Consider the following 138,247-nt stretch of genomic DNA (forward strand, 5'->3'; position numbering starts at 1 on the left):
CTTTCTGTTTTATTCAGTTTCACCTCCTGTCTCAAAAAGCCCTTTTTTGTTTCTGGGCCATACCCAGTGGTCCTTAGTGGCTACTCCCAGGCAATTGCTCGGGGTCGTTCTCACTGGTGCTCAGGGGAACATATGGTGCTGGTGATCAAACCTGGGTCTCCAGCATGTAATGCAGTTGTACCAGCCCTTTGAGTCGTCTCCCCAGCTTGCTGATAATCTCTTTATTGTAGGAGAAAATTGCATTCTGGTCCTTGATCTGTCATGTAAATTATAAAAATCTCTTAGTCTTTTTAATTTTGTCAGAAAGTTTCAGGGTTAATGTGCTTGTCTTGAATGTAGCTGACCCGGTTTTAATCTCCAGCACCACAGATGGTCCTCTGAGTGCCTAGATTGAGCCCTGAACATAGAAGAAGCCTAGGAGTAACCCCCCGAGCACCAGTAGGTATTTATTATAGGATACAATACATTTTAGGGAGTTCATTTTTTAAAATATTGTGTTGAGTATTGATAACAGGGTCTCACATGTACTGTAATGCAGAGCCACCTTCCTGGCCCCTATAAGTTTTAGTGCATAGAATTTTATAATCATCACCTGAATTAGATTGAAGATCAGTTCCATTACCCTCAAACTTGCTTCATGTTGTACCTTTTGTAGTCTTGATTTTGATTTTATTTCTCTGTTTTTCTTTGAGGCTGGGCACTCCCAGCTGTGCTCAGGGTTTACTCCTGGCTCTGTACTCTATGATTACTCCTGGTAGGCTCTGGGGACCATATGTGGTTTTTGTTTTCTGGTTTTGCTTTTATTTTATTGGCCATAGCCAGTGGTGCTCTGGAGTTGATATTCCTGGCTCATTAGTCTGAAATCATTTGTGGTAGACTCGGAACCAACTCCCCCCCCCCCCCACCGCCGTTTGATTATTTTATGTGGGAAAGTGTATCATTCTTTTATGTTTCTGGATTTGGAATCAGTTATAAGTGTTTCTACTCACCCTCCGATCTTTTTTTTTTCTCATGTGTATGATTTTATTGCCATGAATTGAAATCCCTGATCGTTTTAGATTTATTTTTATGGATATTTGTAAGATACAGTTTCAATTTGTTTTTCAAATGGCTATTTTTTGTAGTACTGTTTGTTATTTTACCCTCACAAATTGAAACATTAACTGTACAGTATTTGTATACTAATTCATATCTGCTTAACTTTCTTGGTTTTTTTCTTTGATTTTTTTGGTTTGTCTCTTCATGAGCACATACCAACTAGTTAATCATATAAGCTCTTCCAAGTTTTCCTATTTCTTTTTTCTTCCTTTTTGGGTCACACCCAGCAATGCACAGGGGTTACTCCTGGATTTGCACTCAGGAATTACACCTGGCGGTGCTCAAGGGACCATGTGGATTTCTGGGAATTGAACCCAGGTTGGCCACATGCAAGGGTAATGCCCTATCTGCTGTGATAATACTCCAGCTCCATTTCTAGTTATTCTTTTTTTTTTCTTTTTTTTTATTTATTGAATCACTGTGGGAAAAGTTACAAAGCTTTCAGGTTTAAGTCTCAGTCATGCAATGATCAAACACATTCCCCTTCACCAGTACTTATTTTTCACCACCAAGAACCCCAATATATGTCCCACAAGAATGTTGGAAATTGTTCACAAGAATTTAATACATTCATTATTTTAGCACCACTTCCACCACCATTACACCTTCTCACCCCCATTATTTCAGATTGTCCTACCGCAACATAAGCCTGCCCTCAAACCAAGGACTCGATAATACATTTTGTATTACTTGTTATGAATAATGCATTAAAATGATCCAGAAATGTTTTCTTCGAGAAAATTGTGTGAAGATTTTTGTATCTCACCCTAGAACCATTAAGCCCAACAAGGGATATTTTTATATTTATTTAAATCTCTGTTTCTTTGAGGAGATATAAAAAGTATTACTAAAAATACAATTTATACTTTATTTTTCTTTTGGGGTCATATCTGATGGTGCTCATGGCTTATTCCTGGCTCTGTATCGGTGACCCCTTGTGTCATACAGCATGGCCCATATGTCATACCAAGGAATAGGCCAAGTCTGTCCCATTTAAGGCAAGCGATTTGACCCCTGTACTGTCTCTCCAGCCCTGTTCAAGTACATTTTCATTATTTATTTACTCTTTGTTTTATTCTGTTTTGTTTTGGCCATACTCTGCGTGCTCCGTGTTTATTGCTGGATCTGCATTCAGGAATTAAACCTGGCAGTGCTTGGGGGACCTTATACAGGGAGTAGAACCCAGGTGGGATATGTGTAAGGCATGTGTCCTACCCACTGTACTCTTTCTCCAAACCCTCAAGTTTATGTATTTATTTATTTTTGTTTTTGGACCATACACAGCAATGCCCAGGGGTTACTCCTGGCTCTGTACTCAGAAATTCTTCCTGGCAGTGCTTAGGGGACTATTTGGGATATCGTGGATCGAATTCGTGTCTGACACTTGCAAGGCAAGTACCTTCCCTACTGTACTATTGCTCTGGCCCCTGAAGTTTTTTTTTTTCTTACTAATTATAAATGTGGCTCCTCCTCCATTATATATTTCCAATCGATCACTGTTTGAATTCAAGAAAGTGGTTTATTTGTAACTATATCCTAGTATTAAGAAAAATTTTAATTAGGCATTGTAACTTTAAAGAAATTTTGGACTCTTAATTAAGAGTTTTTGGGATTTCAATAGTACAATCACATCTAATCTTCAAACAGATATGGTTTCACCTTTTATTTCTGATTTATATATTTTCTCCTAATTGCATTGGCAGATAACAGTACACTGTAACACTGTCCTCCCATTGTTCATTGATTTGCTCCAGCTGTCAACAGTAACGTCTTCATTGTGGGACTTGTTGTGACTCTTTTTGCCATATCAAATACGCCACGAGGAACTTGTCAGGCTCTGCCATGCAGACGGGATACTCTTGGTGCAAGGCAAGCACCTTACCAGCTATACAGTTATCCCAGTGACACCAAACTCTGGTCAGGAATTACTCCTGGCTCGGTGCTCTGGGATCTCTCCTTGGAGTGATTGGGTATGTTAATTTCGGTGGGAGGCATCAATTTTGAACCGTAATTATTATCACTATGTTTAAACCTTTTACCTTTCGTTTTAATTGAATCACTGTGAGATAGATCCTTACAAAGCTGTTCAAGATTAAGTTTCAGTTAGTGTTCCAACACCAATCTCTCCACCAGTGTACATTTCCCAGCACCAGTGTCCCCAGTTTCCCCTCCCATCACCTTTCATCCCCCACTCCCTAGCCTTCCTCTATGGCAGGCACATATCTTTACTTTTTAAATGGGACATTTCCTATTATATTAACTTTTTTGTCTTATTTAGGGGTGTTACACCAGTGGTGCTCAGGGATCACTCCTGGTGGATTCAAGGAGCAATATGGGGTGCTAGAGATTGAACCCAGTTGACTGCATGCAAGGCAAGAGCTCTACCCACTGTCCTGCTTTAGTTCCCTTGTTATACCTTCTTGTAGTTAATCTTCATTTGTCATCTGGTTCTAGCTTTGTCTTTATTGTCAATATTTAAGTTTTGTTTGTCATCTATTCTGAACATTTTACTTCAAATAGTGTTGTTTTTTTTGTTAAATAGATATGTTGAGATTGTTAATATAAATCTAGTATGGGATAAGAAGACTGGGAAATCCGGAGCACAGTTTTGGCTGTTTTAATGGCATCAAGGTGAGTATATGTGTGAAGCAGGATTTGGCTGAATGTTTCTGATGTAATGGTTTGGTTTGAGTTTTTCCCTGATTCAGACATGCCCAGGGCCATGAGGATGAGACAATAAAAGTTTCAGAAGTGTAGGGAAATGGATCTAGGAAGCAATTACATGGGCCTCTGCCCCAGTCAGCACTTTTTTTCCCTCAGTATTAGCTATACCACCACCCATCCAGAGAGGCCTTTCTTTCTTACCTTTCCCTCGTCACCACTGTATTTCTCCAGCCCAGGAGAGTGACTCTTAGAGAATTTGTCACTGATTGCACCAGTAATAAGTAGTTACGATGACAGCATGGAATGGGATTATAGGTTTTCATTTTATGGATCCTCTATTCAAAGTCAGTCAAAGAAGGGATGGTTTTCAAAACATTTTTTCTATCTTTGGGTCATACACAGCGATGCTCAGGGTTACTCCTGGCTCTGCACTCAGGAAATACTCCTGGCCTTGCTGGGGGAACCATATGGGATGCTGGGGATCAAACCTGTGTCGGCCACATGCAAGGCAAATGCCTTAGCCTCTGTGCTATAACTCTGGCCCCTCAAAAATGTCTTTATTCATTTATTTATTTTGCTTCTTTGTGACACCTGGGGATGCACAGTGACTCCTGGCTCTGCACTCAGGAATTACACATGGTGGTGCTCAGGGGACTATATGGGATGCCGGGAATTGAACCCAGTTTGGCAGTGTGCAAGGCAAATGCCCTACCTGCTGCCTTATTGCACCACCCGATACTATTTTAATTTATCCGACTTCTCTAGAGAAAAGAAAATTTAAGGAATTCACTGATGGGAATACACGCTTTCTAGAAAATCTTCTAAGACTTTTACAAAGCTCATCATTTTTAAATTGGAGGATGACAATTGGTATACTTTGACTCTTCATCTTATAAACTTTGCTCTTTTTGCTGTCTTGCCATGAATACTAATATACTGTTAAAATTCCAATTATTAAACTGCATGATAATAGTACAGCGAGTGCGTTGGGTGTTTGATTTATATAAAGCCAACCCGGTTTTGAACTCTTGCATACTATATGGTCCTCCAGGCACCACCACCCCAACTTCAAGTTATTTTGGGGGGGTGGGAGTCACACCTGATGGTGCTTTGGCTTACTCCTGGTTCTGTATTTGATGTAGTGTATTTAGAAAATAGGAACTTCTGGGGAGAGTTATATATTTTTTCATTTCCTATTTGGTCCTCCAGTCCATTTTTTTTATCTCCAGACAAAAAGGAAAAAAAGAAAATGAAGAAAAGCGGGAGGTACAGCCAGATCCACCAGTCTCCTCTTCATCTCTTCATCACCCAGAAGCAAGATGCTAAAGGAAAACAATTCCCTTGACTGTATAAAAAGTTCAACAGCAAGAACTCTAAAAAGGTTCAGAAGTAAGAGTCCAGGGAGGGGCTGAAGCAGTACCACAGATCCCCTGAGGTCAGGACAGTCTACCACTCCAGAGCAGAGGCCCAAGACAGGGAGCCAAAGAAAAAGCCAGACAGGAATACAGGTCCTTATGTAGGAGAATGGAAAGGGAAGAAAAGAATAGGCATAGGGACAGAGATCAAATGTCAGATACCCACTTTGGCTGGCAGGCACAAGGAGTGTTCTGAATGGCATGGTTGCAGGAGTAGGAGTAGGAGTTTGAGAGCAGTGATAAATCCCAAAGGTATCAAAGATCCTGGCACTCCCAGGATTAGGGATCCCCCACTTCCAGAGACTATAGGCATCACTAAAACTGCAGCCGATTGAGTTGCTTGGTAGAATTGGACATAAAATGGTTTCTTCTTGTGTGTGTGTGTGTGTGTGTGTGTGTGTGTGTGTGTGTGTGTGTGTATGTACAGTCCCACCATGAGGTATTCATGACTTACTTCTAGCTCTGGCTCAGGCGTCAATCATGGCAGGGCTCAGAACTATATGAGATTCTGGGGACAGAACTTAGGACAGCTGTCTGGAAGAGAAACACCCTATACACTGAACAGTATCTCTGGCCCCAGATTTGAACTATTATAAGAAGCAGTTCTTCAAAAGCAAAACCAATTATTTCTCACTCTTGATATGTAAAATCTTCTGAAGCTCAAATATTTTATTCCCGTGTATATCAATCCTTGAGAGAGATGTACTCTCTAAAGTCTGATGTCCTACTTCTTTTCGAGGTGGGGGCAGCAAGTAACACCTGGCGATGCTTATGGATTTCTCCTGGCTCTGCACTCAGTACTATTGGCAGTGATTGGGAAACTACGTTGGATGCCACGGGGATTGAACGCAGGTTAGCTACGTGCAATTCTCACGCCGAACCTGCTCTTTTATCTCTCCGTTGCCTGATGTTCTCAATTTTTAGGCACAGTTTGTTGTCCTTGAGAATATATTTGGTACTAATCAGATTACATGTGGTAAATTGGTTCATATATATATATCCAAGAACCTATAACGCCCCCAAAGAAGTATGAGAAATATTTAAGAAATAGGAAAATAGCGTTTCTTGAATTTTCGTCTGTGTTGGATGACTGTACATTTGGCAGATAAAACCGAGAGATGTGTGACTTAATTCGGTATAAGTAGTGTGATATAGATGCAGTAATGAAGTTGTTAGTCTGTTCTCTTTATATTGAGATGTGTCTTTTCCTGAACCATTTTGTTGGTTGATACATTTCAACATATGTTCCTTGCCATTTATTTTTATTGAGAAATTGACACAACAAAATTCACCTCATACAAAAATGTAGTTTTTCAAAATTGCCTTAATATTGGTTTGAAATATTGTAAAGATTCTGCTGTTAGCTTCAGACCTTTATATGTGTATAAATGTCACAACATCCACCACCAATCTTTGGGTGCTATCCCACCACCAAAAAGTCCGTGCTGTTTCCTTCCACTACCAACTCCTTCTCTCTGAGAGTCACCATTATGTTCCTTCAGTCTAGAAAGTTTGTTATTTTTTCCTTTTTAATGTTTTTAGTGAAGCAAGAGAGTTTTATTATTTTTTAAAACTCAAACTAATTGTTTTTTTTGGGGGGGGTCAGAACCGGTGAAGCTCAGGGGTTGCTGCTAGCTCTACCCTCAGTAATTACTCCTCGCTGTACTCGGGAACCACATGGTTTTGTATTATAGGCCATATCTTGCTCTGCTCAGGGCTTACTTCTGGCTTTGTACTCAGGAATCACTTGTGACAGGTTTGGGAGAAAATATGCTTTCCTGGGGACCAAATCACGGTCGACTGCATGCAAGGCACACACCTTACTTGAATACTCTGTCAATCCTTGAGAATTAACCATTTTGTCATAGACTCACAGACTCTGACTCTGAGGGTTGATATCTGTGCTCTGAATTCAGGATTCCATGTGTCTGAAAGTTCCATCATTCCTTTAAGTTTGTAAGTTTATTTAAACAGTTATTTACAATGTAGCCTGTCCCAACACTGAGAAAGCCTGTAGATTTTAGTTACAAAGCCTGTAGATTTTGGACACATGAACTTTCAGCAGGTTAATTTCTGGGTAAGGTTCTGTTCTGAGAGAGTGGAGTCTCTCCAGATGCAAGACTGCGATTTTGCTGTTGGAGAGTGAGCAGCTGCCGTGGCTCAGTTTGAACAGGCCCTGGGCTGGCCCCTGAGGTCTCAGCCATGCATGGGCGATAGAAGAAGTTTTGGCAGCTGGTTGATCTCTTTCATGATTTTGAGTCTCTGGAGCAAGAACGATAGATGAGCCTACACGGTATGGTGTGTGATTCGTGGGTATGACTGCCAGAGCTTCCAGGGGAGGTAAGGGGAGGGAGCCCATCCCAAGTCAAGATATCAGCCACAAAAACTTGTATACTTGAATTTTCAGCAAGGTAATTTCTCAATAAGGCTCAATCCTGAAACAACAGGGTCCACTCAGAGAGAAGGCAGTGTGGGCTGGCTTTCCCACCGTGTAGAAAGTTTTCTTGCATTCACAGGGTTTCTCTCCTTTGTGAATCTTCTCAAGTTCAGTGAGGTTCCATTTCATGGATAATCTTTGCCTACATTTCATGCTCTAAGGGTCTGTCTCCTTTATAAGATATGTTGTGTATCAGGTGACCTTATTTGTTGTAAAAAGTTGTCATCCACACTTTACATTCATATCGTTTCTCTCCTGCACGAATTATGTTGAGTGAGGTACAATTTTATCGAAAAGGTTTCCTACATTCTTTGCAATAAACAGGGTTTTTCACATGTATGAAGTCTATGTTTAATGAGATACGATTATAATGAGAAAGTTTTCCTGTTTACTTTCCATTCACAGATTTTCTCTCCATGAATTTCATTCCTATTCAGTGAGGTATGATTTTTTTTTAATTTTTGCTACTTGAGTCACACCTGGCGATGCACAGGGGTTACTCCTGGCTCTGCACTCAGGAGTTACCCCTGGCGGTGCTCAGGAGACCATATGGAATGCTGGGAATTGAACCTGGGTTGGCCGCATGCAAGGCAAATGCCCTACCTGCTGTGCTATCGCTCCAACCCAATGTGAGGTATGATTTAAAAGGAAAGTTTTCCTACATGCATAGGGTCTCCTCTCATGGTTAGTGAGGTTTGATTTCAATGAGAATGTTTCCCTACATTTACAGGGTTTCTCTCGTGTGAATCCTGTTATGTTCAGTCAGTAATGACTTAATGGAAAAAGATTTCTTCCTGCATTCACTGCATTGGTAGGGTTTATCGTATGTGAATTCTTATGTTTAATCAGACATGACTTACAAGAGAAAGATCTGCAGCATTCAATACATGAATAAGTTTTCTCTCTTGTTTGAGTTCTCATGTTGAATGAGAGAGGATTTCACCGTGAATGTTTTCCTACATTGTATATGTTCATAGGGTTTCTCTCCTTTGTGAAATCTTTCATGTTGAATTAGATCTGGCTTCCTTGAGAAAGTTTTTCTACATTGTTTTTATTTGTGTTTCTCTCCTGAAAGACTCTGTTTTGAGTTATTTCTCATCCATGGCTCTACTGCTTGTTTTATTTTTATTTTTTCATGGTTCTACTCTTTCTTGAACTTGATGATTGCTTCAGGTGTGATGACAGAGTGTGCCAATGATTCCAGGTCCTGTAGTTTTCCAGTGTCTCCTCACTGAACAGGGTCCTCTGTTCATCAGCCAGGAACTGCCATTCTTTCCACGTGAAGTTCACACGCTCCTCCTCAAACAGCACCGTCCCCAGAGGTGATTTCATTGCATTGGTATCTCTTAGAAATTCGGTGAGCCCTTGAAGTAGAGTTGAGGAAGATTGGGAAAACTGGCATGGCTGGCTCCTGTATCTTAAGAGTCTTATATTTATGGTTTGAACAGAAGACTGCATAATTTTATGATCAGGCCAAGTTAGAATCTTTCTTTCCTGCACCTGCTGTCTGTGCTCTTCTGCTGCCTTACAACCTGTGTTTCGTACCAAGGTCCTCCACAATAAATTTTATTGAAGCAGCCCATCTTGTGGAGCAACGTTTGCCCATGATGACCCTGGCAGCTGCAAGTTCTGGTGGAAAGCATCATTGGAGTTTTGATGGGCTCTGCAAGAAATCTTTTGAAAACCCGAAAACTGTGCCACCCCTTGTACACCAGGGTGTTTTTCCATGGTGACCTCTCACAGGGAAAGTGTATTGCTTGAGCTCTGCCCCTCATTATGCTTATCCCAAATTGATCCTCTCTGGGGAGAAGTAATCTATTCTTGGCTCAATTTAATTTTTCTGGGTGGAGGCTGATGGTGATGGGTATACCACCAGGTCTCAGGTCTTATTCTTGATACTAAGCTCAGGGATCGATCCTGGGTGAGATGTGTGCAGGGCAAGTTTATTAGTCCTAAGGCTCTAATGAACATCATTGGAATTGGTATGAGTATGTCAGACAATTTGTGAAATTCTTTGGCTAGGATGGTCAGGATAATGGGGGTCGTCTGCCACCCCTTGGTGAACACAAACTTTTCTTCCACTTCCTAGTGTCCCCTTTTAAGGAAATGATATTCCTGGTACCCTTCACCTGTTTTGTCCTCCCTCTGCCCACACACACACAATTTATCCAGCCGTACTTGCTGTCCTGGCTTTCTAGCTCCTCTGTTTTAAGTTTTTTAGAACTCAGAAAGATAAAAAAAACAAAACCCTGATGTGCGTATTCCTAAGAGATTGAGTTTTTCAGAATAGCAGCTCCTTCCATCGTTGAATGAGGTGGGGAAACAGGAAGCTAGACACAAGCCAGTTGTGTCATGGAAAGGCTCTGGTCATCAGCTATAGCTCCAGGACTGAACTTGGGTCAGCCGTGTGCAAGGCAAACTTCCTATGCTCTGTATTATGAATGTAGCCCCTTCTGTAATATTTTGGACAACTCGCTCATTGTTTTCTTTATTTAATCATGAGCAACTGCAATCTCACTAAAAGTGGAAAGGGAATATAAAATAATATGCAACTGAAAGACCTGCAGAGAAAGTACTAGCATCAGAGGACGTGAGTATGTATGGGATGATGGACTCCTGAGGTACAGAAGGAATGGTCTTGTGGTTTAGTTGTTTTGCTTTGTTTTGTTTTGTTTTGGGACCACACGTAGCGATGCTCATTGGTTATTCCTGGCTGTAAACTCAGGACTTAATCCTGGCAGAACTTGAGGAACGATATTAGATGCTGTGGAATGAAGGTTGATTCAAGAAGTAAAAGGCAACTGTCCTAGTCACTATTTAGTGCTCTTGCCCAATGTTCTGGTAGTTCTAAGAAAAATCATAAGCCAATTTTTGTCCATAGTCTGAAATCATATTTTGGGTGGTCTTGCCATTCCTGGATGCAAAATGCTCCCTGGCTTCCACAATATTCATTTCCTATTCGAGCATGCCAAAATCTTTGTTCCTGCCATCCAACCAGTCAGTTTGATGTTGCAGGGGCAAAACTGGGAGTCTTTTGTGTTGGGTCCTGCTTTTGCCATGGACAAGATGCCAGGATTGGTGTGCTCCTAGATGAAATTCCCTTTATTCTGCATCTCCTTAATTTTTTTCCTTTAAAAAAAACGTTTAATTGTAGCCTTTGACTATCCAGTGGTTTGTGATGTGCCCTCCTAGGGTCTCACTCCTATCCCTGCATTCATGACAGGAGAATGCAGGAGTTTGGCCACCAAGTGAGAGTTCATCATCAACATGCACAGTTTTTTGGGGGCGGTGGCGGCTTGCTCCCCATGAAGGAGACCCAGTGAACCCAGTCTTTCTGAGGTAGCTTGGGCGCTTTTTCAGTGATGTTGATGGGTTTTTAATTATTTTTACATCTGGATGGCAGTGGTAAAAGGTGCATATAGTTTTGGGCTTGCACTACTGCAAAAAATAAATAATTTAATAAAAATATATATACACCTGATGTCTTTAAGACTTGTTCTGAAAGAGACTAGGCTAGGGTTATTAAAAACAAAGAGAGAGAGAGAGAAAAGATATTTACTGTAGGACGTTTCTAGAACCTGCATATGCATACGCTGCATTGGTCCCATCAGAGATACCTTTTCTGAAGCATCTGAACTTTGGGACGGTGGCGCTGGAGGAACTTAGGAGGGGTCTGTAGTATGTAAGGGGTGCCGGGTACAGGGGCCTCGGGCTCAGGGTCCGGGTTCAGGTCGGTAGCATAGAAGATCAGATTGGTGGTGTAGACGAGCAGGAGTTTCAGTAAGTGGACCTTATCCTGCAGCTGGGGTGTGAGGGGATCTCCCAGGATCTGAACAAGGCGCCAGTCTGCTTCTTCACGTCCTGCACGATGATGTTGCCTTGCTGCGGTCTGGCCTTCACTGTCTTGATGATCAAATCCTTGCAATCGATCAGGGAGCTCCGCAGGTGCTCTGCAAAAGCTGTAGTGGTAGGTCGGTTGAAATGTTCCGCATAACATAGCCTGTTCACTTTCTTTCTTCCTTTTCGGGTCACACTCCATGGTATGGAGGTTTTTCATCTGGCTCAGTCTCAGGAATTACTCCTGATGCTGTTTGGAGGACCCTGTGGGTCAGAATCTCCTATTGATGAATACTAATCTGCTGGTGCTGCTACGGTGAAGGAAGTCTCACCTCGGGATTATTTTGGGAAAGCAGGAACTTCTGTAACCAAAGCCTTTCTTACGGGTACTCGGCAAAAAAATTCTGCTGACTTTGAAAGTCTGCACTTCCCTGCACAACTATTGGATTATTTTCTCCTATCCCATTCCAATCCATCTGTCAGGTTTCCTCCTGAAGGCAGATCTCATTTCTGTTGTTTTTGGGATATTTGTGGTCTCTCTTCCTTTTTCCTTTTTTGAGCTCTCTGAATTTTCAGTTCTTTTGAATTGATCTGAGAGTTTGTTCCTTATTCCAGCCCCACAAGATTGTAATTGCTGCAGATATGTAGTACACCTTGAAGATGGAAATAACAGGTTCATGGGGTGCTCTAAAGTTACTTTTGCACCGTCCTTCATTGCACATCAGATTTCCTTTCTGCCACGTTTGGAGAAGTACATGAGGGATTGGTTGCAGTCCTGCCCTCACATGCAGTTTTAGGAAATAGAGGTGTCACTCTGAAGGTGATTGAGGTCCTTTAATTGACTACACAGTGTGGAATGTGTCAAGGTTCTCTGTGGTCTACCTGCTGCCTAGAGAGCAGGGTCATCTTACGCCATATTATCCCTCTGCTGAATAACAGAAGGAATAATAGTACTTGGTATCATTAATAGTGGTGACCAAGAGAGATGGATGCTTTTAAACCTTAAGGATGTATCTGCACAAATATTACATGGGAAGTCATTCATTACCAAAAAAGGAATGGCTAAAAATGATCACATTGCAGCATAGATTGTGGGTATGTTATGTTAGTTACATAACTGACTGTGGCCACAATAAGTTGACCAATTTTGAGAGATTAGGGTCCCCAAATAGGACTCTAACATAGAGCAGATACTTTCTGTATTCAGAAGAAACTTTATAAAATTTTTTTATCTGCTTTACATTGATAAGGATTTTCGTCAGCATGACTTTCATGTTGTTGAATTAGATATTCAAGTGGGAAGATTTACGACATGCTTTGCACCCCTAGGATTTTATACTGTATGAATTTGATAATGCTGAATTCTGCATGACATTTGTGAGACTGTGGCTGTTTCACATTTGAAATGTTTATCTTCAGAGTGACTTCGATATTGTTGAATTAGATGTGATTTCAGTGGGAAAGATTTCCTACATGCTTGATTGCTTTGCATGCAGCCCATCGGTTTGATCCCTGGCATCCCAGGACTCTGTCTCAGCATTTGATGCTTGCTATTTTGCTGACAGATACCATGTGAAAAGTGTTTGGTATTTTCTTAATACCCTGGTTGGCTGATACCAATTGATAGGCCTCTTGAGGATTTGACTTGCATTACCCTGATCTTTCACTTGCCTGGAATATACTATTTTCCTGATATATATACCTGTCCGATTCTAGCAAGTAAACAACTCTGAAGTGAAGAATGTAGCCACTTCTGGAGAGGCTTGATCTGATTCGTAAGGCCCACTAGAATTTTGAGGTTACTGACTTATACTGAAGTATGCTTCCCTTGTATGTGGTCGACCGGGTTTGATCCCTGGCATCCATATAGTTGCCTGAGTGCAGGGCCAAGAGTAAGCCCTGAGCAGATTGTGCACTGGACCGGGCTGGGATTGATCCCAAATCCAGAAGAGAAAATGCTATAACTTGCATGGGATTGGTTGGACTTCGGGTAAATGTAAGAGAATCGGAAAGAACAAAGGGTTCATCGGGTATTCTCACCTATATGAGGTGTAAGGAAACAAGTTACCACCCAAGGATAGTGGAAAGATGACCAGGAGGATTATTCCTTGGTAGGAAGCCTGCCTGAATAACTGGTGGATTCCCAATGTCTCCCTCTTTGGGTTTTTAATTGAATTAGATATTTTTGTGAGAACATTTTCCTACCTCTTCCGTGAAAATTATTGTGAACTGTTACCTGTAGGAATTTATTGTTGTTGACTTAGATGTTACTTTATTGAGAAAGGTTTCTCACCTGTCCGACTTTGATAGTCTTGAGTTGGGTATGATTTCAGTGGGAACGATTTCCTACGTGCTTTATACCCCTCGGATTTCTTTCTGTATGAATTTGATATTGATGAATTCTACATGACTTTCATGAGAAAGGTTTACTACCTGCTTACATTGATAAGGTTTTTCTTCAGAGTGACTTCCATATTGTTGAATTAGATATTCTAGTGGGAAAGAGTTCTGACATACTTTACTCCCCTAGGATTTCATACTGCATGAATTTGATAATGCTGAATTCTGCATGACATTTGTGAGACTGTGGCTGTTTCACATTTGAAATGTTTATCTTCAGAGTGACTTCGATATTGTTGAATTAGATGTGATTTCAGTGGGAAAGATTTCCTACATGCTTGCTTGCCTGGCATGCAGTCCATGGGTTTGATCCCTGGCATCCCAGTACTTTGTCTCAGCATTTGATGTTTGTTAATTTGCTGACAGATACCATGTGATAAGTGTTTGGTATACTGTTAATACCATGGCTGGCTGATACCAATTGATAAGCCTCTTGAGGATTTGACTTGCATTACCCTGATCTTTTAATTGCCTGGAATATTCTATTTTCATGATACATGTATCTGTCAGATTCTAGCAAGTAAACAACTCTGAAGTCAAAAATGTAGCCTCTTTTGGAGAGGCTTGATCTGATTGGTAAGGCGCACTAGAATTTTGAGGTTACTCACTTATAATTAAGTATTTCTAGAGCTGAGGCAACCCTGCATCAGTTAATATACTTCCCTTGTATGTGGTCGACCGGGTTTGATCTCTGGCAGCTGTACAGTGGCCTGAGTGGAGGGCCAAGAGTAAGCCCTGAGTAGATTGTGCGCTGGCCCGGACTGGGATTGATCCAGATCCAGAAGAGAAAATTCTGTAACTTGCATGGGATTGGATGGACTTCTGGTAAGTGAAGAGAATCAGAAAGAACAAAGGGCTCATCGGGTAGTCTCAGCTATGAGAGGTGTAAGGAAAGAAGGTGCCACCCAAGGACAGTGGAAAGAAGTCCAGGAGGATTATTCCATAGTTGGAATCCTGCCTCTAAGGCTGGGGGATTCCCAAACTCTCCCTCTTTGGGTGTTTTAATTGAATTAGATACATTTTTGTGAGAACATTTTCCTGCCTCCTCCGTGAATATTAATGGGGACTGTTAGCTCTATGAATTTATTACCTGTACGGGACTTTTGTGAGAACGTTTTACTACGTGCTTTACATTGATAAGGTTATTCGTCAGAGTGACTTCCATATTGTTGAATTAGATATGATGCTAGTTGGAAAGATTTCCTACATGCTTTACACCCCTTGGATTTCATACGGTATGAATTTGATATTGCTGAACTCTGCATGACTTTCCTGAGAATGTTTTGCTACCTGCTTTAAATTTGGAAGGTTGCAGCAGCCAATCTGTTTGATATGGCACCCCAGTACGCTGTCTCAGTATTTGATGTTTGGTATTTTCCTGATAGATACCAAGTGATATGTGTTTGGTATTTTGTCAATACCCTTGCAGGCAGATACCAGGTGATAAGCCTCTTGAAGTTTTGACTTGCATTGCCCTGATCTTTCACTTACCTAGAATATACGATTTTCCCGATATGTGTATCTGTCAGATTCTAGCAAGAGAACAACTTGGAAGTTAAGATGTTAGCTTTTTCTGGAGAGGCTTGATCTGATTGGGTAAGACCCACCAGAATTTTGAGGTTACTCACTGATACAAGGGTATTTCTAGGGCTGGAACAATTGTCCATCGGGTATGATGCTTCCCCTGTCTATGGTCAACCGGTTTTGGTCCGTGGCATCCGTATAGTTGACTGAGTGCAGAGTCAAGAGTAAGCCCCGAGCAGATGGTGCACTCGACCCGGCTGGGATTGTTCCCAAATCCAGAAGAGGAAATTCATGGGGTTTCTTACGTGTACCCATTTAGTGCTGATAACTTACATGTGACTTTCGTGAGAAAGATTTCTCACCTGTCCAAATTTGATATTATTGAGTTACATATTATTTCAGTGGGAAAGACAGCATGCTTTAGACCCCTCCTATTTCTTCCTGTATGAATTTGATATTGTTGAATTCTACATGCCTTTCATGAGAAAGTTTTAGTACCTGCTTTACATTGATAAGGTTTTTCGTCAGAGTGACTTCCATATTGTTGAATTAGATATTCTAGTGGGAGGCTTTTCCTACGTGATTTACCCCCCGAGAATATTTTTCTGCATGAATTTGATATTGCTGAATTCTGCATGACTTTCCTGAGAATGTTTTGCTACCTGTTTCACATTTGAAATGTTTGTCTTCAGAGTGTCTTCGATATTGTTGAATTAGATGCGATTTCAGTGGGAAAGATTTCCTACATACTTGCTTGCTTTGCATGCAGCCCATCAGTTTGATCCCTGGCATCCTAGTACTCTGTCTCAGCATTTGATGTTTGATATTTTGCTGAGAGATCCCAGGTGATAAGTGTTTGGTAAAGGTAAAGGTAAAGGTAAAGGCCCTCCCGTTGATCGTCGATTTGCTCGAGCGGGCCCAGTAACGTCTCCATTGGAGACTTTGTTGTTACTGTGTCTGGCATATCGAATACTCTCGGTAGCTTGCCGGGCTCTCCGAGAGGGCCGGAGGAATCAAACTCGGGTCGGCCATCTTGGCCGCTTGTAAGGCGAACGCCCTACCCGATGTGCTATCGCTCCTTGCAGGCAGATACCAAGTGATAAGCCTCTTGCAATTTTGACTTGCATTTTCCTGATCTTTCACTTGTCTGGAATACACTATTTTCCCGATATATGTGTCTGTCAGATTCTAGCAAGAGAACAACTCGGAAGTTAAGATGTTAGCTGCTTCTGAAGAGGTTGATCAGATTGGGTAAGACTCACTAGAATTTTGAGGTTACTCACTTATACATGAGTATTTCTAGGGCTGGAGCAATTGTGCATCCGGTAAGATTCTTCCCCTGTATGTGGTCAACCGGGTTTGGTCCAAGGCATCCGTATAGTTGCCTGAGTGCATAGCCAAGAGTAATCCCTGAGCACTATCTGGGCTGGACTGGGGTGGGATTGTCCAGATCCAGAGAGAAAATGCTGTAACTTACATGGGATTGGATGGAGTTCTGCTAAGTGAAGAGAATCAGAGAAAAAGGGGTTCTTCAGGGACTCTAATGTATTTGAGGTGTAAAAAAACAAGGTACCACCCAAGGGCAGTGGAAAGAGGACCAGCAGGATTGGTCCATGTTTGGAAGCCTGCTAATTGTGCTGGGGGATTCCATAATTTCCCTCTTTTTTATTTTTTAATTGAAATATATAGGATTTTTGGGGTACATTTTCCTACCTACTCCTTTAAAATTCATGGAGTTTCTTACCTGTAACAATTTAATATTGTTGACTTATTGTGACTTTCGTGAGGTTTCTCACCTGTTTGAATTCGATATTGTTGAGTTAGATATAATTTTAGTGGGAAAGATTTCCTACATACTTTACACCCCTCAGATTTCTTACTGTATGAATTTGATATTGTTGAATTCTACATAACTTTAGTAAGAAATTTTTAGTACTTGCTTTACATTGATAAGGTTTTTCATCAGAGTGACTTCCATATTGTTGAATTAGGTAAGATTACAGTGGGAAAGATTTCCTACATGCTTTACACCCCTAGAATTTCATACTGTATGAATTTGATATTGCTGAATTCTGCATGACTTTCGTGGGAAAGTTTTGCTACCTGCTTTGCATTTGAAAGGTTTGCCTTCAGAGTGACTTCCATCTTGTTGAATTAGATGCGATTTCAGTGGGAAAGATTTCCTACATGCTTGCTTGCCTTGCATGCAGCCCATCGGCTTGATCCCTGTCATCCTTGTACTCTGTCTCAGCATTTAAAGTTTGGTATTTTGCTGACAGATACCAAGTGATTAAGTGTTTGGTATTTTCTAGATACCTCCCTGGCAGATACCAAGTGATAGTTCTCTTGTGGGTTTGACTTGCACTTTCCTGACCTTTTCCTTGCCTGGGACATATTATTTTCCCAATATATTTTTCTGCCAGATTCTAGCAATAAAACACCACGGAAGACAAGAAATTAGCTTCATCTGGTGAGCTTGATCTGATTGGGTAAGATCCACCAGACTTTTGTGAGTAGTCACTCATACTTAAAAATTTATATGGCTGGGGCAATAGTACAGCAAATTAGATGTTTTCCTTCCTTGGGGCCCACGTGGTTTGATCCCCTGCACAGCAGATCATTTCCTGAGTACAGAGGAGTTGGGATCAGAATAGGGACCATTTTGACAGTGATGGTTAGAAGGGATTTCTCTGGATGGAGATGTGTTTTGAAATTGGGTAACTGACCAAACATGATGGCCTCTCCGTATCGGTATTGGAAGCCATAAGCCCAAAAGGAGACAGAGAGACAAGATGAAATATGCCTGTCTACAGGCACGCTTGGTGACCCAGAGTGTGTGGAACTGGTAGAAGGGAAACTCAGGACATTGTTGGTGGAAGTGTATTTGGTGAAATGATGGATGTTGGAACATCGTATGTCAAAAACCTGATCACAAAAAGTTTATAACTATCTCAAATATTCAGGTAAATTAAAATGAATTAAATAATATTGGTCACTGTCACTGTCCTCCATTGTTCATCGATTTGCTCGAGCGGTCCCAGTAACGTCTCCATTATGAGACTTTGTTGTTACTGTTTTGGCATATCGAATACCTCACAGGTAGCTTGCCAGGCTTTGCCCTGCAGGGAGATACTCTTTGCAGCTTGCCGGGCGCTCTGAGAAGGGCAGAGGAATCGAACTCGGGTTAGCCATGTTGGCTGCGTGCAAGGCAAATGCCCTACCTGCTCAGCTATCGCTGTAGCCCCATAATATTGGTACTATCATAAAATATACATACATATTTTATACAAAAATTCAGTGGTGGAGGGTCTTTGGTACTTTGGTGCTTTCCAATGTACAATAACTTTGTACTTAAAAACCATAAATGTTAATAGTTTCATAATGTGTTACTTTCAGTGCAATAAAAATGAAAGAAAAATGTAAAACCTCCCTGGTGGAGGTGGGCACTTTTCATTGGGGTGTTTTAATATCGGTCAAGAGAAATGGAGACTATGGTGTGGATTGTGGATTGTGGTGTTTAAAGTTTGTTTTCTGAAATCTTATCATTGACAATATTGTAAAATTGTAAATCCCACTGAAATTTAAGAAAAGCATTTTATAGAAACTGTGCTCTCCCTGATTACTTGATGGCAATAAACAGTCTGCTGTTCTGTGTATACAAAATACAAACCGAAAATCTTGAACACTGTACAGGTCAATACTTTTGTAAGCACATTTCCTACACTATAATAAAAATTAAATTTTGTTTGTTTTGTTGCTTTTGGGGTCACACCCAGCAATGCTCAGGGGTTACTCTGAGAATAGAAAACTGTTTAAGTTTGAACATGGAAAGAACAAGAAAACCAGTAATGTGAGGAATATTGTCTTTAATGGAGGCAGGGGGCACGTGGGAAAGGGGAATATACCAGGCATATTGGTGGTTGGTAATGTGCAGTGGTGAAGGGATGGGTGTTTGATCATTGTGTGATTGTAACCCAAACATGAAAGCTTGGAACTTTCTCATGGTGATTCAATAAAATCAAAGTACAACAACAACAAAAGAAAACCAGTAATGGACCAAACTAATCTATCCTCAAACCCCCATTTTTTTATGTTTTGAAATTTTTTGTTTCAATTATGTAGCGAGATCTAGCTATGCGAAAGGATCACTCCTAGAGGTACTCAGGGGACCATAAATGGCAGGTGGTAAAGTGGTATGCAACTAAGGTTAGCCAAGTTCAAGGCCTTAACCGAATACTGTTTGGCCTTCAGAACCAAAACTTTGTAAGCAAAGAAGTTAGTTTCCAACACGACAAATATATCTTAAAATATATTATCAGCAGTTAGAGAGTGTAGCAGATGTTCACCTTACATGTAGCCACCCCAACCTTGATCCACAGCACCCAATATTATTCCCCCAAGCCCATAGTGATCTCTGAATGTAGAACCAGGAGTAACTCTTGAGCACAGCAGGTGTGGCCCCAAAACCAAAATATATGTGTGTATAGATATGATTGTATATTCATATGTATGTGTGGATACATATGTGTGTACACATACATATGTATGTATGTGTTTATATACAAATAAAGTGGACCAGAGTCATGCTAGAGCAGGTAGAGCGTTTGTATTCTATGCAGATCGCTCAGGTTCAATTCTTTGGACCACAGATGGTCCCCAAGCCGCACCAGAAGGAACACCTGAGCTCAGAACCAGGAGTAAGCCTGAGCACCACTGTGGCCCAAAAATACAAAAAAAAAAATGTTGAAGTCGTCTGTTCCTTATCCCCCATAGCTATCTTTAAAATTAAGTGTTTCCAACGGGGCCTTACAAACAGAACTCAGGGACCATCCCGTGGATATTGGGTCAGACAACTCACTGGAAGGGCCCAAGGATGTGGTGCTGCACTGACTCTGCAGATTGGGGAACCTCCATTGCCACCTGGCAGTCTCTGGGGCCACCTTTTGATGCTGTGAACAGGGCTTTTAGTGCTGCGGGAATCAGACCTAGTTTAATAATCTACGCTCCTAAACCGCTATCCTCTTGCCTCCCAAAATCAGTTGAAATGTGCAAAGATTAACCCTACCTCACAGACTAAGGATTATAAAGAAAACTTTTAGGCATTTAACAAAAGTAAATCCTCGTTCAAACATATCCTACCTCTATAAATGCGTTTATTAGTATGACTCATGAGATTGTTCAAAGCAGCAAGGAATGTGTCCCAGGCAAAACAAGTAGAGGAGGGGGAAAGTGAACAGGGGCAGGGAGGAGAAGAGAGGAGTGAGGGATAGGGGAGGAGAAAGGAAAGAGGGGGAAGAGGTGAAAGAGAGAAGGGCAAAGCAGGGAAGGGAAATCTGGAAGAGGAAGGGAAGGAAAAAGAAAAGAGGGTGGGCATGGGGAAGAGGAAACGGGGAGAGTTGGGAGGGTGGAGGAAGGCAAAAAAAGCGGAAGGGGAGGGATAAAGGGAGAGAGAAGAAGTGGGGGGAAGAGAGGCATGGGAAAGGCAAGGGGGAGAGAGAAAATCGGGAAGGGAGGTGAAGAGGAGGAGGGGAGAGAAGGGGAAGAGGAGAGGGAAAGAGGATGATGGGGCAAAGGGGAAGGGAAGAAGGAACAAGGGAGAGGATTATAAGAGGATGAGAAGGGTAAGGGGAGAACAGGGACTGGAGCATAGCACAGCGGGTAGGGCGTTGGCCTTGCTCATGGCCAACCAGGTTCGATTCCCAGCATCCTATATGGGCTCAGGAGTAATTCCCGAGTGCATAAGCCAGGAATAACCCCTGTGCAAGGCCTGTTGTGACCCAAAAAGTAAAAAAAAATTAAAAATAAAAGAAAATGCACGACATTAAAAAATAGAGGACAGGGGATGGGGAGAGCACGGAGAGGGGGAAGAGGAAGGAGAGTGGGAGAGAAAGGCAGGAGGAGGGCGAGAGCAGAGCAAGGAGAGGCGGAGAGGAGGACCCAGAAAGCCAAGTGGACATAAAGGGGAAGGGAGAAGAGGGGAGAGGGGAATGAGAAAGGAAATGGGGAGGGGGAAACGGAGGGGTGAAAAAGCTAAACTGTCCGCGTGAGACACGTGCCGGTTCTAGTGCGCATGCGTTCCTCGCATTACGTCCCGACATGCCTAATCTCTTCCGGATTAAATGGTCTCTTCCGGGGCAGCTCTAGTCCAATGGGATTACGCGCTGAAGCCGGGCGACCGGCCGTTGAACGGCTTTTTTCAGAGGTCGTTACATCGTCATCTTGGAGCAGAAACCTTTGGAAGATGAAGAAAGGCTCCGGTTTTCCTACGTGGAGTGTGGGAGGTCGGGGCTTGGGGATTGGGATGCGGGGCGGGAGGAGCTGAGGGAAGAGGCGGGGGCCGAAGCGTCCGAGGGGACGGGGGTCGCGAATTCTGGACAGGGCCGTGACTCTTCCAGTGGAGACCTAGTTCGGCGTCTGGGTCGCTGGGACATTTCTTTACTCTGCGGCAACATCCGCAGCCCATTGGCGAAATTGAAGTTAATCAAGGAACTCAAGGAGCGAGGGGTCCAGCTGGGGGTGGCGGAGAAGGTGTCCTGGCACCCCGAGTACAAGGACAGCGCCTGGATCTTCTCGGGTGAGTTTTCCCGTGGTGCGCTTCGGGTTCCCCGCCGCCTGGCTTTCCAGGGAGGGTTTCAGCCTTCCGCCTCTCTTCTCCTGTTATTCCTCTCCTCTCCCTGGCTCTCGCGCCCCCCCTCCTCGTTTAGGTGACACCCAGCGATGGTCAGGCGTCACTCCGGGCTCTGCTTTCAGCAGTTCCTTCTGGCGGTGCTCACAGAACCTATGGGATGGTTCAGGGATGGTGCCAGGGATCGAACCTCATGCAAGACGATTGCCCTACCCGCTACACGAGCGCTCCAGCCCTGCCGGCATGTATTTCTGCTTCTTATTTTGGGGCCCACACCTGGTGGTGCTCCTGCGTTTCTCCTGACTCAGTGCACCGGGATCACGACTGGCGGTGTCTGGAATGATATGGTATGCCAGAGATGGGACCCACGATTTTGGCCACGGGCACGGCAAGCGCCTTACCCATTGTACCATTTTTCCAGCACCCTTATTTCTGTTCTTTTTCCAGGCTTTCATTTTTCCCCTCCGTTTCTCACCCTCCCATCCCATCTTTATTTTTTTTTTCACTAGTGAAACACCATGAAGTACAGTTGAAGACTTACAAGTTGTTGTGCTTGGGTTTCGGTTATAGAATTGATTGAGTACCAATCCCACCACCTGTGCCCATTCTCCACCCCCACCAATACCGGTATCCCACTCCAACCCCCATCCCCCATCTCACCCTGCCTCTGTGGTAGGGCAGTCCCTTTTGTTCTGTCTCTCCTTTTGGGTGCTGTGGTCTGCAGAAGAGACATTGGGTGGCAGTCATGTTCGGTCTATAGACTACTTTCAGCATGCATCTCCCATCCTGGGCAGATCTTCCCAGAACCCTTTATTTGGTGCTCCCTTCTCTATCTGAGCTGCCTTTACCCCTAGATTCTGCCTCTGAGCCATGGAGTGAACAACCTGGTATTTATCACAGCTGTTCTTCGGTGTTAGTCTCTTATTTTGTTACTCTATGTTACCCAGATGAATGCGATCTTTCTATGTCTGTCCCTCTCTTTCAGACTCATTTCACTTAGCATGATATTTTCCATGTAGTACCACTTGTATATATATTTCATGACTTCCTTTTTCTAACTGCTACATAGTACTCCATTGTGTAGATGTACTAAAGTTTCTTTAACCAGTCATCTGTTCTCGGGCACTAAGATTTTTTCCATATTCTAACTACTGTCAACAGTGCTGCAATGAACAAACAAGTGCAGATGTGACTTCGACTATACTTTTTTGCCTCTCTGGGGTATATTCCCAGGAGTGGTATTGCTGGGTCAAATGGGAGCTCAGTTTCTAATTTTTTGAGAATCGTCCATACTGTTTTCAAGAAGGGATGAACCGGTCAGCATTCCCACCAGCAGTGAAGGAGGGTCCCTTTCTCGCCACATCCGTGCCAACACAGGTTGCTTTTGTTCTTTTGAATGTGGGCCAGTCTCTGTGGTGTGAAATGATATCTCATTGTGGTTTTGATCTGCATCTCCCTGATGATTAATCATGTAGAGCATTTCTCGTGTGCCTTTTAGCCATTCGGTTTTCTTCTTCGAGAAAGTCTCTGCTCATTTCATTGCCCCACTTTTTAATGGGGTTGGGTGTTTTTTCTTGTGGAGTTCAACCAGTATTTTGTATATCCTTGATATCAACCCCTTGTCGGATGTGTATTTGGAGAATATCCTTTCCCATTCTGTAGATTGTCTTTGTATTTTGGTCAGTGTTTCTTTGGAGGTGCAGAAGCTTCTTGGTTTAAGATAGTCCCATTTGTCTATCTCTTTTCACTTGGTTGGCCAGTGGCGTGGCATCTTTGAAGATACCATTAGCTTCAATATCATGGAGGGTTTTGCCAACTTTGTTTTCAATGTACCTTATGGATTCCGGTCTGATGTTGAGGTATTTGATCTATTTTGATCTTACATTTTTTTCATGGTTTTAGGCAGAGGTCTAAGCCCAGTTTTGTGCATGTAGTCATCCAGTTTTGCCAGCACCATTTGTTAAAAAGGCTTTTCTTACTCCACTTCGCATTTCTTGTTCCTTTATCAAAGATTAGATGAGCATTTGTTTGAGGGGAGATGCCAGTATATTCAATCCTGTTCCATAGGTCTGCAGCTCTGCCTTTGTTTCAGTACCATGCTGTTTTAATTAATACTGCTTTGTAGTAGAATTTGAGGTTTGGGAGGTTAATTCCTCCCATTTTCTTTTTCCCAAGTGTTGCTTTAGCTATTTGTGGGGGCTTATTGTTCCATATAAATTTCAGGAATGTTTGCTCCATTTCTTTGAAGAATGTCATGGGTATCCTAATAGGGATCGAATTGAATTTGTACAGTGCTTTGGGAAGTATTGCCATTTTGACAATATTAATTCTCTCGATCATGAACAGGGGATATTTTTCCATTTCCTCGCGTCCTCTTTTTATTTCCAGAAGTAGCGTTTTGTAGTTTTCTTTGTACACGTCCTTTACTTCCTTCACTTCACTTAACTTAATCACTTAACTTCCCGTTAGTCGGCGATTTGCTCGAGCGGACGCCAGTAACGTCTCCATTTGTCCCTGTCGCGTGCTAGTGTAGCCCAATGGCATCTGTTCGCTCCGGGAACATGAAGGGCCTCAAACCGATCGTTCACGATCTTGATGAAGAACTCTGACCATCTCGTAGGTGGGCGGCCACGCGGTCTTTTGACATCCCGTGGAATCCAGTCGGTAACAGCTCTAGTCCAGCGGTCGTCTTTAAATCTCATTACGTGACCAGCCTATCTGATTTTCGACACCTTGGCAAATGAGACAGCGTCCCTGATTCTTGATCATCGACGGATGTCAGAACTCCGGATTCTTTCTCTCATTTGAGTGAAACGTGATATTACAAGCATAACTCTTTCTATTCTTCTTTGGGAAACCTGAATAGCGTTCTCCTCTTGTTTGCGTAGGGCCCAGGTCTCTGAGGCATATGTTAATGTAGGAAGAACAGTGGAATCAAAGAGATGTGCCCGGAGCTGGAGGTTCTTCGTCCTCTTAGCTATTTCTTCGGCGTTCTTGAAGGCATTCCAAGCCACTCTCTTCCTCCTGCGCAGCTTGGGTGCCAGGTCATTTGTCATGTTGACCTCTCGACCTAGGTACACAAAGCTGTTGCATTCGGAGATGGTCGTTCCATTGAGAGTGAATGGGGCGTCAGGAACGAGGCTGTTTCTCATAAACATTGTCTTCGTAAGATTCAGCTGTAGTCCTACCTTTCCACACTCAGGTCAAAGTCGGCCAGCATTTGTGCCGTTGGCTGATGTTTGGTGTTTTTAGAACAATGTCATCAGCAAAGAGGAGGTAGTGTAATTGCCGACCATCTATCTTCACTCCCATTCCTTCCCATTCCAGTCGTCGCATGATGTTCTCGAGGGTGGCACTGAAGAGTTTCGGTGAAATGGTATCACCCTGCTGCTCCCCTCTCTTGACATCAACGATCACTTCTTTGTAGAAGTACTTCCTTAGTTAAACTAATTCCTAGGTAGTTGATTTTGTGGCATACAATTGTGAACGGGATTGTTTTCTTCATGTCATTTTCTTCTCTCTCACTATTTGCGTATAGGAAAGCCATGGACTTTTGGGTATTGATTTTGTAGCCTGCCACTTTACGACACAAGTCAATCGTTTTTAGGAGTTTCTTTTTTTTTTGGCTTTTTGTGTCACACCCAGCAATGCACAGGGGTTGCTCCTGGCTCTGCCCTCAGGAATTACCCCTGTCAGTGCTCAGGGGACCATGTCGGATGCGGGGACATTGAACCGGGGTCGGCCGCGTGCAAGGCAAACTCCCGACCCGTTGTGCTATTGCTCCAGCCCTCTAGGAGTTTCTTGGTAGTGGTTTTAGGGTTCTTTAAGTATAGTATCATATCATCTGCGAATACTGAGAGCTTGATTTCTTCCTTTCCTATTTGGATGCCCTTAATCTCTTTTCCTTGCCGAATCGCTAATGCTAGTAATTCCAGTTCTATGTTGAACAGTAGTGGAGACAGTGGACATCCTTGTCTCATCCCTGATCTTAGGGGAAAGGCTCTCAGTTATTCCCCATTGAGGATGATGCTTGCTGTAGGCTTGTGGTTGATGGCTTTAACTATATTGAGGAAAGTCCCCTCTCTCCCCAATTTGGCGTGAGTTTTCATCATAAACGGGTGCTAGATCTTGTCAAATGCTTTCTCTGCAGCTATTGATATGATCATATGCTTTTTATCTTTTCTTTTTTTATATGATGGATTATGTAGATTGATTCCCGAATGTTAAACCATCCTTGCATCCACGGGATGATCCCACTTGCTCATGGTGTATGATCTTTTTGATGAGTTGTTGAAATCTATTTGCTAGTATTTTGTTGAGAATCTTTGCATCCGTGTTCATCAGGGATATTGGCCTGTAGTTTCCTTTTTTTTGTGGTGTCTTTGTTTCCTTTTGGTATTAGAGAGATATGGGCTTCATAGAAACTGTTTGGGAGAGTTTCTGTGTTTTCAATTTCCTGGAAATTGCTTGTTGTTCCCTATGAGATTTCTGTTGCTCATCTTCAAGCTCGCTGATCCTCTCTTCAGCTGCACTTATCCTATTGCTAAGGGTACTTACTTGCTTTTTAATTTCACCTACTTAATCCTTTATTTGTGACGCTTCTTTGTGTAGCGATTTTATTTCTGCTCTCATTTCTTCCTGTATTTTCTCGACTATCTGTTCTATTGTTTCTTTCATTTCTTCTTTTAGTATTCTGGACATCTCTTCCATTGACTCTTTGAGTAGATCCTTGAAGACCCTCTGCATTTTGTTCCGGAACTCTTATTCAAAGAGAGCATGCATAATTGTGGACAACCTCAGTTGAGGATCCGCGATTCTTTTCTTCGTATTCTCCTTGTAGAGGAGATTTAAGTTGTTTCTTCATGTTGCTTTGGTTGCTAGAGGTAGAATGCTGAAATCACAGGCACTGTTCCGTCTTATCGTGGGAAAGGATTTTGGTTAAGATTGGTCGATGGTCGCCAGCCTTCTCCCTTTCTATAGTCCGACTTTCTTCTCAATCAGGCATTATTCTATGTTTTATAACTGACTTTTGCTCGAGCAGGCCCAGTAACATCTCCATTGGAGACTTTGTTGTTACTGTGTCTGGCATATCGAATACGTCACGGGGAGCTTGCTAGGCTCTGCCGTGCGGGCGAGATACTCTCGGTAGCTTGCCGTGCTCTCCGAGAGGGGCGGAGGAATCGAACTTGTGTCGGCCATGTTGGCTGTGTACAAGGCAAACGCCCTACCGCTGTGCTGTCGCTCCAGCCCTGATATTGAGTGAAGCTTTGGAGGAGGTGCTTTTTAGGATTGAGATTGTATAGCTTATTTCATACTGGCCTTTTGTTAGAAGTAGAGTAGGCCAGTGGGATGTTGTTGTATTGTAGTAGAGGTGGTCAGAAATTTTTGGTCGTTATTAGGAGACAAAGTATGGAATGAAAGTCCTGAGTGCTCAGATTGGGAAATATAACTGTGGCCAGGAGAAGGACACACCCACTTCTGGGAGGCCACGCAGCCTATGTAGTGGCCACGCCCCTGGCCTGCCCCCCTCCCGTTGCCCTCTCCTTCACCATCCCCGTGCTCTCCCCCTCTTATTCCCATTCTCCCTGCTCTCCTCATCCCCTGTCCTCCTCTATTATTTAATGCTGTACAGTTTCCTGTATTCTTCATTTTTAATTTTTTACTTTTTGGGTCACACCCGCCCTTGCACAGGGGTTACTCCTAGCTTACTCACTCGGGAATTACTCCTGGGGCCATATAGGATGCTGGGAATCGAAACCGGGTTGGTCACGTGCACGGCAAACGCCCTACCCACTGTGCTATCGCTCCAGTCCCTGTCTTTTCACCATTCTCATCCTCTTATAATCCTCTCCCTTTTTCCTTCTTCCCTTCTCCCCTTCATACTCTTTCCCTCTCCTTTTCCCCTTGTCTCCCCTCCTCCTCTTTCCCTCCCCTTCCTCAGTTTTCTCTCTCTCCCCCTGGACTTTCCCATGCCTCTCTTCCCCCCACTACTTCCCTCTCCCCTTATTCCTCCTCCTTCCTCTTTTTTTTCCTTCCTCTACCCCTCCCACCTCTCCCCCTTTCCACTTCCCCATGCCCTCCCTCTTTTCTTTTTCCTTACCTTCCTCTTCCCATTTCCCTTCCCCCCTTTGCCCTACTCTCTTCTACCTCTTCCCCCTCTTTCCTTTTTCCTCCTCTACCCCACACTCCTGTCTTCTCCTTCCCCCTGCTCCTCTTCACTTTCCCCTTCCTCTCCTTGGTTTCCCTGGGGCACATTCCTGGCTGCTTTGAACAATCTCATGAGTCATACTAATAAACCCATTCGTTGAGGTAGGTTATATTTTAATGAGGCATTACTTTTGTGAAATGCCTAAAAGTTTCCTTCTTAATCTTTAGTCTTTGAGAGGTAGGGTTGATATTTGCATATTTAAACTGATTTTTTTGGGGGGCAAGGAGATAATGGGTTAGGGGCACAGTTTTTGTTTTGTTTTTTATTTTTTTGCTTTTTGGGTCACACCCGGGGATGCACGTGATTATTCCTGGCTCTGCACTCGGGAATTACCCTTTGCAGTGCTCAGGGGACTATATGGGATACTGGGAATTGAACCTGGATCGGCCGCGTGCAAGGCAAACGCCGTATTCGCTATGCTATTGCTCCAGCCCCAGGGTTGCAGATTATTAAAGTAGGTCTAGTGTCCCCCAGCACTAAAATCCTGCTGACAGCATCAACCCGTGCGGCCTTGGTGGCCCCAGCGCACTTCCAGGTGGCACTGGAGGTTCCCCAAGCTGTAGTGTCAGTGTATCACCACATCCTTGGGGCCTTAGAGTGAGTTGTCTGACCCAGTATCCAGGGAATGGTCCTTGGGCTCTGCTTGGAAGACCCCTTTGAAAACATTTTTTGAAGGTACCTATGGTGTATAAAGAGCGTATGACTTTAAATTCTTTTTGTATTTTTGAGCCACAGGCAGTATTGCTCAGGATTACTGCTGTTTCTGAGCTCAGGGCTTCCTTCTGTTGGGGCTTGGGGACCATATCTGGTGCACAGGATTGAACCTAGGCCAGCTGCATATAAGACAAGCTCTCTACCTGCTGTAGTATGACTCTGGTCAACTTTATATATACATACATGTGTGTGTGTATGTATATACATACACACATATACACAGATACATGCATGCATATGTATTTATATGTATACACACATATATGTATATATAATCATATATCCATACACATATTTCGGTTAGGGGGCCACACCTGCTGTGCTATGGGTTTACTACTGTCTCTACATACAGAGATCATTTCTGGGCATGGGGGAATGATATTGGGTGCTGGGGTCAAAGTTGGGTTGGTACATGTAAGATGAGCATCTGCTATACTATCTCTTTAACTGCTGATAATGTATTTTAAGATACATTTGTGTTGTTGGAAACTTAACTCCTTTGTCTACAATTTTTTTGTTTTGAGGGACACCAATAGTACGTAGGTAAGGCCTTGAAATTGGCTTTCCTTAGTTGCTCACCACTTACCACATAGGGTCCCCTGAATATCTCTAGGAGTGATCTTTGAGCATAGTTGAATGTGGCAAGATCATTGAAACAAAACATTTTCAAAACAAAAACAAATTGGGGGTTTTGAGGAAAATTTATTTGGGTCCATTGGTGGTTTTCTTGACCTTTATATGTTCAAACTTAAAAACTATTCTATACTACTGGTGTGGGCTGGAGCAGTAGCACAGCAGTAGGGCCTGTGCCTTGTGTGCAGCCGGCCCGGCCAAGCCGGTTTTGATTCCTCCGCCCCTCTCAGAAAGCCTGGCAAGCTACTGAAAGTATCTTGCCCGCAAGGCAAAGCCTGGAAAGCTACCCGTGACGTATTCGATATGCCAAACACAGTGACAACAAGTCTCACGATGGAGACGTTACTGGGCCTGCTCGAGCAATCGAAGAACAACAGGAGGACAGTGCTACTACTGGTGTAATGTATTCTATTAGATTGTGAGTTCAGATCCTCTTTTTTGATAACCTCAAGGCTAGGCCTAGGGCCTTGTAGATAGTACATGTTTGGTAAATGTTTGAACTGAAATGTGATTTTTCTCTTCTAGGTGGACTTCCTTATGAACTGACTGAAGGGGGTGTTTATCTGTGTTTTTGCCCAGTAAGTTCGCTTTAATTTTCTCCTTTCTAGATTATCTGTGTCATTTTCTTCCATGATGAAATTTGTTTCCATACAAATTGTAAGCTGGCTGGCATTTCTGCATAGGGAGAGCTCAATTCAAGATTTTGCTTTAGTTCTACCCAGGACGTAGATCTAGAGCTCTCCCAGTCTGGAAAATCCAACAACTTGTCCCTAGGCTTCGGCTCTGTTTCTATTGCTTTTGTTCTTCTTCTTTTTTTTTATTTTTCGTTGCAGAGTCCTTCAAGCAGTTACTCCTGACTGTGCTTAGGAATCACTCTTCTTTTTTCTTTTTGGGTCACACCTGGCAATGTGCAAGGGTTACTCGTGGCTCAGGATTTACTTCTGGCATTGCTCAGGGGACGAATGGCCTGCTGGGAATTGAATCAGGAATCGGCCACATGCAAGGCAGGCACCCTACCAGCTGTGCTATCGCTCCAGCCCCAGAACCGCCCATGGTGTGTGGTGCTGGGGATTGAACTCCTGTCAGCTGCATGCAAGTAAGGGCTGTACCCCCTGTATTTTCTCTATGGATATTTCCTTGATCTTTCATTGAGACTTTTTAAACTTGGATCTATAGTAGAGCAGATGAAAGGACTTTTAGATAGCTACAGTTCCCCTACAAGGTTTCTTTTTGACCCCCTACAGACTAGGGATAACAGCCCTTCTCTGCCCACACCTGTGTGACACTATCCATTTAGGCAAAGTATACAGGATGTAGGGGAAAAGAACTAATGGTTTTGGTTGTAGTTTGCTTTCTTTGTTTTCAGATAAGTGTGAGGTTAGTGAGCCGACCAGATCTCCTGTGGCTGGAGAGCTTAGGGGACAGTAGTTTCTGGTCAGGGGATGCGTACAACAGAGGTTAGAAGGCCGTGGGAAAGAAACTTGGCAATGCTTTTTATGAGAAGTGAGCCATAGGTATAGGTTTTGGCCATCCCACTCAAGCTGAGAGTTCTGGCAGGGGTTGAGGTGTCTTCCTCCTAGCTTCTGGGTGTTGGGGAGGTTCACAGTAGGTACAGCACATGATTTCCATTTCTTCATGGTATCTGTTCCTGTCTAGTCTCTCATCTAGGGCTGCATCCTTCAATATCACTGGCCTGCATACTGGTCCATGGACTTGTGTTTGAAGACCTATTGATCTAGATGTTTTTGTCTTGTTTCTATTGAGTGATGGTCAGCTAGTATGTGTATTCTAGTTTTCGCTCCACAGTGCTCTTCATAAAGACCTTTTGGCATTGTCAATAATGACTTTGAAAACCATTTTTGATTTAGATCATTTGTCTAGGATTGGGTTCGAGCAGAGTGGTTTACTCTATGGGGGTAATATGAGAGATTTTGTAGGGTTATGGAACTGTCTTTGGAATTTTGGAAAAGTGTGTTTTCTGGAGACAAACCTAAGGACAACAAACAACCATTGGCAAATGCACTGCATAGTTTTTTTTTTAAATTCTTAATTGTCTTTTATTTCTGAGCAGTGTTTCCAGTAGTTTACTACTGTAAATTAAACCATAATATATACTTTAGCATGCTGCTCTTCTTTGTGAAATTATTGGATTAATGTGGCTAGTTTTCTCTTTACTGATTTTTAATTTTTTTTTTCGTTTTGAGGCCATACTAGTCTCTGTTTAAGTATCATTTCTGAGGAGTTCTAGGGACCATATGTGTTTATCTAATATGGTTTGGTTTTGTGCAAGTCAAGCACCCTGCCTGCTGTACTCTCTCTCCAGTCCCTCTTTGCTAACTATTAAATGTTACTTTAAGTTGTTTTTATATTATTTTCAGATTGCTCTCTATAAAGGTTTTCCGGCTTTCCGCTCAATAGTATGCCCCCTTTTTCTGAATTCTAATCAGCAGTGATTTGTTATTTTAAAATTATTTGCCATTGACTTTCTTTCTGAAATTTATCTTATTAAAGAATTGTGGTTTCCAGAGTCATTGAAAGTTGAGTTTTAGACATTTATTTCATCATCAGCCCTACCACCAGTGTTCCCTTATTCCCTCCCACCTCAACCCCCACATCATCCTCCACCTGAAAACTTGGCAGGAGCATGACAAGTTTCCGTGGTTGCAGCGTAGATCCCATGTTTTCAGTTTTTGTATTTCCTTGCTTTCTCTTTTATTTTTTAAAAATTTTTTTAAATATGGAATGCTTCACAAATTTGCATGTCATCCTTGTGCACGGGCCATGCTAATCATCTCTGTATTTTTCCAATTTTAATATATGTGCTGCCAAAGCGAGCACTTGCTTTATCTTTTCATTTGCTTTTAAATTCATCATCACTGTATCATTGTAGCACTGTCATCCCATTGTTCATCGATTTCTTTGAGCAGGCACCAGTAAGGTCTCCTTTCGTCCTCAACTGAGATTTTCACAAGTTCCACATTGGACACTTTCTCAGGGTCAGAGGAATGAGAGCCATCATTCTTACTGGGTTTTGGCATATCGAATACGCCATGGGGAGCTTGCCAGACTCTGCCATGCTGTTGGGATACTGTTGGTAACCTGCTGGGTTCTCTGAGAGCGAAAACTAGACACCGAGAGGTCATGCGGCCGGAAATGTGGCTGCATGCTTTCAGGAGCTTGGTTCATCAGCAGTGACATTAAACATCTTTTTCATAGATCAACAGGTCATTATTCTTTTTAGTATGCTACGTACTTTGCCTATTTTTTTTCTAGTGTTGTGTTCCTCATTAGTGATTTTACAAGCCTCATTGATAGAATATGGATATAGTTTTGTTATATCATTTTATCATGTATTAATGGGCTGGAGCAATAGCACAGCGTGTAGGGCATTTTCCTTGCATGCGGCCAACATGGCCGACCCGAGTTTGATTCCTCTGCTTCTCTCGGAGAGCCCGGCAAGCTACCGAGAGTATCTCACCTGCACGGCAAAGCCTGGCAAGCTACCCATGACGTATTCAATATGCCAAACACAGAATCAACAAAGTCTCACTATGGAGACGTTACTGGGCCCGCTGGAGAAAATTGATGTACAATGGGAGGACAGTGACAGTGACATGTATTAATTGATTTTTAAAAATGTGATATACTAGGATGGAGAGAATACATAGATTAAGGTCCTTGCCTTGCATACCATTTTTGGCTACAGTAGTGGTTCATTTTTGAGCACTTTATATGATTTCTTGAACACAGAGCCAGAAGTTGCCACTGAACTCTCCTGGGTGTCCTTCCCCCACCGCAATTTGATATGTGATAGTACTGTGCCTTTATTCTTTCATGTTGAAAAGTTTTCAATTTGAGGTCTAAAGAGGCCTTTTTAACCGATTCCTCTACTGTTTCTTTGCTTTTTATTTTGAAATACTACTTATATTTCATGTTAATGTATTTTATACTTTTATTTCAGACGTAATACAGAAAAACTATAAAATGCAAGGAATGCCACAGTATTCCGTTAGCCAAGTCCCTGAATTTTAGCATTGAACCTAATTGTTACTACTATTTTTTATTAGAGAAACACCATGAGGTACAGTTACAGACTTACAAATTTTTGTGCTTCGGTTTCAGTTATACAGTGATCAAGTACCCATCCCTCCACCAGCGCCCATCCTCCACCACCACGGGTCCCAACATCCCTCCCAGTCCCCATCCCCCCATCCCACCCTTTAATACATGCCTCTGTGGCAGGGTATTTCCCCTTGTTCTCTCTCTCTCCTTTTGGGTCCTGTGGTTTGCAAGAGATGTATTGAGTTGCAATCATGTTTGGTCTATAGTCTACTTTCAGCATGCTTCTCCCACCCTGGGAGGATCATCCCAACACCCTTTATTTGGTACTCTCTTCTCTATCTGAGCTTCCTTTTCCCCTAGCGCGTGTGGCTGGCCTCCAAGTCATGGAGCAAAACTCCTGGTACTAATCTCGGCCACTCCTGGGTGTTAGTCTCCGATTTTGTTGCTTTATGTTCCCCGGATGAATGCAAACTTTCTGTGTCTATTCCGCTTTTTCTGACTCATTTCGTTTAACATGATAGTTCCACTTGTATTACCACTTGTATGTGAATGTCATGACTTCATCTTTTCTAACAGCTACATAGTACTCCATTGTGTAAATATACCAAAGATTCTTTAACCAGTCTTCTGTTCTCGGGCACTCAGGTTTTTTCCAGATTGTGGCTATTGGAAAGAGTGCTGATCCCTATAAGGATACCCATGATATTCTTCAAAGAAATGGAGCAAACACTCCTGAAACTTATATGGAACAATAAGCCCCCACAAAGAGCTAAAGCAATTCTAGGGACAAAGATAATGGGTGGAATCAACCTCCCCAACTTGAAGCTCTACTACAAAGCAGTAATAATTAAAACAGCATGGTACTGGAACAAAGGCAGAGCTGCAGACCAATTGAACCGATTTGAATATACTGACATCTCCTCCCAAGCATATGCTCATCTAATCTTCTGTAAGGGGGCAAGAAAAGTGAAATGGAGCAGGGAAACCCTCTTTAATAAATTGTGCTGGCAAAAGTGGATGGCTACATGCAAAAAGTGGGCTCAGATCTCTGCCTAACGCCATGCACAAAAGTATGATCAAAATGGATTTATGACCGCAACATCAGACCGGAATCCATAAAGTTCATTGAAGACAAAGTTGGCAAAACCCTCCATGATATTGAAGCTAATGGTATCTTCAAAGATGTCACGCCACTGGCCAAGCAATTGAAAACAGAGATAGACAAATGGGACTATCTTAAACCAAGAAGCTTCTGCACCTCCAAAGAAACACTGACCAAAGTACAAAGACAGTCTACAGAATGGGAAAGGATATTTTCCAAATACATATCCGACAAGGGGTTGATATCAAGGATACACAACATACTGGCGTAACTCCACAAGAAGAAAACACCCAATCCCATCAAAAATTGGGCGGGGAAATGAACAGAAACTTTCGCACAGAAGAAATCCGAATGGCTAAAAGGCACATGAGAAAATGCTCTACATCACTAATCATCAGGGAGATGCAGATCAAAACAAGGAGATATCATTTCACACCACAGAGACTGGCCCACATCCAAAAGAACAAAAGCGACCGATGCTGGTGCGGATGTGGCGAGAAAGGGACCCTCCTTCACCGCTGGTGGGAATGCCGACTGGTCCAACCCTTTTGGAAAACAGTATGGACGATTCTCAAAAAATTAGAAATAGAGCTCCCATTTTACCCAGCAATACCATCCTGGGAATATATCCCAGAGAGGCAAAAAACGTATAGTCAGAGTGACATCTGCACTTGTTATTGCTATTTTTACCTGTTTCACAGTTTCTGATTTTACTAAGTTATCAGAGAGTCCATTGCAAGACATGATTTGTGGGTTTGGACCATGCCTGGCGATGATCAGGGATTACTCCTGGCTGTGCACTCAGGAATTACTCGTGGTGGTGCTTGGGGTAGCACATGGGATGCTTGGGATTGAACCCCAGTCACAAGGCAAGTGCCTTTGTGCTGCCCTCCAGGTCAGTACCAAGATCTTTCAGTTTGTGTTTCCAAAAACTAAGGCCATCAGGAAATCAACACTGATACAGAACTATGATGAACCTTTTGGTTTTCTTCCATTTCACCCCCTGTCTCATAAAACCCTTTTTTGTCTCTGGGCCATACCCAGTGGTTCTTAGGGGTTACTCCCAGTCCATTGCTCAGGGTCGTTCTCACTGGTGCTCAGGGGACCATGTGGTGCTGGTGATCAAATCTGGATCTCCAGCATGCAATGCAGTTGTACCAGCCCTTTGAGCCATCTCCCCAACTTGCTGATAATCTATTTATTGTAGGAGAAAAATTGCTTTGTGGTCCTTGATCTGTCATGTAAATTATAAAAATTTTAGTCTTTTTTATTTTGCCAGAGAGAAAGTACCAGGATAAAGGTGCTTGTCTTGCATGTGGGTAACCCTGGTTTTTATTTTTTTTTTGGGGGGGTAATATAATTTTTCTTTTATTTATGGGATTGCTATTATTTTTTTTACATTTAAATTTTTTTTTAGATTTTTATTAGTGAAACACCATGAGGTACAATTGTAGATTTACAAATTTTTTTGCTTGGGATTCATTTATACAATGATTGAATACCCATCTCTCCATCAGTGCCCATTCTCCACCACCACTGATCCCAGTATCCTTCACAACACCCGTCTCCCCTCATCACAGCCTGCTTTTGTAAATTTTATTGAATCGCCGTGAGAAAGTTATAAGCTTTTATGTTTGGGTTACAGTCACACAATGATCAAACACCCATCCCTCCACCAGTGCACATTCCCCACCACCAATATTCCCGGTATACTCCCCCCTTTTCCCACGCTCCCCCTGCCTCCATGGCAGACATGATTCCCCATATTCTCTCTCTACATTTGGGCATTATGGTTTGCAATACAGACCCTGAGAGGTTACCATGTTTGATCCTTTATTCACTTTCTGCACAGATCTCCCATCCCAACCGATTCCTCCAGCCACCTTTTTCTTAGCGATCCCTTCTGTATTCCAGCTGCCTTCTCACCTTTGCTCATGAGGCAGGCTTTCAGCTATGGAGTAATCTATCTGTCCTGTGTATCTACTATCTTTAGGTGTCAGCCTCGTGTTATGTTGTTTTATACTCCACAAGGGCTGGAGTGATAGCACAGCGGTAGGGCACTTGCCTTGCACGCAGCCAACATGGCCGACCCGAGTTCGATTCCTCAGCCCATCTCAGAGAGCCTGGCAAGCTCCCCGTGATGTATTCGATATGCCAAACACAGTAACAACAAAGTCTCCAATGGAGACGTTACTGGGCCCGCTTGAGCAAATCGATGATCAACGGGAGGGCCTTTATTTATTATTATTTATTTTATACTCCACAAATGAGTGGAGTCCTTCTGTGTCTGTCCCTTTCTTTCTGACTCATTTCACTTAGCATGATACTTTCCATGTTTATCCATTTATAAGCAAAGTTTATGACTTCATCTCTCCTGAGAGCTGCATAGTATTCCATTGTATAGATGCCCCAAAGTTTCTAGGGCACTTGGGCACTTGGCCCAGATTTTGGCTATTGTGAACAGTGCTGCAATGAACATAGAGGTACAGATGTCATTACTACTGTGCTTTTTTGCATCCTTGGGATATAGTTCCAGAAGTGCTATTGTGGGGTCATATGGAAGCTCACTTTCTAGTTTTTGAAGAATTGTCCATATTGTTTTCCAGAAAGACTGGACTAGTGGGCATTCCCACCAAGAGTGAAAGAGTGTCCCTTTACCCCCACATCCATGCCAGCACTGGTTGCTTTTGTTCTTTTGAATGTGTGCCAGTCTCTGTGGTGTGAGATGATATCTCATTGTTGTCTTGATTTGCATCTCCCTGATGGCTAGCAATGTGGAGAATTTTTTCATGTGCCTTTTGGCCATTTGTATTTCTTTTTTGAGGAAACTTCTGTTCATTTCTTCCCTCCATTTTTTTCATGGGGTTGGAGGTTTTTTTCTTGTATAATTCTACTTGTGTCTTGTATATCCTGCATATTAATCCCGTATCAGATGGGTATTTATTAGGTAAATATTCGTTCACATTCTGTGGGCTCTTTTTGTATTTTTGCCACTGTTTCTTTTGAAGTGCAGAAGCTTCTTAGTTTGATGTAGTCCCATTTGTGTATGTTTGCTTCCACTTGCATGGGGCTGACCCTGTGTTAATGTCCAGCATTGGTCCCCTGAGTGCCTAGAATGACCCCTGAGTATAGAGCTAGGATTAACCCCCGAGCACCTCTGGGTATTTATTATAGGATAAAACTCATTTTTAGGGTGTTCATTTTTTAAAAGATTTTGTTGAGTATTGATAACAGTGTCTCACATGTGCTGTAATGCTGAGCCATCTTCCTAGCCCCTGTAAGTTTTAGTGCAATTATTTTGTAAACATGGCCTGAATCATAATGAAGCTCAGTTTCATTACCCTCAAACTTTCTTCACGTGGTACCTTTTATAGTCTTCTCTTTGATTTTATTTCTGTATGTTTTTCCTTTGAGGTTGGGAACTCCCAGCTGTGCTCAGGGTTTACTCCTGGCTCTGTACTCCATGATTCTTATTCCTGGTAGGCTCGAGCGACCATATGTGGTTTTTGTTTTCTGGTTTTGCTTTTTTTTGTTTTTTTGGCCACAGCCTGTGGTACTTTGATATTCCTGGCTCAGTACTCTGATATCATTTCTGGTGGACTCTGAACCAACTCCCCCTCCCCCGCCGCCGTTTGATTATTTTATGTGGCAAAGTGTATCATTCTTTCATGTTTCTGGATTTGTAATCAATTATAGGTGTTTCTACTCACCCACTGCTCTTTTTTTTCTCATGTGTAAGATTTTAGTGCCATAAATTGAAATTCCTGATCCATTTATAGTTATTTTTATGAATATTTGTGAGACACGGATTCAGTTTGTCTTTTCAAATGGCTAATTTTTGTAAATTGAAACATTAACCGTACCATATTTGTATACTAATTCATATACGCTTTACTTTCTTGGTGTTTTTCTTCCTTTTTATTGGTTTATTTATTCATGACACATACCAAGTAGCTAATCTTATGAGCTATTCAGAGTTTTTCTAGTTCTTATTTTTTTTCCCTTTTTGGGTCACACCCGGCAATGCACAGGGGTTACTCCTGGCTTTGCATTCAGGAATTACTCCTGGCTGTGCTCGGGGCACCATGTAGAATGCTGGGAATCAGACCCGCGTCAGCCACGTGCAAGGCAAACTCCCTACCTGCTGTGCTATCATTCCAGCCCCATTCCTAGTTATTCTTATGTTCATTTTTCCACAAGAATGTTGGAAACAATTTACTCTGCTCCAGGGGAAAAAATGTGTGCACTTTAAAAGTGGAATTGCGTGAAATTTATATATTAGTTTTTGAAGGATTTTTATTTTTGCTTTTTTAAAAATTTTTTATTAGTGAATCACCATGAGGTACAATTACAGACTTGCAAACTTTCATGCTTGCATTTCAGTCATACAATGATCGAGTACCCATCCCTCCACCAGTGCCCATTTTCCACCACCAATGGTCCCAGCATCCCTCCCACCACCCCGCCCCATCCCCTCCACCCCACCCCGCCTCTGTGGCAGGGCATTCCCTGTTGGCTCTCTCTCTCTTCTTTTGGGTGTTGTGGTTTGCAGTAGAGCTATTACGTGGCCATTATGTTCAGTCTATACTCTACATTCACCCTGCATCTCCCCTCCCAATTGGGCCCTCCTAGCACCCTTCTCTATCTGAGCTGCCTTTTCCCCCAGCATGTGAGGCCGGCTTCCTAGCTGTGGAGTAATCCTCCTGGTACTTATTTCTACTAATCTTGGGTGTTGGTCTCCCATTCTGTTACTTTATATTCTAGAAATAAGTGCAACCTGAGAAGGATTTTTAGTGCCTTTGTTATGTTGGGTTATCCTAACCAACAACAAACGATATTTTCCCCTCAATTTTATTTTTATAATGTTGTTCACAAGAATTTATTACATTCAGTATCCCAACACCAATTCTACCTTCATTACACCTTCTCACCCCCATTGTTTCAGGTTGTCCGTCCACCAGTTAAGCCTGCCCCCAAAGAAAGCCATAGGTAATTTATTTTGTATTGTTTGCTATGAATAATATGTTACAAATGATTCGAAATGTTTTCTTTGAGAAAATTATGTGAAGATTTTTGTATCTCACCCTAGAGCCATTAAACCCAACAAGGGATATTTTTATATTTATTTAATTCTATGTTTCTTTGAGGAGTTTTAAAAGTTTTACTTAAGATACAATTTGTAGTTTATTTTTCTTTTGGGGTCATACCTGATGGTGCTCATGGCTTACTCCTGGCTCTGTTGTCAGTGACCCCTTGTTTCAGGGCTCAGGGCCCATTTGTCATACCAAAGATTAAGCCAGGTCTGCCACATTTAAGGCAAGCACTTTGACCCCTGTACTGTCTGTCCAGCCCTGTTCAGGTCTTTTCATTATTTATATGTTTACTTATTATTTTGCCCAGACTCTGCAGGGCTCAAGGGTTGATTCCTGGCTCTGCATTCAGGAATTAGACCTGGTGGTGCTAGGTGGATCTTTTACTGGGAATAGAACCCAGGTTGGATATGTGTAAGGCATGTGCCCTACCCAATGTACTCTTCATCGGGTCCCTCAAGTTTATGTATTTATTTATATTTGTTTTTGGACCATACACGGCAATACTCAGGGGTTACTCCTGGCTCTGTACTCAGAAAGATTCCCTGGTGCTTCCTAGGGGATCATTTGGGATACCGTGGATCAAATCCGGGTCTGACACTTGCAAGGCAACTGCCCACACTACTGTACTTTTACTCTGACCCCTCAAGTTTATTTATTTATTTATTTATTTATTTATTTTGGTTTTTGGGTCTCACCCAGCGATTCTCGGAGGTTATTCCTGGTTCTGCACTCAGGAATAACTCCTGGCGGTGCTTGGGGAACATATGGGATGCCGGGTATTGAACGCAGGTCACCCACGTGCAAGGCAAATGCCCTACCCACTGTGCTATCACTACAGCTTCTCAAGTTTGTTTTTAATTTTATTTTTGTTGCTGATTATTAATGGGGTTATTTCTCAGTTAATTATTTCTAGGCGATTACTATTTGTATTCAAGAGTGTGTTTTATTTGTAACTATATCCTATTTTTAACAAAAATTTTAATTAGGCATTGTGATTTTAAGTAAATTTTGGAATTTTACAGTGAGCATTTAGGTTTTCTATAGTACTATCACATCTAATCTTCAAAGAAATATGGCTTCATCTTTTATTTTTCATTTATATATTTTCTCCTAATTGTATTGGAAGATAGCATTGCATTGTAGCACTGTCCTACCTTTGTTCCTCAACTTGCTCGAGCAGGCACCAGTAACGTCTCCATGGTGAGATTTGTTGTTCCTGTTTTTGGCATATCGAATATGCCACGGGGAGCTTGTCAGGCTCTGCTGTGCGGGCGGGTAGCTTGCCGGGCTACCGGGGAGGGACGGAGGAATCGAACCCTGGTTGTCCAGGTGCAAGGCAAATGCCCTACCCAATGTGCTATTGCTCCAGCCATTAAATAGGTAAATAGTTCATGAAATCACTTGAGCTGTTTTTAGTCGTTTCTGTTAAAGATGCTAGATTTTGGCAGAAATTTTGTGTCTATGATTATGTTTATAATGTATTCATCAATTTTTTTTGTTCTTTTTGTTATTTGTCCCGCTCCAGTGATACCTGGGAACTTTCCCTAGCTCGGTGCTGGGGGATTACTTCTGGTGGTGCCTGGGGGACCATTTGATACCAGGGATTGAGCCTAGGTGGCCTACCTGCAAAGCATATACTGAAACCCACTAAGTTTTCTGTTTGATATTTTCTTTTTGTGACTCTAGTAAAAATATTATTTTGTTTTTGTTCCTCACTTGGCAATAGTCATGGTTTTGCGCTCAGGAATCGTTCCTGGTGGTGCTTGGGAGAATGTATGGGATGCCCAGGATTGAACGTCATTTGGCCGTGTGCAGGGCAAGCACTTTACCAGATTTACTGTTGTCCTGGTGACACCAAGCTCTACTCAGGAAGTACTCCTGACTCTGTGCTCTGGGATCTCTCCTGGGAATGATTGGATATGTTAATTGGGGGGGGGAGAATTTTGAGTTTTTTTTTTTTACTAGTACACCATGAGGTACAGTTGTAGATTTAAAATTTTTTGTGCTTGGGTTTGATTATACAATGATAACATACCCATCCCTCTACCAGTGACCATTTTCCACCACCATGGATAATATCCCCCCCACCCCCATCCCCCCATCCCCCCCTCTGTGGCAGGGCAATCCCCTGTGTTCTCTCTCTCCTTTTGGGTGTTGTGGTCTGCAAAAGAGGCATTGAGTGGCAAACATGTTCAGTCCATAGTCCACTTTCGACATGCATCTCCCCTCCTGGGAGGGTCCTCCAAGCACCCTATATTTGGTGTTCCCTTCTCTGTCTGAGCTGCCCTTTCCTCTAGAATGCCCGACTGGCCACTAAGCTATGAAGTAATCCTCCTGGTGCTGATCTCATCTATTCTTGGGTATTAATTTCTATAGCCATGTCCACCTGCCAACATACCAAATCTCACAGGATGGATATGTCGTTCCCAATCCCTTCCTAAATCTGACACGCCATTTCGTCAGTAAAGAAACGAACAGCACCCGGCCCAGACAAGGTCAGACGTGAACACCAGAAGAACCTGCCGTCAGTACTCATCAATATGCTGGCTCAGCTCTTCACACACTACCTGTCTGAATGCAAGGTTCCGTCCCAATGGAAAACCAGCAGGACTGTACTACTGAACAAGAAAGGAAACATCCATGACATTGGCAAATATCGCCCGATCTGCCTATTGTCTGTCATCTACAAGTTGTTCACTTGAGTCATCCTGAATACGATTAGCAGAATACTAGATGAAGGACAACCATGCGAGCAAGCCGGGTTCCATAAAGGATTCAGCACCATCGACCATATCCACATGATAACCAAGCTCATTGAGGTTTCTCGGGAGTTCAAGATGCCACTCTGTCTAACGTTCATTCATTTAAAGAAGACCTTTGATTCTGTTGAGACGGAAGCGGTCATTGAAGCCCCAGCCAATCTGGGCATTCAAACTAAATACATCAAGATCCTCCGTGAACTGTATTACGGATTCACTATCAGGATCTCACTATTCTGCAAAGAAGTAATCATTGATGTCAAGAGAGGGTTTCGGCAGGGTGATACCATTTCACCGAAACTCTTCAGTGCCACCCTCGAGAACATCATGCGACGACTAGAGTGGGAAGGAATGGGAGTGAAGATAGATGGTCGGCAACTACACCATCTCCACTTTGCTGATAACATTGTTTTAATAACACCAAACATTAGCCAAGCAGCACAAATGCTGGCCGACTTCGACCGTGAGGGTGGAAAGGTGGACGTACAACTGAATCTTATGAAGACAATGTTTATGAGAAACAGCCTTATTCCTGATGCCCCATTCGCTCTCAATGGAACGACCATCTCCTAATGCAACAGCTATGTGTACCTAGGTCGAGAAGTCAACATGACAAATGACCTGGCACCCGAGCTGCGCAGGAGAAGAGAGCGGCTTGGAACACCTTCAAGAGCATCGAAGAAATAGCTAAGAGGACGACTCCAGGCACATCTCTTTGATTCCATTGTTCTTCGTGCATTAACATACGCCTCAGAGACCTGGGCCCCCAAGCAAACAGGATGAGAATGCTTTTCGAGTCTCCCAAAGAGGAATTGAAAGAGCTATGCTTGGAATATCACATTTCACTCAAATGAGAGAAAGAATACGGAGTTCCGACCTCCATCAACGAACAAGAATCAGAGATGCTGTCTCATTTGCCAAGGTGTCAAAAATCAGATGGGCTGGTCACGTAATGAGATTTAGAGACGACCGCTGGACTAGAGCTGTTACCGACTGGATTCCACGGGATGTCAAAAGACCGCGTGGCCGCCCACCTACCAGATGGTCAGACTTCTTCATCAAGATCATGAACAATCGGAATGTCGACTGGTTCAGCCCTTCTGGAAAACAGTATGGACGATTCTCAAAAAATTAGAAATTGAGCTCCCATTTGACCTAGCAATACCACTCCTGGGAATATATCCCAGAGAGGCAAAAATGTATAGTCGAAGTGACATTGTTTGTTCATTGCAGCAGTCTTTACAATAGCCAGAAACTGGAAGAAACCTGAATGCCCAAGAACAGATGACTGGTTAAAGAAACTTTGGTACATCTACACAATGGAGTACTATGTAGCTGTTAGAAAAGATGAAGTCATGAAATTTACATACAAGTGGTACAACATGGAAAGTATCATGCTAAGCGAAATGAGTCAGAAAGAGAGGGATAGACATAGAAATATTGCATTCATCTGGGGGATATAAAGTAACAAAATATGAAATTAATACCCAAGAATAGCTGAGATCAGCACCAGGAGGATTACTCCATAGCTTAGTGGCCAGTCGGGCATTCTAGAGGAAAGGGCAGCTCAGATAGAGAAGGGAGCACCAAATAAAGGGTGTTTGGAGGATCCTCCCAGGAGGGAGATGCTTGTCGAAAGTGGACTATGGACTGAACATGTTTGCCACTAAATGCCTCTTTTGCAGACCACAACACCCAAAAGGAGAGAGAGAACACAGGGGATTGCCCTGCCACACAGGCAGGGGGGGATGGGGGAATGGGGGTGGGGGGGATATTATCCATGGTGGTGGAAAATGGGCACTGGTGGAGGGATGGGTATTTGATCATTGTATAATCAAACCCAAGCACAAAAAATTGTAAATCGACAACTGTACCTCATGGTGTTTCACTAATAAAAAAAATTTAAAAAAAAAGATCATGAAAAATCATTTTTTTTTCTTTTTGTATTAGTGAAAAACCATGAGGTACAGTTATAGGCTTACAAATTTTGTGCTTGGGTTTCAGTTATACAATGATCAAGTGCCCATCCCTCCACCAGTGCCCGTCATCCATCCCCACGGGTCCCAGCATCCCACCCCCCAACCCTCATCCCCACCCCGTCCCATCCTGCCATTGTTGCAGGGTATTCCCCCTTGTTCTCTCTCTCTTCTTTTGGGTACTGTGTTTTGCAAGAGAGGCTTTGAGTGGCAATCATGTTTGGTCTATCGACTACCTTTAGCATGCTTCCTCCCACCCTGTGAGGGCCCTCACAACACCATTCATTTGGTACTCTCTTCTCTATCTGAGCTTCCTTTTCACCTAGAGCCTGTGGCTGGCCTTCCATTCATGGAGCAAAATTCCTGGTACTAATCTCAGCCATTCCTGGGTGTTAATCTCCCTTTTTGTTGCTTTATGTTCCCCAGATGAATGCAATCTTTCTGTGTCTATCCCGCTCTTTCTTACTCATTTCGCTTAACATGATACTTTCCATGTAGTACCACTTGTATGTAAATTTCATAAGTTCATCTTTTCTAACAGCTACATAGTACTCCATTGTGTAAATGTACCAAAGTTTCTTTAACCAGTCATCTGTTCTTGGGCACTCAGGTGTTTTCCAGATTCTGGCTATTGTAAAGAGTGCTGCAATGAACAAACAATTGCAGATGTCACTTCGACTATACCTTTTTGCCTCTCTGGGATATATTCCCAGGAGTGCTATAGCTGGGTCAAATGGCAGATCATATTCTAATTTTTTGAGAGTCGTCCATACTGTTTTCCAAAAGGGTTGGACCAGCCGGCATTCCCACCAGCAGTGAAGGAGGGTCCCTTTCTCGCCACATCCGCGCCAGCACCGGTTGCTTTTGTTCTTGTGGATGTGGGCCAGTCTCTGTGGTGTGAAATGATATCTCATTGTGGTTTTGATCTGCATCTCTCTGATGATTAGTGATGTAGAGCATTTTCTCATGTGCCTTTTTGCCATTCGAATTTCTTCTTTGCGAAAGTTTCTGTTCATTTCCTCACCCCATTTTTTGATGGGGTTGGGTGATTTCTTCTTGTGGAGTTTAACCAGTACCTTATATATCCTTGATGTCAACCCCTTGTCGGATGTGTACTTGGTGAATATCCTTTCCCATTCTGTAGGCTGTCTTTGTATTTTGGTCAATGTTTCTTTTGAGGTGCAGAAGCTTCTTAGTTTAAGATAGTCCCATTATGAACAATCGGTTTGAGGCTCTTCATGTTCGTAGAGTAAATAGACGCCATTGGGCTACACTAGTACGTCACAGGGACAAATGGAGACGTCACTGGCGCCCGCTCGAGCAAATCGATGATTTTTTAAAATGTCTTATTTTTATTTATTCTTTTTCTCAATTTCTTCTTTTCTTAATGTAAATAATTTCTTTATTATTGTTATTATTATTATTATTATTATTATTATTATTAGTGAAACCCCATGAGGTACAGTTGTAGATTTACAATTTTTTGTGCTGGGGTTTAGATTATCACTTAATCACTTAATCACTTAATCCCCGTTATTCATCGATTTATTCGAGCGGGTGCCAGTAACGTGTCCATTCATCCCGGTTGCGTGCCAGCGTAGCCCAATGGTATCTGTTCGTTCTAGGAACATGCAGAGCCTCTAACCGATCATTTAGGGTCTTGACGAAGAAGTCTGACCATCTTATAGGTGGGCGACCACATGATCTTTTGATGTCCCGCGGAATCCAATCAGTAATGTCTCTAGTCCAGCGGTTGTCTGTAAACCTCATTACGTGTCCAGCCCATCTGATTTTTGATGTCTTGGCAAATGAGACAGCGACCCTGATTCTTGAGTGTTGACGAAGATCAGAACTCCGGATTCTATCTCTCATTTGAGTGAATCGTGATATTCCAAGCATAGTTCTTCGATTCCTCTTTGAGAGACCCGAATAGCGTTCTCATCCTGTTTTCGTAGGGTCCAGGTCTCTGAGGCATATGTTAATACAGGAAGAATAGTGGAATCAAAGAGATGTGCTCGTAGCTGGAGGTTCTTTGTCCTTTTAGTTATTTCTTCAAAGCTCTTGAAGGCATTCCAAGCCGCTCTCTTCCTCCTGCGCAACTCAGGTGCCAGGTCATTCATCATGTTGATTTCTCGACCTAGGTATATATAACTGTTGCATTCGGAGATGGTGGTTCCGTTGAGAGCGAATGGAGCGTCAGGAACAAGGCTGTTTCTCATAAACATTGTCTTCGTAAGATTCAGCTGTAGTCCGACCTTTCCACATTCACGGTCAAAGTCGTTCAGCATTTGTGCCGCTTGGTTGATGTTTGGTGTTATTAGAACGATGTCATCAGCAAAGCGGAGGTGGTGTAGTTGCCGACCATCTATCTTCACTCCCATGTTTTCCCATTCCAGTCGCCGCATGATGTTCTCGAGGGTGGCACTGAAGAGTTTTGGTGAAATGGTATCACCCTGCCGAACCCCTCTCTTGATATGGATGATTACTTCTTTGTAGAATGGTGAGATCTTGGTAGTGAATCCGCAATAGAGCTCACGAAGGATCCTGATGTATTGAGTTTGTACGCCCTGATTGGCTAGGGCTTCCATGACCACTTCCGTCTCAACAGAATCAAAGGCCTTCTTTAAATCAATGAACGTTAGACAGAGTGGCATCTTGAACTCCCGAGATACCTCAATGAGCTTGGTTATTGTGTGGATATGGTCGATGGTACTGAATCCTTTTCGGAATCCAGCTTGTTCACATGGTTGTCCTTCATCTAGTGTTCTGCTAATCCTATTCAGGATGACTCGAGTGAATAGTTTGTAGATGACAGACAATAGGCAGATTGGGCGATAGTTGCCAATGTCGTGGATGTCTCCTTTCTTGTATAGTAGTACAGTCCTGCTGGTTTTCCATTGGGATGGAACCTTGCATTCAGACAGGTAGCGTGTGAAGAGTCGAGCCAATGTATTGATGAATACTGATGGTAAGTTCTTCAGGTGTTCAAGTCTGATCTTGTCTGGGCCAGGTGCTCTTTGTTTCTTTACCGACGAGATGGCATGCTGGATTTCGGAAGGGAGAACATTGGGAACGACATATCCATCATGTGGTATGTGGTATGTGGGCAAGTGGATGTGGCTATTAAAGAGATCTGAGTAGAAGTCATGAATAATCTTCTCCATTGCCCTTCTGGAAGATGTGATAGATCCATCATGATGTCGGAGGGCAGTCATCTTGGTTTTGTAGTTGGTGAAGGACAGGCGGGCATTACGAATATTTTTCCCAGCTTCTGCTGCATCTACCAGTACTGCTGCTCTCCTGTTTTTGAGATCATCCTTGACGGCTTCTCTGCACTGTTTTGCCAGTTCTGATGTTCGCTTGTGGTTGACTGAGGCACGTGCCAAGCCACGTTGGCAAGTAAGTTCAAGAGTGTTCGAAGAAAGACGGTTTTTTGTGGTTATCTCTCTCTTGGCATGGGTCTAGATTATACAATGATCAAATACCCATCCCTCCACCAGTGCCCATTTTCCACCACCATGGATAATATCCCTCCCACCCCCATCCCACCCATCCCACCCTGCCTCTGTGGCAGGGCGTTCCCTTGTGTTCTCTCTCTCCTTTTGGGTGTTGTGGTCTGCAAAATAGGCTTTGAGTGGCAAACGTGTTCAGTCCATAGTCTACTTTCAACATGTATCTTCCCTCCTGGGAGGATCCTCCAAACATCCTTTATTTGGTGCTCCCTTCTCTATCTGAGCTGCCCTTTCCCCTAGAATGCCTGGCTGGCCTCTAAGCTATGGAGTAATCCTCCTGGTGCTGATTTCACCTATTCTTGGGTACTAATCTCATATTTTGTTACTTTATATTCCCCAGATAAATGCAATCTTTCTATGTCTATCCCTCTCTTTCTGACTCATTTCGCTTAGCATGATACTTTCCATGTTGTACCACTTATATGTAAATTTCATGACTTCATCTTTTCTAACAGCTACATTGTACTCCATTGTGTAGATGTACCAAAGTTTCTTTATCCAGTCATTTGTTCTTGGGCATTCAGGTTTCTTCCAGTTTCTGGCTATTGTAAAGACTGCTGCAATGAACAAACAAGTGCAGATGTCACTTCGACTATACATTTTTGCCTCTCTGGGATATATTCCCAGGAGTGGTATTGCTGGGTAAAATGCGAGCTCAATTTCTAATTTTTTGAGCATCATCCATACTGTTTTCCAGAAGGGCTGAACCAGTCTTTATTCCCACCAGCAATGAAGGACTGTCCCTTTCTCGCCACATCCCCGCCAGCATTGGTTGCTTTTGTTCTTTTGGATGTGGGCCAGTCTCTGAGGTGTGAGATGGTATCGCATTGTGGTTTTGATCTGCATCTCCCTGATGATTAATGATGTAGAGCATTTTCTCATGTGCTTTTTTGCCATTTGGATTTCTTCTTTGAGAAAGTTTCTGTTCATTTCATTGCCCCATTTTTGATGGGGTTGGATGTTTTCTTCTTGTGGAGTTCAACCAGTATTTTGTATATCCTTGATATTAACCCCTTGTCAGATGTGTATTCGGCGAATATCCTTTCCCATTCTGTAGACTGTCTTTGTATTTTGGTCACTGTTTCTTTGGAGGTGCAGAAAGATCTTAGTTTAAGATAGTCCCGTTTATCTATCTCTGTTTTCACTTGCTCGGCCAGTGGCGTGGCATCTTTGAAGATACCATTAGCTTCAATATCATGGAGGGTTTTGCCAACTTTTTCTTCAATGTACCTTATGGTTTCTGGTCTGATGTTGAGGTCTTTAATCCATTTTGATCTTACCTTTATACATGGTGCTAGGCAGAGTTCTGAGCCCACTTTTTTGCACGTAGTCGGCCAGTTCTGCCAGCACAATTTGTTACAGAGGCTTTCCTTACTCTATTTCACATTACTTGCACCTTTATCAAAGATTAGATGATCATATGATTGAGGGGAGATGTCAGTGTATTCAACCCTATTCCATTGGTCTGCAGTTCTGCCTTTGTTCCAGTACCATGCTGTTTTGATTATTACTGCTTTGTAGTATAGTTTGAAGTTAGGGAGGTTGATTCCTCCCATTTTCTTTTTCCCAAGAATTGCTTTAGCTATTCGTGGGGGCTTATTGTTCCATATAAATTTCAGGAGTGTTTTCTCCATTTCTTTGAAGAATGTCATGGATATCCTTATAGGGATTGCATTGAATTTATACAGTGCTTTCGGTAGTATTGCCATTTTCACAATGTTAAGTCTCCCAACCCATGAGCAGGGGATATTTTTCCGTTTCCTCATGTCCTCTTTTATTTCCTGAAGTAGCGTTTTGTAGTTTTCTTTGTACAGGTCCTTTACTACCTTAGTTAAGCTGATTCCTAGGTATTTGATGTTCTGGGGCACATTTGTGAACGGGATTGTTTTTTTCATGTTGCTTTCTTCTCTCTCACTGTTTGCGTATAGGAAAGCCATGGACTTTTGGGTATTGATTTTATAGCCTGCAACTTTACTATGCAAGTCTATTGTTTCTAGGAGTTTTTTGGTGGAGGTTATTGGGTTCTCTAAGTATAGTATCATATCATCTGCGAATAGTGAGAGCTTGGTTTCTTCCTTTCCTACCTGAATGCCCTTAATATCTTTTACTTGCCTAATCGCTATTGCAAGTACTTCCAGTACTATATTGAACAGCAGTGGAGATAGTGGGCATCCTTGTCTCGTCCCTGATCTTAGAGGGAAGGCTCTCAGTTTTTCCCCATTGAGGACGATGCTTGCTGTAGGCTTGTGGTAGATGGCTTTAATTATGTTGAGGAAAGTCCACTCTATACTCATTTTTTCTAGGGTTTTCATCATAAAGGGGTGCTGGATCTTGTCAAATGCTTTCTTTGCATCTATTGATATAATCATATGCTTTTTATCTTTTCTTTTGTTGATATGATGGATTATGTTGATTGATTTCCGAATGTTAAACCATCCTTGCATCCCTGGGATGAATCCTACTTGGTCATGGTGTATGATCTTTTTGATGAGTAGTTGGATTCTATTTGCTAATAGTTTGTTAAGGATCTTTGCATCTGTGTTCATCAGGGATATTGGTCTTTGATTCTCTTTCTTTGTGGTATCTCTGTCTGCTTTTGGTATCAGTATGATATTTGCTTTGTAGAAACTGTTCGGAAGTGTTTTTGATATTTCAATTTCGTGGAAAAGCTTAAAGAGGATTGGGAGTAAGTCTTCTTTAAAGATTTGGAAGAATTCACTAGTGAATCCATCCGGGCCAGGACTTTTGTCCTTGGGGAGACTTTTTATTACCGTTTCAATTTCCTTGATGGTGATAGGTCTGTTCAGGTATTCCAGGTCTTCTTGGTTCAGCCTTGGGAGTCTGTAGGAGTCTAGGAATTTATACATTTCCTTGAGGTTTTGATGTTCCGTGGAATAGAGCTTCTCAAAGTATTCCCTGAGGATCCTTTGAATTTCTGTAGTTTCTGTTGTAATGACCCCCTTTTCGTTTCTGATTCGGTTTATTAGGGTTTTCTCTCTCCCTTTCTTTGTGAGTTTTGCTAGAGGCTTATCGATCTTGTTAATTTTCTCGAAGAACCAGCTCTTGGTTTCATTGATCTTTCGGATTGTTTTTTGGGTTTCCATCTCGTTAATCTCTGCTCTGAGTTTTATTATTTCCTTTCTCCTGTTCGGGTTGTGCTCCTTTTGTTGGTCCTTCTCCAAGCTCTTAAGCTGTGAGGTTAGGTTACTTTTGTGTGCTCGCTCCTACTTCCTGAGGAATGCTTGTAGAGCTATAAACTTTCCTCTTAACACAGCTTTTGCTGTGTCCATAAGTTTTGGTAGCTCATGTTCTCATTTTCATTCGTTTCTAGGAATCTTTTGATTTCCTCTTTGATTTCCTGTCTAAGCCACTCGTTGTTCAATAGCACACTGTTTAATTTCCAGGTGTTTGATTTAGTTTTCTGTTTTTGTGTGTGATTTACTTCTAATTTCAGCGCATTATGGTCTGAGAAGATTGTTGATACAATCTCTATCTTCTTAATTTTATGTAGGCATGTTTTGTGGCTCAGCATGTGGTCTATCTTGGAGAATGTTCCATGTACGCTTGAGAAGAATGTGTATTCAGCTTTTTGTGGATGAAGTGTCCTGTATATATCTACTAAGTCCCTTTCTTCCATTGTTTTCCTCAGATGAAGTATGTCCTTGCTAAGATTGAGTCTGTTTGATCTATCAAGAGGTGACAAACCGGTGTTTAAGTTTCCCACTAGTATTGTGTTGCTATTGACGTCTTTTTCCAAATCTATGAGTAGTTGTTTTAAGTACTTTGCTGGTCTCTCATTAGGTGCATATACATGTATTATTGTAAGTTCTTCCTGTTGTACAGATCCTTTGATCAATAAGAAATGGCCTTCACTGTCTCTTATGACCTTCTTCACTCTGAAATCGATGTAGTCTGATATTAGGATGGCTACCCCAGCTTTTTTATGGTATCTGTTTGCCTGTAGGATTGTTTTCCAGTCTTTGACTCCTAGTCTGTGTTTGCTTTGACTATTGAGATGTGTTTCTTGCAGGCAGCAGAATGTTGGGTTCAATTTTCTAGTCCATCCTGCCACTCTATGTCTTTTAATTGGTGCGTTTAGACCATTGACATTGAGAGAGATTATTGTTATGGGATTTTGTTCCATTGTTCCGTTGAAATTTGGTGTATTTGAGGGGTCTGCCTTGCCTTAAAGTAGCCCATTTAGTTGTTCTTGTAACCATGGTTTTGAGTCTGTGAAGTTCGTCAGCTGTTGTTTGTCTGTGAAACTGTGTGTTGTTCTTTCTATTATGAATGAGAGTCTCGCTGGGTAAAGTATTTTTGGAGAGGCATTTATTTCACTGAGTTTTTTCACTATGTCCCACCACTGTTTGCGGGCCATGAGGGTTTCATCAGAAAAATCAGCTGTGAATTTTAAGGATGCTCCTTTATAAGAGATTTCTTTCTTCGATCTTGCTGCTTTCAGAATTTTGTCTCTGTCTAAGGTTTTGGTCATTTTGATCAGAATGTGTCTTGGGGTATTTTTATTCAGATTTCTTCTAGCTGGTACCCTTCGGGCCTCCTGAATGTGGTCCCAAGTTTTCTTCAGCTCTGGAAACGTTGTAGCAATGATGTCTTTGACGGTTTCTTCTTCATCAAGGTTTTCTTCCTGTCCCTCTGGGACTCCAATAATTCTTATGTTAGCCCTCTTGGCTTCGTCACGATCTTCTCTTGCCGTCTGTTCCCGAATAGTGAGTCTCTTTTCCATTTTCTGCTCTTTCCTGGAGAGTCTCTGAACTTCATCTTCGAGCTCACTGATTCTGTTCTCAGCGGCTGTTACTCTACTGCTGAGGCCCTCCACTGAGGTTTTCAATTCGCCTACCAGGTTTTTCAGGTCTAACATTTCCGATTGCATTTTCCTCCTTTCTGCCTTGAAATCCTCTTGTCTTTTATTGGCATTGCTTTCCATTGTTTCTTTTAGTTCCCCAAGCATCCTAAGTAGCTCCCTTCTGAATTCCTTGCCAGAGAGGTTGTCTAACACTACAGTACTGTTGAAGTCTTCTGGGCTAGCCTCTTCAATAAGATAGCTTGGTGGGCTTTTGCGTTGCTTTACCATTGTGACAAGTGTGGTTTAGTCCTTCACATTCACTGTTACTATTCTGCTTGATATGCAGTGTGACTTGAGATAGGCTTATGAGTTATTGGCTACTGAGTTTCTAGTGGCTGAGCTAAAATAGAGAAGATTCCATCTAAGAAGGTAGCTTATGGTTACTAGGGCATATGTAGTGGGAGAATATTTCGCTGCTTTGTTAGCGGCCGCGGCTCCGGAAAGGGTCCCTGCGCTGGTCCCGCGCAGATCAGGGGAAAAAACCGGCTGTCCTATGAGATCGAGCTAGTTGCGCATGCCCAGAGAAGAGTCCCAGGCCTTGGGGGCAGGCTGTTCCTGAATGGAAGGGGAGAGAGTTCGCAGAGACCTTCAGCTTTGTTGCTGGGAGGTGGGGCTTGGTCCCCGTCCCGCGCAGATCAGGGCAAATCGACAAATAACGGATAGTCAAGTGATCAAGTGTTCAAGTGATTTCCTGTATGAGATTTACAGTGACTCAGGAGAACTTTTTTGCAAAATAACTTTTTCCTTCAAAAGATTTCTCTCCTGCATGAATTCTTTGTGTTGAGTGAGGTAGGATTTGATTGAGAAAGTCCTCCAACATTTACAATTCTTAGGTTTTCTCACCTGTATGAATTCGCTATTACTGAATTCTATGTCATTTTAGTGAGAAAGATTTCCTGCATTCCTTCATAGGGCTTGTAACCTTGTTGTAATATTGTTGAATTAGAAACGATTTCAGTGAAACCTTGGGTCAATATACAACTTCATTCAGAATGATTAGATGAGGGCAGAAGGAGCATTATATGTGCGGGACAGTTGATAGGGTTGCAGAGATTGACACTGGGCCTTCCTCAAAGTATGCCCTCCTAGAGCATTCTGAGTCCTCTCCTAGGAATCGATCTCTTTCAGCATTTGCTGTTTGTTATTTTGTTAATAGAGTTTATTACAGATAAGCTCATTGTTGTTTTGATTTGCATTTTCCTGATATAGGAAATTGTAAATTGAATCTTCCTTGCCTGGAATATACAACTTTTCCATACATGTGCCTGTCAGATTCTAGAAAGAAAACAACTCTAAAGACAGGGAGTAAGTTTCATCTGTAAAGGCTTGATCTGTTTGGTAAGACCCAACAGATAATTGAAGTAGTCACTTATACGTATGGAAGTAAGTAATCTAAATGTAAATACTGTTAAGGTTGGGGCCATATTATAGCACTTTAAGATGTTTGCTTGCCCTGCATTCTGCCCACCAGATTAGATCCATGTCACTTTAATAGTCTTGGTAACAGATACCTTGCTGAAAAATACCAAGCTCCTTGTGGTTTTGACTTCCATTTTTCTGATAGGTTCCTTACCTGGGATATACTATTTTCCCAATATATGTGTCTGTCAGATTTGGTTCCTTACCTGGGATATACTATTTTCCCAATATATGTGTCTGTAACATTCTAGTCATTTAACAACTCATAAGCAAGGAGTTTGCTTCATCTGGAGAGGCTTGATCTGATTCAGTAAGACCCACCAGGTTTTTGAGGTTAGACACTTAAACTTAATATTTCTAGTGCTGGAACGATTATCAGCAGGTAAGATGCTTACCTTGTACGTGGTCAACCGGATTTGATTTCTTACTGTATGAATGTGGTATTTTTGAATTCTACATGACTGTCGTTAGAAAGTTTTACTACCTGCTTTACATTATTAAGGTTTTTCATCAGAGTGATTTCCATATTGTTGAATTAGATATGATTCTAGTGGAAAGATTTCCGACATGCTTTACACCCCTAGGATTTCATACTGTATGAATTTGATATTGCTGTATTATGCATGAAAGTTTTGCTACCTGCTTTATTTTGGAAAGTTTTATCTTCAGAGTGACTTCAATATTGTTGAATTTGATATGATTTCAGTGGGTTAGATTTCCTACATGCCTTATACCCCTCGATTTTGATAGCACTGCGGGTAGGGCATTTGCCTTGCACGCAGCCAACATGGCGAACTCGAGTTCGATTCCTCTGCACATCTCGAGAGCCCAGCAAGCTACCAAGAGTATCTCGCCCACACAGCAAAGCCTGGCAAGCAACCTATGACATACTTGATATGCCAAACACAGTAAAAAATCTCACAATGTTACTGGGCCTGCTCGAGCAAATCGTTGAACAGCGGGAGGACAGTGACAGTGACAGTGATGAATTTGATATTGCTGTATTCTACATGACTTTCATGAGAAAGTTTTACTACGTTCTTTACATCGATAAGGTTTTTTAGTCACAGTGACTTCCATATTGTTGAATTAGATATTCTAGTGGGAAAGATTTTCTGCGTCCTTTACGCCCCTAGGATTTCATATTACGAATTTGATATTGCTGAATTCTGCATGACTTTCGTGCGAAGGTTTTGATACCTGCTTTACATTTGAAATATTTATCTTCAGAGTGACTTTGATATTGTTGAATTAGATGTGATTTCAGTGGGAAAGGTTTCTTACATGCTTCCTTGCCTTGCATGCAGACCATCAGTTTGATCCTTGACATCCCAGTACTCTGTCTCAGGATTTGATGTTTGGTATTTTTCTGAGAGATAAGAAGTGATAAGTTTTTGGTATTTTGTTAATACCTTTGCTGTAAGATACCAAGTGATAAGCCTCTTGAGGTTTTGACTTGCATTTTTCTGATCTTTCACTTGCCTGGTATATACTATTTTCCCAATATATGTGTCTGTCAGATTCTAGCAAGAAAACAACTCGGAAGTCAAAAATTTAGCTTCTTCTGGAGTGGCTTGATCGGATAGGTAATACTAGAATTTTTAAGTTACTCACTTCTGAAAGAGTATTTCTAGGGCTGGAGCGATTGTGCATCAGGTAAGATGTATGTGGTCGACTGGGTTTGATCTCTGGCATTTGTATAATTGCCTGAGTTCAGAGCCAAGAGTAAGCCCTGAGGACAGTGTGGGCTGGACCAGGGTCGGATTAATCCAAATGCAGAAGAGAATGTGCTGTAACTTGCACGGGATTGGATGGAGTTCTGGTAAGAGAAGAGAATCAGAAAGAAGAAAGGGTTCCTCGGGCAGTCTCACCGCTGTGAGGTGTGAGGAAAAAAGGTACCACCTAAGATCAGTGGAAAGAAGACCAGGAGGATTGATCCATGGTTGGAAGCCAGCCTCAAGGTCTGGGGGATTCCATCATTTCCCTCTTTTTTTTTAAATTGAATTAGATATAATTTTTGTGAGAGCATTTTCCTACCTTCTCCTTGAAAATTCATGGGGTTACTTACCTGTACCACTTTAATGTTGTTGACTTGGATATGGCTTTTGTGACAAAGGTTTCTCACCTGACTGACTTCCATATTGTTGAATTAGATATGATTCTCTGAAAAATATTTCCTACATGCTTTACACCTCTTGGATTTCTTACTGTATGAATTTGATATTGCTGAATTCTACATGACTTTCGTGAAAAAGTTTTACTACCTGCTTTACATTGATAAGGTTTTTCATCAGAGTGACTTCCACATTGTTGAATTAGATATGATTGTAGTGGAAAAAATTTCCTACATGCTTTACACCCCTAGAATTTCATATTGTATGAATTTGATATTGCTGAATTCTGCATGACTTTCGTGCGAAAGTTTTGCTACCTGCTTTACATTTGGAAGGTTTATCTTCAGAGTGACTTCGATCTTGTTGAATTAGATGCGATTTCAGTGGGAAAGATTTCCTACATGCTTACTTGCCTTGCATGCAGCACATCAGGTTGATCCCTGGCATCCCAGTATTCTATCTCAGCATTTGATGTTTGGTATTTTGCTGACAGATACCCAGTGATAATTGTTTGGTATTTTTTTAATTCCTTCCTGGCAGATACCAAGTGATAAGACTCTTGTGGTTTTGACTTGCATTTTCCTTATCTTTTTCTTGCCTGGGACATAATACAAGATATATTTCTCTGTCAGATACTAGCAAGAAAACAACTTGAAAGATAAGAAGTTAGCTTCATCTGGTGAGGCTTGATCTGATTTGGTAAGATCCACCAGATTTTTGAGGTTAGTCACTTATACTTAAAAATTTACATAGCTGCAACAATAGTACAGAAGATTAGATGCTTTCCATCCTTGGGGCCAACTGAGTTTGATTCCCCGCAGAGCAGATCATTTCTTGAGTGCAGAGCAGTGGGGTCAGAATAGTTACCTTTTTGACAATGATGATTGGAAGGGATTGCTCTGGATGGAGTTGTGTTTTGAAATTGGGTCATGGAGCAAACATGATGGCCTCTCCGTATCAGTATTGGAAGACCTAAAGCCAAAAAGAAGAGAGAAAGACAAGATGAAATTTGCCTGTCTACAGGCATGCTTGGTGGCCCAGAATGTGTGGAGCTGGTAGGAGGGAAACTCAGGACATTGGTGGTGGGAAGTGTATTTGGTGAAATGATGGATGTTGGAACATTGTATGTCTGAAACCTGATCACGAAAGGTTTATAACTATCTCACAATTTCAGTTCAATTACAATGAATACAATCGAGCAAATCAATGAACAATGGGAGGACAGTGATAGTGACAGTTACCCTGGGGATTAAATCCTGCATCATGTTACATAGTTCTGGAAAAAAGTTTTAACAACTTACTCATGTAAACCTCTTGTCCCCTGCTCCAGGCTGTCTTCAGCCTGGACCTCCTTGGAGTGGGCGGTTGAGTTTCCCTCCCCGCCCAAAACAGAGGCCTGCATACTCCTCTATCCAGATCCCCCGGTTTCCAGTAGCTTGGTGGCCACACCCACAATTCACCCTCAGCACCATGTAATCTCATATACAGCCAGCCAAGAAACAGAGAGTATAAAATAAATCTCCCCCAATAGAGCAACGCAGTTTTTTCCTGGACAGTGTGGCCAATCAGTCAACAAAAAGCTTGAATTCGCTAGATTGGGGGCAACTGTAAGAGTGATTAAATGCCACCCCAGAAGCCTCCGTCCTTCTCGGAGAGCCAGCATGCTAGTGAGAGTATTCCGCACGCACGGCAGACTGTCAAGATCCCCGTGGCATATCCAATATGCCAAAAGCAGTAACAATAACGAACCTCATTCCCCGTACCCCGAAAGAGCCTCCAATACGCCATTGGGCTATTCTAGCACATGACAGGGATTAATGGAGTCATTACTGGTGCCCGCTCAAGCAAATCGATGATCATCAAGATGACAAGTGACAAGTGACTGGTGTAAAATATGCAATTCAAAGAATTTCAGCTGTGTGTTGGTATCACTGTCTTTATAATAAAATAAGATCTTGAGGTTATAAAGAAACAGGGAACAACAAATGGCGACAGTCATTGAAATTGAAGGTTTTGTTTGCAAGAAAAGTGTAGGCAGTATTCTCATAAATCCTTCTATCACAATGGTTTAAATAATAGAGATTCCTGCATGCTGAGAAAGTGCCACGGTGTATGAATTCTTATTTTTCTATTCCTGAAAGGGGGCTTTTGATTGTGGGGAGAAAAGCACCCCCAGTATCTTCCTCAGTGAGGCAAGTACTGGTTCTTACTAGGGCACAACAAATTGAGGCTGAGCAGGGTGCATGTAGAGCAGACATCCTCAGGCCTGGTCTTAGGAGGCCCCCCCCCACCATGCCATGTTTCAGGGTTTACCAACCAGATGACCTTGGCTTTGACATAGCAGACCCACGATGTATTAAATATGGAGCATTTCATCTCGGAGTTCTGTGGCTCTATTTGCACTTCTCTGGTAGTTCTAACTGTGTCCATTACTCCACTTTTGGAAATGAGGGTCAATTTGTACGTTCTGCAAAAACGCTCTCTTAGTCTTTTTATAATCCTGAACTGTCATCCATTTGCCATCACCCTGATAGAGAGCATTAGTGCAATTATCATCATCTTTGTAGTGTAGGCCTTATTCCTCCCATAGTTTTTCAAAGTGGAATCAGCTTAACTGCTGGACCAACCTCTTTTTCCCAGGTTATCTCCAAAGACATACTGAGCAAGCTATCTTAGGCCCCTTGATCCCCACCTGACAGTGTGGTGTCTTAAAATATAGTTTATTTGGTTTGGGGTGGGGGTTAGTTTGGGGGTCACACTCAGCTCTGCTATGCTCAGTGCTTAATCTTGGCTCTATGGTTATGGTGTTCAGAGTGCCGAGAAGACCATATGCAGTGCCAGGATTGAATGTGGGGTTGGCTATGTACAAGAAACGCAACTATTTTTTCATTATATGGTCATGGTCCTCCTGTTGTTCATCGATTTGCTTGATCGGGCCCAGTAACGTCTCCATCATGAGACTTGTTGTTACGGTGTTTGGCATATTGAATACGTCACAGGTAGCCTGCCAGGCTCTGCCGTGTGGGCGAGATACTCTCGGTAGCTTGCCGGCTCTCTGAGAGGGGCGGAGGAATCGAACTCGGGTCGGCCATGTTGGCCGCTTGTAAGGCAAACGCCTTATCGCTGTGCTATCGCTCCAGCCCTTTCATTATATACATATATATAATTTTCTTAAACGTAGTTCACAATAGTTCTTTACAAAAATAGTTAATTACAGATAATATTCAAATACCAATTGCACCGCTGAGCACCTTCCACTTCAATAAAGTGGGAAGTGTGTAAGGGTTGTTGTCTTTTATTCTGGAGCCACTTAAGCCTGAATATAAGAGAATACAATCAAGTATATTAGAAAACAAACAACTATGTGATACTTTTGATAAGTAAGTGAGATAGAGTATATGAGGTTGCATGGCCGAAAATGTGGCAGCACACTCCAGGAAGGCAACTTAACCCCTCTTTTATCTCTCTGGCCCCTGAGCATAGTGCCTTTTTTGTCCAACGGACATTGACTGAAGCATGCGAGAAACTCATCTTAGCACTACCTGTTTTCTTGGTCTCTCCTTGTATTCACCTTTAAAGGAAGATGTGATACAGAGCATTTCCTGTAAGGCAAGGTCGCCTTTTGTGTTAGTAAGTCCTGAGAACAACCAGGTATGGCCTGTAAACAAACAATAACAAAACCCAAACCCCCACAATATTGCATTACTTTTCTCTCTATAATGAGCATGAGTCAAAATGTTGTGTTTTCCATTTAGAGTGGAGAACAGAATTTTGAAAATGATTGAAGACATGTAGGTTCTTTAAAGAAAGCATTCAGTCTCAACTAATGCTTTGCTCTCATGCTCGTGAAAAACAGATAATACCATCCCATCCCATTCCCCTTAGGTTAGGGTTAGAATTGGCTTTTGAAGAGATGTTAGTAATGACTCTGATTATGGTTCTATTTATTTATTTATTTAATGAATTTTGCTTTTTCAATCACAGCCGATATGCACAGGGGTTACTCATGGCTGTGCCTTCAGGATTACTCCTGGTGGTGCTCAAGGGATCATATGGGATGCTAGGGATCAAACTTGGGTTGGCCCCATGCAACGTAAACGCCTTACTTGTGGTACTATAGCTCCAGCCTCCTGATGATGCTTTTCTATGAGAAACGTGTTAACTATTAACAGCAAAAAAAAATCCTTCACGATTATTAGTTAGATTCTCAAGTTTCTTTGGATTGTTATTTAATTTTAGAGAATGCGTGCACTCCTTAGCTCACTGCTATAACTATTGCTTCCATATTTCATGCCTTTATCTTAATCCGTTTCTTGTCTCTCTCTTTCAAGAACCCCTGTGATTACAATGGGACTTCCTGTATAATCCATGAAATCGCCCCAGTTTTAAGATTATTTAACTTAATCATATCATCATCTGTCATTTTGTGTAAGGCAAGTGTGTGTGCCTTGCACTGATCATAGACTCATTGTAATCCTGCTTAGTGCTAGGTGTTATGTTGCCTGAGGCAGAATTTGAACCAGGTGACTGGAATTCTGGTCGCGTTTTACTCCTCAGATGTTGGGGAATTCTCTTTTGTAGATAAATAGGATAAAGTTGGCTCTGTTCCAAAGCTTTTTTTCCTACAAGCATTCAAACAGTCATGGGTTCAGGTGTTTAAGGCCCCACTGTTTTGCCGAAAACAAAGAATTAATTCCCATCTTAGGCTCCCAACCATGCCTTCAGGCACATAGCCTCTTTTAGGCCAAAGGGCTAACCTTAGTGTGCATAGTGGCAGTGTGTAGTGGGAGAAAAGCCTATGCACTTTTCAAAGCCTTACACCTTCACTGTGATGATTACTGTGCTTACAAAGAACTTTCTAGGTTCAAGTCACACCATCTGAGCTAGGTGCTATTGTTATCACAGATTACATGTGAAGAAACTGATCCTTGAAGAAATGAAAGGAGTTATCTAAGGTCAACCAAATATAAAGGAATGGCAAAGGTTGGTATAGAATTAAATTATTGGGGCTGGGGTGATACTGAAGTGTGTAGGGTACTTGCCTTGCAAGGGGCTAACTCAGGTTAACCCATGGCACTTCTGATGGTCCCCAGAGCACCACCAGGGATGAACCATGAGTGCAGAGCCGGTAGAAAGTGCTGAACACTACCGGGTATGGCCCAACCTCACCCTTCCTGAAAATAATCTAGTTGTCACTCTTTCTCCAATGAATTATTTGCTATCAACATAGCAGAAGCTTGGTGATGATAAGGTGAATGTCAGTATGCTAAATATATGCATGTCCAGGATCTGGAGAGATAATTGAGCGGAAGCAGACTTACTTACTTCTTGGGTTTTATCCCTGGCATCCATCTCCAAGACTCCTGCAAGTGATCCCTGAGCACAGAGACATAAGTTAGTCCTGTGTACCATCAGGTGTGATTTCAAACCAAAACCAGAATAAAACAAATGTAAACATATCCTAATCCCTGGAACCTGTCATTATATTGGCAAAAGGAACTTTGCAGATGTGATTAAGATTCTTGTGATGGGAAGAGTTGCCTGGACTTTCCAGGTGGGCTCAATGTTGTTATTACAGAGATAATTATAAGAGAAACAGGAGATTAGAGTGAGTTGTTTGGTTGTTTGAAGGGATGTGTCAGTGGAAGCAAGGGGTTGAAGAGATGCAAGGAAGGAATTATCAGCCAAGCACTGCACAGTGTTTCTGGAAGCCAGTAAAGGCAAGATGACAATTTCTCCCCTGAAGCCTTTAGGAGGAACTAGACCAACAGACACTGAAACTGTAAACCTAAAGAGACCGATCTGACAAGGCTCTAAAGGGACATGGCTACACAACCTTGATAAATTTGGTTAGACAAAAATAACTTTTACATTCTTGGCTTGAAGCAGCTCTTTTCCAGATTTTTAAAATATATTACAATCATTTTGTAGAGAACGAATATGCAGAAACTCACGCAGACCATCCTTTGTTTTTCTTCATTTTATCTTTGAACCAGCCAGAGGATTTTAAGAGCTGCTACAAATTATTATGATTTGGAGAGAATAGAACAAAACACATTTTACACTGTTATTCAGGAAGGTAGATGACCTCAATCCCCCCACTGTTGTTTGTCCAGAAAACTGTAAGGAATAGAAACAAACGGTGAAGCCTTTTTTCTATTAGTATAAAGATTACTTGAAACAAAAGGACAAGATGTAGATTTAAGCATTGCTCCAACCATTCTCAGGACTTCAGTGAAGCCTTTTCCCGTCTTGCTAAAGCTGCTAAGTAGTGCTGCTCTTTGCATTGGGCATTGGTCTTTCCACATTTTGACTCTATCCCAGCGAAACTGATTTCAGAATTCTGAGCTTGGAAACTGTACAATAATAAATCTGTGCTGTTCTAAGTCAATAAATTTATGATAACTTGTTTTAGTAGCAATAGGAAAACAATAATGTGCTAAGGGGTTAATTAGAGGAAAACATAAAAAATGTTTCCTCATAATGCTGCTTGTTAGGGTTTACTTCCCTAGAGATATTCGCTTGAAATACTTTGAGAGTTCCTACTAAACCAGGAAAGAAGATATTGCCAACCTTAGATGCCAAAATTGTTTGGCATCAAAATGAGTTGAAAGCCCAGTAGAGGGCAAGAACTTTCCAGAGCAGGAGCGGGGAGAAGTTATTCTAAAAGTTTGCTCCTCTGTAGTCATATATACAGGAAAGGGCTCTAAAATCAAAGCTTTCTCGGCAATGCTGGTTGCTTTGGTTAGGTTGCAGTTTAGCTGCACTTCTTACTGGCTAGTTTCATGCTGAGAAGAATGATATTTTCACTTGATGCTTAAGGCTGAGGATCTTGCTGTTACTTATTGGTACAGTACACTGAGTCCTCTCCACCTCTGCAGAGGTAAACATCAGGTTAAGTTGCACAGCTTGGGACAAAGATTGGTTGAGGAAAGAAAATATATATTCAGGGCTGGAAAAAGAGTCCTTGTCTGACCTGCATTTGAACCCCTGGCACCGTATATAGTCTCCCACAACCCTCCAGGAGTAATCCCTGAGTGCACTCAGGATTAACCTCTAAACACAGCCTGGTGTGTTCCACAACTTGTTCATGTTTACGGAAAATCTTTCTGAAAGGGTATTCTCCCATGATGGAAATTTGGAAGGCTAAAGTACCTGAGAGAAAAATGGTATAGATTTATGGGACTCTCTTAACACAGGAGTCTAGGTGGATACTGAAAGGGACCCTAGAGGGAATGGATAGGAGTGGAGCTTAGCCAGAATTGAGGTTTCATGTTGAGGGCAGTGGGAGACAAGGCTGAAGTATAGGGCCTGCTGCAGATACGAGTGCCAGAGGAACTAGGAGTCATACAATAATGACTTGGAATAGGACTGTAACCAGATGCAATTCATTTTACAGATAATGCAATGGCATAATTAATAGAAACTGATAATTGGTTAAATATTTTTGAGTGACGAATAGGTAATGCATGTTTGTGAGTCTGGCCTATCAGGAGAAGGGTCAAAATACTGATGGCAAGAGGGAAAGCTGTCTGGGGGTGTGGTATGGTGGTGAGAAGTGGAGAGATGACTTGGCTGAACAAGTAGTTTGGCCTTTCCTTAAATGTCGGGATTCGATTCAGCTTCCTTATTGCCCACAGGAGAGAACTTTGTATAGAATAGGTACTAAATCCATATTATTGGGGGAGATCAATGATGGTTACAGGGTATGACATATACAAATTATCATTTCAGACTTTTAAGATAAGGCTATCTTCTGAATTGCCATGCTTTTTCTACTTGGACTTTCTGAAATCTAGGTGTTTTCTTATCTATATTTTCCTATCCATTGCAGACATCCATTGAAATGGCCCAGGCAAATCCAGGTGCCTTTCAGTTTTCCTGCCTTCAGAATGTATTTCTGCTAAACCCACCAACAGGTTCATAGCAGTTTTCTTTTGTTCTCTTCAACCTAATTTATGCTTAACTTTTTCTTCGTTTTTCCTCTGAATGTTATGACCATGGCCCTGGTTGAAAACCCAACTCTCATTTCTTAGTCACTCAAAGAAACCAGTAAGATAGTGCTGGATGCTAGTTAACAATTTTTCAGTGGTGACTTTAACCCTACATCTAAGCAACCTAAGATTCCTAGGAGCAGAAAAAAAACCCATACGCAATCTGTCACTGTTTAGTTTGCATGGCCAAGATAATTTTATAAAGTTAATGTATAGCTGGGATGGGGTGGGTGAGAGGCAAAGATAGAATGAATTAAGAGAAACTGTAGTTTGTGGGCAGCCTCTGTTTTGCTCCTTGGAAGGGCACTGAACCTCTTCAGGGTATGGTTTTCCTTATGACCCTCATTATCAAAGTGCCTTTGATAATATATTTACTTACTTGCTTGCTTGATTGATTGCTTTTTGGGCGCACCCGGTGATGCTCAGGGGTTACTACTGGCTCTACACTCAGGAATTACTCCTGGCAGTGCTTGGGGGACCATATGAGATGCCAGGCATCAAACCCAGTCGGCCTTGTGCAAGCATCCTACCCACTATATCGCTCCAGCCCCTCAAAGTACCTTCCGGAAGGACTTCATTTCTGCATCTCTGAGCTGGACCTTCAGAAGTCTCGGCCCTCATTTTTAGGATATTATGATTTGAGTTATGGACATAAATATATTCCAGTCGAATTCAAATATTCAATATGATTTAGATCACATATGCTTCCATCTCTTCTACTCGTTGCTCGTTATTTCTAGAGTGAAATGTACATAATTCACTGAGAACTGATGCTCAAATGCCTGTTTGCAGATTCTGATGAAATCAACCTGATCTCACAGGCTGAGTCAGAGTACCTTGCAAACTAACTTCTTTGAACCTCAGTTGCTGGAGGGCCAATATGTGTAAATTTCTTATTCCATAGTCTCTTTTTACTTGTCATATTATCAGCTTAATAGAAATTGCTATTAATACATGTAATTATAATTTTTATTTATGCTCCTCACTTGAGTAAGAGTCACCATGGAAAGAGATGGTAAAGGTAAAAGGTAAAGGCCCTCCAGTTGATCGTCGATTTGCTCGAGCGGGCCCAGTAACGTCTCCATTGGAGACTTTGTTGTTACTGTGTTTGGCATATCAAATACTCTCGGTAGCTTGCCGGGCTCTCCGAGAGGGGCGGAGGAATCGAACTTGGGTCGGCCATGTTGGCCGCTTGTAAGGCGAATGCCCTACCACTGTGCTATCTTTTGAGTAGTAATTTTCCTATAAATCTGAGCATTTAATTCTGCATAGAGGGTCACACTAGTCAGTTGCCTATGAGATGGATTTGAGGGACAACAAAGAATTTTCCTTCTCAAATTTTCCTTTTCTACTGAAACTCCTGTTCTTTTTTTCTTTTAATCAGCCCTGGAGGGGGGTGGAGTGGTGGAGGCGGGGCACCTTCCAATCACAAATGTGCTATTATTGTCTGTGAGTTTCTTTTAGTTTTCTCTGTTAAGTTTTTTTTAAGGACCATATTTTAAGCAATGTATTTGCAATTTTTTCCCTCTTGTCCTTTGGGACCTCACAACAATCAGGCAAACACTCTACTACTGAGTTAGCACCCTCAGCCTAGAAAATGGCTTTATTTGGTGGATCACATTTGTCAGTACTCTGGGTCTATTCTGGGTTTGATGCAAGCGGAACGTAACTGGTTCCAGGAAGAGAGACGCAAAACATACATTCAGGCTTGCATAGTCATTTTTCATAGGTTGTAGCATTTCATAGTTTGGTTGTACTATAATGCCCAGTATTGATTTTTCCAAAAGCTGCTATACAGGTATACAAACATTTTACATTTCTGAATGTTCCGTACTGGATTTTTGTGTGAGGACTTTCATTTCTTTAAAAAAATCCATGAATTAGTTTACAAGATTACAGAATTTCAGGGAGTATAGTTTAACAACTTTCTGGGCTGGAGCGATAGCACAGCGGTAGGGCATTTGCCTTACAAGCGGCCAACATGGTCGACCCGAGTTCGATTCCTCTGCACCTCTGGGAGAGCCCGGCAAGCTACCGAGAGTATCTCGCCCGTACGGCAGAGCCTGACAAACCACCCGTGATGTATTCGATATGCCAAACACAGTAACAACAAAATCTCCAATGGAGATGTTACTGGGCCCGCTCGAGCAAATCGATGAAAAACGGGACAGCCTCGAGGGCCTTCTTAAGAGAATAGAATCAAAGGCAGCAATCAATAAAAGGTCCAAGTGACAAGGGATGTTTTATTTATTTTTTATTGTTTTTTTAACTGTTTTTTGCTTTTTTGGGTCACACCCCGCGATGCACAGGAGTCACTCTAGACTCATATACTCAGAAATTACTCCAGGCAGCACCCAGGGGGACCATATGTGATGCTGGGAATCGAACCCCGGGTGGTCGCCTGCAAAGCAAACCCTCTAGCCCCTGTGCTATCGCTCGAACCCTGACAAGGGATGTTTTAGGTATGAGTCCATCTCAATATGTATCTGAGTGTCACCTAAACAGGGTTTTTAGTACTGGAAGTAAAGGATGGGATCAAAAGTGCCGAATCAGTCATCTTGTCCCAGCTTTCAATCAGCAAATACTAGTGGCACACGTAATCAGCATCCCAGGCGTAAAGAATATGGTCGACGGCAACAGACGCATTTCCCACTTCAGGTTCACCGGCAGAAGGTAGGGACTAGGAGGGAAAAAAGTGTGGCAAAGTCAAAGTTGCCGTGAGACATGTCCCGGTTCTAGTGCGCATGCGTTCCTCGCCTTATGTCCCGACGTGCCTAATCTCTTCCGGTTTGAATGATCTCTTCCGGGGCAGCTCTAGTCCAATGGGATTGCGCGCTGAAGCCGGGCGACCGTTAAACGGCTTTTTCCAGAGGTCGTTACATCCGCATCTTGGAGCAGAAACCTGTGGAAGATGAAGTAAGGCTCCGGTTGTCCTCCGTGGAGTGTGGGAGGTCGGGGCTGGGGGATTGGGATGCGGGGCGGGAGGAGCTGAGGGAAGTGGCGGGGCGGGGGGCGAAGCGTCCGGGGGGGCGGGGGTCGCGAAGCCCGGACTGCGCCGAGACTCACTCTTCCAGGGGACCCCTAGTTGGGCGCTCTCGGTCGCCGGGCCGTTTCTTTACTCGGTGGCAACTTCTGCAGCCTGTTGACGAAATTGAAGTTAATCAACGAGCTCAAGGAGCGAGGGGACCAGCTGGGGGTGGCGGAGAAGGTGTCCTGGCACGCCGAGTACAAGGACAGCAGCGCCTGGATCTTCTTGGGTGAGTTCTGCCGCCGTGCGCCTCGGGTTCTGTTGGAGTACACGGAGCTTAGGTTTATCAGATTGTGCCCATCACAGTGCTCCCGAGTCACTCCCATTACTTTGTCTGTCTGTAACCTCTTCTATGCTCTCTTCCCCAATCAATTCCTAAGTTACGGAGCATATTAATTAATTGCCTTCCTGTATCTATACAAAAGGACATTGCATTAAAGTAAACTGCTCAAAAGACATAAGGAGAGGAGAAAGACAATATTAACTTACAGTACAGCTTCAGTGTCTAAGAAGGATGAGACCTTACAAATTGGTTGGGGAAGAGAGCATAGAAGAGGTTACAGACAGACAAAGTAATGGGAGTGACTCGGGAGCACTGTGATGGGCACAATCTGATAAACCTAAGCTCCGTGTACTCCAACAGGGTTCCCCGCCGCCTGGCTTTCGAGGGAGGGTTTCAGCCTTCCGCCTCTCTTCTCCCGTTATTCCTCTACTCTCCCTGGCTCTCGCGACCCCCCCCCCCCCCGTTTAGGTGACACCCAGCGATGGTCAGACGTCACTCGGGGCTCTGCATTCAGCAGTTACTTCTGGCGGTGCTCACAGAACCTATGGGATGGTCCAGGGATGGTGCCAGGGATTGAACCTGGGTCAGCCTCATGCAAGACGACTGCCCTACGTACTACACGAGCGCTCCAGCCCTGCCGGCATGTATTTCTGCTTCTTTTCTTGGGGGCCACACCCGGCAGTTCTCCTGGGTTTCTCCTGGCTCAATGCACCAGGATCACAACTGGCAGTGTCTGGGGAATATATGGTATGCCAGAGATGGGACCCCCGACATTGGCCACGGGCAGGGCAAGCGCCGTACCCACGGTACTATTTCTCCAGCACCCTTATTTCTGTTCTTTTTCCAGGTTTTTATTTTTCCCCGCATTTCCCCCCCCACACAATTACCTCTTTCTCTTCCCCCTCCCCATTTCCTTTGTCACCCCCTCTCCCCTCTTCTCCCCGACCCTTCATGTCCATTTTCATTTCCCCTGTCCTCCTCTACGCTTCTCCTTATCTCCTTATTTTCCTCTCCCCCTCCCCTTGTCTTCTCCTTCCCCCTCCCCCGTGCTCTCCCCCTCTTCTTCCCACGCCCCCTGCTCTCCCCATTCCCTTTCCTCCTCTATTTTTTAATGTTGTACAGTTTTATTTATTTTTAATTTTTAATTTCGATAGCACAGCGGGTAGGGTGTTTGCCTTGCAAGTGCCCAATATGGCCGACTCGAGTTCGATTCCTCCACACCTGTCAGAGAGCCCAGCAAGCTACCCAGAGTATCTCGCTGGCTCGGCAAAGCCTGGCACGCTCCCCTTGACATTTTCAATATGCCAAACACAGTAACCACAAGTCTCACGATGGAGACGTTACTGGGCACACTAGAGCATATATCTATGAACAACGGTGGGAGAGTACACTTCAGTGCTTCTTTTTGGGTCACACCCGGCCTTGCACAGGGTTACTCCTGGCTTATGCACTCGGGAATTACTCCTGGGACTATATAGGATGCTGAGATTTGAACCCGGGTTGGCCATGTGCAAGGCAAACACCCTACCTGCTGTGCTATGCTCCAGTTCCTGTCCTCCCCTTACCCTTCTCATCCTCTTATAATCCTCTCCCTTATTCCTTCTTCGTTTTCCCTTCTCCCTTTCATCCTCTTTCCCTCTCCTCTTCCCCTTCTCTCCCCTCCTCTTCCCCTTCCCTTCACTGATTTACTCTCTCCCTAGCCTTCCCCCATGCCTCTCTTCACTTCTGACTTATTCCCTCTCCCTTTACCCTTCCATCTTCCTCTTTTTTGCCTTCCTCCACCCCTCCCACCTCTCCCGCTTTCACTTCCCCATGCCCTCCCTCTTTTCTTTTTTCTTACCTTCCTCTTCCCTTTCCACTTCCCCCTTTCCCCTTATCTCTTCCGCCACTTCTTGCTCTTTCCTTTCTCCTCCCCTACCCCTCACTCCTATCTTCTTCCCCCTGCCCCTTTTCACTTTCCCCATCCTCTCATTGCTTTGTCTGGGACACATTCCTAGCTGCTTTGAAAAATCTCATAAGTCATACTAATAAACGCATTTATAGAGGTAGGACATGTTTGAATGAGGATTTACATTTGTGAAATGCTTAAAAGTTTTCTTTATAATCCTTAATCTGTGTGAGGTAGGGTTAATATTTATATATTCAAACTGATTTTGCGGGGCAAGGAGATAGCAGGTTAGGACCTTAGATTATTAAACTAGGTCTGATGTCCCACAGCACTAAAAGCACTGCTCAATGCTTCAAGAGGTATATCCTTGGTGGGCCCAGAGCACTGCCAGGTGGCACTGGAGTTTCCCCAATCTGTAGTGTCAGTGCAGCACCGCATCCTTTAGCCCTTCCACTGAGTTGTCTGACCCAATATCCACGGAATGGTCCCTGGGTTCTGTTTGTAAGGCCCCCTTGCAGACATTTGATTTTGAAGGTAGCTATGGTGGATAATGAGCAGATAACTTGAACAATTTTTTTTTTGTATTTTGGGCACAGTGGTGCTCAGTCTTACTCTCCAATTTGATGTGTGCTAGTACTGTGCCATTATTCTTTCATGTTGAGAAGTTTTTAGTTTGAGGTCTAGAGAGGCCTTTTAAAACCAGTTCCTCTACTGTTTCTTTGATTTTTATCTTGAAATACTGCTTATATTTCATGTTCATGTATTTTAAACTTTCATTTCAAAACTAATACAGAAAAATTATAAAATGTAAGGAATGCCACTCTATCCCCTTAGCCAAGTCCCTGTCTATTACTATAGTATCTAATTGTTATTACTATTTTTACCTGTTTCACATTTTCTGATTTTACTAAATTATCTTAGAGTCCATTGCAAGACATGATTTGTGTGTTTGGACCATACCTGGCGATGCTCAGGGATTACTCCTGGCTGTGCACTTAGGAATTACTCGTGGCAGTGCTTGGGGTAGCACATGGGATGCTATGTGAACCCTAGTCACGAGGCAAGTGCCTTGTGCTGCCCTCCAGCCCAGTACCAAAATTCTTCAATTTGTTTTTTCAAAAGAACAATGCCATCAGGAAATCAACTGTCATACAGAAGTATTATCGAACCTTTCTGTTTTATTCAGTTTCACCTTCTGTCTCAAAAAGCCCTTTGTTGTTTCTGGGCCTTACCCAGTGGTGCTTAGGGGCTACTCCCAGTCCATTGCTTGGGGTCGTTCTCACTGGTGCTCAAGGGAACATATGGTGCTGGTGATCAACCCTGGGTTTCTAGAATGCAGTGCAGTGGTAACAGCCCTTTGAGTCGTCTCCCCAGCTTGCTGATAATCTCTTTAGTGTAGCAGAAAAACTGCTTTGTAGTCCTTGACCTGTCATGTAAATTATAAAAATCTCTTATTCTTTTTTATCTTGCCAGAAATTTCAGGGTTAAGTGCTTGTCTTGCATGTGGTTCATCCTGTTTTTTTTTTCTTAAATTTTTATTAGTGAAACACCATGAGGTACAGTTGTAGACTTACAAATTTTTGTGTTAGGGTTTCAGTTATACAATGATTGAATACCCATCCCTCCACCAGTTCACATTATCCACCACCAACAGTCCCAGTATCCCTACCACCCCCACCCCCCTATCCCACCCTACCTCTGTGTTAATCCCCAGCATCACAGATGGTCCCCTAGAGTGTCTAGAATGACCCCTGAGCATAGAGCTAGGAGTAACACCCGAGCACCACTGGGTATTTCTTTTTTCTTCCTTTTTGGGTCACACCCGGCAATGCACAGGGGTTTCTCCTGGATTTCCATTCAGGAGTTACACCTGGTGGTGCTCAGGGGACCATGTGGAATGCTGGGAATTGAACCCAGGTTGGCCACATGCAAGGCTAATGCCCTATCTGCTGTGCTATCACTCCAGCCCCGTTCCTAGTTATTCTTATGTTCATTTTCCCACAAGAATGTTGGAAGCAACTTACTCTACTTCAGGGAAAAAAGGTGTGCATTTTAAAACTGGAATGAAGTTTATATATTAATTTTGAGAAGGATTTTTAGTGTTTTGATTATGTTTGCATATCCTAACCAACAACAAAGGATATTTTTCTGCCAATTTTATTTTTATAAAATTGTTCAGAAGAATTTATTACATTCACTATTCCATCACCAATTCCACCACCATTACACCTTCTCACCCCCATTATTTCGGATTGTCTGACCACAACTTAAGCCTGCCCTCAAACCAAGTACTAGATAATACATTTTGTATTGCTTGTTATGAATAATGCATTAAAATGATCCAAAAATGTTTTCTTATTTGTATATGTGTGAAGATTTTTGTATCTCACCTTAGAGCCATTAAGCCCAACAAGGGATATTTTTATATTTTTATATTTACTTAAATCTATGTTTCTTTGAGGAGTTATAAAAAGTATTACTGAAAGTACCATTTATACTTTATTTTTCTTTTGGTGTGATACCTGATGTTGCTCATGGCTTATTCCTGGCTCTGTTATCAGTGTCCCCTAGTGTCAGGGCTCAGGGCCCATATGTCATAACGAGGATTAGGCCAAGTCTGTCACATTTCAGGCAAGCGCTTTGACCCTGTACTCTATCTCCAGCCCTGTTCAAGTCCATTTTCATTATTTATTTATTTACATTTTTTTGTTTTGGCCATATTCTGCGTGCTCCGGGTTTATTCCTGACTCTGCATTCAGGAATTAGACCTGACAGTGCTTGGGGGACCTCATAGAGAGAATAGAACCCAGGTGGGATATGTGTAAGGCATGTGCCCTACCCACTGTACTCTTTCTCCAATCCCTCAAGTTTATGTATTTATTTATTTTTGTTTTTGGTCCATACACGGCAGTGCTCAGGTGTTACGCCTGTCTCTGCCCTCAGAAATTTTTCCTGGCGGTGCTTAGGGGACCATATTGGATATCGTGGATCGAATTTGTGTCTGACACTTGTAAGGCAAGTACCTTCCCCACTGTACTATTGTTCTGCCCCTGAAGATTTTTTTAAATTTTATTTTTCTTGCTAATTATAAATGTGGTTCCTTCTCCATTATATATTTCTAACCAATCACTGTTTGAATTCAAGAAAGTGGTTTATCCCAAGCACAAAAATTTATAAGTCTATAACTGTACCTCATGGTGTTTCACTAATAAAAAATATATAAAAAAAGAAAGTGGTTTATTTGTAACTATATCCTAGTTTTAAGAAAAAATTTAATTAGGCATTGTGATTTTAAGTAAATTTTGGACTCTTAATTAGGAGTATTTTGGGTTTTCTATAGTACAATCACATCTAGTCTTCAAACGGATACGGTTTCACCTTTTATTTCTGATTTATATGTTTTCTCCTAATTGCATTGGCAGATAACAGTACACTGTAACACTGTCCTCCCGTTGTTCATCGTTTTGCTCCAGCGGGCACCAGTAACATCTCCATTGTGGGACTTATTGTGACTGTTTTTGCCATAACAAATACGCCACGAGGAGCTTGCCAGGATCTGCTTTGCGGACGGGATACTCTTGGTAGCTTGCCAGGCTCTCCAAGAGAGATCGAGGAATCAAACCCGGGTCGGCTATATGCAAGGCAGATGCTCTACCCGCTGTGCTATAGCTTCATCAATTAAGTAGGTAAATGTTCTTGGCAACACTTGAGCTGTTTTTTGTACTTCTTATTAAAGATTCTAGGTTTTGGCAGAAATATGTGTCTATGATTATGTTTATAATGTATTCATCAATTTTTTTTTTGTATTTGGCCCTATCCACTGATGCTTGGGAACTTTTTCCAGCTTGGTGCAGGGGGAGTACTTCTGGTGGTACCTGGGGAAGCATTTGATACCAGGAATTGAGCCTAGGTGTCCCACCTGCAAAGCATATACTGAACTCACCACTGAGTTTTCTGCTTGCTGTTTTCTTTTTCTGACTCTATTAAAAATATTAGGTTTTTGTTTTTGTGCCTCACCTGGCAATACTCATGGGTTTGGGCTCAGGAATCATACTTTGTGGTGCTTGAAGAATGTATGAGATGCCGGGGATTGACCCTGGGCCGGCCGTGTGCAAGGAAAGTACCTTACAAGCTATACCGTTGTCCCAGTGACACCGAGCTCTGCTCAGGGATTACTCCTGGCTTTGTGCTCTGGGATCTCTCCTGGGAGTGATTGAGTATGTTAATTTAGGTGGGAGGCATGAATTTTGAATCTTAGTTATTATCTGTATATTTAAACCTTTTACCTTTTTAATTGAATCACTGTGAGATAGACCCTTAAAAAGCTGTTTGAGATTAAGTTTCAGTCGGTGTTCCAACACCCATCTCTCTACCAGTGTATATTTCCCAGCACCGGTGTCCCCAGTTTCCCCTCCCATCACCCTTCACCCCCCACTCCCCAGCCTTCAGCTATGGCAGGCACTTTTCTTTTCTTCACTCACTGTTTAAATGGGACATTTCTCATTAACTTTTTTGTCTTATTTAGGGATGCTACACCAGTGGTGCTCAGGGATCACTCCTGGTGGGGCTCAAGGAATGATATGGGGTGCTAGGGATTGAACCTGATTGACTGCATGCAAGGCAAGAGCTCTACCCACTGCCGTGCTTTAGCTCCCTCCCTATAAGTTTTTATAGTTAACCTTCATTTGTCATCTGGTTCTAGCTCTGTCTTCATAGTCAATATTTAAGTTTTGTCATCCATTCTGAACATTTTACTTCAAATAGTGTCTTTTTTTGTTAAATAGATATGGTGAGATTGGTAACATAAGTCTGGTACACAATAAGAAGATTGGGAAATCCAAGGGATTCTGTTTCCTTTGCTATGAAGACCACCGGAGCACAATTCTGGCTGTTGACAATTTTAATGGCATCAAGGTGAGTAAAAGTATGAAGCAGGATTTGGCGGAATGTTTCTGATGGAATGGTTTGGTTTTATTTTTCCCCTGATTCAGAGAGGCCCAGGGGCCACCAGGATGAGACTATAAGAGTTTCAGGGGTGTGGGGAAATTGTTCTAGGGAGCAATTACATGGGCCTGTGCCCCAGTCAGCATTTCTTTCTTCCTCAGTATTAGCTATTCCCCCACCCACCCAGGGAGGCCTTTGTTTCTTACCTTTCCCTCCTCACCACTGTATTTCTCCAGCCCAGGAGAGTGACTCTTAGAGAATTTGTCACTGATTGCACCAGTAATAAGTAGTTACGAGGACAGCATGGAATGGGGTTATAGGTTTTCATTTTATGGATCCTATATTCAAAGTCAGTCATAGAAGGGATGGTTTTCAAAACATGTTTTCCCTCTTTGGGTCATACACAGCGATGCTCAGGGTTACTCCTGGCTCTGCACTCAGGGAATACTCCTGGCCTTGCTGGGGGAACCATATGGGATGCTGTGGATCGAACCTGTGTCGGCCACATGCAAGGCAAATGCCTTACCCTCTGTGCTATCACTCTGGACCCTCAAAAATGTCTTTATTTATTTATTTATTTAATTTGTGTTTTGGGTGACACCTGGGGATGCACAATGACTCCTGCTTCTGCACTCAGGAATTACTACTTGCCTTGCTGGGGGAACCATATGGGATGCTGGGAATTGAACCGTGATTCGCCGTGTGCAAGGCAAATGCCCTATCCTCTGTGCTCTCTCTCCAGGTCCTCAAAAATGTTTTTCAATGGGAAATGTGATAGATCATAAAAGGTAGATTAGACTGAAAGTAAAACTAAAATCTGACCTTGTATTGGAACAATAAAAGCTAGACTTTGGGAATGTTGAGTGCCTAATGAATATAGAATTGAGTATGTATCAGAGAGTGAAGTGATCCTACCGTGGGTAGGGCTCAGACCTTACCAGGCTGACCAGGGTTATGACCTGGACAGCCCACATGATCTGAGCACATTCAGTAGTGGTTCAACATCCCCCACCATCAGAAAAGAATTTTTAAGTATGTGCTTGAAAAAAGAAATGGTTTTGTTTGATGTGAGTTTTTGATATTCTGTTGTTTGCCCAGAGTTTGTGTTTCATAGCAAAAGTATCAGTGTGAGCTAGTTACAAAAATTCCCAGAGTTTTTTTTTTATATCATGCCACCAATAGAGCACAAAAATATTTGTATGGCACACAGGGGTAAACTGACCGAAGATGCTAGTGCACTTGCCTCAGGGGCGCAGTAGCCCTCAGTCCTGTGGTTGCCCAGAGAGCAGAGAAAATTGCTGGCTGGGAAATGTGCTCAAACACACCTGTTGGGCAAACAGTTTTGGAGATTTCCCCAGATATAGAATTAGCACGAAGTTTGTGTGGGTCACTTCGTTTCGTAGAAGGGCTATCTTTGCTGATGCGTTGTCTTTCTGTCTGAGATCAAAGGACGGACTATTCGAATGGATCATGTGTCTAACTATAGGGCTCCTAAGGACTCAGATGAATTGGATGATGTGACCAGATTGCTTCAGGAGAAGGGTTGTGGGGCACACAAGCCTCCAAAATTTTCAGATGAGGACTCTGAGGATGACAAGCCCACAAAAAAAAACGCAAAAAAGGTAAAGTGTTATGACCAAAACTGATTCCAGGTGGTCTTAACTTTTTTGATGGATAAAGCTGTTTATTTAACGGTAGAAAGGTAAGTTTATTTTCTAATAGAAAGAAAATGTTCATATAACCAAAACTCTTAAGAAATAGTGACTTAGTAAATTTAAGTTTATGTCAAGATACAAATATAGATACTGATTATTTTTCTTTTTTCTCCTACCTGGCGATACACAGGGGTTACTCCTCGCTCTGCACTCAGGAATTACACATGGTGGTACTCAGGGGACCATATGGGATGCTGGGTATCGAACCCGACCCGGGAGTGTGCAAGGCAAATGCCCTACCTGCCTCGTTATTGCTTCACCCCAATACTCTTTTTATTTCATCCGACTTCCCTAGAGAAAAGTAAATTTAAGGAATATCTGATGGGCATACACACTTTCTAGAAAATCTTCTAAGACATTTTCAAAGCTCATGATTTTTATATTAGAGGATGACAATTATGATACTTTGACTGTTCATCTTATAAACTTTGCTTTTTTTGCAGTCTTGCCATGAATATTAATATACTATTAAAATTCAAATAATTAAACTGGATGATAATAGTGCAGCGAGTGGGTAGCGTGTTTGATTTATACACAGCCAACCTGGGTTTGAACTCTTGCATACTGTATGGTCCTCCAAGCATCACCACCCCAACTTCAAGTTAGTTTTGGGGGGTGGGAGTCACACCTGATGGTGCTTTGGCTTACTCCTGGTTCTGCATTTGATCTATTTTATTTAGAAAATAGGAACTTTTGTGGGAGAGTTGTATATTTTTTCATTTCCTATTTGTTGCTTTCGTCCATTTTTTTATCTCCAGATAAAAAGGAAAAAAAGTACATGAAGAAAAGCGGGAGGTACAGCACGATGCACCAGTCTCCTCTTCATCACCCAGAAGCAAGATGCTAAAGGAAAACAATTCCCCCGACTGTAAAAAGTTCAACAACAAGAACTCAAAAAAGGTTCAGAAGTCAGAATTCAGGGAGGGGCTGAAGCAGTACCACACCTCCCTTGAGGTCAGGACAGCCTACCACTCCTGAACAGAGGCCGGAGCAGAGACAGGGAGCCAAAGAAGAAGAAGCCCAAACAGGAACACAGGTCCTTAAGTAGGAGGGAGGAAAGGGAAGAAAAGAACAGGGATAGGGACAGAGATCAAAGGTCAGATACCCACATTGACTGGAAGGCACAAGGAGCATTCTAAATGGCATGGTCCTAAGAGTAGGAGTAGGAGCAATGATATATCCCACAGGTATCAAATCCTGGCACTCCCGGAACTTGGGATCTCCCAATTCCAGAGATTACAGGCATCACTAAGACTGCAGCCGATTGAGTTGCTTGGTAGAATTGCACATGAAATGGTGTGTTCTTGTGTGTGTGTATGTTTGTGTGTGTATGTTGGGTCCCACCAGGATCTACTCATGACTTAACTCCTAGCTCTGTGCACAGGGGTCAATCCTGGCAGGACTCAGGACTATATGAGGTTCTGGGGACAGAACATAGGACAGCTGCCTGGAAAAGAATCACCCTGTCCACCGAAGTGTCTGTCTGGCCCCAGATTTGAACTATTATAAGAAGCATTTTTTAAAAATCAAAACCAATTATATCTCACTTTTGATATGTAAAATCTTTTGGAGGTCAATGATTTTATTCCCGTGTACATTAATCCTTGAGGGATATATACTCTCTAAAGTCTGATGCCCTTACTTCTTTTGGGCGCGGGTGGTCAGGTAACACCTGGCGATTCTTCTGGATTTCTCCTGGCTCTGCACTCAGTTATTACTATTGGCAGTGCTTGGAAGACCATATTGGATGCCAAGGAGATTGAACGCAGGTTAGCTATGTGCAGTTCACACGCCTGACCTGCTTTTTCATCTCTCCATTGCCTCATGTTCTTAATTTTTAAGCGCAGTTTATTATCCTTGGGAATATATTTAATACCAATCAGATTACATGTGGTAAATTGGTTCATATATAGATCCAAGAACCTAACTCCCCCCAAGAACGATGAGAAATATTTAAGAAATAGGAAAACATTAGTTCTTGAATTTTCATCTGTGTTGGATGACTTTCCATTTGGCAGATAAAACCGATAGAGATGTGTGACTTAATTCGGTTTAAGTAGCGTGACATAGATACAGTAATGAAGCTGTTAGTCTGTTCTGTTTATTTTGAGATGTGTCTTTTCCTGAACCATTTTTTTGGTTGATACTTTTCCACATATGTTCCTTGGCATTTATTTTTATCGAGAAATTGACACAACAAAATTCACCTCATACAGAAATGTACTTTTTCAAAATTGCCTTAAAATTGTTTTGAAGTATTGTTAAGGTTATGCTGTTAACTTCAGACCTTTATATGTGTATAATTGTCACAACATCCACCACCAAGCTTTGGTTGCTATCCCACCACCAAAAAGACCATGCTGGTTCCTTGCTCTACCAACTCCATCTCTCTGAGAGTCACCATTGTATTCCTTCAGTCTAGCAAGTTTGTTATTTTCTTTCACTTTTAATTTTTTTAGTGAAGCAGGAGAGTTAATATAATTGTTTTTTTTGGGGGGGAGGTGGGGTCAGACCCGGTAGAAACTCAGGGGTTGCTGCTAGCTCTACCCTCAGTAATTACTCGTAGCTGTACTTGGGGGACCACATGGGATGCTGGAGATAGAATGCGGGTTGGCTCTGTGTAGGCACATGCTCTCGTCACTGTACTACTGTCCAAGCCCTTAAGCAAATTAGTTTGAAAACTTGAAAAGCTGTGACGGTAGAGAAAGGAAGAAATGTGTGTTCGGGAGAGAGCACTGGATACTCCAGAGTAGAAAAAGGTAAATCAAGAACATAGAGGCAAGTGATATGCATGTTTAAGTGAGTACATGGGCTTCAAGAGCAAGCCCATTTTGTTAGTTCTTTGGGGTGTACTTTCTTTAGTAATGCATGCTCCAAATGAGTAAATAGTGATGATTGTCTTTCACTTCCAGACTTAGCTCATGGTCTATTTCAGTTTGTCCAGAATAACATTTCATCTTTAAAAATGGCAGAATAGTATTCTAGAGTCAGTATGCCCTTGCTTCTTTAGCCAGTCATATGTGGATGGGCATTTAGGTGAATTCCTATGTTTCACCTATCACAAATCTGCTATGATCAAATCGGATTATAAATGTCTCTAGATGGGTATTTTTCATGTCAGATAAATGCCCAGAAGCGTTTTTTTCAGGAGTAGTTTTGTTGTGTCACAATCTTTCCTTTTCTTGTATTTTAGGCCATATCTTGCTCTGCTCAGGGCTTACTTCTGGCTTTGTACACAGGAATCACTCCTGACAGGTTTCAGAGAAAATATGCTTTGCTGGGGACCAAATCATGGTTGCCTGCATGCAAGGCACATACCTTACTTAAATACTCTGTCAATCCTTGAGAATTAACCATTTTGTCATAGTCTCACAGACTCTGACTCTGAGGATTGATATCTGTGCTCTGAATTCAGGATTCCATGTATCTGAAAGTTCCATCATTCCTTTAAGTTTGTAAGTTTATTTAAACACTTATTTACAAAGTAGCCTGTCCCAACACTGAGAAAGCCTGTAGATTTTAGTCACAAAGACCTGCAGACCTGAACTTTCAGCAGGTTAATTTCTGGGTGAGTCCTGTTCTGAGATAGTGGAGACTGACCAGATGCATGACTGCGATTTTGCAGTTGGGGAGTGACCAGCAGCCGGGGCTCTGTTTGGGCGGGCCCTGGGCTGGCCCCTGAGGTCTCAGCCATGCATGGGTGATAGAAGGAGTTTTGGCAGCTGTTTGTTCTCTTTCAAGATTTTGAGTCATTGAAGCAAGAATGATAGAAGAGCCTTTGCGGTATGGTGGGTGATTCGTGGGTATGACTGCAGAGCTTCCAGAAGTACAGGGAGGTAAGGGGAGGTAGCCCATTCCAAGTCAAGTTATCAGTCACAAAAAATTGCATACTTGAATTTTCAGCAAGTTAATTTCTTAGTACAGGTCAATCCTGAAACAACGGGTTCCACCCAGAGAGAAGGCAGTGTGGGCTGGCTTTCCCACCGTGTAGAAAGTTCTCTTGCATTCACAGGGTTTCTCTCCTTTGTGAATCTTCTCAAGTTCAGTGAGGTTTCATTTCAATGGATAATCTTTGCCTACATTTCATGCTCTTAAGGGTCTGTCTCCTTTGTATGGTATGTTGTGTATCAGGTGAACTTATTTGTTGTAAAAAGTTTTCATCCACACTTTACATTCATATCGTTTCTCTCCTGCACGAATTATGTTGAGTGAGGTACAATTCTATCAAAAAGGTTTTCTTACATTCTTTGCAATAAACAGTGTTTTTCACGTGTATGAATTCTATATTGTTTAATGAGATACGATTATAATGAGAACGTTTTCCTGTTTACTTTCCATTCACAGGTTTTCTCTCAATGAATTTCACTCCTATTCAGTGAGGTATGATTTTTTTTTTCTTCTTGAGTCACACCTGGCGATGCACAGGGTTTACTCCTGGCTCTGCACTCAGGAATTACCCCTGGCGGTGCTCGGGAGACCATATGGAATGCTGGGAATGCCTTATCTGTTGTGCTATCGCTCCAACCCAATGCGAGGTATGATTTAAAAGGAAAGTTTTCCTACTTGCGTAGGGTCTCCTCTCATGGTTAGTGAGGTTTGATTTCAATGAGAATGTTTCCCTACATTTACAGGGTTTCTCTCGTGTGAATCCTGTTATGTTCAATCAGTAATGACTTAATGGAGAAAGATTTCTTCCTGCATTCACTGCATTGGTAGGGTTTATCGCATGTGAATTCTTATGTTTTATCAGACATGACTTACAAGAGAAAGACCTTGAGCATTCAGTACATGAATTAGGTTTCTCTCTTGTTTGAGTTCTCATGTTGAAAGAGAGAGGATTTCACTGTGAATGTTTTCCTACATTGTATATGTTCATAGGGTTTCTCTCCTGTGTGAAATCTTTCATGTTGAATTAGATCTGGCTTCCTTGAGAAAGTTTTTCTACATTGTGTTTATTTGTGTTTCTCTCCTGAGAGACTCTGTTTTGAGTTATCTCTCATCCATGGCTCTACTCCTTGTTTTATTTTTATTTTTTCATGGCTCTACTCTTTCTTGAACTTGATGATTGCTTCAGGTGTGATGACAGAATGTCCCAATGATTCCAGGTCCTGTAGTTTTCCAGTGTCACCTCACTGAACGGGGTCCTCTGTTCATCAGCCAGGAACTGCCATTCTTTCCACGTGAAGTTCACACGCTCCTCCTCAAACAGCACTGTCCCCAGAGGTGATTTCATTGGGAAAGCACTAGCATCAGAGGACATGAGTATGTATGGGATGGAGGGCTCCTGAGGTACAGAAGGAATGGTCTTGTGTTTTAGTTGTTTTGTTTTGTTTTGTTTTGGGACCACACCTAGCGATGCTCATTCATTATTCCTGGGTCTAAACTCAGGACTTAATCCTGGCAGAACTTGAGGAACCATATTAGATGCTGTGGATTGAAGGTGGATTCAAGAAGTAAAAGACAAATGTCCTACTCACTATTTAGTGCTCTTGCCCAATGTTCTGGTAGTTCTAAGAAAAATCATAAGCCAATTCTTGTCCACAGTCTGAAATCATATTTTGGGTGGTCTTGCCATTCCTGGATGCAAAATGCTTCCTGGGTTCCACAATATTCATTTCCTATTCGAGCATGCCAAAATCTTTGTTCCTGCCATCCAACCAGTCAGTTTGATGTTGCAGGGGCAAACCTGGGAGTTTTTTGTGTTGGGTCCTGCTTTTCCCATGGACAGGATGCCAGGATTGTTGTGGTCCTAGGTGAAATTCTCCTTATTCCGCATCTCCTTAATTTTTTACCTTTTAAAAAAACATTTAATTGTAGCCTTTGTCTATCCAGTGCTTTGTGATGTGCCCTCCTAGGGTCTCACGCCTATCCCTGCATTCATGACAGGAGAATGCAGGAGTCTGGCCACCAAGTGAGAGTTCATCATCAACACGCGCAGTTTTAGGGGACAATGGCGGCTTGGCCCCCATGAGGGAGACTTAGTGAACCCAGTCTTTCTGAGGTAGGAAGGAAGCTTTTTCAGTGATGTTGATGGCTTTTTAATTATTTATCTTCACATCTGGATGGCAATGGCAAATGGTGCGTATAGTTTTGGGCCTGTACCACTGCAAAGAAAAAAAACACATAGATAAATAATTTAATAGAAAATATATATACACCTGGTGTCTTTAAGACCTGTTCCGAAAGAGACTAGGCTAGGGTTATTATAAACACAGAGAAAAGATATTTACTGTAGGAAGTGTCTAGAACCTGCATATGCACACACTCTGCATTGGTCCCATCAGAGCTACTTTTTCTGAAGTATCTGAACTTTGGGAAGGTAGGGCTGGAGGAACTCAGGAGGGGTCTGTAGTGTGGTTGGGGTCCCGGGTGCGGGGGCCTCGGGCTCTGGTTCCGTGTTCAGCTCAGCAGCATAGACGATTAGGTCGGCGGTGTAGAAGAGCAGGAGTTTCACCAGGTGGAACTTAACCTGCTGTTAGGGTGTGAGGGGGTCGCCCAGGATCTGAACAAGTGCACTTTTTTAAATCTACTTTACAATGATGAGGTTTTTCGTCAGGGTGACTTCCATATTTTTGAATTAGATATTCTAGTGGGAAAGATTTCCGACATGCTTTACACACCTAAGATTTCATTCTGTATGAACTTGATCTTGCTGAATTCTGCATGACTTTGTGAAAATGTTTTGCTCACTGTTTCACATTTGAAATGGTTATCTCCTGAGGGACTTCTATATTGCTGAAGTAGATGTGATTTCAGTGGAAAAGATTTCCTACATGCTTGCTTGGTTTGCATGCAGCCCATCGGCTTGTTCCCTGGCATCCCAGGACTCTGTCTCAGCATTTGATGTCTGGTATTTTGCTGACAGATACCAAGTGGTAAGTGTTTGTTATTTTGTTAAAGCCCTGGCTGGCAGATACTACTTGGTAAGTTTCTTGAGGATTTGACTCGCATTACCCTGATCTTTCACTTGCCTGGAATATACTATTCTCTGGATATATGTATCTGTTAGATTCTAGCAAGTAAACAACTCGGAAGTGAAGAATGTAGCCTCTTTTGGAGAGGCTTGATCTGATTGGCAAGGCCCACTAGAATTTTGAGGTTACTGACTTATACTTAAATATTTCTAGGGCTGGGGCCACCCCACATCAGGTAAGATGGTTCCCTTGTATGTGGTCGACCCGGTTTGATCCCTGGCATCCGAATAGTTGCCTGAGTGCAGATCCAAGAGTAAGCCCTGAGCAGATTGTGCACTGGACCGGACTGGGATTGATCCCAAATCCAGAAGAGAAATTGCTGTAACTTGCATGGGATTGGATGGACTGCTGGTAAATTTAAGAGAATCAGAAAGAACAAAGGACTCATCAGGCAGTCTCACCTATACGAGGTGTAAGGAAACAAGGTACCACCCAAGGATAGTGGAAAGAAGACCAGGAGGATTATTCCATGGTAGGAAGCCTGCCTGAATGGCTGAGGGATTCCCAGTGTCTCCCTCTTTGGGTTTTTAATTGAATTAGATATTTTTTGAGAACATATTCCCACCTCTTCCGTGAAAATTAAACCTGTGTTTTGCACTAAGATCCTCCTTCACATCACAATGAATTTGAGTGAAGCAGCGATTTTGACCCAGGATAACCCTGGCAGCAGCAAGTTCTGGTGGATAGCGTCAATGGAATTTTGATGGGCTCTGCAGGAAATCTTTTGAATGCTTTGGACTGACCAGGAGAATTGTGCCACCCCTTGAACACCAGAGTTTTCTTCCCTGGTGATCCTGATAGGGAAAGTGTATCCCTTGAGCTCTGTGTAAAAAAGCTGTGGCAGCTACTGCTCTTAAAGCACTTGGCCATCCTGCTGCACCTGGCTCTGGCTTCTTGCTTGAATAACCCGTTGGTCTTTTTCTGGGACCTAATGACTGGGTTAAATCTCCAGATGCTATGCCTAACTTTTGGAGTCAAACATTAAAGCGCTTGCTTGTGCAGCTGTGGCAAAGGTAAAGCTGGGGCTCACGTTTAAGCCCACATTGGGTCCAGAAAGGCAGTTCTCCGTTCTGATCTACAAAAGAAGAGGAATGTCCTTGGCATCCCTCAGACTTTCACGTAGGGCTTTATTGCACTGTAGGATCAATGGTTTAGTCCACACTGTGAGGCTTGAAGGTGCTTCTGGGTTGTAGGCATTGAAGCGTCAATATAGCATGGAAAGTCTGGTTCTAAGGTTCTAGTCGTGGGGACCCGAATAACTCCCAGGCGTTTCACCTGTTATTGGTTGAGCTTGGCCTTATTTCTTAGGATTTCATATCCCCAAAGCTAAAAATTTAGAGGAGTTTGCACAGTTTTTGTTATCCTTATTGTGTAGGGGAACAGATGAACAGATTATCCACACACTGAACAGGTTTTACCTTTGTAAGAGTACATCCTCTGTATCATGACCCAGAGCACGTGCACATAGAAGAGCATGCTTCCAAAAATCCTGAGGAAATAGACATAGTAAAACGTGTAGTTTGTTTCCCCGCATCCCATTTTAAAGGTAATAGGTGCTGCGAGTCTGAATGCAGAAAGGATTTTTTTTCGTTCTACTTCTGTCAACCAGAGTGTGGACGGTGAAATTTTTCCGAAGATGCAGTTGGGATCTGGTAGTGTAGGCTAGATTGGAATAAGAGGTTCCTGGGGTGCTCTTAAAGGACTTTTGTACCATCCTTCATTGCGCACACCTGGTAATGCACAGGGGATACTCCTGGCTCTGCACTCAGGAGTTACTCTTGACCTTATGTGATGCTGGGCCTTGAACCCAGTTCGGCCACGTGTAAGGCAAATGCTCTACCCGCTGTACTGTCTCTCCAGCCCCTGTTCTGGTAGTTTTAAGAGAAATCATAAGCCATTAATATTGTGCACAGTCTGATATCATATTTTGGGTGGTCTTGTCATTGCTGGATGCAAAATGCTCCCTGGCTTCCATGATATGCATGTCCCTTTGCATGCCAAAATCTTTGTGCTTGCATTCCAACCCGTGAGTTTGATGGTGCAGGGGAAGAACTGCGAGTCTTTTGTATTGCTTCCTGCTTTTGCCGTGGACAAGATGCCAGGATTGGTTTGGTTTAAGATGAAATTCTCATTATTCAGCATCTCCTATTGTTTTTTTTTTTATTTTTAAACTTAGCCTTTGAATATCCAGTGGTTTGTAATATGCCCGCCTAGGGCCTCACTCCAATCCCTGCATTGATAATAGGAGAATGCAGGAGTCTGGCCACTGAGTCAGAGTTCTTCAGCAACAGACATATTTGTAGGGGGCAGAGAGTGGCTTGCTCCCCCAGAGCGAGACCTAGTGCTCCCCTTCTTTTCGAGGCAGCTTCCCAGTCTTTCCCTGGTGGTGCTCAGGGAACCGTATGGGATACTGGGAATGGATCCCGGGTCAGCTGCATGCAAGGCAAAGGCCCACCCGCTGTAGTATGGCTCCAGCGCTGAAGGTCTGATTTCTTGTAAAAAGTTTTCCTCTATTCTTTACATTCATAAGGTTTATTTCCTGTATGAGATTTACAGTGACTCAGGAGAACTTTTAGGCAGAAGAAATTTTTCCTTCAAAAGATTTCTCTCCTGCATGAATTCTTCGATTTGAGAGAGATAGGATTTGGGAAAGTCCTACTGTGTTTTTTACATTTCATAGGGTTTCTCACCTATACAAATTCGATATTGCTGAATTCGATATGATTTTAGTGAGAACGACTTCCCACGTTCTTTCATAAGGTTTCTCTCCTGTATGAATACGATAGTGTTGTATTAGGTATGATTTTAGTGAGACTGGGTGTCCACAGACAACTTCATTCACAATGATTATATGTGGGCAGAAGAAACCTTGTATATGCGAGCCAAGTCGTTATGGTTTCAGAGTTTGACACTGGCCCGTCCTCAAAGTATGCCCTGCTAGATCATTCTGAGTCATCTCCCAGGAATCAGTCTCTTTCACCATTTGCTGTTATTTGTTAATAGAGTTGATTACAGATAAACTCATTGTTGATTTGATTTGCATTTTCCTGGTGTAAGAAATTGTCAATTAAATCTTCCTTGGCTGGCATATACAACTTTTCCATATATGTGTCTGTCAGATTCTAACCAGAACACTACTCAGAAGTCAAGAAGTTAGCTTCTTCTGCAGAGGCTTGATCTCTCTGGGTAAGACCCACCAGAATTTTGAGGTTACTCACTTAGACAAGTGTATTTCTAGGGTTATAGCGATTGTGCAGCAGGTAAGATCCTTTCGTTGGTTGTGTTTGACCGGGTATGCTCCCTAGCATCCGGACAGTTGCCTGAGTGCAGAGCCAAGTGTAATCCCTGAGGCGTAGTGTGCGCTGGACCGGCCTGGGATTGATCCAATTCCAGAAAAGCAAATGCTGTAACTTGCATGGGATTGGATGGACTTCGGGAAAGGGAAGAGAGTCAGAAAGAACAAAGGGCACATCGGGCAGTTTCACCTATTTGAGGTGAAAGGAAAGAAGGAACGAACCTAGGACAGTGGAAAGAAGACCAGGAGGATTCATCCATGGTTGGAAATCTTCCTCAAAGGCTGTGGGATTCCCAATGTCTTTGTCTTTGAGTTTTTTAATTGAATTAGATATGTTTTTGTGAGAACATTTCCGTACCTCCTCCGTGAAAATTAATGGGGACTGTTAACTGTATGAATTTAATGTTGTTGACTTAGTTGTTACTTTAGTGAGAAAGGTTTCTCTTCTGTCCGACTTTGATATTGTTGAATTAGATACGATTTCAGTGGGAACGATCTCCTACATGCTTACACCCCTCGGATTTCTTAGTATATGAATTTGATATTGTTGAATTCTGCAGGACTGTCATGAGAAAGTTTTTCTGCCTGTTTTACATTGAGGAGGTTTTTGATCATAGTGACTTCCATATTGTTGGTCTCCGTATTATTCTAGTGGGAATGATTTCCGACATGCTTTACACCCCTAAGATTTCATTCTGTATGAACTTGATCTTGCTGAATTCTGCATGACTTTGTGAAAATGTTTTGCTCACTGTTTCACATTTGAAATGGTTATCTCCTGAGGGTCTTCTATATTGCTGAAGTAGATGTGATTTCAGTGGAAAAGATTTCCTACATGCTTGCTTGGTTTGCATTCAGCCCATCGGCTTGATCCCTGGTATCCCAGGACTCTGTCTCAGCATTTGATGTCTGGTATTTTGCTGACAGATACCAAGTGGTAAGTGTTTGTTATTTTGTTAATGCCCTGGCTGGCAGATACTACTTGATAAGTTTCTTGAGGATTTGACTTGCATTACCCTGATCGTCCACTTGCCTGGAATATACTGTTTCTTCGATATATGTTCCTTTCCTATTCTAGCTAGAGAACAACTCGGAAGTTAAGATGTTAACTTCTTCTGGAGAGGCTTGATCTGATTGGGTAAGACCCATGAGAATTTTAAGGTTACTTACTCATACAAGGGGATTTCTAGGATTGGATTGATTGAGAATCAGATATGATGCTTCCCGTGCTTATGGTCAACCCGGGTTTTTTCCATACTATCTTTATAGTTGCCTAAATGCAGAGCCAAGAGTAAGCCCTGAGCACAGTGCGGGCTGTTCTGGGGTGAGTTTGGTCCAAATCCAGAAGAGAACATTCTGTAACTTTCATGGGATTGGATGGAGTTCTAGTAAGTGAAAAGAATCACAAAGATAAAAGAGGTCATCGGGCAATCTCACTTATGGGAGTTGTAAGGAAAGAAGGTACCACTCAAGTACAGTAGAAAGAAGACCAGGAGGATTGGTCCATGGTTGGAAGCCTGCCTAGAAATCTGGGGGATTTCAATATCTCCCTGGTTTTTTTTTGCTTTATAATATTATTAGATAGGATTTTTATGAGAGCATTTTACTACGACCTATTAGAAAATTCATGGGTTTTCCTACCTGTACCCATTTAGTGTTAATGAGTTAAATGTGACTTTCGTGAGAAAGATTTCTCACCTGTTCTGAATTTGATATTGTTGACTTAGATATGATTTCAGTGGGAAAAATTTCCTAAATACTTTAGATCCCTCGGATTTCTTACTATATGAATTTGATATTGTTGAATTCTACATGCCTTTCATGAGAAAATTTTAGTACGTGCTTTACATTGATAAGGTTTTTCATCAGAGTGACATCCTTATTGGTGAATGAGATATGATTCTAGTGGGAAAGATTTCCTACATGCTTTACACCCCTAGAATTTTATACTGCATGTTTTTAATATTGCTGAATTCTGCATGACTTTCGTGCGAAAGTTTTGCTACCTGCTTTACATTTGAAAGGTTTATCTTCAGAGTGACTTCCATCTTGTTGAATTAGATGTGATTTCAGTGGGAAAGATTTCCTACATGCTTGTGTGCTTTGCATGCAGCGCATCGGTTTGATCCCTGGCATCCCAGTACTCTGTCTCAGCATTTGATGTTTAGTATTTTGCTGACAGATACCAGGTGATTTAAGTGTTTGGTATTTTCTAAATACCTCCCTGGCAGATACCAAGTGATAGTTCTCTTGTGGTTTTGACTTGCATTTTCCTGATCTTTTCCTTGCCTGGGACATACTATTTTCCCAATATATTTTTCTGTCAGATTCTAGCAAGAAAACAACTTGGAAGATAAAAGTTAGCTTCATGTGGTGCGGCTTGATCTGATTGGGTAAGATCCACCAGACATTTGAGGCTAGTCACTTATACTTAAAAATTTATATGGCTGGAGCATATTAGATGCATACAGCAGATTAGATGCTTTCCTTCCTTGGGTCCAACTTGGTTTGATCCACTGCACAGCAGATAATTTCCTGAGTACAGAGCAGTTGGGATCAGAATAGGGACCATTTGACAATGATGGTTGGAAGGGATTTCTCTGGATGGAGATGTGTTTTCAAATTGGGTAACTGACCAAGCATGATGACCTCTCTGTATCGGTATTGGAAGCTGTAAACCCAATAGTTGAGAGAGAGAGAGACAAGATTAAATATGCTTGTCTACAGGCACACTTGGTGGCCCAGAATGTGTGGAGCTGGTAGAAGGGAAACTCAGGACATTGGTGGTGGTAAGTGTTTTTGGTGAAAGGATGGATGTTGGAACATTGTATATCTGAAACCAGATCAGGAAAAGTTTTTAACTATCTCACATATTCAGTTCAATTACTATGAATTAAATAATATAGGTACTATTATAAAATATACATACATATTTTAACTAAAAGTACAATGGTTAAGGGTGATCTGTACTTTGGTGCTTTCTAAAATGTACAATAACTTTGTACTTGAAAACTATATATGTTAATACTTTCATAACATGTTACTTTCAGTGCAATGAAAATGAAAGAAAAATGTAAAACCTCCACTGGTGGAGGTGGGCACTTTTCATTGGGAAGTTGTAATGTTGGTCGAGGGAAATGGAGAGTATGGTCTGGACTGTGGTGTTTAAAGGTTATTTTCTGAAACGTTATCATTGACAATATTGTAAAATTGTAAATCTTTCTGAAATTAAAAAAAAGCATTTTATAACAACTGTGCTCTCCCCGATTAATTGATGGCAATAGACAATCTGCTGTTCTGTGTATACAAAATACAAACCAAAAATCTTGACCACTGTATAGGTTAAAACTGTTGTAAGCACATTGCCTTCAATGTAATAAAAATTAAATTTTGTGTGTTTGTTTTGTTGCTTTTTGGGTCACACCCAGCAATGCTCAGGGATTACTCCTGGCCCTGCACTCAGGAATGACTCCTGGCAGTCCTGAGGGGACCATATGTGATGCTGAGAATCGAACCTGGGTCAGCCATGGGCAAGGCAAACACCCTATCCGCTGTGCTATTGCTCCAGCCCCGTAAAAATTAAATTTAAAAAACCCTACTGTTTCCTGTTATTACCTACATCTGCGTAATTTTTTGTAGCTTTTTGCTCAGACCCAGAGATGCTCACGGATTACTTCTGGATCAGAACTCAGAAATTATTCCTGGCGGTACATGGTGGACCATATGGGATGCTGAGAATCAAACCCAGGTGGGCAGCATGCAAGGTAAATGCCCTATCCACTGTTATATGGCTCCGGACCCTGCATATATGTTTTTGCAGTAACACTGAGTTTGACACTTACTTACTGGATACTGCAGCCTCAGTGGATACTGTAGCCGCCTATCCCATCCCCAGGCCTCAGAAATATCCTGCTATTGCATAAAAATGCTATTAACCATTAACACATGTTACACTTGGATCATGTAGGGCAATGTTTTCTTTGGGGGCTTTCAAAAGTGGGGATATGGTGTAATACTTGGGGGAGGACTGGAGTATCAGAGATAGTGCACTCGCCTTGCATGCTGTCCACTCAGGTTTGATCCACAGCATCCCAGATGGTCTCCTGAGCCTTGCCAAGAGTAATTCCTGAATACACAGCCAGGAGAAATCAATCAATATCACCAGGTGTGGACCCCAAAAGAAATCAATACAAAACAAAAAGTAGTGGGAACCCCCAGTAAGAAAATACGGATGGAAGGAGATATCATGGTCAGAAAACGGTTGAGAAACACTGATTTTGGGTTTCATCATAAATACCAAAATGTTTCTTGTTAGAAGTTATATAATTTTTCTCTGTATAGTCAATAACCTGTGAACTGTTTCTATTTTTACCTGTTTGTAGGTATGAAACTTCAGTTGGCTTAATTCAGGTTAACATAAACGTTAATCATCACACTTTACACTTGTTCGTGGAGGGGACTGTTTCAGAGGTTTCCACTTTCCTCACTCTGGTATCACTGAAACTACAGGCCTAGGATCCACTTAGAAGTTAACTCCCAACTGCCGACTCACTCCCATTTATGTATGGTAGACTTGAATATGGCTGCTGTGTAAGTGTGCGGGCCCGTTACAGGCCTCTTTTAGTTAGTTATTACTTGGCCCCTGTAAGCATCCAGTCTAACAGGAGCTATGAGGGTGGTTTTCAACCTCTATCTGTACTGATGCAAGCTCAGCACCTCTTACTTGCTCTCCATAGGTCTGTTTCCCCAGTATGCACACATTCAAGTAAGTGCCTATATGATGCACCTTGGGATAAGCAGCGGGGAATTCATCATTTCCACATAGTACCCTTCCTCCTTGAGACCCTGTTACTTATCACAGATCTAAAAGGCTTTAAATGGAAACTAGGCAAGGAATTATGACTTTTCATTGGGAGGGCACCTTTGTGTAAACACCCTGCTTCCCCATTCTTCCCTCTCAGCTTGCAAATCTTGTGCTGTACTGTTTGTAACTCTGTGTCTATTCTTTCAAGGATCACCATGATGGTACTTAGCATCTCCCTAGATCTCTCTGGGTATAAACCCCTTAGCTGCCATTTGGACCTTGTGGTTCATTTTGGTATTTGGTGGACAAGGCGTTGGTCCTGGCTTGTAGTGGAAAAGCACCTTTATGTGGCATTTTATACTCTGGGTCCCTAGTTTGCTCACTGTTGGCTAGGACTTCTCATGGGCTTCAGAGATCCACATAGTTTTCACCCTGGTACCCTGGGGATTAAATCCTGTGTAGAATAACACTGCCACGGGGAGCTCAGGTTTATCTGGTCACACCCATCACAGTGCTCTCAAATCACTCCCATTCCTCTGTTTATCTGTAAATTCTTCTCTGTGCTCTCCTCCCCAGCCAGTTAATCACCTTTTCTCCCTAATCAGATTCTGTTAGCTTGTAAGATCAGATCCTTCTAAGGATACTGATCTTGTATTGTAATTTATGTCCTTTGCATAGTATACCTGGAAGCAATGTCCTTTCTGTATCGACACAGGAAGACAGTTAATATTATGTTTTGTAACTTGGGAGTTGATTGAGTCCAAATAATATTTACTCGTGGGCATCTGCCTTCTTGTCTCAGTTGCCCTTAGTTCCTAGCACCCCAAAAGCAGGGTCCCACCGAGGGACTTAATGGACCCAGGGCAAGCTATGGCATCGAAATGGGCCAGGCCAAAGCACCACGATGCTCAACTATAAATTGAGGGCATGATCATAGACAAATGCTGTCATGATCCAAAAGTAAGTAACGACGAGACTAGGATCCTGCTGGGCTAGGAAGACTAACCTGGCCTGAGGACTCTAATATATATATATATATATATATATATATATATATATATATATAGATGTCCTCAGGAAGAACCAAACTGTAAGTTTATCTCTTGGTGTGCTCATAGAGAATGACATAATGACATTGCTAGAATTATTAGAAGTAGACTTCCTACAACTATTTAAGTAGATTACAAGATGAGGAAAGAACACACCCTTGTTGGGATCCCACCCTTGAGCTGATCTCCTAGTAATCTGGAATAAATATCTTTAGATGAGATTTAATCCTTGTGTTAATCTCCTCCAGGAGTGGTCTTATCTCTCTTTGCTTATTTGTTAAAGTTCAACCCACCTTTGTGTCACCACCCTATGTGATTGCTATATAAACTAAGTCTGTAAGCTCCAAGGAAGCTTGGGCTCAAGAGAGCAGAGACTGAGTTGAGGCTGAGGCTGAGGCCCGGGCAGAGGCTCAAGCTGAAGTGCAGGATCGGGCTCCGGAGCTTAGGCTCCAGAGGGCAGAATCAGAGGTGAGAGTGAAAATTGGAATAAACTACAATTGATACCGACCATCCTGGCCCTCGTTCGTTCCTTTGCCTGCCCATCGCCATCGACTTCCCTGAGGTGGGGGACACGGCTCGAGACTACCGAATGTGGGTGGCAGGAAAGATAGAGCGCCCCTGGACCTTCTGTAAACACACAGTCCTGCATCCTGTTACATTGTTTTTGAAAAAAAGTTTTAACAACTTACTTATGTAAATCTCCTGCCCCCTGTTCCAAGCTGTCTCAGCCGGGAGTGGGAGAGCCTTAGAGGTGGGTGAGTTGAATTTCCCTTCCCGCCCCAAACAGAGCCCCTCAGCCTCCTCTGTCCAGATCTCCAGGTTTTTAGTAGCTTGGTAGTCACAACCACAAACTGCCCCGTGCACAATGTAGTCTCATCAATAACCAATATCCAGAGACTATAAAAAAAGTTCCTGGAAGAGAGCAATGCAGAATCTCTTGCCCCTGCGCCAGGCTGTTTTCACCTGGGACCCTTGACAGGAAGGTGGGTTGAGTTTCCCTCCCTGTCCTAAGCAGAGCCCTGGCAGCCAACAAACTCCAGAACCCAGCCACAACCATGTTCAAGGCCACTCTCCACTTGCTCAGGTGAGATCACCCATGAAGGAACCCTCAGAGGAACCCAGCTATGTGGGGATCATGGCTGAAATCTCCAAGCCTGCTTGGATCGAGACTGGGCCCCCTCCACCCAGATCCCCAGTTTTCCAGAAGCTTGGCAGCCACACCCAGAGTTCGCCCCTGGTTCCATGTAATCTCATCAACAGCCAAGATCCAGAGAATATAAAATAAATCTCCCCCAAAAGAGCAACGCAGTTTTTCCTGGAGAGTGTGGCCGACCAGTGGACCGAAAGCTTGCATTCGGTGGACAGAGAGTAACTGTAAAAGTGATTAGAGGCCGCCCCAGAAGCCTCTGTCCTTCCCCGAGAGCCTGGCAAGCTAGCGAGAGTATCCTGCCCGCATGGGAGAGCCTGGCAAGCTCCCTGTGGCATATCGGATACGCCAAAAACAATAACGAGCCTCATTCCCCGTACCCTGAAAGAGCCTCCAGTTCGCCATTGAGCTATGCTAGCATGTGACAGGGATTAATGGAGTAATTACTGGTGCCTGCTCAAGCCAATCAATGATCAGCAGGATGACAAGTAACTGGTGTAAAATATGCAATTCAAAGGAGTTTAGCTTGATGCATCTCTGTGTGTTGGTGTCACTGTCTTCACATTAAAAAAAGATCTTGTAAGTTATAAAGGAACATGGAACAACAAATGGCGAAAGTCATTGAAATTGAAGGTCTTGTTTGCATGAAAAGTGTAAGCAGTATTCTCATAAATCCTTCTATCAGAATGGTTTAAAAAACAGAATCCTGCATGTTGAGAAAGTGTCACGGTCTATGACTTCTTATTTTTCTGTTCCTGAAAGGGGGCTTTTGATTGTGGGGAGAAACGCACCCCCAGCATCTTCTGCAATGAGGCAAGTGCTGGTTCTTACTAGGGCACAACAAATTGAGGCTGAGCAGGGTGGATGCAGAGAAGACATCCTCAGGCCTGGCCTCAGGACAGCCCCCCCCCCACCATGCCGTGTTTCAGAGTTTACCAACCAGATGACCTTGGCTTTGACGTAGCAGACCCACGATGTATTAAATATGGAGCATTACATCTCGGAGTTCCATTACTATTTTTGCACTTCTCTGGTGGTTCTACTTTGGCCATTTCTCCACTGCTGGAAATGAGAGCCAATTTGTGTGCTCTACAGAAACGCTCTCTTAGTCTTTTTTCTACTCCCGAACTGTCATCCATTTGCCATCACGCTAGTAGAGAGCATTAGTGCAACCATCACCATATTTGTAGGCCTTATTCCTCCCATAGTTTTTCAAAATGGAATCAGCTCAACTGCAGGGCCAGCCTCTCTTTTCCCAGGTCATCCAAAGACATACTGAACAAGATATCTTGGGCCTCTTGATTCCCACCCCAAAATGTGCTGTTTAAAAAAATAATTTATTTTGTTTGGGATGAGGGTTGGTTTGGGGGTCACACTCCGCTCTGTTCTGCTCAGTTCTTAATTTTGGTTCTATATTTAGGGTGTTCACAGTACTGAGAAGACCATATGCAGTGCCAGGATTGAATGTGGGGTTGGCTATGTACAAGGAAAGCAATTTTTTTCACTATATATATTATATTTACAAACATAGTTCACAATAGTTCATTACAGAAATAGTTCATTACAGATAATATTCAAATACCAATCCCACCACCGAGCACCTTCCCACCACAGTATAGAGGTAAGTGTGTGAGGGTTGTTGTCTTTTATTCTGGAGCCATTTTAGCCCGAATATGAGAGAATGCAAGCAAGTATATTAGAAACCAAACAAACGTGTGATACTTTTCATAAGTAAGTGAGGTAGAATATATGAGGTCACGTGGCCGCAAATGTGGCCGCACTCTCCAGGGAGGCAACTTAAGCCCTATCTGATCTCTCTGTCCCCTGAGCATAGTGCCTTTTTTCCCCAACATACATTGACTGAAGCATGCCAGAACCAGCTGTTGTCTTGGTCTCTCCTGCAACCATTTGTGCTAGTCCGGGATTCTCTGAGAATGGGATTCCAAAATGGGATTAGGCATGCTGGATTTAGGAAAACCTCTGGGAGAGGACCATGGGGGTGAGGAGCTAGAGCTGTAAGGTAGAGCTGTCAGACCGGACACAGCTTTCACGCTTGTGGCAAAATGAGGGGAGAGCTGACGGGGTTGCAGGAAGGAAAAGCCAGACTGCAGTGAGGTGCTAAGAACTGGCAAATCAAATGTGTAAGGAGAGGCAATCCACCGTGGCCCTCGAGCATCCCATTGCATGTTCTTGGTATGGATCTTTATTCATTCATTCATTCATTCATTTATTGCTTTTTGGGTCACACCAAGGATGCTCAGGGTTTACTCCTGTCTCTGCAGTCAGGAATCCCTCCTAGCAGTGCTCAAGGGACCATATGCGATGCTGGGAATTGAACCTGGATTGACCACGTGCAAGGCAAATGACCAACTCTCTGTGTCCCTAGTGTGGACCTTTAAAGGAAGATGTGATACGGAACATTTCCTGTAAGACAAGGTAGCATTTTGTGTTAGTAAGTCCTGAGAACAACCACGTATGGCCTGAAAACAATCAACAACAAAACCCAAACCCCCACAATATTGCATTACTTTTCACTCTATAATGAACATGAGTCAAAATGTTGTGTTTTCCATTTAGAATGGAGAACAGAACTTTGGGAATGATTGCAGACATGTAGGTTCTTTAAAGAAACCATTCAGTCTTAACTAATGCTTTGCTCTCATGCTTGTGAGAAACAGATAATACCATCCCATTCCATTCTCCTTAGTTTACGTTTAGAATTGGCTTTTGAAGAGATGTTTTTAATGACACTGATGATACTTTTATTTATTTAGTTTATTTTTCTTTCTGGATCACAGCCGGGGATGCACAAGGGTTCCTCATGGATCTATACTATGGATTTACTCCTGGTTGTGCTTAGGGGCCCATATGGGATGCTTGAGATAGAATATGGGTCGGCTGCATGCAATGCAGACACCTGCAACCCCATAGCTCCAGCCTCCTGATGATGCCTTTCAATGAGAAAGGTGTTAACTAATTAACAGCAAAAAAATCCTTCATGATTATTAGTTTGACTCTCCAGTGTCTTTGAATTGTTATAAGTATACCATGGGGTATAAGTCAATTATTTGTTTTAAAATGTGATGAGTTTCAGGATCAGAGAGATTGTACATTGAGTAAAGTGCTTGCCTTGCACGTCCAGGCATGATTCCTGAGTGCATATCTAGGAGCAAGCCCTGAGCACACATTGGTGTGGCCCTGCTATTTGCATCTTTTTTTAAAATATACATTTAATTTACCATGTTTTGAGCATATAGTTGTAATATTTTAATTTGTACAAAGGCTCACTGCCTTACTTTGGTTTTGGGGCCACACCTACCAGTGCTCAGAGCTTATTCCTGGCTCTGTACTCAGGGATCACTCCTGGTCGTACTCGGAAGAGCATATGAAATGCCGGGGACTGAACTAGGGATAGCTATATGCAAGGCAAATGCCCTATCAGCCATGCTATCTCTCCAGCCCACCTTGACTTACTTTTTAATATCACGTTTAATAATCTTGTGAAAATTTTTGTTCTTTTAAATTTCACCTTGTTAATGATTTCCTTTTGCACAGCGGGTAGGGCGTTCGCCTTACAAGCGGCCAACATGGCCGACCCGAGTTCGATTCCTCCGCCCCTCTCGGAGAGCCCGGCAAGCTACCGAGAGTATTCGATATGCCAGACACAGTAACAACAAAGTCTCCAATGGAGACGTTACTGGGCCCGCTCGAGCAAATCGACGATCAACGGGAGGGCCTTTTATTATTTATTTTATTAATGATTTCCTTAGACCACAGTCCCCAAAATGGAAGCAGAAGATGCAAAAAAAAAACAGGATCATAGAACCATAACTTGTCTTATCAAATTGCTTTTATGAAAGATCAAGTATGTGGAACCATCAGCACTATGAAGCTTATGTTCAATTATTTCCCTACAGTCTGACAACACTGGGCTGTATTCCTTTTTTTCCTCTGCAAGGTATATTGTGTTAACTTCAGGCTACTCTAATTTGCAGTTTTAATTGCGACTCGGCCATGTTTTCATTTTTAGTGCTTTTGTGTGTTTCTTTGTATTTAAGTAGTTCCTTGAGCAAGTTGCTTGCCTTGCACCTCCAGGAGTGATTCCTCAGCACAAAGCTAGGAGGAAGCTCTGAGCATGGATGGGTGTGGCTCCCCCAAAAGTGATCAACTTGTATATTTTTTCAAATATACATTTTAATTTACCATGTTACAAGCATATGCTTGTAGCATATTAATTTGTATATCAAAATGCGATGTGCAAATAAATGTTACTTAAGCTAAATAATTATAAAATATAACTACGGGACTAGGCACATAGCTCAGTGTGAAAGCACTTGACTTGCATGTGTGAAGCTCTAGGCCCGATTCCTAGTACTGCAAAAGGTATAACGCAAAAAGTCTACAATTTATGTTCTGTATGTGATAAATAAGTTAGGGCAAGGATGAGTGTGTACATGAAGGCAACAATATGAGGCAGAATGGTTTACCATTCTCTTTCCTAACTCTGTCACAATTTTTGGAATATAGGTAGAGCATAGAGGAAAATTTGTTTTGAAATATCTCCTTAGAGAGTCTGATAAGTTGGGACCTATCTCTGCCCTAACTTCTTAGATAAACCTGGGGGATAAGAGTAGTTGAGTGAGAATCTTCTTGTGATATAAGAGAGAGGTGGTCAGCGGGGGAAGGAGGAGGAGATGAGAGAGAGAGTGGGTGGGGAAGAGAGAGATTAGAATGGTGTTTTCAGTGGTAAAGTGGTTCCTGTCACTGAAAGCAGTTTCCTAAAAATACTGCTTGTAGGAAAGTCTTTCATTTGCTCTGTGGTTTCTTGACTTCGTATTCTAGATGGCGCCTGAGTTATGTAAGGAGGCTTTAATTTTTGTCCTTGCTAGAGGTTGTGCGAGATTTGGTGACAGTGGCATCAGTTTGTAAAACACTTTGGAAAAAGCTGCTGAAACTAAATTTCATCATCTTAGATCCACGTTTCAAAGTGTTCTTTATTTCAGCATCTGTGAGCAAACCAAAAGAGAACTAAGGTCATTTATTGGGTTTTCCAACAGAGCTGTCAGGCTAGGGGGGATTGGTAATTTAGAGTGAAAAAAAAGTATTGATGTAATGACGGAGGTTTAAATTTTTTTTTAATTTTTAAAAATTTTATTAAAGAGCTAGGATTTACAATGTTACTGATAGTTGAGTTTTAGGCATACAATAATTCTACACCAATTCCTGCATCAGTGTCACTTCTCTCCACCAGTGTTCATAGATTCCCTCCCCAGCCCAATCCCCACTCCATCCCTGATTGTCGACTTGATAGGCACATTACAAAACTTTCCGTGATTGTCACTTAGATCTCATGTTTTCAGTTATATTGAATCTATGTTTTGGAGATAAGGCTGTATCCCTCACTCGTATCACTGGTATAACTGAAGCCCTGATGCCTTTTCACCCATTACTTCCCCTTTCGTTCTTCATTTCTTTCCTTCTCTGTACTTCTCCTCTCTAAACACTGGGGCAAGGGTCACCTAGGCAACCCCCTTTTACAACAATACATTTCCTCATCCGGTATTCTATACACCACAGACAAGTGAGCTCACAGTGTATTTGTTTTTCTTCTTCTGGCTTACTTCGTTCAGCAAGGTGTCTTCCAGCTCTAACCAAGTAGCAGAAGTTGCATGATTTCATCGTTCCTTGGAGCTGCAAAGTATTCCATTGTGGATTAAAATGTTATTATGGGGACTTTAGAAATAGTATAGTGGGTAGGGTACTTATATTACATTTGGTCAACACGGGTTTCATCCCTGGCACACCACATTCACCGGTCTGCCAGAAGTAAGTCCTGAATACTGCTTGTTGTGGCCACAAAACAAAAGAAAAATTTTATTATGAAGTGAAAACAATTCTATTTGCATTTATCTCTCCATACATATAAATATAGGTGTATGATGCGTACATATAAAATAGCAATATTTATTAAATCTGTCTTGCAACACTTGCCAAGCTACTTGTGTCAAATATGAAGGGTTTGGTGCCATATCTGGTGCTCCACTGGTCTATTTACATCTTAGTTTTATTTTGTGAATTTCCACTACAATGGAATTACAACTATTGCTGATATCTTCTGATTAGAATTAGTAATGAATACATTTGTAAGGTCAATAAATGACTATCATGTATCAGTGGCCATACTATTTTTTCCTACCAAATATAAGAAACCTGAGTTCACTGTATCACTGTATCACTGTCATCTGTTGTTCATCAATTTTCTCGAGCAGGCACCAGTAACGTCTCCTTCCTAGCCCTGAGATTTTGAAAAGTGCCACATTCGAGGCTCTTTCAGGGTCAGGGGAATGAAACCCATCATTATTACTGGTTTTTGGCATATTGAATACGCCACAGTGTGTTTGCCAAACTCTGTATATAATAAACATATAATTCAGTATATCACTTGGTGGAGTTCATTATTGTATATTATCTCTCAAGCTCCATGCTATTTTTATAGTTCAAACTTGCAATGTCTAAAAACATATAATGAAGACTGTCACTTTTATTTACTTAAGAGTGGAACTTTTACAATACTCTTTTTTTTTGCTTTTTGGGACCCACCTGGTGATGCACAGGGGTTACTCCTGGCTCTTCACTCAGGAATTACTCCTGGCAGTGTTCAGGGGGACCATATGGGATGCTGGGAATCAAACCAGGTTTGGCCATGTTCAAGGGAAACACCCTATCTGCTGTGCTATCTTTCCAGCCCTCTTTTATCATTTTCACAAGTAGCAATGTTGCATTAATTGTACTCAAATAGTTTGGCTAAAGTTGTTTTAAAAATTTTACTTGTTTTTTTTCATTATTATCACTCTCAGGCCATAGGAAAAGTAATAAATGCAAACATTGTTCTAACTATAATGTTTGCTCATTCCAGTGATCTCACTTTTAGTAATAAAAACTCACTACAGAGTGGGTCTGAAAACTCAGCAGGACCATTTTAAGTCAGATCTGAACCAGCATTTAATCCTGTCTTCACATTTCTATTTCCTAGCAAGCCTAACAATAAAACTCTGTGACCTTGGACTCTAGGCTCAACGGGACCTGGAGCAAAGATCCTCTGCCCACTTTCCCCAGTCTCTGGTGAGCCAGAGGTCATGTCCACTAGCCACCTCCTGCTGGCGCAAGATAATCGTGTCATCGGCCACCGTCCAGATCAGGCCCCCATAACCATGCCACCTGACTCATGCCAGGCTGTTTCAAATGGGGTGTGCCAGAGCAGGGTGGGTGAGAACCCTCCCCACCCCAAGGGACCCAGCTCCAGCAGCCAAAACCTCCACAACCTAACCATGGCACGCTCAAGGCCGCGCCTCACGTATGAGTGAAGTCCTACAGAACACCCAGGCATTGCGGAACTCTGTGAACTTAGACTCTCGGCTTAACAAAACCAGGATCTCCACAGTTCCTCTGGCTGCTTTGCCCAGTCTGTCAAGGCAGGGGTCACACCCATACGCCACCTCCTGGCGGTGCTAGATAATCTAGTCTTCAGACTCTGTCCAGATCACATGGCTGCTTCTCCCGAATGGGAGCATTACATGAGGCCCCCATAACCATGCCACCTGAATCACGCCAGGCTGTTTCAGATGGGGTACGCCAGAGCAGGGTGGGTGAGAACCCTCCCCGCCCCAAGGGACCCAGCTCGGGCAGCCAAAATCCTTCACTGCCCAACCGCCACAATGGTCAAGGCCGTTCCCCATGCGCTGTGGCCTAGCCTCACATACGAATGAACATATTCCTGGACACATTATAAAACACTCCCTACTCATTCTCCATAATTATCACACCACACCACATTCGATGGCTTCAGATATTAGGCAACAAATCATAGATGGAAATTATATATATGCATATATACATATTTTTAGATATATATACCAAAGCTCACATCACCCAAACTTTAAAAACATGTTAGTGATATCCTATAGAATGTCTTAATGGGTCCTGCCAAAATAGAACAATCTTCACACTGTTTCCTATATGGACACTTTGTTGTAACCATGTTTGTAGGATAACATTGGTTTGTTCTTTCTCCCTTGCCACAGGGAACTTAGCTTTATCAGGTTACACTCATCACAGTGCTCCCGAGTCACTCCCATTCCTCTGGGTTTATCTGTAAACTCTTCTCTGTGCTCTCCTCCCCAACGGGTTAATCACATTTTTCCCCTAATCAGATTCTGTTAACTTGTATGGTCAGATCTTTTTAAGGATGCTGAACTTGTAAGTTAAATATTGCTTTTCTCGATCCTTTGGACAGTTTACTTTTTTTTGCTTTGTGGATCACACCCAGCGATGCTCAGGGGTTATTCCTGGCTCTGCACTCTGGAATTACTTCTGGCGGTGCTTGGGGACCATATGGGATGCCAGGGATTGAATCCAGGTCGGCTGCTTGCAAGGCAAACGCCCTACCCGCTATGCTATTGCTCTAGCCCCGATTGCACAGTTTACTTTTAAGCTTACTTTTAAGCAATGCCCTTTTTGTATGGACACAGGGAGACATTTAATATTATGCTTTTGTAACTTGGGAGTTAATTGACTCCAAATAGTCTTCACTCCTGGACACTGCTTTCTCGACTTAAGCCTCAGTTGCCCTTAATTCCTAGCACCCTAAAAGCAGGGTCCAGACGAGGGATTGAACGGACTCAGCGCAAGCTGTGAGTTACCCTGACGTTAGGGGAGAATTTATCGTCTTGCCTTTACTCGTTTTAGAAACGCTGTGCAATTCTTGGCTGATGATTATTTCCTTGCATCTCGTCAACCTCTTGCTTCCACGGACACATCCCATCAAACAACCAAGCAACCCACTCTAATCTCCTGTTTCTCTTATAATGATCTTTGTAATTACAACATTGAGCCCACGTGGGAAGTCCAGGCAACTCTCCCCACTACAAGAATCTTAATCACATCTGCAAAGCTCTTTTTGCCAACATAATTACAGGTTCCAGGGATTAGAACATGTATACCTTTGTTTTATTGTGGTTTTAGTTTGGGTCACACCTGATGATACACAGACTTACTTGTATATCTGTGCTCAGAGATCACTTGCAAGGGTCTTAGAGATGATATGGGGTGCTGAGAAACAAAACCCAGTGGGTCACAAGAAAGGTAAGTGCGCTTCCCACCATACTATGTTTTCAGATCCTGGACATATGTATATTTGGGATACTTCCATTCACCTTATCATCACCAAGCTTATGCTAAGTTGACAGCAAAAAATTCATTGGACAAAAAGTAACAACGAGATTATTTTTACGAGGGGCGAATTTGGGCTACCCTCTGCACTATCGCCCCAGGACTAAAAATTGTATTCTATACAAACCTTTGCCATTCCTTTCTTGTTGGTTAACCTTAGATAACTCCTTTCATCTCTTCAAGAATCAGTTTCTTCATGTGGAATCTGTGGATAACAGAAACACCTAGCTCAGACGGTGTGACTTGAACCTCGAACGTTCTTTGTAAGTACAGTAACCATCACAGAGCAGGTGTAAGTGTTTGATAAGTATAAGGGTTTGATAGGCTTTTTTCCCACTACACAAACTGAGCACAGCTTAGCCCTTTGGCCTAGAAGAGGCTATGTGCTTGATGGCATGTTTGGGAGCTTAAGATGGGATGAATCCTTTGTTTTCAGCAAAACAGTGGAACCTTAAACACCTGAACCCATGACTGTTTGAATGCTTGTAGGGAAAGAAGCTTTGGAACAGAGCCAGCTTTCTCTTATTTCTCTACAAAAGAGAATTCCCCTAATATCTGAGGGGGCTAATGCCACCAGAATTCCAATAAGTCATCTGGTTCAAATTCAGACTCAGGCATCACAGCACCTAGCACTAAGCAGAATTATAATGGATCAGTGCAAGGCCCACACACACTTGCCTCACACCCAAATATTTGATCTTACACAAAGAGAGATATGAAGATATAGATTAAGTTAAAACATTTTAAGACGGGGGTATTTCATGGATTACACAGGAAGTCCCACTGAAATCACAGGGGTTCTTGAAAGAGCGAGACAAGAAATAGATTACCGATACGGAGAGGCCATTATGTTTGGTCAGTTACCAAATTTCAAAACATCTCCATCGAGAGCAATCCCTTCCAAACATCATTGTCAAAAAGGTCCCTATTCTGATCCAAACTGCTCTGCACTCAGGAAATTATCTGCTGTTCAGGGATCAAACCCAGTTTGCCCCAAGGAAGGAAAGCATCTAATTTAATGTACTATTGCTCCAGCCATATAAATTTTTAAGTGTAAGTGACTAACCTCAAAAATCTGGTGGATCTAACCCAATAGATCAAACTCACAAGATGAAGCTAACTTCTTTTCTTACGAGTTTTCTTGCTAGAATCTGACAGAAAAACATATCGGGAAAATAGTATGTCCCAGGCAAAAAAATATTAGGAAAATGCAAGTTAAAACCACAAGAGTCTTATCCCTTGGTATACGCCAGTAAGGTATTAACAAAATAACAAACACTTATCACTGGGTACCTGTCAGCAAAACACCAAACATCAAATGCTGGGACAGAATACTGGGATGTCAGGGATCAAACAGATTGGCTGCATGCAAGGCAAGCAAGCATGTAGGAAATCTTTCCCACTGAAATCATATAGAAGTCAACAATATCAAAGTCACTCCGACGAATAACCTTATAAATGTAAAGCAGGTACTAAGACTTTGGTATAAAAGTCATGTAGAATTCAGCATTATCAAATGCAATATCAAATATAGTAAGAAATCCTAGGGGTGTAAAGCATGTCGGAAATCTTTTCCACTAGAATCATACGGAGTTCAACAATATGGGAGTCACCTTATAAATGTAAAGCAGGTAGGAAAACTTGCTCATGAAATTCCTGTAGAATTCATAAATATCAAATTCATAGAATAATAAATCCGAGGGGTTTAAAGCATGTAGTAAATCTTTCCCACTGAAATCATATCTAACTCAAGAATATTGAAATCGAACAGGTGAGAAACCTTTCTCACTTAAAGTGACATCTAAGTCAACAATATTAAATTCATACAGGTAACAGTCCCCATTAATCGTCACGGAGGAGGTAGGAAAATGTTCTTACAAAGGAAAATGTAATTCCGTTAAAATACCCAAAGAGGGAGACATTGGGAATCCCCTAGTCCTTGAGGTAGTCTTGCAACCATGGAATAATCCTCCTGGTCTTCTTTCCACTGTCCTAGGGTGGTACTTTTTTCCCTTACACCTCGCATAGGTGAGACTGACCGATGAGCCCTTTGTTCTTTCTGATTCTCTTCACTTATCAGAAGTCCATCCAATCCCATGCAATTTACAGCATTTTCTCTTCTGGATTTGGATCAATTCCACCCCGGTCCAGCACACAATCTGCTCAGGGCTTACTCTTGGCTCTGCACTCAGGCAACTATACGGATGCCAGGGATCAAACCTGGTCGACCACATAGAAGGGAAGCATCTTACCTGATGCACAATTGCCCCAGCCCTAGAAGTACTTAAGTATAAGTTAGTAACCTCAAAATTCTAGTGGGTCTAACCAATCCTATGAAGCCTCTCCAGAAGAAGCTAACTTCTTGATTTCCGAATTGTTTCCTTGCTAGAATCTGACATATATATATATATATTATATATATATATATATATATATATATATATATGGTAAATAGTATATTCCAGGCAAGTGAAAATCAGGGTAATGCAAGTGAAAACTGCAAGAAGCTTATCAATTGGTATCTGCCACAAGGGTATTACCAAAATACCAAACACTTATCTCTTGGCATCTCTCAGCATAATATGAAACATCAAATGCTGAGACAGAGTACTGGGATGCCAGGGATGAAACCAATTGGCTACATGCAAGGCAAGCAAACATATAGCAAATCTTTCCCACTGAAAAAAACATTTAACTCAACTATATCGAAGTCACTCTGAAGATAAATATTTCAAATGTAAAGCAGGTAGCAAAACGTTCACAAGCAAGTCATGCAGAATGCAGTAATATCAAATTTATATAGTATGAATTCCTAATGGTGTAAAGCATGGAGGAAATCTCTCCCACTAGTATCATATCTAATTCAACAACATGGAAGTCACTCTGATGAAAAACCTTATCAATGTAAAGCCGGTAGTAAAACTCTCCCTCGAAAGTCATGTAGAATTCAATAATATCAACTTCATCACTGTCACTGTCCTCCCGTTGTTCGACTATTTGTTCGAGCAGGCCCAGTAACATTGTGAGATTGTTTACTGTGTTTGGCATATCGAATACGTCACGGGTAGCTTCCCATGCTTTGCTGTGAGGGCAAGATACTCTAGGTACCTTGCCGGGCTCTCCGAGAGGGGTTGAGCAATCGAACTCAAGTTGGCCAATTTTGCTGCGTGCAAGGCAAACGCCCGAACTGTTGTGCTATCGAAATCAGAGGGGATGTAAAGTATGTAGGAAATTTTTCCTATGAAACAAATCAAATTCAACAACATCGAAGTCACTCTGAAGACAAATCTTTCAAATATAAAGCAGGTAGCAAAACTTTCATGCAGAGTTCAGCAATATCAAATTCATACAGTATGAAATCCTAGGGATGTAAAGTATGTCGGAAACCTTTCCCACTAGAATCATATCTAATTCAACAATATGGAAGTCACTCTGATGGAAAACCTTATAAATGTAATGCAGGTAGTAGAACTTTCTAACACCAGTCATGTAGAACTCAACAATATCACATTCATACGGTAAGAAATCTGAGGGGTGTATAGCATGTAGCAAATATTTCCCACTGAAATCATATCTAACTCACCAATATCGAAGTCGGACAGGTGAGAATCCATTCTCACTAAAGTCACATCTACGTCCACAATCAGGAACAAACCCCATGAATGTTCAAGGAGGAGGTAGGAAAATCCTCTCACAAAAATCATATCTAATTCAATTAAAATCAAAAACCAAAAAGGGAGACGTTGGAATCCCCCAGCCCTCAAGGCAGGCTTCCAAACATGGAACAACCCTCCTGGTCTTCTTTCTACTGTTCTTGTGTGGTACTTTGTTGCCTTACACCTCACATTGGTGAGATTGCCTAATGAACCCTTTGTTCTTTCTGTGTCTCTCGACTTGCCAGAACTCCATCCAATCACATCCAAGTTACAGCATTTTCTCTTTTGGACTTGGAGCAATCCTACCCCGGCCTAGCACCCCACAGTGCTCTGGGCTTACTCTTGGCTCTGCACTCAGGCAACTATACGGAAAGCAGGGATCAAACCAGGCTGACCACATAGAAGGTAAGCATCTTACCTGCTGCACAATCGTTCTAGCCCTAGAAATATTAAGTATAAGAGTCAAAAACCTGGTGGGTTTTACCGAATCAAATCAAGCCTCTCCAGATGAAGCCAACTCCTTGTCTTCTGAGTATTTTAATAGCTAGAATCTTACAGACATGTATATCCTAGGTAAGGAACCTATCGGGAAAATGCAGGTCAAAACCGCAAGGAGCTTGGTATTTATCAGCAAGGTATCTGTTACCAAGAATATTGAAGTGACAGGGATCTAACCTGGTGGCCACATGCAAGGCAAGGAAACATCTTACACTGCTTTAATATGGTCCCAACCTTAACAGTATTTACGTTTACATTACTTACCTCAATACGTATAAGTGACTACCTCAATTATCTGTTGGGTCTTACCAAACACATCAAGCCTTTCCAGATGAAACTTACTCCAATTCTTTAGAGTTGGTTCCTTTCTAGAATCTGACAGACACATACATAGAAAAAATTGTATATCCCAGGCAAGGAAGATTCAAATGACAATTTCCTATATCAGGAAATTGCAAATCAAATAAATAATAAGTTTATCGGTAATCAACTCTATTAAGAAAATAACAAACAAAAAATGCTAAATGAGATCTATTCCTGGGAGATGACTCAGAAAGCTGTAGGATGGCATCCTTTGAGGAAGGCCCATTGTCGATCTCTGGAACCATATCAACTTGTCTCACACATATAATGCTCTGTCTGCCCTCATGAGGCCATTCTGAACGAAGTTCTATATTGATCCCCAGTCTCACTAAAATTGTATCCAAATCAACAATATGGAATTCATACAGGTTACAAACCCTATGAAGCAATGCAGGAAATCTAACTCACTAAAATGATATCAAATTCAGCAATACAGAATTCAAACAGGTGAGAAATCCTATGGATTGTAAAGAATGTAGGAGGACATTCTCAATCAAATATGTTCACACTCACACGAAGAATTCATGCGGGAGAGAAATCTGTTGAAGGAAAAAATCCATTTGCAAAAAAGTTGTCCCGAGTCACTGTAAATCTCAACCAGGAAATAAACCTTATAAATGTAAAGAATGGATGAAAACTTTTCACTGGAAATCTGACCTTCAAGGCTGCAGCAATACTACAGCGGGTAGGGCGTTTGCCTTGCACGCAGCTGACCCAGGTTTGATTCCTAGTATCCCAATATGGTCCCCTGAGCACCGCCAGGGGCGATTCCTGAGTACAGAGCCAAGAGTAACCCCTGTGCATTGCCGGGTATGACCCAGAAAGAAAAAATAAAAGAATATAGGACAAGAGTTTCTGTGAAATTAAACTTCACTGAACATGAAGAGATCTGACAAAGGAGATAAAGCCTCTGAGCATGGAATGCACATAAAGATTCAACGTGAAATCAAATTTCACTGAACATGAAAAGGATTCACAAAGGAAAAAAATCCAATGACTTTACACAATATATATATCGGAGGGATGGGGGCCTGCTTAGGGACTGACCAAACCCTGCAAAACCTTCACCATGCCATTGGCAGGACCTCATTGCCTTGGTATTAAGCCTCTCCTGCAAATTAACTTACTGAATATTCAGGTATACTTGTCCTTGTGATTGAAATTCCAAGGATTTCTCAGAGTCAGTATGGGCTACCTGTGCTCTCCTTCCTGTACTTCTAGAAGCCCAGGTACTCAGGCCTATGATCCACCTCTGCCACATGGAAGCTCATCTACTTAGAGTACTCTACTTTATGAACCCTTGAAACAGACTCATAAATAGAACTCAAAAGAGGACAACCAGCCGCCAATAATCCTCCGGACACCCAAGCATGCCTGAGACATCAGGGTCACCTGAAGGATGGGGGGCCAGCTCGGGGAACTCCCAAACACAACCCCAGTAGCGCCTTGTTCCCATTCTGGGAGAACATCAAATAGCATTTGCAAGATCTTAAAGGGAACTTCAACACCCAGAACCTCCAGAAAAAAGAATTTTCCAGGGGAAAAAATGACCAGAGCCAAGACTGCTCTGTGAGAGTTTCAATTACTGAGCCCCCTTTGCGGTGCCCACACAGACCCTGAGAGCTTCCTTCTTAAGAGGCCTCCCAGGACCGTCTGACCCTGATGGATGTTTGTCCGGTGACCATGAACAGGCAGGCAGATACTTGCGCAAAACTGGACTCATCTATAGATATCCCCAGGTTGCAGCTGCTGCCATAAGACCCTTTAATGTACAGATGTTTACCTTGAATGCTATGTAAAGTTCTTGTTGCTGACCTTACCATGTATGATTATATTGCTTTTGCTTGTGACTGGGCCGCTCCGGATCCTATATAACAGCCTGTAGCACTCAATAAAGTCTTTCCCTTTTCTTCTCTGTTTCTACACTGCACTCTGTCTCGTGTCTTCTGTTCATTCGGTCGGTCCCTCCTTGCACCTACGGACCATAGGGCCACATCCGCGGGCCGGAGGATTGGTCTGGAGGGGCCCCCCGCACATGTACTAATTTCCTTCTGCCCCTATATAATCACTGCTTACCATGAATAAAGTTGTATACTGACCACCAGACGTTAGTCTGTGTCTTTTGACCATCCGTTGATAGTCTAATTTGCCTACCAGCTCCATGCACCAGGTAACCATACAGCCTGACAGTTCACCTGTGTTCAACACAGGTCCGCCATGTGCAAGGCTCACACCCTATCCACTTAACATTTGCTCCAAAGAAGCCTTGTTTTAATACTTATCATCATGATTTCCTAAGATATCTCCTGAAATATGCTGCAGTGCTTCCCAGTGCCAGAGATTAGTAAACACCATAGGCACACCGCCAGAGCATTTTGTGGAGCAGACGTCCCATTTATTCTCAGTATATTTTTACAAGTTTCTGGAAAACAATCTCTTGGGAATTTCCAGACTACCATTCTGGTCTTTAGTTTTTCAAACCTTAACAAATTTAACATGAACCAAAAACAGACGGCCGCTCCCCAGAGAACATGGAGTGGAGGGTGAGCAAAATAGGGTAAGGGGCTTAAGGGATGCACTTTCCTTTCAAACGACACCATTATAGAGAATCCCTATTAACCGTGCAGCTCAATTCTCCCCTGTAGGCACTATGATCCTCCACAAAGTATTCTACAGCTGTTCTGTAGTGTTCATTAAAACTCCATGATTCTTCAGAGACCCAGAACAAAGTTTAAGGACATCTGTTAAGGGACCTACAGAACAAATTCTGAATACACAGTAAGTGTTCTAAGGAAAGAGAACATGCAAGAACATGCAAGTGTCCATCTACTGACACTGAACAGGACAAAACCCAGAGCAATTAAAAGAGTGTGGCCCTTAACTGTAAACATCTAGTCAGAAACAACCAATCTGGTGAAGATAGCTTTAAAAAAATTTTATTAGTGACAAACCATGAGGTACAGTTGTAGACAAAGATAGCTTTGACAGGGAGGAAAGGGTAACACCAGCTGGTTCTGTCAGAGCTCACAGGCAGTGGGGATGGCACAAAAGTGAATCGAAAGACTCACTCTCAACGTGCAAAACTCAAAATGGGGAAATAGATCAGATCCCTGCCACACCAAGGAAAGATGACAGCCTTAGAGATTCAACCACTAACAGCCAGGTATATAAACACGGACAAGTACTTGAGAGGAAATTCTGAAGATGTGCTTGTAAAGTGGCAGTCAAAAAACCCATGACTTTTGTATAAATAAATAATGAAATAAAAGAGGGAGAAATTGAAAAAATAATCCAAGTGCCCAGTAGCTTAACAAAAGAGGAGAAATCCCAATACAAGGAAAGCTATGAAACATTATTTAAATGAAGGATGCCAGGGTTAAGAAACACATTCCTTGCTTATAAATCAGGACGACAAATACTGTCAAAATGGAAATACTCTTCGAAGCACTATAAAATTTAATGCAATCCCAAAACATATCAGTTAAACATCCATGAAATTCATTTGGAAAACAACCCCCAAGTAGTCAAAGCAACCCTAGGGGAAAAACATGGGAAGCATCACATTCCAACTTCAAAGTCTACTACAAATCTGTAGTAATTAAAATCAAATGGGACTAGAATAAGGAAAAACTCTCAGATCAATTGAAGAGAATTGAAAATTCAGAGAGCTAAAAGAAAAAAAAGTAAGAGAGACCACAAATGTCCCAAAAACAATAGAAATGAGATCTGCCTATATGGCCCCAGGAGTAATTCCTGAGTGCATAAGCCAGGAGTAACCGCTGTGCAACGCTGGATGTGACCCAAAAAGTAAAAATTTTAAAAATTAAAAATAAAGGAAACTGTACAACATTTAAAAAAAGAGGAGGACGGGGATGGTGCGATCAGGCAGGGGGCGAGGGGGAGAGGAGGGTAAGAGGAGGGGGAGAGCAGAGCAAGGAGAGGCAGAGAGGAAGACCAGGTAAAGCCACGTGGACATTAAGAGCAGAGGGAGAAGAGGGGAGAGGAGAATGAGAAAGGAAACGGGGAGGGGCAAGAGAAAAAGGGAATGGGAGGGCGAAACGGAGGGGGAAAAAATCAAAACTGTCCACGTGAGACACGTCCCGGTTCTAGTGCGCATGCGTTGCCCGCGTTAAGGCCCGACGTGCCTAATCTCTTCCGGTTTGAACGATCTCTTCCGGGGGAGCTCCAGTCCAATGGGATTGCGCGCTGAAGCCAGGCGACCGTTAAACGGCTTTTTCCGGGGGTCGTTACATCGGCATCTTGCAGCGGGAACCGGTGGAAGATGAAGTAAGCTCCGGCTGTCCTCCGTGGAGTGTGGGAGTTCGGGGCTGGAGGATTGGGATGCGGGGCGGGAGGAGCTGAGGGAAGGGGCTGGGGGAGAAGCGTCCGAGGAGGCGGGGGTTGCGAAGTCCGGACAGCGCCGAGACTCTTCCAGGGGAGCCCTAGTTGGGCGCTCTCCGTCGCCTGGCCGTTTCTTTACTCTGCGGCAACTTCCGCAGCCCGTTGACGAAAGTGAAGTTAATCAAGGAGGTCAAGGAGCGAGGGGTCCAGCTGGGGTGGCGGAGAAGGTGTCCTGGCACTCCGAGTACAAGGACAGCAGCGCCTGGATCTTCTTGGGTGAGTTCTGCCGTGGTGCGCCTCGGGTTCCCCCCAGCCTGGCTTTCGAGGGAGGGTTTCAGCCTTCCGCCTCTCTTCTCCCTGGCTCTCGCGCCGCCCCCCCCCCCCCCTCGTTTAGGTGACACCCAGCGATGGTCAGGTGTCACTCCGGGCTCTGCATTCAGCAGTTCCTTCTGGCGGTGCACACAGAACCAATGGGATGGTCCAGGGATGGTGCCAGGGATCGAACCTGGGTCAGCCTCATGCAAGACGATTGCCCTACCCGCTACACGAGCGCTCCAGTCCTGCCGACATGTATTTCTGCTTCTTATCTTGGGGGCCACACCGGGCAGTTCTCCTGGGTTTCTCCTGGCTCAATGCACGGTGTCTGGGGAATATATGGTATGCCAGAGATGGGACCCATGATTTTGGCCACGGTCACGGCAAGCGCCATACCCACGGTACTATTTCTCCGGCACCCTTATTTCTGTTCTTTTTCCAGGTTTTCATTTTTTCCCTCCTTTTCACACCCCCCATTCCCTCTTTGTCTTCCCACTCCCCCTTTCCTTTCTCATCCCCCTCTCCTCTTTTCTCCCCTCCCCTTCATGTCCACTTCCCATTCCCCTGTCCTCCTCTCCGCCTCTCCTTGCTCTCCTCTCCCCCTCCCCGTGCTCTCCGCGTCTTCTTTCCACTCCCCCTGCTCTCCCCATCCCCTTTCCTCCTCTTTTTTTAACGTTGTACAGTTTTCTTTATTTTTATTTTTTTTAACTTTTCGGTCACACTCGGCCTTGCACATGTCTCACTCCTGGCTTCTGCACTCAGGAAGTACTCCTGGGGCCATATAAGAATCTGGGAATCAAACCGGGTTGGCCACGTACAAGGCGTTTGCCCTACCTGTGCTATCGCTCAAGTCCCTGTCCTCCTCTTACCCTTCTCATCCTCTAATAATCCTCTCCCTTGTTCCTATTTCCCTTCCCCTTCTCCCCATCATCCTCTTTCCCTCTCCTCTTCCCCTTCTCTCCCCTCCTCCTCTTCCCCTTCCCTTCCCCGATTTTCTCTCTCCCACTTGCCTTTCCCATGCCTCTCTTCCCCCCACTTCTTCCCTCTCCCCTTATTCCTCCACCTTCCCCTTTTTTGCCTTCCTCCACCCCTCCCACCTCTCCCCCTTTTCTCTTCCCCATGCCCTCCCTCTTTTCTTTTTCCTTACTTTCCTCTTCCCTTTCCCCTTCCCCCCTTTGCCCTTCTCTGTTCCACCTCTGCCCCCTCTTTCCTTTCTCCTCCCCTACCCCTTACTCCTCTCTTCTCCTTCCCCCTGTTCCTCTTCAGTTTCCCCCTCCTCTCCTTGCTTTGTCTGGGACACATTCCTGGCTGCTTTGAACAATGTCATGAGTCGTACTAATAAACGCGTTTATAGAGGTTGGACATGTTTGCATGAGGATTTGCTTTGGTAAATTGCCTAAAAGTTTTCTTTATAATCCTTAGTCTGTGTGAGGTAGGGTTAGTATTTGCATATTCAAATTGATTTTGGGGGGCAAGGAGATAGTGGGTTAGGAGCGTAGATTATTAAACTAGGTCTGATGTCCCGCAGCACTAAAAACCCTGCTCACTGCTTCAACAGGTGTAGCCTTGGTGGCCCCAGAGCACTGCCAGGTGGCACTGGAGGTTCCCCAATCTGCAGTGTCAGTGCAGCACCACATCCTTGGGCCCTTCCAGTGAGTTGTTTGACCCAATATCCATGGAATGGTCCCTGGGTTCTGTTTGTAAGGCCCCTTGCAGACATTTGATTTTGAAGGTAGCTATGGTAGATAATGAGCAGATGACTTGAACAATTTTTTTTTGTATTTTGGGCACAGTGCTGCTCAGGCTTACTGCTGGTTCTATGCTCAGGGCTTCTTTCTAGTGGGGCTTGGGGAACCATCTGTGGTACAGGAAATTGAACCTGAGCAAGCTGCATACAATACAAACGCACTAATTGATCTAGTATGCTCAGGTCAACTTTATTTATTTGTATATAAACACACACATATATATGTATGTGTACACACATATGTATACACACATATGTATGCAGATACAATCATATCTATACACACAAATTTTGGTTTGGGGGCCACACCCGCTGTGCTCAGGAGTTACTCCTGGTTCTACATTCAGAGATCACTCTGGGCTTGGGGGAGTCATATTGGTTACTGAGGATCAATGTTGGGGTAAGGCTAGCATCTGCTATATTCTCCTTTACATGCTGATAATGTATTTTAAGAAATATTTGTCATGTTGGAAACTAACTCCTTTGTCTACAAAGTTTTGCTTGTGAAGGCCAGCAAGAATATTCCGGTACGGCCTTGAAACTTGCTGACCTTAGTTGCATACCACTTTACCACTTGCCATTTATGGTCCCCTGAGTACCTCTAGGAGTGATCCTTTCGCATAGCTGGATTTCGCAACATAATTGAAACAAAACATTTTAAAACCTAAAAAAAGAAATTGGGGGTTTGAGGAAAGATTATTTTGCTCCATTACTGGTTTTCTTTGTTGTTGTTGTTTTTGTATTTTTATTTTATTGAATCATCATGAGATAGATACAAGCTTTCATGTTTGGGTTACAATCACACAATGATCAAACACCCATCCCTTCACCACTGCACATTACCAACCACCAATATCCCTGGTATACCCCACCTTTCCTACCCTCCCCCTGCCTCCATGACAGACAATATTCCCCATGGTCACGGTCACGGTCCTCCCGTTGTTCACTGATTTGCTCGAGTGGGCCCAGTAACTTCTCCATGTGAGACTTGTTGTTACTGTGTTTGGCATATCGAATACATCACGGGTAGCTTGCCAGGCTCTGCTGTGCAGGCGTGATTCTCTCGGTAGCTTGCCGGGCTCTACGAGAGGGGCGGAGGAATTGAACTCGGGTCGGCCATGTTGGCTGCGTGCAAGGCAAACACCCTACCACTGTGCTGTTGCTCCACATTACTGGTTTTCTTGACCTTTCCATGTTCAAACTTAAAACTTTTTCTATACTTCTGGTGTACTGCATTCTATCAGATGGTGAGTTCAGATCCTCTTTTTTGGTAACCTCAAGGCTAGGCCTAGATCTGGTGCATAGTGCATGCTAGGTCAATGTTTGAACTGAAGTGTGATTTTTCTCTTGTAGGAAGACTTCTTTGTGAACTGACTAAAGGGGATGTTATCTGTGTCTTCTACCAGTAAGTCCGCTTTCATTTTCTGCTTCATGGATTATAGGTATCATTTTCTTCCACGATGATAAAATTTGTTTCCTTACATATTGTAGACTGACTGGCATTTCTCCAGAGGGAGAGCTCAATTCAAGTTTTTGCTTTAGTTATACCCAGGACATAGATCTAGAGCTCTCCCAGTGTGGAAAACCCAGCAACTCGTCTTGAGGCTTCTGCTCTGCTTCTTTTCCTTTTCTACTTCTTTTTTTGCAGTGCGGGGAATCCTTCCTGACTCTGCTTAGGAATCACTCTTCTATTTTCTCTATGGCTGTTTCCTTGATCTTTCATTGAGACTTTTTAAACCTGGTCCTGCGGTAGAGCCGATTAAAAGACTCCTAGAAAGCTACAGTTCCCCTACAAAGTTACTTTTTGAACCCCTACAAACTAAGGATAACAGCCCTTCTCTGCCCGCACCTGTGTGACACTTTTCACTTAGGGCAAAGTTTGCAGGATTTAGGAGGAAAAGCAAAATATTTAGGTAGCAGTTTGCTTTCTTTGTTTCCAGATAGGTGTCAGGTTACTGAGCCGACCAGATCTCCTCTGGCTGGACAGCTTAGGGGACAGTAGGTTCTGGTCAGGGGATGCGTACCATAGAGGTTAGAGGCCCATGGGAAAGAAACTTGGCAGTGTTTGTGAGAAGTGAACCATGGGTATAGGTTTTGGGCACCCCACTCAGGCTGAGAGCTCTGGCAGGAGTAGAGGTGTCTTCCTCCTAGCTTTTGGGTGTTGGGGAAATTCACAGTAGGTACAGCCCAGGATTATGTCGTTTCTTCATGGTATCTGTTCCTGGTCTAGTCTCTCATCTAGGGCTTCATCCTTGCATATCACCTGCCTGCAGACTGGTCCATGGATCCATTGATCTAGATGTTTCTATCTTGTTTCTTTTGAGTGATGGTCAGCTAGTATGTGTATTCTAGTTCTTGCTCCACCGTGCTCTTAATGAAGACCTTTTGCCATTGTTAATAATGCCGTTGAAAAATATTTTTGATTTAGATCATTTGTCTAGGGTTTGGTTCGAACAGAGTGGTTGACTATGTGGAGTTACTGTGAGGGACTTTGGAGGGTTATGGAACTGTCTTTGAAATTTCGGAAAAGTGTTTTATCTGGAGACTGAAAGCTAAGGACAACAAACAAACATTGGCAAATTCACTACAGAGTTTTGTTTTTTATTATCAGAGAATTACATTAGTAATTACAACTTGTGAAAAAAATGGTATTGAAAAGAATATAGGAAGGAGGACCAGAGAGTACAGTGGTTAGGGAAGCAGGAAAACACAATGGTAGAATTGTCTTTTAATTGTTGGCAATGTTTCCAGTAGTTTGCTGTTGTAAATTAAACCATAATATACATTTTAGTATGCAGCTCTTCTTTGTGCAATTATTGGATTAATGTTGCCAGTTTTCTCTTTACTGATTTAAATTTTTTTTTTAGTTTTGAGGCTGCACCAGTCTCTGTTTAAGTATCCTTTCTGAAGAGCTCAAGGGACCATATGAGGTGATCAAAGATGGATTGGTTTTGTGCAAGGTAAGCAGCCTGCCTGCTGTCCTCTCTCTCCAGTCCCTCTTTGCTAACTTTTAAATATTACTTTAAGATGTATTTATATTATTGTCAGATTGCTCACCATAAAGGTCTTCCAGATTTTGCCTCAATAGAATGTCCCTTTTTTCTTTATTCTAATCAGCAGAGATTTGTTATTTAAAAATATATTTGCCATTGACTTTCTTAAATTTATTTTATTAAAGACTTATGTTTTCCAAAGTCATTTGCAGTTGAGTTTTAGACATGTATTTCAAAACTTATCCTACTACTGGTGTTCTCTTATTCCCTCCCCAGCACAACCCCCAAACCCCCACACCATTGCCCCGCCTGTCAACTTGGCAAGAACATTACAAAGTTTCAGTGGTTACAGCTTAGATATAATGGGCTATTTTGGGGTCACACCCAGCAATGCTCAGGGGTTACTCCTGGCTTTGCACTCAGGTATTAGTCCTGGTGGTGCCCTGGGGACCATCTGGGATGTTGGGGATTGAACCCGGGTGGGCCGCGTGCAAGGCAAACGCCCCACCCGCTGCGGTATTGCTCAGGCCCCTAGATCCCATTTTTTTTTAAGTTTTTCTATGTACTTGCTTACTCTTTTACTTTGCTTTTAAGTTCACCATCAGTGACATTAAACATCTTTTTCATAGATCAACAGGTCTATGAAATTCCCTTTAGTATGTTATGTACTTTGCCTATTTTTTTCTAGTGGTGTGTTCCTAATTTTCATAGTGATTTTACAAGGCTCCTTGATAGACTATGCATATTAGTTTTGTTATATCATTTTATCATGACACTGTCACTGTCGCTGTCACGGTCACTGTCCTCCCTTTGTCATCGATTTGCTCGAGTCAGCCCAGGAACGTCTCCATTGGGACATTTGTTACTGTGTTTGGCATATCGAATATGTCCCTGGTAACTTGCCAGGCTTTGCCGGTTTTATCATGTATTTATTGATGTTTAAAATGTGATATATTAGGCTGGACAGAATACATAGATTAAGGTCCTTCCCTTGCATACTATTTTTAACTACAATAGTGGCTCAAATTTGGGCACTGGAGCGATAGCACAGTGGTAGGGCGTTTACCTTGCACGCAGCCAACATGGCTGACCCGAGTTCGATTCATCAGCACCTCTTGGAGAGCCCGGCAAGCTACCGAGAGTATCTCGCCCGCACGGCAGAGCCTGGCAAGCTCCCTGTGACGTATTCGATATGCCAAACACAGTAACAACAAAGTCTCCGATGGAGACGTTACTGGGCCCGCTCGAGCAATATGATTTCTTGAACACAGCTAGCAGTTGTCACTGAACTTCTCTGGGTTTCCTTCTCCAATTTGATGTGTGCTAGAACTGTGCCATCATTCTTTTTTGATGAGGAGTTTTCAATTTGAGACCTAGAAAGGCCTTTTTAACCGGTTCCTCTACTGTTTCTTTGATTTTTATCTTGAAATACCTCTTATATTCCATGTTCATGTATTTTATGCTTTTATTTCAAAACTAATACAGAAAAATTATAAAATGTAAGGAATGCCACTGTATCCCCTTAGCCAAGTCCCTGAATATTACTATTGTAACTAATTGTTATTACTATTTATACCTGTTTGACGGTTTCTGATTTTACTAAATTATCAGAGAGTCCTTTGCAAGACATGATTTGTGTGTTTGGACCATCCCTGGCGATGCTCAGGAATTACTCCTGGCTGTGCACTCAGGAATTACTCGTGGTGGTGCTTGGGGTAGCATATGGGATGCTGGGGATTGAACCTCAGTCACAAGGCAAGTGCCTTTGTACTGCTATCCAGCCCAGTACCAAAATCCTTCCGTTTGTTTTACAAAAAAAATATGCCATCAGGAAATTAACTCTGATACAGAGCTATTATCAAACCTTTCTGTTTTATTCATTTTCACCCCGTCTCAAAAAGCCCTCTTTTTGTTTCTGGGCCATATCCAGTGGTGCTTAGGGGCTACTCCCAGTACATTACTTGGGGTCGTTCTCACTGGTGCTCAGGGGACCATGTGGTGCTGGTGATCAAACCTGGATCTCCAGCATGCAATGCAGTTGTACCAGCCCTTTGAGTCATCTCCCCAGCTTGCTGATAATCTATTATTGTAGGAGAAATTGCTTTCTGGTCCTTGATCTGTCATGTAAATTATAAAAATCTCTTAGTCTTTTTAATTTTGCAGAAAGTTTTAGGGTTAATATGCTTGTCTTGAATGTGGCTGACCCTTTTTTAATCCCCAGCACCACAGATGTTCCCCTGAGTGCCTAGATTGAGCCCTGAACATAGAAAAAGCCTAGGAGTAACCCTCCAAGCACCAGTAGGTATTTATTACAGGATACAACACATTTTAGGGAGTTCATTTTTTAAAAGTTTGTGTTGAGTATTGATAACAGGGTCTCACATGTACTGTAATGCTGAGCCACCTTCCTGGCCCCTATAAATTTTAGTGCATAGAATTTTGTAATCATCACCTGAATTAGATTGAATATCAGTTCCATTACCCTCAAACTTCCTTCATGTTGTACCTTTTGTAGTCTTTCCTTTGATTTTATTTCTCTATTTTTCTTTGAGTCTGGGCACTCCCAGCTGTGCTCAGGGTTTACTCCTGGCTCTGTACTCCATGATTACTCCTGGTAGGCTCCGGGGACCATATGTGGTTTTTGTTTTCTGGTTTTGCTTTTATTTTATTGGCCATTGCCAGTGGTGCTCTGGAGTTGATATTCTTGGCTCAGTAGTCTGAAGTCATTTCCGGTAGACTCGGAACGAACTCCACCTCCCTCCCACACCGTCGTTTGATTATTTTTCATGGGAAATTGTATCATTCATTCATGTTTCTGGATTTGGAATCAGTTATAAGTGTTTCTACTCACCCACTGGTCTGATTTTTTTTCTCATTTGTATGGCTTTAGTGCCATAAATTTAAATCCCTGATCGTTTTAGATTTATTTTTATGGATTTTTTAAAGATACAGATTCAATTTGTCTTTTCAAATGACTATTTTTTGTAGCACTGTTTGTTATTTTACCCTCACAAATTGAAACATTAACCGTACCACATTTGTATACTAATTCATATATGCTTAACTTTCTTGTTTTTTTTCTTTCATTTTATTGGTTTGTCTCTTCATGAGCACATACCAACTAGTTAATCATATGAGCTCTTCCAAGTTTTTCTCGTTCTTTTTTCTTCCTTTTTGGGTCACACCCGGCAATGCACAGGGGTTACTCCTGGATTTGCACTCAGGAATTACACCTGGCGGTGCTCAAGGGACCATGTGGATTGCTGGGAATTGAACCCGGGTTGGCCACATGCAAGGGTAATGCCCTATCTGCTGTGATATCACTCCAGCTCCATTCCTAGTTATTCTTTTTTTTCTTTTCTTTTTTTTTTATTTAGTGAATCACTATGGGAAAAGTTACAAAGCTTTCAGGTTTAAGTCTCAGTCATTCAATGATCAAACACATTCCCCTTGACCAGTACTTATTTTTCACCACCAAGAACACCAATATATGAGCCACAAGAATGTTGGAAATTGTTCACAAGAATTTAATACATTCATTATTCCAGCACCAATTCCACCACCATTACACCTTCTCACCCCCATTATTTCGGATTGTCCTACTGCAACTTAAGCCTGCCTTCAAACCAAGTCCTAGATAATACATTTTGTATTACTTGTTATGAATAATGCATTAAAATGATCCAAAAATGTTTTCTTATTGGTATATGTGTGAATATTTTTGTATCTCACCCTAGAGCCATTAAGCCGAACAAGGAATATTTTTATATTTATTTAAATCTCTGTTTCTTTGGGGAGATATAAAAAGTATTACTAAAAGTACAATTTATACTTTATTTTTCTTTTGGGGTCATACCTGATGGGGCTCATGGCTTATTCCTGGCTCTGTTAGAGGTGACCCCTTGTGTCAGATCTCAGGGCCCATATGTCATACCAAGGATTAGGCCAAGTCTGTCACATTTAAGGCAAGCGCTTTGACCCCTGTACTCTCTCTCCAGCCCTGATCAAGTCCATTTTCATTATTTACTTACTCTTTGTTTTGTTTTGGCCATAGTCTGCGTGCTCCGGGCTTATTGCTGGCTCTGCATTCAGGAATTAGACCTGGCAGTGCTTGGGGGACCTTATATAGGGAATAGAACCCAGGTGGGATATGTGTAAGGCATGTGCCCTATCCACTGTACTCTTTCTCCAAACCCTCAAGTTTATTTATTTCTTTATTTTTGTTTTTGGACCATACACGGCAGCAATGCTCAGGGTTTACTCCTGGCTCTGCCCTCAGAAATTTTTCCTGGCAGTGCTTAGAAGACCATTTGGGATACTGTGGATTGAATTCATGTCTGACACTTGCAAGGCAAGTACCTTCCCTACTGTACTATTGCTCTGACCCCTGAAGTTTTTTAATTTTATTTTTCTTGCTAATTATAAATGTGGCTCCTCCTCCATTATATATTTCTAACCAATCACTGTTTGAATTCAAGAAAGTGGTTTATTTGTAATTATATCCTAGTTTTAAGAAAAATTTTAATTAGGCATTGTGATTTTTAAGTAAATCTTGGACTCTTAATTAAGAGTATTTTGGGTTTTCTATAGTACAATCACATCTAATCTTCAAACAGATATGGTTTCACCTTTTATTTCTGATTTATATGTTTTCTCCTAATTGCATTGGCAGATAACAGTACACTGCAACACTGTCCTCCCCTTGTTCGTCGATTTGCTCCAGTGGGCACCAGTAACATCTCCATTGTGGGACATGTTGTGACTGTTTTTGCCATATCAAATACGCCACAAGGAACTTGCCAGGCTCTGCCATTCGGATGGGGTACTCTTGGTAGCTTCCCGGGCTCTCCAGGAGGGATGGAGGAATCGAACCTGGGTCGGCTGTACACGCAAGGCAGACGCCCTACTCTCTATGCTATCACTTCAGCAATTAAGTAAGTAAAAAGTTCTTGGTATCACTTGAGCTGTTTTAGTACTTTCTGTTAAAGATTCTAGATTTTGGCAGAAATCTGTGTCTGATTATGTTTATAATGTATTCATCAATTTTTATTTGTTCTTTTTGTTATTTGGCACTATCCAGTGATGCCTGGGAACTTTTCCCAGCTTAGTGCTGGAGGATTACTTCTCGTGGTACCTGGGGGAGCATTTGGTACCAGGAATTGAGCATAGGTGTCCTACTTGCAAAGCATATACTGAACTCACCACTGAGTTTTCTGCTTCCTGTTTTCTTTTTCTGACTCTATTAAAAATACTAGTTTTTGTTTTCCTGCCTCACCTGGCAATACTCATGGCTTTGGGCTCAGGAATCATTCTTGGTGGTGCTCGGGAGAATGAATGAGATGCCGGGGATTGAACCTGGGTTGGCCGTGTGCAAGACAAGCACCTTACTAGCTATACTGTTGTCCCAGTGACACCGAGCTCTACTCAGAAATTACTCCTGGGTCTGTGCTCTGGGATGTGTCCTGGCAGTGATGGGTATGTTAATTTCGGTGGGAGGCATGCATTTTGAATCTTAAATACTATCACTATGTTTAAACCTTTTACCTTTCTTTTTAATTGAATCACTGTGAGATAGACCCTTACAAAGCTGTTCAAGATATAGTTTCAGTCAGTGTTCCAACACCCATCTCTCCACCAGTGTACATTTCCCAGCACCAGTGTCCCCAGTTTCCCCTCCCACCACGCTTCACCTCCCACTCTCAAGACTTCCTCTGTGGCAGGAACTTTTCTTCACTCACTTTTTAAATGGGACATTTCCTATTATATTAACTTTTTTATCTTTTTTGGAGGTGTTACACCAGTGGTGCTCAGGGATCACTCCTGGTGGGTTCAAGGAATGATATGGGGTGCTAGGGATTGAACCTGGTTGACTGCATACAAGGCAAGAGCTCTACTCACTGTCCTGCTTTAGTTCGCTTGGTATACCTTTTTGTTGTTAACCTTCATTCATCATCTGGTTCTAGCTTTGTCTTTTATAGTCAATATTTAAGTTTTGTTTTTCATCCATTCTGAACATTTTACTTCAAATAGTGTTTTTTTGGTAAATAGACATGGTGAGATCGTTAACATAAATCTGGTACGGAATAAGAAGACTGGGAAATCCAAGGGATTCTGTTTACTTTGCTATGAAGACCACCGGAGGACAATTCTGGCTGTTGACAATTTTAATGGCTTCAAGGTGAGTAAAAGTATGAAGCAGGATTTGGCTGAATGTTTCTGATGTAATGGTTTGGTTTGATTTTTCCCCTGATTCACACAGGCCCAGGGGCCACTAGGATGAGACAATAAAAGTTTCAGGGATGTGGGGAAATTGTTCTAGGAAGCAATAACATGGGCCTCTGCTCCAGTCAGCACTTTTTTCTTCCTCAGTATTAGCTATACCACCACCCACCCAGGGAGGCCTTTGTTTCTTACCTTTCCCACCTCACCACTGTATTTCTCCAGCCCAGGAGAGTTACTCTTAGAGAATTTGTCACTGATTGCACCAGTAATAAGTAGTTACAAGGACAGCATGGAATGGGGTTATAGGTTTTCATTTTATGGATCCTATATTCAAAGTCAGTCAAAGAAGGGATGGTTTTCAAAACATTTTTTCCCTCTTTGGTCATACGTAGCGATGCTCAGGGTTACTCCTGACTCTGCACTCAGGAATTACTCCTGGCCTTGCTGAGGAAACCATATGGGATGCTGGGGATCGAACCTGTATCGGCCACATGCAAGGCAAATGCCTTACCCTCTGTGCTATAACTCTGGCCCCTCAAAACTGTCTTTATTTATTTATTTATTTTGGTTTTTTTTTATGACATCTGGGGATGCACAGGGACTCCAGGCTCTACATTCAGGAATTAATTCTGGCCTTACTGGGGGGAGCATATGGGATGCTGGAAATCGAACCCAGGTCGGCCACGTGCAAGGCAAACGCCCTATCCTCTGTGCTATCTCTCCAGCCACTCAAAAATGTTTTTAAGTTGGAAATTGGATAGATGATAAGAGGTAGATTAGACTTAAAGGTAAAACTAAAATCACACCTTGTATTGGAACAATAAAAGCTAGACTTTGGGAATGTTGGGTGCCTAATGACTATAGAATTAAGTATCTATTAGAGAGTGAAGTGATCCTACAGTTGGTAGGGCTCATACCCTACTTGTGCCTTACCAGGGTTATGATCTGGACACCCTATATCATCTGAGCACATTCAGTATTGTTTCAATAACCCCCACCATCAAAAAAGAATTTTTAAGTTTATGCTTAAAAAAATGAAATGATGTTGATTAATGTGAGTGATGACTATTTTGTTGTTTGCCCAGAGTTTGTATTTAACAGCAAAAGTATCAGTGTGGGCTAGTCACAAAAATTCCTGGAGTTTTTTTTTTTTTATATCATGACATCAATGGGCTGGAGCGATAGCACAGCGGTAGGGCGTTCGCCTTACAAGCGGCCAACATGGCCGACCCGAGTTCGATTCCTCCGCCCCTCTCGGAGAGCCCGGCAAGCTACCGAGAGTATTTGATATGCCAGACACAGTAACAACAAAGTCTCCAATGGAGACGTTACTGGGCCCGCTCGAGCAAATCGACGATCAACGGGAGGGCCTTTACCTTTTACCTTTTTATGACATCAATACAGCACAAAAATATTTGTATGGCACACAGGGGTAAACTGACAGAAGATGCTAGTGCACTTGCCTCAGGGGCTCAGTAGCCCTAAGGTCTGCAGAGAAAATTGCTAGCTGGGAAAGAGTACTCAAACACAACAGTTGGGCAAACAGTGTTGGAGATTTCCCCAGAGATAGAGTTAGCAGGAAGTTTTTGTGGATCACTTCGTTTGGTAGGAGGGCTGTCTTTGCTGATGCGTCGACTTTCTGTATTAGTTCAAAGGACGAACTCCTCCAGTGGATCATGTGTCTAACTATAGGGCTCCTATGGACTCAGATGAATTGGATACTGTGTCCAGACTGCTTCAGAAGACGGGCTGTGGGGATTACACACCTACAAAAAGTTCATCTAAGGACTCTGAAGATGACAAACCAACAAAAAAACACATAAAAGGTAAAATTTTATGACCAAAAATGATTCCAGGTGGTCTTAATTTTTTTGATGAATAAAGCTGTTTATTGAACGATAAAAAGGTAAGTTTATTTTCAAATAGGAAATAAATGTTCATATAACCAAAACTGTTAAGAAATAGTGACATAACCAAAACACAGAGACAGTCTACAGAATGGGAAAGGATATTCGCCAAATACACATCTGATAAGGGGTTAATGTCAGGGATATACAAAGTACTGGTTGAACTCCACAAAAAGAAAACATTCAACCCCATCAAAAAATGGGGAGATGAAATGAATAGAAACTTTCACAAAGAAGAAATCCGAATGGCTAAAAGGCACATGGGAAAATGCTCCACATCATTAATCATCAGGGAGATGCAGATCAAAACCACAATGAGATATCACTTCACACCACAGAGACTGGCCCATATCCACAAGAACAAAAGCAACCAGTGCTGGCGCGGATGTGGTGAGAAAGGGACACTCCTTCACTGTTGGGGGAATGCCGACTGGTTCAGCCCTTTTGGAAAACAGTATGGACGATTCTCAAAAACTTAGAAATTGAGCTCCCATTTGACCCAGCAATACCACTCCTAGGAATATATCCCAGAGAGGCAAAAAAGTATAGTCGAAGTGACATCTGCAATTGTCTGTTTATTGCAACACTCTTTACAATAGGCAGAATCTGGAAAAAACCTGAGTGCCCGAGAACAGATGACTGGTTAAAGAAACATTGGTACATTTACACAATGGAGTACTATGTAGCTGTTAGAAAAGACGGAAGTCACGAAATTTGCATACAAGTGGTACTACATGGAAAGTATCATGTTAAGCAAAATGACTCAGAAAGAAAGGGATAGACATAGAAAGATTACATTCATCTGGGGAACATAAAGTAACAAAATAGGAGACTAACACCCAAGAATGGCCGAGATTAGTACCAGGAATTTTACTCCATGGCTTGGAGGCCAACCACACATACTAGGGGAAAAGGGAGCTCAGATAAAGAAGGGAACACCAAATAAAGGTGTTGGGATGATCCTCCCAGGGTGGGAGAAGCATGCGGAAGGTAGACTATAGACTAAACATGATTGTCACCCATTGACTCATTTGCAAACCACAACACCCAATAAGAGAGAGAACAAAAGGGAATACCCTGCCACAGAGGCAGGGTGGGAGGGCGGTATGGGGGGTGGGAGGGATACTGGGATCCGTGGGTATTTGATCATTGTATAATTGAAACCCAAGCACAAAAATGTGTAAGTCTGCAACTGTACCTCATGATGTCTCACTATTAAAAATTTTTTTATTAAAAAAATAGTGACTTAGTAAACTTAAGTTTATTTCAAGATACAAGTATAGAAACACAATTTTTTTCTTTTTGGTTCATACCCGGCAATACACAGGGGTTACTCCTGGCTCTGCTCTCAAGAATTACACCTGTTGGCGCTCATGTGACCATATGGGATGCTGGGAATCGAACCCAGTTCGGCAGTGTGCAAGGCAAACGCCCTACCTGCTGCGTTATTGCTCCACCCCGATACTGTTTTAATTTATCCGACTTCTCTAGAGAAACGTAAATTTAAGGAATATACTGATGGGCTTACGAACTTTCTAGAAAATCTTCTAAGACTTTTACAAAGCTCATCATTTTTAAATTGGAGGATGACGATTGGGATACTTTGACTCTTCATCTTATAAACCTTGCTGTTTTTGCTGTCTTGCCATGAATATTAATATACTATTAAAATTCAAATTATTAAACTGGATGATAATAGTACAGTGAGTGGGTTGGGTGTTTGATTTATACACAGCCAACCCAGTTTTGCACTCTTGCATACTATGTGGTCCTCCAAGCCCCACCACCCCAACTTCAAATTATTTTTGGGGGGTGGGAGTCACACCTGATGGTGCTTTGGCTTACAACTGGTTCTGCATTTGATCTAGTGTATTTAGAAAATAGGAAACTTTGGGGAGAGTTGTATGTTTTTTCATTTCCTATTTGTTCCTCCCGTCCATTTTTTTTCTCTCCAGACAAAAAGGAAAAAAAGAAAATGAAAAGCGGGAGGTACAGCCAGATCCACCAGTCTCCTCTTCATCACCCAGAAGCAAGATGCTAAAGGAAAACAATTCCCTTGACTGTAAAAAGTTCAACAGCAAGAACTCTGAAAAGGTTCAGAAGTAAGAGTCCAGGGAGGGGCTGAAGCAATACCACAGCTCCTCTGAGGTCAGGACAGCCTACCACTCTGGAGCAGAGGCCCAAGACAGGGAGCCAAAGAAGAAGCCAGACAGGAACACAGGTCCGTATGTAGGAGAGTGGAAACGGAAGAAAAGAATAGGCCTAGGGACAGAGATCAAAGGTCAGATACCCACTTTGGCTGGCAGGCACAAGGAGCGTTCTGAATGGCATGGTCGCAGGAGTAGGAGTAGGTGTAGGCTACGAGTAGGAGCGGTGATAAATCCCACAGGTATCAAAGATCCTGGCACTCCCAGGATTGGGGATCCCCTACTTCCAGAGACTACAGGCGTCACTGAGACTGCAGCCGATTGAGTTGCTTGGTAGAATTTGAGATGAAATGGTTTCTTCTTGTGTGTGTGTGTATGTGTGTGTGTGTGTGTGCGCGTGCACGCGCACGTGCGCGTGCGTGTATGTATGTAGAGTCCCATCATGAGGTACTCATGACTTCTAGCTCTGGTTTAGGGGTCAATCATGGCAGGGCTCAGAACTATATGAGGTTCCGGGGACAGAACTTAGGGCAACTGCCTGGAAGAGAAACAATCTGTACACCGAACTGTCTCTCTGGCCCCAGATTTGAACTATTTTAAGAAGCAGTTCTTAAAAAGCAAAACCAATTATTTCTCACTTTTGAATATGTAAAATCTTCTGAAGATCAAATATTTTATTCCCTTGTATATCAATCCTTGAGAGAGATGTACTCTCTATAGTCGGATGTCCTTACTTCTTTTCGAGGGGGGGCAGGTAACACCTGGCGATACTTATGGATTTCTCCTGGCTCTGTACTCAGTACTATTGACAGTTCTTGGGAGACCATGTTGGATGCCATGGGAATTGAACGCAGGTTACCTATTTGCAATCGAACGCCTAACCTGCTTTTTTATCTCTCCGTTGCCTGATGTTCTCAATTTTTAAGCGCAGTTTGTTGTCCTTGGGAATATATTTGTTACTAATCAGATTACATGTGGTAAATTGGTTCATATATAGATCCAAGAACCTATAACCCCCCTAAGAAGGATGAGAAATATTTAAGAAATAGGAAAATATCAGTTCTTGAATTTTCGTCTGTGTTGGATGACTGTCCATTTGGCAGATAAAACCGATAGAGATGTGTGACTTAATTCGGTATAAGTAGCGTGATATAGATACAGTAATGAAGCTGTTAGTCTGTTCTGTTTATGTTGAGATGTGTCTTTTCCTGAACAATTTTGTTGATACACTTCCACATATGTTCCTTGCCACTTATTTTTATTGATAAATTGACACAACAAAATTTGCCTCATACAAAAATGCAGTTTTTCAAAATTGCCTTAAAATTGGTTTGAAATATTGTGATGGTTCTGCTGTTAGCTTCAGACCTTTATATGTGTATAATTGTCACAACATCCACCACCAATCTTTGAGTGCTATCCCACCACGAAAAAGACCTTGCTGGTTCTTTCCACTACCAACTCCTTCTCTCTGAGAGTAACCATTGTGTTCCTTCAGTCTAGAAAGTTTGTTATTTTCTTTCCTTTTTACTGTTTTTGGTGAAGCAAGAGAGTTTTATTATTTTTTAAAACTCAAACTAATTTATTTTTTGGGGGGTCAGACCCGGTGAAGCTCAGGGGTTGCTGCTAGCTCTACCCTCAGTAATTACTCCTCACTGTACTCGGGAACCACATGGTTTTGTATTTTAGGCCATATCTTGCTCTGCTCAGGTCTTACTTCTGGCTTTGTACTCAGGAATCACTCCTGACAGGTTTGGGAGAAAATATGCTTTGCTGGGGACCAAACCCAGGTCTCCTGCATGCAAGGAACACACCTTACTTAAATACTCTGTCAATCCTTGAGAATTAACCATTTTGTCATAGACTCGCAGACTGTGACTCTCAGGGTTGATATCTCGGCTCTGAATTCAGGATTCCATGGTTCTGAAAGTTCCATCATTCCTTTAAGTTTCGAAGTTTATTTAAACACTGATTTACAAAGTAGCCAGTCCCAACACTGAGAAAGCCTGTAGATTTTAGTCACAAAGCCTGTAGATTTTGCACACCTGAACTTTCAGCAGGTTAATTACTGGGTAAGGCTCTGTTCTGAGAGAGTGGAGTCTCTCCAGATGCATGACTGCGATTTTGCTGTTGGAGAGTGAGCAGCTTCTGGGGCTCAGTTTGAACAGGCCCTGGGCTGGCCCCTGAGGTCTCAGCCATGCATGGGTGATAGAAGGAGTTTTGGCTGCTGCTTCATCTCTTTCATGATTTTGAGTCTCTGGAGCAAGAACAATAGATGAACCTACACGGAACGGTGGGTGATTCATGGGTTTTACTGCCAGAGCTTCTAGAAGTACCAGGGAGGTAAGGGGAAGGAGCCCATCCCAAGTCAAGATATCAGCCACAAAAACTTGCATACTTGAATTTTCAGCAAGGTAATTTCTCAGTAAGGCTCAATCCTGAAACAACGGGGTCCACTCAGAGAGAAGGCAGTGTGGGCTGGCTTTCCCACCGTGTAGAAAGTTTTCTTGCATTCACAGGATTTCTCTCCTTCATGAATCTTCTCAAGTTCAGTGAGGTTTCATTTCATGGATAATCTTTGCCTACGTTTCATGCTCTAAGGGTCTGTCTCCTTTGTAAGATATGTTGTGTATGGGGTGACCTTATTTGTTGTAAAAAGTTTTTATCCACACTTTACATTCATAGGGTTTCTCTCCTGCACGAATTATGTTGAGTGAGGTACAATTTTATCAAAAAGGTTTTCCTGCATTCTTTGCAATAAACAGGGTTTTCACGTGTATGAATTCTATATTGTTTAATGAGATATGATTATAAGGAGAAAGTTTTCCTGTTTACTTTCCATTCACAGGTTTTCTCTCCATGAATTTCATTCCTATTCAGTGAGGTATAATTTTTTTTTCTACTTGAGTCACACCTGGTGATGCACAGGGGTTACTCGTGGCTCTGCACTCAGGAATTACCCCTGGCGGTGCTCAGGAGACCATATGGAATGCTGGGAATTGAACCTGGGTTGGCCGCGTGCAAGGCAAATGCCCTACCTGCTGTGCTATCGCTCCAGCCCAATGTGAGGTATGATTTAAAAGGAGAGTTTTCCTACATGTATAGGGTCTCCTCTCATGGTTAGTGAGGTTTGATTTCAATGAGAATGTTTCCCTACATTTACAGGGTTTCTCTCCTGTGAATCCTGTTATGTTCAGTCAGTAATGACTTAATGGAGAAAGATTTCTTCCTGCATTCACTGCATTGGTAGGGTTTATCACATGTGAATTCTTATGTTTAATCAGACATGACTTACAAGAGAAAGATCTTCAGCATTCAGTACATGAATTAGGTTTCTCTGTTGTTTGAGTTCTTATGTTGAATGAGAGAGGATTTCACTGTGAATGTTTTCCAACATTTTTTTTTGTACATAGGGTTTCTCTTCTGTATGAAATCTTTCATGTGGAATTAGATCTGGCTTCATTGAGAAAGTTTTTCTACATTTTTTTATTTGTGTTTCTCTCCTGAGAGACTCTGTTTTGAGTTATCTATCATCCATGGCTCTACTCCTTGTTTTATTTTTATTTTTTCATGGCTCTACTCTTTCTTCAACTTGATGATTGCTTCAGGTGTGATGACAGAGTGTCCCAATGATTCCAGGTCCTGTAGTTTTCCAGTGTCTCCTCACTGAACAGGATCCTCTGTTCATCAGCCAGGAACTGCCATTCTTTCCACGTGAAGTTCACACGCTCCTCCTCAAAAAGCACCGTCCCCAGAGGTGATTTCATTGGTATCTTTTAGAAATTCGGTGAGCTCTTGAAGTAGAGTTGAGGAAGATTGGGAAAACTGGTATGGCTGGCTCCTGTTTTTTAAGAGTCTTATATTTATGGTTTGATCAGAAGATTGCACAGTTTCATGATCATGCCAAGTTAGAATCTTTCCTTCCTATACCTGCTGTCTGTGCTCTTCTGCTGCCTTACAACCTGTGTTTGGTACCAAGGTCTTCCAAAATAAATTTTATTGAAGCAGCCCATCATGTGGAGCGACTTTTGCCCATGATGACCCTGGCAGCTGCAAGTTCTGGTGGAAAGCGTCATTGGAATTCTGATGGGCTCTGCAGGAAATCTGTTGAAAACCAGAAGAACTGTGCCACCCCTTGAACACCAGGGTATTTTTCCGTGGTGACCTCTAACAGGGAAAGTGTATCGCTTGAGCTCTGCCCCTCATTATGCTTATCCCAAATTGATCCTCTCTGGGGAGAAGTAAACTATTCTTGGTTAATTTTAATTTTTCTGGGTGGAGGCTGGTGGAGATGGGTATACCACCAGGTCTCAGGGCTTATTCTTGATATTAAGCTCAGGAATCGATCCTTGGTGAGCTGTGTGCAGGGCAAGTTTATTAGTTCTAAGGCTATAGTGAACATCATTGAAATTGGTATGAGTATGTCAGGCAATCTGTTAAATAGTTTTTGTAGGATGGTCAGGATAATGGGGGTAATCTGCTCCCCCCCCCCCCTTGGTGAACACAAACTTTTCTTCCACTTCCTAGTTTCCTCTAATAAGGAAATTATATTTCTGGTACCCTTCACCTGTTTTGTCCCCCCCCCCCCCCCAACAATTTATCCAGCCGTGCCTGTTGTACTGGCTCTCTAGCTCTCTTTTTTAAAAATTTTTTTTAAACTCAAAAATGTAAAGCACAAAACCCTGATGTGTGTATTCCTAAGAGATTGAGTTTTTCAGAATAGCAGCTCCTTCCATCGTTGAATGAGGTGTGGAAAGAGGAAGCTAGCCACAAGCCAGTTGTGTCATGGAAAGGCTCTGGGCTTCCCCTATAGCTCCAGGACTGAATTTGAGTCAGAAACGAGCAAGGCAAACTCCCTATGCTCTGTATTCTGAATCTAGCCCCTTCTGTAATATTTTGGACAACTCGCTCATTGTTTTATTTATTTAATCATGAGCTTCTGCAATCTCACTGAAAGTGGAAAGGGAATATATAATAATATGAAACTGAAAGGAAAGCACTAGCATCAGAGGACATGAGTATGTATGGGATGGAGGGCTCCTGAGGAACAGAAGGAATGGTGTTGTGGTTTAGTTGTTTTGTTTTGTTTTGTTTTGTTTTGGGACCACACCTAGCGATGCTCATTGGTTATTCCTGACTCTAAACTCAGGACTTAATCCTGGCAGAACTTGAGGAACCATATTAGATGCTGTGGATTGAAGGTGGATTCAAGAAGTAAAAGGCAAATGTCCTACTCACTATTTAGTGCTCTTGCCCAATGTTCTGGTAGTTCTAAGAAAAATCCTAAGCCAATTCTTGTCCACAGTCTGAGATCATATTTTGGGTGCTCTTGCCATTTCAGGATGCAAAATGCTTCCTGGGTTCCACAATATTCATTTCCTATTCGAGCATTCCAAAATCTTTGTTCCTGCCATCCAACCAGTCAGTTTGATGTTGCAGGGGCAAACCTGGGAGTCTTTTGTGTTGTGTCCTGCTTTTGCCATGGACAAGATGCCAGGATTGGTGTGCTCCTAGATGAAATTCTCCTTACTCAGCATCTCCTTAATTTTTTCCTTTTTAAAAAAACTTTTAATTGTAGCCTTTGACTATCCAGTGGTTTGTGATGTGCCCTCCTAGGGCCTCACTCCTATCCCTGCATTCATGACAGGAGAATGCAGGAGTCTGGCGACCAAGTGAGAGTTCATCATCGACAGGCACAGTTTTGGGGGGAGGGTGTGGCTTGCTCCCCATGAGGGAGACCCAGTGCTCCCAGTCTTTCTGAGGCAGTTTGGACGCTTTTCAGTGATGTTGATGGCTTTTTAATTATTTATTTTCACATCTGGATGGCAGTGGTAAATGATGCGTATAGTTTTGGGCCTTTACCACTGGAAAAAAAAACCAGATAAATAATTTAATAAAAAATATATATACACCTGATGTCTTTAAGACTTGTTCTGAAAGAGACTAGGCTAGGGTTATTAAAAAGAAAGAGAGAAAAGGTATTTACTGTAGGAAGTTTCTAGAACCTGCATATGCATACGCTGCATTGGTCCCATCAGAGATACTTTTTCTGAAGCATCTGAACTTTGGGACGGTGGGGCTGGAGGAACTTAGGAGGGGTCTGTAGTGTGGAGGGGGTCCTGGGTGCAGGGGCCTCGGGCTCAGGGTCCGGGTTCAGGTCAGCGGCATAGAAGATCAGATAGACGAGCAGGGGTTTCAGCAGGTGGACCTTATCCTGCAGCTGCGCTGTGAGGGGGTCTCCCAGGATCTGAACAAGGCGCCAGTCTGCTTCTTCACGTCCTGCACGATGATGTTGCCTTGCTGCGGTCTGGCTTTCACTGTCTTGATGATCAAATCCTTGCAATTGATCAGGGACCTCCGCAGGTGCTCTGCAAAAGCTGTAGTGGTAGGTCGGTTGAAATGTTCCGCATAACATAGCCTGTTCACTTTCTTTCTTCCTTTTGGGGTCACACTCCATGGTATGGAGGTTTTTCATCTGGCTCAGTCTCAGGAATTACTCCTGATGCTGTTTGGAGGACCCTGTGGGTCAGAATCTCCTATTGATGAGTACTAATCTGCTGGTGCTGTTATTTTGGGAAAGCAGGAACTTTTGTAACCAAAGCCTTTCTTACTGGTACTAAGCAAAAAAATTCTGCTGACTTTGAAAGTCTGCACTTCCCTGCACAACTATTGGATTTTTTTCTCCTATCCCATTCCAATCCATCTGTCAGGTTTCCTCCTGCAGGCAGATCTCATTTCTGTTGTTTTTGGGACATTTGTGGACTCTCTTTTTTTTTTTAGCTCTCTGAATTTTCAATTCTTTTGAATTGATCTGAGAATTTGTTCCTTATTCCAGCCCCACAAGATTTTAATTGCTCCAGATATGTAGTACACTTTGAAGATGGAAATAACAGGTTTATGGGGTGCTCTAAAGGTACTTTTGCGCCGTCCTTCATTGCACATCAGATTTCTTTTCTCCCACATTTGGAGAAGTACATGAGGCATTGGTTGCAGTCCTGCCCTCACGTGCAGTTTTAGGAAATAGAGATGTCACTCTGAAGGTGATTGAGGTCCTTTAATTGTCTACACAGTGTGGAATGTGTCAAGGTTCTCTGTAGTCTACCTGCTGCCTAGAGAGCAGGGTCATCTTACACCATGTTATCCCTCTGCTGAATAACAGGAGGAATAATAGTACTTGGTATCTTTAATAGTGGTGACCAAGAGAGATGGATGCCTTTAAATCTTAAGGAATGTCTCTGCACAAATATTATATGAGAAGTCATTCATTACCAAAAAGGAATGACTAAAAATGATCACATCGCTGAATAAACGGTGGGTATGTTATGTTAGTTACATAACTGACTGTGGCCTCAATAAGTTGACCAATTTTGAGAGATCAGGGTCCCCAAATAGGACTCTAAAATAGAGCAGATACTTTATATATTCAGAAGAAACTTTATAAACGTTTTTTTATCTGCTTTACATTGATAAGGTTTTTCGTCAGCGTGACTTCCATATTGTTGAATTACATATTCTAGTGGGAAGATTTCCGACATGATTTACACCCCTAGGATTTCATACTGTATGAATTTGATGATGCTGAATTCTGCATGACTTTTGTGAGACTGTGTATGTTTCACATTTGAAATGTTTGTCTTCAGAGTGACTTCGATATTGTTGAATTAGATGTTTTTTCAGTGGGAAAGATTTCCTACATGCTTGCTTGCTTTGCATGCAGCCCTTCAGTTTGATGCCTGGCATCCCAGTACTCTGTCTTAACATTTGATGTTTGCTATTTTGCTGAGAGATATCAGGTGATACTGTGTTACTGTTACTGTGTTTTGCATATCGAATACATCACAGGTAGCTTGCCAGGCTCTGCTGTGAGGGCAAGATACTCTCAGTAGCTTGCCGGGCTCTCCGAGAGGGGCGGAGGAATCGAACTCGGGTCGGCCATGTTGGCTGTGTGCAAGACAAACGCCCCACCGCTGTGCTATCACTCCAGCCCTCCAGGTGATAAGTGTTTGGTATTTTCTTAATATCTTACAGACAAATACCAATTGATAAGCCTCTTGAGGATTTGACTTGCATTACCCTGATCTTTCACTTGCCTGGAATATTCTATTTTCATGATTCTAGCAAGTAAACAACTCGGAAGTCAAGAATGTAGCTTCTTTTGGAGAAGCTTGATCTGATTGGTAAGGGCCACTAGAATTTTGATTTTGCTCACTTATACTTAAGTATTTCTATAGCTGAGGCAACCCTGCATCAGGTAAGATGCTTCCCTTGTATGTGGTCGACCGGGTTTGATCTCTGGCATCTGTATAGTTGCCTGAGTGCAAAGCCAAGAGTAAGCCCTGAGCAGATTGTGCGCTGGACCGGACTGGGATTGATCCAAATCCAGCAGAGAAAATGCTGTAACTTGCATGGGATTGGATGGACTTCTCGTAAGTAAAGAGAATCAGAAAGAACAAAGGGCTCATCAAGTAGTCTCAGCTCTATGAGTTGTAAGGAAAGAAGGTGCCACCCAAGGACAGTGGAAAGAAGACCAGGAGGATTATTCCATGGTTGGAAGCCTGCCTCAAAGGCTGGAGGATTCCCAAACTCTCCCTCTTTGGGTGTTTTAATTGAATTAGATACATTTTTGTGAGAACATTTTCCTGCCTCCTCCGTGATTATTACATGCTTTACACCCCTAGGATTTCATACTGTATGAATTTGATGATGCTGAATTCTGCATGACTTTTGTGAGACTGTGTATGTTTCACATTTGAAATGTTTGTCTTCAGAGTGACTTCGATATTGTTGAATTAGATGTTTTTTCAGTGGGAAAGATTTCCTACATGTTTGCTTGCTTTGCATGCAGCCCATCAGTTTGATGCCTGGCATCCCAGTACTCTGTCTTAGCATTTGATGTTTGCTATTTTGCTGAGAGATATCAGGTGATACTGTGTTACTGTTACTGTATTTGGCATATCGAATACATCACATGTAGCTTGCCAGGCTCTGCTGTGAGGGCAAGATACTCTCAGTAGCTTGCCGGGCTCTCCGAGAGGGGCGGAGGAATCGAACTCGGGTCGGCCATGTTGGCTGTGTGCAAGACAAACGCCCCACCGCTGTGCTATCACTCCAGCCCTACAGGTGATAAGTGTTTGGTATTTTCTTAATATCTTACAGACAAATACCAATTGATAAGCCTCTTGAGGATTTGACTTGCATTACCCTGATCTTTCACTTGCCTGGAATATACTCATTTCCTGATATATGTATCTGTCAGATTCCAGCAAGTAAACAACTCTGAAGTCAAGAATGTAGCCTCTTCTGGACAGGCTTGATCTGATTGGTAAGGCCCACTAGAATTTTGAGGTTACTGACTTATACTTAAGTATTTCTAGAGCTGGGGAAATCCTGCATCAGGTAAGATGCTTCCCTTGTATGTGGTCGACCGGGTTTGATCCCTGTTATCCGTAGAGTTGCCTGAATGCAGAGCCAAAAGTAAGCCCTCAGGAGATTGTGCACTGGACCAGGATGGGATTGGTCCTAAATCCAGAAGAGAAAATGCTGTAACTTGCATTGGATTGGATGGACTTCTGGTAAAGTTAAGAGAATCAGAAAGAACAAAGGGTTCTTCGGGTAGTCTCACCTATATGAGGTGTAAGGAAACAAGGTACCACCCAAGGATAGTGGAAGGAAGACCAGGAGGATTATTCCATGGTAGGAAGCCTGCTTGAATGACTGGTGGATTCCCAGTGTCTCCCTCTTTGGGATTTTAATTGAATTAGATATTTTTTGTGAGAACATTTTCCTACCTCTTCCGTGAAAATTCATGTGAACTGTTACCTGTATGAATTTATTATTTTTGTCTTAGATGTTACTTTATTGAGAAAGGTTTCCCACCTTGTCCAACTTTGATAGTGTTGAGTTAGGTATGATTTCAGTGGGAACGATTTCCTACATGCTTTATACCCCTCGGATTTCTTCCTGTATGAATTTGATATTGTTGGATTCTACATGACTTTCATGAGAAAGTTTTACTACTTGCTTTACATTGATAAGGTTTTTCTTCAGAGTGACTTCCATATTGTTGAATTAGATATTCTAGTGGGAAAGATTTCCGACATGCTTTACACCCCTAGGATTTCATACTGCATGAATTTGATATTGCTGAATTCTGCATGAATTTCGTGAGAAAGTTGCTGTTTCAAATTTGCAATGTTTATCTTCAGAGTGACTTCCATCTTGTTGAATTAGATGCGATTTCAGTGGGAATGATTTCCTACATGCTTGCTTGCCTTGCATGCAGCCCATCGGTTAGATACCTGGCATCCCATTACTCTGTCTCAGCATTTGATTTTTGGTATTTTTCTGACAGATGCCAAGTGATAAGTGTTTGGTATTTTGTTAATACCCTGGATGGCTGATACCAATTGATAAGCCTCTTGAGGATTTGACTTGCATTACCCTGATCTTTCACTTGCCTGGAATATTCTATTTTCATGATTCTAGCAAGTAAACAACTCGGAAGTCAAGAATGTAGCTTCTTTTGGAGAGGCTTGATCTGATTGGTAAGGGCCACTAGAATTTTGATTTTGCTCACTTATACTTAAGTATTTCTATAGCTGAGGCAACCCTGCATCAGGTAAGATGCTTCCCTTGTATGTGGTCGACCGGGTTTGATCTCTGGCATCTGTATAGTTGTCTGAGTGCAAAGCCAAGAGTAAGCCCTGAGCAGATTGTGCGCTGGACCGGACTGGGATTGATCCAAATCCAGCAGAGAAAATGCTGTAACTTGAATGGGATTGGATGGACTTCTCGTAAGTAAAGAGAATCAGAAAGAACAAAGGGCTCATCAAGTAGTCTCAGCTCTATGAGTTGTAAGGAAAGAAGGTGCCACCCAAGGACAGTGGAAAGAAGACCAGGAGGATTATTCCATGGTTGGAAGCCTGCCTCAAAGGCTGGAGGATTCCCAAACTCTCCCTCTTTGGGTGTTTTAATTGAATTAGATACATTTTTGTGAGAACATTTTCCTGCCTCCTCCGTGAATATTAATGGGGACTGTTAGCTCTATGAATTTATTGCCTGTACGGAACTTTCGTGAGAACGTTTTACTACGTGCTTTACATTGATAAGGTTATTCATCAGAGTGATTTCCATATTGTTGAATTAGATATGATGCTAGTTGGAAAGATTTCCTACATGCTTTACACCCCTTGGATTTCATACCGTATGGATTTGATATTGCTGAATTCTGAATGACTTTCTTGGGAATGTTTT

General features: G+C 42.4%; 1 protein-coding gene, 1 non-coding gene and 1 pseudogene across 2 annotated transcripts; 2 read left to right on the plus strand and 1 right to left on the minus strand.

The window, feature by feature from the left end:
- Positions 1 to 12,459: 12,459 nt before the first annotated feature.
- LOC130018091 (RNA-binding motif protein, X-linked 2-like) lies at positions 12,460 to 77,560 on the plus strand (annotated as a pseudogene).
- LOC130018109 (U6 spliceosomal RNA) lies at positions 32,287 to 32,393 on the minus strand. Its single transcript, XR_008791476.1, has one exon. It is a non-coding gene; the product is annotated as a U6 spliceosomal RNA (small nuclear RNA).
- A 43,989-nt stretch (positions 77,561 to 121,549) lies between the features above and the next one.
- On the plus strand, positions 121,550 to 132,610 carry LOC130018092 (RNA-binding motif protein, X-linked 2-like). The gene is made up of 4 exons (XM_056108942.1): positions 121,550 to 121,652; positions 122,767 to 122,896; positions 124,589 to 124,766; positions 132,573 to 132,610. Exons 1-4 carry the CDS (start codon positions 121,576 to 121,578, stop codon positions 132,608 to 132,610), a joined length of 423 nt encoding a protein of 140 aa, XP_055964917.1. The 5' UTR covers positions 121,550 to 121,575.
- The last annotated feature ends 5,637 nt before the right edge of the window (positions 132,611 to 138,247 follow it).

This window comes from Sorex fumeus, unplaced genomic scaffold (genome assembly GCF_029834395.1).
Source record: "Sorex fumeus unplaced genomic scaffold, SorFum_2.1 ptg000236l, whole genome shotgun sequence".
NCBI lineage: Eukaryota > Metazoa > Chordata > Mammalia > Eulipotyphla > Soricidae > Sorex > Sorex fumeus.

What these genes read in the sequence shown, in the direction of transcription:
- LOC130018092 (XM_056108942.1), top strand. Translation starts at nt 121,576, where the DNA reads ATGGAGGAATCGAACCTGGGTCGGCTGTACACGCAAGGCAGACGCCCT. An exon ending in GCTATCACTTCAGCAATTAA is followed by an intron (nt 121,653 to 122,766) that starts GTAAGTAAAAAG and finishes TTTGGTAAATAG; the next exon opens with ACATGGTGAGATCGTTAACA. An exon ending in ACAATTTTAATGGCTTCAAG is followed by an intron (nt 122,897 to 124,588) that starts GTGAGTAAAAGT and finishes TTTCTGTATTAG; the next exon opens with TTCAAAGGACGAACTCCTCC.